At 38.8% G+C, this 144,179-nt stretch overlaps 5 protein-coding genes across 11 annotated transcripts; 4 read left to right on the top strand and 1 right to left on the bottom strand.

Annotated features, from left to right (window-relative positions):
• Positions 1–18,048: 18,048 nt before the first annotated feature.
• amacr (alpha-methylacyl-CoA racemase) lies at positions 18,049–35,298 on the top strand. Its single transcript, XM_082141968.1, has 6 exons — positions 18,049–18,128; positions 18,473–18,727; positions 19,334–19,477; positions 22,134–22,294; positions 25,767–25,953; positions 33,634–35,298. The coding sequence occupies exons 2-6, from the start codon at positions 18,481–18,483 to the stop codon at positions 34,041–34,043; spliced, it is 1,149 nt and encodes a 382-aa protein (XP_081998094.1). The 5' UTR covers positions 18,049–18,128; positions 18,473–18,480; the 3' UTR covers positions 34,044–35,298.
• Positions 35,299–35,452: 154 nt separating this feature from the next.
• On the top strand, positions 35,453–55,779 carry slc45a2 (solute carrier family 45 member 2). Of its 3 annotated transcripts, none has more exons than XM_082141951.1 (8): positions 35,453–35,976; positions 36,295–36,973; positions 37,754–37,927; positions 41,592–41,938; positions 43,823–43,966; positions 52,570–52,693; positions 53,095–53,300; positions 55,532–55,779. In XM_082141951.1, exons 2-8 carry the CDS (start codon positions 36,523–36,525, stop codon positions 55,745–55,747), a joined length of 1,662 nt encoding a protein of 553 aa, XP_081998077.1. In that variant the 5' UTR covers positions 35,453–35,976; positions 36,295–36,522; the 3' UTR covers positions 55,748–55,779. The 3 variants fall into 3 exon arrangements, with proteins under 3 accessions (XP_081998077.1, XP_081998076.1, XP_081998075.1); XM_082141950.1 differs by having other exon boundaries at positions 36,292–36,973; XM_082141949.1 differs by having other exon boundaries at positions 35,453–36,973.
• A 151-nt stretch (positions 55,780–55,930) lies between these two features.
• rxfp3 (relaxin family peptide receptor 3) lies at positions 55,931–58,684 on the bottom strand. Its single transcript, XM_082141960.1, has 2 exons — positions 57,068–58,684; positions 55,931–56,716 (listed from the first exon to the last, which is right to left on the bottom strand). The coding sequence occupies exon 1, from the start codon at positions 58,401–58,403 to the stop codon at positions 57,168–57,170; it is 1,236 nt and encodes a 411-aa protein (XP_081998086.1). The 5' UTR covers positions 58,404–58,684; the 3' UTR covers positions 55,931–56,716; positions 57,068–57,167.
• A 10,761-nt stretch (positions 58,685–69,445) lies between these two features.
• LOC309478356 (granzyme K-like) lies at positions 69,446–82,091 on the top strand. Its single transcript, XM_082141987.1, has 5 exons — positions 69,446–69,602; positions 69,709–69,853; positions 80,995–81,133; positions 81,227–81,481; positions 81,583–82,091. Exons 1-5 carry the CDS (start codon positions 69,539–69,541, stop codon positions 81,751–81,753), a joined length of 774 nt encoding a protein of 257 aa, XP_081998113.1. The 5' UTR covers positions 69,446–69,538; the 3' UTR covers positions 81,754–82,091.
• Positions 82,092–95,063: 12,972 nt separating this feature from the next.
• Positions 95,064–140,803, top strand: rai14 (retinoic acid induced 14). Of its 5 annotated transcripts, none has more exons than XM_082141908.1 (18): positions 95,064–95,302; positions 95,937–96,008; positions 114,646–114,776; positions 123,392–123,480; positions 123,589–123,653; positions 125,920–125,977; positions 126,817–126,887; positions 132,075–132,181; positions 132,725–132,912; positions 134,035–134,060; positions 134,449–134,529; positions 134,717–134,806; positions 135,245–135,364; positions 135,857–135,958; positions 136,268–137,809; positions 137,894–138,046; positions 138,720–138,785; positions 139,026–140,803. In XM_082141908.1, the coding sequence occupies exons 2-18, from the start codon at positions 95,973–95,975 to the stop codon at positions 139,101–139,103; spliced, it is 3,003 nt and encodes a 1,000-aa protein (XP_081998034.1). In that variant the 5' UTR covers positions 95,064–95,302; positions 95,937–95,972; the 3' UTR covers positions 139,104–140,803. The 5 variants fall into 5 exon arrangements, with proteins under 5 accessions (XP_081998034.1, XP_081998035.1, XP_081998033.1 ...); XM_082141909.1 differs by having other exon boundaries at positions 95,064–95,306; positions 135,248–135,364; XM_082141907.1 differs by having other exon boundaries at positions 95,064–95,306.
• The last annotated feature ends 3,376 nt before the right edge of the window (positions 140,804–144,179 follow it).

The raw sequence follows: 144,179 nt of genomic DNA, 5'->3' as shown, positions 1-144,179 counted from the left end.
TGGTGATCCGAAAGTCATCTTTGGTGGTTTCCGGTGGGCGGGGGTCATCTGTCCGGCGTTACTGACACTGCGCTCTGTCTGGTGTTGGGACCGTCGGAGAGTCTGACCGCGCCCGCTGGTTTCCACCTGGATGACCTCTATTCACCCCAGGTAAACTAAAATTTGATAGAACCCATCCACTTATTATGAACCACAGAATACTAGCTATTCCTTCGGGTGTATTTTAAGTGCTTGGACCCACCTTTCTCTCTCTAAGACACACTTTCTTTCGAGGTCCTGTCTCGATAATCCACGCATCTCCTGGCCCTATCAGGAACTCTAGCAGTGTTAATAGGCTTAGGCCTCTTTCTTTTCTTTAATTTTTTTTATTTTTTTTTATATAACACTCCCCGTGTTATTGTTTGTGACATTTCATTGCAGACCAATTCCCTTCCTTGTGTTGTGTTTCCCTCTGATCTTCCCTACCTTCAACCTTGTCTCTTTCTCCATTCTGTTGTGAGTTGTTTCTTTCATTTCACTTAGACACAGAACCTAAGAGAGACCCCAGGAAAGCTGAATAATAGAGTGACGATCAAAGCGGGCGTCGCTAGACGACCCCCCCCCAGGCTACCGCCTGTCCAAAATCTCTATTGTGGGTTTTACCCATACCCACGAAATTGGCTCCGCTAACTGTTGATATCAGTTAGCCCCGAAATTCTCATAAACGGCATAGCCCGTATGAGTATAGCTCATTAACCCTAAAACAAACTTGCATTGTGTCTCTTTTTGTGTGTGCTGTGCTTCTCTCACCACAGTAAGCAGAGATGTCGAGCTCACCCAGTCCCACAGTACCTGGACCAGTTTGAGACCTACGATCCAACCCAGAAGTACGACCACGAGCAGCTAGCCAAAATCTTCGGAAAACTCGCACTCAACCTCGTCACCAAGGCCCGGGCCAGCGAAAGGACCAACCTCGACCTGGAGCAGAAGGCAGCCGCACTACGGCTTCAAGCCACGGAAGCCCGGAAGGACCGAGCCCACACACGGAGTCGTCTAGACCAGCTACTCTTCCTGATCGAGGAGGAGGACGAGACGGACACAACGCTACAACAGGAAGTTGAAAGACTTCAAAATGCCCTGGACGATCCTCGTCGGCACACAGACCTTACCACAGAGAATCAACACCGTTCCAGGCCAGCAGATGGCAGCACGACGGTGACGGTGCTCATCCAAAGCATCGGACCGAGCGCTCTAAAAGATTCTGGAACCAGCACCACCTGCCGTCCAGAACTCCAAGCCCAGACCGTCGAACCTGGAACCACTCTCCCCAGAACACTGGTGAGCCGAGTCTTCTTACACAACAGATGAAGACAGTGCAGCCACGTCTGACACAGACACAGAAAACGAACACTAACACCGACTGCTTCAAGGTCATGACTGAACCGCAGCTGAGTAACCAGACCAATGTCTGCGCCACATACAGACAACCCACCCTCCCACCCTAACGATTGCAGTGATTAAACAGCACAAACGAACTTTAACAACTACACTGCACGCCTCAGAGCCGCTTACGCTACCTCCGCTGTGTACAAAGAAAGTCATGCGGGCCTCTGATGAACAGACTTTTCCTATGCCACCACTTACCCCTCCACCACCCTCGCAGGCCATCTGAGCTCACTGACAACCAGTGCCTCAGACAGCTGTCTGCCACCACGCACATGTTGCGTTCACAGGACTTCAATACGCATTGTGCACCTGTTGCCATCACAGCGCCACAGCTTGTAAGGCCACAAAGCACAAAGGGGGGTCAGGCGTAACAATGACGCCACATGTGCCAAAAAGCCATGCATGGGACATCAGAGCATGTGGCATACCAACCTCAGCGAAGCAAAAAGACTGTCCTAAGCCAACCAAGGACGACCCTCGCTGAAATTTTTCCTCCCTTTCTCTCTCTCTCTCCCTTTTGCCTCTAACAGGATGCTGTGGTGGTTCGCGAGAAAGCAGCCACGATCGGACATCACCTCACCAGGTCCGGCATCCGGCATCACATGGAGAGAGCAGCCCCGACTCCTGACTACCAAGGCAGGACCCACACTCAGAAAGTGTACGTTCGACTCAAACCCAGCAACGTCGAAAGAGCACACTACCTCAACACAGCAAACATAGTCACAGTAAGACGGCCTATGGCCGAAATTCAGACCGAACCTCCACAGCCACTGTAACTCATGACCAACATGACACTGCCACACGTGTCAACATGCTCAATCCGAGTATGTCGATTCAAGTACCAACAGGTGCCATCCCACACCTTGGAGACCTGTCATGGTACCATCTTACGAAAACAACCTGAACCAGACAGCACTGGAACTCCCATCCTCCAAGAACTACAACTTCACCTTAGATCCAGAACTGGACCTCTGGTTTGAGGAAAAGGGGGGGGGGGTCCCAACTCATGAACATGGCTCCTGTCAACACAGCCCTCCAAGCATGGGCAACCGCCCAGCCTGAATACCTCACCTGTGTCCAAATCTGGACCGCAGCTGACACTGTGCTGTGTCTCTCCACGGTCACAGACCACGCCCCGACACTCGTCTTGGCTTTCATCCTGTACAGGATTCAACGAGATGTGAACATCTACAGCCAAGCTCACGAAAGCCGTGTCCAAGGTCTCAGAGGGAATCCCCGGAAAGGGGGTGCCAAGTCAGAGACCAAGCCGGACCTCATCGAGCTGAATCCTCAGCTTCTAAGGACCACCTGCTATCCTACCATCACGATCCACCTGCTACACGACCATCAGGATTCACCTGTCATCCACTGTGCTAATTTGTTGTTCGATGAAGTCCATCCCCGGTCTTCATCTAACAAAAAGGGGGAATATGTAACGACAATGACTATGACATGCGGTCACATGCTGTTCAGAGACAACGAGTTTGTTCATGGCGCCTCCAAGTCTGCTTGAACGGTCAAAATTGCATCTTTGTGGCTCCCCCGAGGGACATTTGAGTCACATAAGGAAACCCTGTTTTGGAGAATCCCCTCTAAAACCCCCATTTCAGCATGGACTCCCTGTGACTTTTATAGACTCGTGACATTCCAGAACACACACACACATACACACACACACACACACACACACACACACACACACCAACATCCTTTTGTGTTTAACTTTTAAGTATGTAACTCAGGCTTGTATCTGAACTTCCTGTATGCATGTGTGATTAATGTTGTTTTGATCATATAGTTATGATCTTCGAGTGTTTGGCTCTGAAAGGTATTTTTAAAGAAGGTTCCTCAATAGTGGTTTTGTAACCCTACCTCAGACCATAAAACTTTACGACCCAGGAAAGCAGACATTCCCAGCAGTCACGTCCCAAACACACCACACACAGACCCACAGATTTTCCCTTTGACTTACCATAGGACATTACCAAAATGTTGATATATTTCTGAGGTGCCTTTTGTTATGACCATGTCATATTGGGGTGTCTACGATTTTGTCATGTGGTAATCAAGACTTTAAATGTGTGTAATTCTGCATATCTCCTGTATCTTTGCATTGCTACAACCTTCATGTGATGCGTTTGATGTCTTTGTAATTCTCTTAATCGAACGGAGTTGAATTCCGATAGCAGAATTCAGTGATGCGCATTGTTTTATAAGTTCATATGTCTGGAGAAAATCCTCTCAAGTTAAAGTCAATCATGACTCATTCGAGTGGGCGTGTCTAACCGGACAAAGGAATCTTCCCGCTCGAAAATTCTCGACAGCTGATTCGTCCTACACGAAGGAGGGGACGGCACATGGGACACTGATAAAAGTCCAAACCTTCAGTTTCCTCGCTCTCTCTTCTCTCTTCCAGCTCTCATCCAACTTCTCTTGACCCTCTTCCTCGGCGCAGCGCTTCTCCAAAGGAACATCTGGAGGAGGCCCTGGCCTTCTCCATCGAGCACGGGAGACGAATCTGAACTTTCTCGGTAACGTTAAATTCCAGTGAGCCTTTACATCGTCTTGCTAAACGACCCAGAAGACGAAGCTAGACGCAAACCAGCCGGACACGCGCACGCGCGCCCCCTCTTCAGCACCACACTGAAAGAGCACAGAATCTTGCACGTAACGTAACTCTCTCTAAACGCTGATTTCAGGTGTCCAGGTCTTAGGTCTGTGAACTAAGTTACCCTCTATCTTCCCTCTATATCTTTCTTTCTTTCATTTCATTTTCACTCTGATCACGCTATGTTTATGTTTTTGTTCGGTTAAATGTTTGTTTGTTTGTTTGCATTTTTACGTACGTTTATGTTTGTAGTTTATATAATCTCTAGTGTGTGCCATTTTATTAATAAACCCATTTATACTTTTAATTGTCTCTGTGTTTGAAAAACCACCTTATAAAGTCAATGAAACTAAAAAGATCTAAGCTACAAGCTCGATATTGACTACCTTGAGTAGTTTTAATTCATAAACTCAGAAAGTTTGATATTCGTGGCCAGAAGATAAAACTTTCTTGGAGTTTGAAAAGGGATACCCCCTTCTTAACTGTAATGATCAGACAGTTACAGAACAAGGGAATCTCGATAATTGATAAAATAAATGTACATGCGACTTATGAATTATGACCATGAGTCATAATTATTAATATTCCCAAGATTCCCCATATTCTTGAGCTAATTCACATTTACCCAGAGTCGTTATTGTTACATGTAAGTCCAGGAAGTTTTCTTCATTCAAGTCAGAAATCTCGAGACCACCAAGCAAGAATATGTCTACAGACCTCTCTTGGCCAAGAGTACGAAGAAGAATACTAGTTCGGACTCCTGAAAGATTCAGTTGTTTTCTCATGAGATGTTGGGTACAGAAAGAAGCTGAACTCCCAGGGTCTAGAAAGGCATAGGTGTTCACAATCGTGCTCCTGGACTTGGCCTTCACCTGTACAGGCACAATAGAGAGAACACATTCATCACTTCCGGCCCCAGTATGGCCACATGTCTCCAATGACACGACTACATTATTGACTGACACTTCCTGTATTTTAGATTCAATGTGTAGGACAGTTGGATGTTTGTGTTTACATATATCACGTCAAAGGCTTGTCACATTCCCTGCTCATATGACCTCTCCTCAGACAGCTGAAACACACTCTGCCTATTTTCAAAGCTTCCAATTTCTCCCTGTGTGTCATCTCAACAAGCTGTGGATACTTTTCCACTGAATGCTGGCTCTTACACACACAGCATGACTCTTCGTCATTCTTCTGTAAAACTGGCCCACTGCGCTCTTGGTGCCAAGCTGCTGGTGTAGTCGGTCCTGAGGCAGTATTAATGGCAACAACAGTAGCTTGGCCTCTTCCGGTATATCTACTCTCTACTCCGGTATATCAGACAGAATCTTTACCTGACGCTCAATGAAGGTCACAAAGTCTGGAAACATAGCTCTGTAACCACAGCGCTCCTGTAGCTCCCACGTGACAGACCTCCATTTTTCCATTATCAGGCGAAGATTGGATGGCACGTTCATCTCCTCAATATGCTGTAAATCTTCAATGACATTGCAACAGTCCCTTAGAAAGATTGAAAAAGACTGCAGAGCATTAATGTCATCAACCCTCATCGTAGACCACGTCATAGCCTTCTCCATATAAGCTACAGCAATTTTCGTTTAATTTCCAAAATGTTATTTTAATAGATTCTTTGCTCTCTCATAGCCCTGCCCAAGAGCCATATTATAGCAACTCTGAACCAGTTCTCTTGGCTGCCCTCTGGTATCAAACTCTGGGATAGCTTGTGGCAGAAGAGAGGCTAAGGCTTGATTCTGAACCAGCTGAGCAGTGATGTTAGTTGCTGTTGCACAAGGTCATACAGAGTAGGGTGTTGAACATTATCAAGGGAGGAATGATGATGCGACTGTGATTGCATACGTATACTCCCTTGTGTGGTCAGTGGCGAAAATCCTGCTGTGAAAGCATTGGTAAATGGATGGATCCATTTCCCTGTGGGTAGGCCAACTCTCATGTGAGATCGACGGCTGAGATCCTGCTGGAGCAACATTAATAGGTATGGTTCCAAGGACATTCCCCCGCACTTCAGACCTGAAGATGGTGCATAGGACACGAAGAAAAAGGATTATCAGACCTTAATAAAGACTGAGAACTGTGTTCAAATAACTTGATGTTTGTGATTTCAAATGAGCATGAAGATAGGCATTCATGGCATCCTTTCCATTATCCTCTTCATACTCGTCCACATCTTCACCACCACACACACGTTTTCAAACACGGACAATCTGGCTGTAGCAACAGCCAACTTGGCCTCAACCTTTAGCTGTTCCCTTTTCCTTTTTAGCTTTGCTTTTTCTATTTGAAGGGCTTCTATGGAAGTAAAATAATGTCAAATGTTTTTGAAATAAAAAGCCTGTTGAATTGCACTACTTGAAAAAAAATAGGCATTGCATTAACCATGCTTGCATTTTAATGCATTGTATTTTTAGTGCTTACATTTTTATGGGCTGAAATTCAACATGGTTGAATATTTAAGCTGTGAATATTTCAATTAATAACATTTCAAACACCTATTCATTATTAAAAATGCAATAATCCATATTCACCTTTCATATTTCACTTCCAAAATATTCAAACTGTTTAAAAATACAACCAATAATATTCAACAGGCAATTTTCGGTCCATTTTATTTCGCTTTGCAAATTCGCTTCCACAAATTCAGTGGTTCAAATTCGACAGTAAATTCAACATTGACGTCCAGGAACTGCAGGAAAAGCAGTAGATTGCCGAGCATACTCTCCATCTGCTGTTAGTCGACCTCACTATCAGATTTTGACCAACATTTGACATTATTCTACTTCCATAGGCTTCTTCTTCTGCGTCAATATCATGGATTTTTCTCAAAGCAGCTGCAGACTGTAAAAGTGCAGCCCTTTCAGCCTTTGCCTCTAAACATGCAGAAATAATACTGGAAGCCTTTGAATGGACAGAAGAGTGATCTGTATGTTTTAACCCTTTACTTGAAACATTGGATATACTATCTTCAGGCCTTATGTCAGAATTTATTCTAGACAGCACATCGAGATTCTCATCATCCTTTTTTGCAACAGCATTGGCCAACTATTTCTTCACATCATTCTCAAATTTATTAATTTCCTCTATTTTCTGTGCGAGCCAATGTTGTTGCTTGTCCTGTACAGAGTCTGGCATAGGCATTTCCAGCAAAGTAGTTTGAGTTTCTAAAGTTTCATTACACAGCGTGGTATATTTGCTTAGACATTCCTTCACATCAAACACAGTTTGAGATGTCCTTTTCCCAGCAAGAACCTCATTAATCCTTTGCTTAATTTGATCAGCTTGCATAAATTGGGATTTCCGATTTTTTTTGTTGCAGATTTTCAAACAGGATTGTAAATCCCTTAACTGTTCATTTTCTTGTGTGTTTTCCCGAGTCATCAACAGCAGCAGTAGACTTATCAGAAATATCATTTTCTTCTGTAGCCACAGAAGCAATTTTGGCTTTATCGAGCAAGGTTTCTTCCTCTGCACTCATCTTTATGCATTAAGCGTGTCAAGTTCAAAGCGCTCAATGAAAACAGCACAATTAACTTTACTTATGCAGAGGCAACCAACAGCATGCACAACACAGCACTTCCAATTTTACAAAGCAACAACACTGAAACAGTCTTTCATTTCAATTTCGAGAGTCCACCTTTTTCCAATTCCATCGGCAGAAATATAAGAAAGTGTACCCACAAGCTTTCCGTGATTGCGGTCTGCGTGAGGGCTTACAGGCGTTTCAATTATGACTTCCAGGCTCCGCAACAGATAAGCAATCCAATGAGGTGGGCAATCCTTTCAATATCCAAACGATCAGGACACTCCCGTCCAGTTCAGAAGCGTATCCAAAACGAAAAGGAAGAGGTTCTTACTTTGTAGAGGCTATCCTATAAGCCTTGGCATAGATGGCATAGTGTTCTCAACGCGTAGCAGAAAAATCCTGAGTCCAAACATTAGCTCTCTTTGGGTGGTGTTCCCGTTTATTATGAAGGTAAAATGGATAATTTACATAAAATGGTACTTCACCCAGTGCTAAGTAATAAAGTGCTGTAAAGTGGGTGCTCACGGTTACGGTAAGAACCGTGTGTGAACCGTGGCTCCTACAGTGTAGCGTGTTTAAGTCTTTATAAACTCCAATCTTCATCCCCCATTTGTTAATTTACATTATATTTTGCTAACTTTGTGACGCATTAGTATTATAAGAATCTTGAAGATTCTTTTCTTAAACACCCAATCAAATTACATGTTCAAAAGCCTGCAGGAACAAAGGGTCGTAAAGAAATTCCCTCCAAAGGGAACAACTTCTTATTGGCTCACACACCTCCAGGGGGTGTAACATCTTCACGCTTTAAAAATCACTGATCACAAGATCATGCCTCTTAGTCCCTTTCTGAGAAATCCTGACGTGAAGATGATGCTGAACTAGAAGTTTTCTAAGGACCCCCAAGCTTGTGCCAGGCTGCGGCCTTCTTTCCATTCACCAAAGATCCTCTGACTCCTACTGGTTCTCTCTCATCAAGACAACATCAGTAAAGATCAACTGGAGCCTCAACAAATTGCATCAGGACAGTACTGGGCGAGTTCATGCAAATGGTCGAGACATGCAAGTATCACACTTCGTCTCATTATTATTATGAATTTCAAACAATGCTATAACTTCTTGCTTTCCTGTATTCTGCTTCAGCTCTCTTTCCCTTGGTAAACTGTATGCATGTATGTATGTGTATGTTAGAGTAGTTTAAGTGTTTAGTCTAACAAAGTCTTGTTCATATTACACGTAAAGTTGTCCGTGTTTCATGCTCATATACTGGAGTCCCTAATCATGCAGATTTTGACTACTTGCTCTTAGTAGTACTGTACAGTAAGAAAGACATTTCCCATACCCCGGAAATGTACATTTCTTAGAATTAATAAACAATTGATTACAAACGAGTGTTCACAGGACAAACAGGTTAATTGATTGTAATATTAATTTAACTACATTAATGTATTCTATTAACTGATTCAAATATTCATAATTAATTATAACAAGTTGATTAATTATTAATATTTATTTTAAGCTAATTTGCTACATTCTCTACATTGAAGAATGAATGCCTTGTTGTATTGAATATAAAGCTTTATATCTTTGTGGTAATCTAACTGTTTCTAAGCTCAACTGCTCAAAGTGTCATGGTTCATAGATCCAATGTCTCTCTCTAGTCTCGTGCTTTGTTGTTTACATGTGTGTGAGTGGGTGTGTCCGGATCGTTACGGTTGATCAGTATCCAGCTGCAATCACTCATCATCACCAGCTGCCACTCATCTCATCTCCTATAAATGCTCACCACTTTCTCATCTCCTTTGTCAGATCGATGCATGAAGTCTCTGTGTTGTCTGATCCTGTTCCCGTGCCTCGTGTCCCGTCTTGAGTTCCTGTGTTCCGGTTTCGCGTCTTGTTGGATTACGTTTCATGTCTGGATCACGTCATCACTCATCAGAGCACGCTGCACTTCATCCATCACTCTGTGTCTGACCATCAAAGTCCCTGCACCACTGCCTGCATCACCCGGATTATTCATCATCATCATCAACATTATTGACTATTAATAAAGAGCTTTTTACTTGCATATTGTGTCCTCGTTTCTGACGTAACAGAACGATCTGACCAAGGATGGATACAGCAAGTACATCAGCGCCGACCACGGAGGACTGGTCGCGCTGTTCAGGCGTTAGTGGCGCAGGTGTCCGAGCTCACCCGGCAGATCCAACTGCTACGAGCTCCCACTGCGCCGCCCACACCGGTCGTTCCCCCCACACCATCGGAGAGCCCATCCCAGTCGGAGCCACGCCTACCAGCCCCAGAGCCCTATTCAGGTGATCCAAAATTTTGCAGAGCTTTTCTAGCCGGTGTTCCATGCATTTTTCTCTCCAACCCAAGACTTTCTAGACCGAGCGATCCAAGGTCGCCTTCGTACTCACCCTCCTGACTGGGAAAGCGGCGTTATGGGGAACGGCGGTGTGGGAGAATGAAGATCCGTGCTGCGCCTCGTTCCAGGAGCTCTCCGCTGAGATGAAAAGAGTTTTCGACCGGGCGGTCGGCGGAGGAGAAGCTGCTAGAATGCTGGCTGATTTACGTCAAGGAGAGAGATCAGTGTCAGACTTTTCGATCGAGTTCCCGACCCTAGCAGCGGAGAGCAAATGGAACGAGGAGGCGCAGTGGGACATGTTCCTGCATGGGCTGGCTGACCGCGTCCAGAGAGAGATCTATGCTTTGGACCTGCCTCAATCTCTTAATGAACTCATCACTTTAGCCCTCAGAGTTGATGCTCGACTATCCCGAGATGGAGGTCACGCCACGAGTAGACGTCCTCTGGCGGGTGCCGAAGGTCCATGATTTGGAGGCGGGGACGCGGTCAGCCCCGTCGACGATCACGAGCCCATGCAGGTGGGTCGAGCTCGGCTTTCCCGGGAGGAGAGGGAAAGGCGGAGGTCCCAGGGCCTTTGCCTATACTGTGGAGGAGCCGGACACTATGTTTACAACTGTCCAGATAAAAGGCCAAGCCCGATAGTAAGTAGGAGGCTACTATCGGGTGGGATCTCCGCCGAGAAGACCTCATCAACATCTACCCTCCTTCCGGTAAGACTGAGATGGTCAACACTCACTCACGACTGTCAAGCACTCTTGGACTCCGGGGCAGAAGGGAATTTCATGGATCACTCATTCGCACGTCAATTCAAGATTCCCCTCAAACCCCTCACACATCAGATTGCTGTACACGCACTTAATGGACAAGAACTTCCCACCATCACTTTTGCCACAGAAGACATCACCCTCATCACATCAGGCAACCACACCGAGATCATCTCTTTCTATATCCTGGACACTCCCCTTGCACCCATTGTCCTTGGTCACCCTTGGCTCACCCGTCACAACCCTAAAGTGGACTGGCAGCTCAAGTCTGTGTCATAAGTCTTGTCTATTGTCTGCCTGTCTGTCTGTTTCTGTCCCTGTGTTGCAGGAGGAGGCAGTGGATCTGTCTAACGTGCCCGCGGAGTACCTGGACCTGAAGGAGGTGTTCAGTAAGTCTCGGGCTGCTTCTCTCCCTCCGCATCGTCCCTATGACTGTGCCATAGACTTATTACCAGGTACGGCTCCGCCCAAGGGCAAGTTATATTCACTCTCGACACGAGAGAGGGAGGCTATGGAGAAATATATTTCTGATTCTCTAGCAACGGGGTTCATCCGCCCTTCCTCTTCTCCAGCGGGGGCAGGGTTCTTTTTTGTGGGGAAGAAGGATGGATCTCTGCGACCTTGTATTGACTACCAGGGGTTGAACAACATCACGGTAAAGAATACTTATCCTTTGCCGTTGATGTCTTCAGCCTTCGAGAGGTTGCAGGGAGCGTCCATCTTCACAAAATTGGATTTACGTAATGCTTATCATTTGGTCCGCATCAGGAAGGGGGATGAGTGGAAGACCACGTTTAACACCCCCAGGGGACACTTTGAATACTTGGTTATGCCTTTCGCGCTTTCCAACCGTCCAGCGGTCTTCCAGGCACTCGTCAATGACGTGCTGCGAGATATGATAGATCAGTTCATTTATGTCTACCTGGACAACATACTGATTTTTTCTTCTTCTCTCCAGGAACACGTGCAGCACGTTCGACGAGTGCTTCAGAGGTTGCTAGAGAATGGGCTTTTTGTCAAGGCGGAGAAATGCGATTTTCATGCACAGTCTGTTCCATTCCTAGGGTACATCGTGTCGGTTGAGGGAATGCGCATGGATCCTGAGAAGATCAAGGCTGTGGTAGAGTGGCCAAGTCCAGAGTCTCGTAAGGCCCTACTGAGATTTCTGGGGTTCGCCAATTTCTACCTGCGTTTTATTCGCAACTTCAGCCAACTAGCCGCACCTCTGACCGCCTTGACCTCCCAGAACGACGTTCAAGTGGTCAGACGCAGCCGAGGCTGCGTTTGCCAAACTGAAGGGTTGCTTCGTTTCAGCCCCCATTCTGACAACCCCTGATCCATCACGTCAGTTCGTGGTGGAGGTCGGTGCGTCAGAGGTGGGGGTAGGAGCAGTGTTATCCCAGCGCTCTCTCTCAGACGACAAGATGCATCCTTGCGCGTTTTTGTCTCATCGTCTATCTCCTGCCGAACGTAATTATGACATTGGGAACAGAGAGTTGTTGGCAGTCAAGTTAGCATTGGAAGAGTGGCGGCACTGGTTAGAAGGGTTGGGGGTACCTTTTATCGTTTGGACCGATCACAAGAACTTAGAATACATTCGGACTGCTAAAAGATTGAACTCCAGGCAGGCTCGGTGGGCACTTTTTTTCGGTCGTTTTGATTTTACTCTCTCGTACCGCCCGGGTTCTAAAAACATCAAACCCGATTCTTTATCGCGCATTTTTGATCGTTCCGAACGCCCGTCTACTCCCGAGTGCATTTTTTTAATTTATTTTTTTATTTACACATTTTAAATTACACAGTGTAAATATAGACAGAAAAAATACAAATAAAGACACATAAACTCAAATATAAATGAAATAAGTGGAATACACATTCCCTCCCTCAGAAAGAAACAAAATAGTATAGATAATATCAAAGTAAAATCAACTACAGAAAAAAAAAAAAAAAAAAAAAAAATTCTGCTCAGAAGTAATACAAAGCACTGTTAGTAAAGGGAGCAATCAGCACCAGTAAGAGCATGCTCGTTATCTCAACAAAGTGAAATACATGTACGTGGCAAGAAGCACCGATAATGCATACACATCTAAATACCCACAGGGTTATAGTCTCGACAAGTACAACATAAAAGGCTGCCACATTTTATCAAAGGTCGCAGAGGTCAAACAAACGCTATGCCGAACCTTCTCTAGATGCATTAGATGAGTGATTTCTAACAACCAGGTCTTAAAAGATGGCACATTTTCATTTTTCCATAAAGTTTAAATATTTCTTTTTGCAATGACCATACTATATTGTACCGTTTTTTGTTGAAGATGGGTTAGAGTAGTAAGGTGTCGGGCCCCGCCCAATATAGCAGTGTAAGGGTCTGGGGTGATATCACAACCATGAATCGTGGAGAGGCAATTGAAAATATCAGTCCAGAATTCGTTTAATTTGGGGCAGGACCAGAAGAGATGACCAAGAGTGCCCTGTTCTGCTTTACATTTTGGACAGATTGGGGAAACAGAGGGATAAAAAGAGTGTAGTTTAGTGCAGGAATAATGGAGTCTATGGATTACTTTGAATTGGATGAGTTGATGTCGAGAGTTTATCGAGCAGCAGTGGATGGCGGAAAGGCAAGTATCCCAGTTATCGACATTGATTGTAATACCAAGATCTTTCTCCCAGGCTTCCTTTAGGTGTCGAGTAGGAGCAGGCTCTCCCGAGTGCATTTTACCGGAGACTCTATTCATCTCCACACTCGTATGGGAGGTCGAATCGAAGGTCAAGAAGGCCTTAGAAGGGGTAACGCCCCCCGGTCGGTTGCCCACCGAATCGTTTATTTGTGCCTGAGGGTCTGAGGTCCAGTGTCATTCAGTGGGGGCCTTCTTCCAATGTGGCTTGTCATCCAGGAGTCAGTCGCACTAGATTTTTAGTCAAGCAACGATTCTGGTGGCCTCTCATGGCTCGTGACATTCACAATTTTGTTTTGGCTTGGTCAGTTTGTGCCACTGGTAAGACTTCCAATCGACCTCCAGATGGGTTACTCCAACCGCTGCCGGTCCCTTCGAGACCCTGTTCCCATATCGCTCTAGATTTTGTTACCGCCCTCCCACCCTCTCAGGGTCACACGGTAGTTTTGACCGTGGTGGACCGGTTCTCGAAGGCGGCCCATTTCATTCCCTTGCCCAAATTGCCCTCAGCCAAGGAGACAGCGGTGATTGTCGTTGACCACGTCTTTCGGTTACATGGCCTCTCGATAGACGTGGTTTCTGACAGGGGACCCCAGTTTGTGTCCAAATTTTGCAGAGAATTTTGTAAGCTTCTGGGGGCGACTGTCAGTCTGTCCTCAGGGTTCCACCCCCAGAGCAATGGCCAAACTGAGAGAGCCAACCAGGATTTGGAAAGACCGTTACGATGTTTGGTTTCCAAGAATCCTTCCTCGTGGAGTCAACAACTTTCTATGGTGGAGTACGCCCACAACACGTTGCCAGTGTCATCTACGGGCCTATCTCCGTTTGAGTGTAGCGTAGGGTACCAGCCACCAATTTTTCCTAGTCTGGAATCCGAAGTCGCGGTCCCCTCCGCTCACGCCTTCGTTCAGAGGTGTCACCGCACGTGGACTAGAGCCCGTGAGACTCTACTCCAGGTGGGGTTGCGCACCAAGGCCAAAGCCGATCGCCACCGGTCTAGGCCTCCCGTATACGTCTCTGGTCAAAAAGTGTGGCTTTCTACCAAGAACTTTCCTCTCCGTTCCGTGTCTAATAAACTTGCTCCCAAATTCATTGGCCCGTTTACTGTCACCAAGATCATTAGTCCGGTGGCAGTCCGCCTTAACCTTCCTCCAGCGTACAGGAGGATTCACCCCGTCTTTCATGTATCCAAAATTAAACCCGTATTTCATTCTCGTATTAATCCGCCGCGACTCGTAGATGGGGAACCCACTTATTCGGTCAATCGTGTGCTGGACTCAAGGCGGAGGGGACGTGGATTCCAGTACTTGGTGGACTGGGAAGGTTACGGTCCAGAGGAGAGAAGTTGGGTACCTGCTAGAGACATTCTGGATCACTCCCTTATCGATGATTACAATCAGCAGGTAAGGGGCCCTGAGAACGTACTGTCACGTTTCATAGATCCAATGTCTCCCTCTAGTCTCGTGCTTTGTTGTTTACATGTGTGTGAGTGGGTGTGTCCGGATCGTTATGGTTGATCAGTATCCAGCTGCAAACACTCATCACCAGCTGCCACTCATCTCCTATAAATGCTCACCACTTTCTCATCTCCTTTGTCAGATCGTTGCATGAAGTCTCTGTGTTGTCTGATCCTGTTCCCGTGCCTCGTGTCCCGTCTTGAGTTCCTGTGTTCCGGTTTCGCGTCTTGTTGGATTACGTTTCATGTCTGGATCACGTCATCACTCATCAGAGCACGCTGCACTTCATCCATCACTCCGTGTCTGACCATCAAAATCCCTGCGCCACCGGCTGCATCACCCGGATTATTCATCATCATCATCATCATCATCAACATTATTGACCATTACTAAAGAGCTTTTTACTTGCATATTGTGTTCTCGTTTCTGACGTAACACAAAGAATATGAATAATTATGAGAAATAAGATAAAACGCCAAGTGACATTCAGCGAATGAATGAGATACTTTGTAAAGCAACCCAGCAAGCAATAGCTGTCATTTCACCGTCTCGGTTACCTATAGACCCGATATAGTCTGGCTATGAGTAACCCTCTTCTAGCCAAAATAACCTTGAATTTGGTTACATGTCGTTTTTGCCAAAATAACTTGCGAGATGTATTATATTCCATCATATAAGCAGAGTCAACAGTGATTACAGGGTGTTTGGTTTCATTTCTTTGACATATTATCTAAGTGATGACTAGTCTATTTTTTGGGCTATGGTTTAGATGACTATTACATTTTCACTGACAGCCCACATTTTTCCTTGTTTTAGCCTAGACGTCAGGGCTGTATTTGGATGGCTAGACATCTTTTAAACACAAAATTGCTTGACGGGAATTCATTCTATCCTTGAAACATCAGAAATGTCAAACATACACAGATGCGTTTTGCGTCAAGCCGAAGCCATTGAATTTACCAACTCAAATAAGACTTACATCCGTAAAATGACTGCTGGAGTCTCTTCTGTCCTCAAAGTGAGGGCACTTCTCGCTTTCATCAGTTGATTAGGCAGCGTCAAGTCATGTCAGCTCCCTTTCATCTAAAGAGCAATCAAATTTCTTTCATGAACCGGCAAGAAATTATAAGCAAAACTATAAACTTCTCAGTGAGAAGAAGATTTTAATTGCCTTGACACTGTTGGGAGTCTGACAATGAATTCAAAATGACTCTGCAAAGTTACTATCATGTTGCTTTGGCTGTGTTGATTTGAAACTTTATGCATGAAGACGAGAGGTGTTAATTGAGACAATGCTTTCTGAATCATGATGATATCATTAAGTGCAGAAACACTTCAGACAGGATGATCCAAATAACATCTCTAATTTGAAATATGAATTGCAAACACACTAAATGCCAATATGCCAGATCACTATATGAAAGTGTCATGACTACATTTGGACTGTTTAGCTGAGAGACAAAGCCAAGTGTTTTCATGTTTGTAGGTTTTGTAAGGGGCTTTTAATCACAGAATAAGCCCTGTAAATCTATTTCATAGCAAACATTTTTCAATTGTTTTCCAACTACCATTACAGAGTTGTCTAAACGTGGCATTTCACTGTATGCTGCTGATTGACTCTCTAATTGATAACTATAAGGAAAATAAAATGAAAGCAGTCCTAAACTAAGTCAAAGGGATTTATGTATCTCAAGGTCTTCTAAATGAACATTGAGGAAAGTGCCACTGAGCGTATCAATTGAGACTGACCTTGCTGCTGAGTGCATGCTTACCCACACAATACAGCAGTCACATCTTTACAATTGTAATCCTTGTAACTTAAGCTTATTATTCAATAATATTGGAAATATAGGAAATTTACTAAATATCTCCATGGAACTATAATAAAAAAATCTATAATTTTGACCCATATAATGTATTGTTGGCTATTGCCATAAATATACCTGTGCAACTTGTGACTGGTTTTGTGATCCAGGGTCACATTTGTGCTGCATGTGTTCCTGATTTCCTACATACTTGAATTGATATTGAATGCATAAATGTAGCAGTGTTGAGACACAAATTTGCAGTGATATCTCCAAACATTTTTCTGTCTTACAAGTATCGTTTATTTATAGAATATTAAATGTGTCTTAAATCTGATCCCATTTGTTACTTATTTAGACAATTTGAATTATTCATCCTTGACTGCACTAGAATATTTGGGAAGGCACAAGCGTGACATATTTTTGAGGGATCAATCTTTCATTTTCAGAGTCAAATTAAAGCATTCTGTACCCCTATGTATACTGCCCAATTGTGGCGTCGCTACAGAAAGAGCAGCATGTAGAAACTCAATGTAGCATATAATGATGGCATGAGGCTGCATGCTTAAGTTGCCACGATGGAGCAGTGCAAGCCAAATGTTTGTAAGTGTTGACGTGCCCACCTGCTCTGCTGTGCTGTGCAATAGCATGTGTGTACGTATGCATGGATGTATGTGTGGGTTATCTGACTCTGTAAATGGTATAATTTTAACACTGACGAACCCGACACTAAGTTCAGTCAGGTTGTTAGTATGTGGAACTATTGGCGTTTTAGCCTATATGTAAATATGTGATATTGTGGATTCTGTCTGTTTTTTGTTTCTTTTTGTATTTGTATTTGTATTGGTAGTTTGTGTTTTTTGGACCATGTGTGTCCTGAATAAAGCTTTGATGATGATGATGAAATACTTAGATAAAAAATAAAATAAATAAATGAAGGAATAAAAAGGCATATCAGCCATTACACCATATATGGAATATCAAAAATCATCTACTATAGACTTCCTTGCCTCTAACTGCATTAATGTGACAGAATATCATGGCGAGAAATAGAGGGTTCATAGAAGGCAATATTGTGCCTTCATAATATTCCTTTAGTAGTATAGCCTAACCCAATTTCACAATGGATTTTTTTTTTTATTGTATTAAATTATTTATTTTGAACTATATATTTATCAGTATATAATGCCATCCCTTATGCTACTTTGTCAGTTATATAGGCCGGTTTATATTTGAGAGAGAGAGAGAGAGAGAGAGAGAGAGAGAGAGAGAGAGAGAGAGAGAGAGAGAGAGAGAGAGAGAGAGAGAGAGAGAGAGAGAGAGAGAGAGAGAGAGAGACATTGTGATACACAGTCATGCTAATAAAGCTCCTTTGAAAAATTGAAATAGAAAGACTTCAACAACTACAACGTCCATAATCCTATGCGCACGCAGACGTCATAAAGACGCGCCGGGCAGTTTGGTTCGAAGTGCAAATTTTAAACGGTATGTTGTATGCAGTTTATTTCAATGTCATAATTACTAGTGTTTTGTCTGATGTTTTTTACAAAAAGGTGGTTTGGACTGAAAACACACATAACGAAATGTTGTTATTTAGCGCTATTGCCAGTTTAGCAGTTTGATAATAAGTTGGAGTGAACTGTGACCCAATAACAACTGTCATTTGCACGTTATTTTTTTATATGATTTTTTTTCCCGTACATATTGTGCATTACATTGTACATATATATTTTAGAGTGTTTTAACCACTCCCAGACTGCATAAGTATGTGAATATATTTATTTCACGTGTAACATTATTATTATTATTATTATTATTTATATAAACAGGATCCATTATGGCTCTGACAGGACTGCGTGTAATTGAGCTGGCAGGACTAGCCCCTGCACCATTTTGCGGGATGATACTTGCGGACTTCGGCGCAAGGGTGATCCGGGTAGATCGGACAAAGGTGTCAATGACTGTAGATACTCAAGCACGAGGCAAACAATCAGTGGCCTTGAATCTGAAGAGTCCCAAAGCTGTCGCTGTTTTGAAAAGACTGTGTGTTCAGTCAGATGTGGTTCTGGAGCCTTACCGCAAAGGTCAGTGCCTTATAAAAGAAGCAAACATGGTTCCACATTTCTTGAGACTTTTACAGATTTATTTATTTATTTTTGTGCCAATTAATCCTTTTCTAGCGAGATGGCAGTGTGTATTTTATTTCTTGAATGTAGTATCTTCCTGATCCTGACACAACAAGATTTATATAGCATAGAGAGCATGTATAGCGTATAGAGCATTTCTTTACCTATATTCCTATAATGTAATATAACAAATTAAAAACTATTAAAAAAATATAGGCCCATTTGTTTTTTAGTTTTCTTTTTAAAAATAATTTAGCAGCTTTTTATTTTTTGTACATTTTGTAATCTTAATTATTATGACAGCTCTGATAAACTGTAATTACAAAAATAAACTTGATGATAATGGTTAAACACATTAAAAAAAAAAAACTGTCTAATTAATTTCAGCTGTTTTAAAGAAAGCATTGTTGAAAAAAATATGTTATTGATTTAAATGCGTGATTGCCATTTCTTCCCTGATTTTAAATCCAAACTAGAATAGGTTGCTCTCTAAATCCACATTTATTTACCTTCAAGGTTTTTTCCTTCTGTGCCTCATTATAAAATCTCTCTGGTATAATTAAGGAGTTATGGAGAAGATGGGATTAGGTCCTGAAGACTTGCTAAAAGAGAATCCGCGCCTTATCTACGCTCGACTCACCGGCTATGGTCAGAGCGGATCCTACGCCAAGGCTGCTGGGCATGATATCAACTACCTGGCCTTGTCAGGTAAAGATCACTGTTTAACAGGTGCAAAGGAGTCTGGCTAATAAGCATTCCCAGAATGCCCTAGGCACAGTGGTTTTGAAGTTGAGGAGATTAGAGAGATGGAGCTTTGTGTAGTCCAAAATGTCTTAGTTGGAAACTTGTACAAGAAGAGTTTAACTTTTGTTTCCTCCACATTGAGGAATGGCTGCAAACCAGCACTTGTCTGGTTGCAGACTGAAGCCATGGAACAGTTTGGGTAGAGCTGCCATATTATGGAAAAAATCATAATCACAATTGTTTTTGATCACTATTGTAATCGATATTATTTAACACAATTAGGAGTGGGTGATATGATCAAAATCTTATGTAATTTTTTTTATGACCAATTTCAATACCATAACAAAAACTCTTGGCTACTAGACTAATAAAAGTTCTCAAACAATTATTGAAGACAAGTAAACAGTCAGTAATACAATAAAAACAAAGAAGAAAAGTATAAACAATAGGAAAAATGTAGCCACAAGCGGCAATTATCCGGGTCTAAGCACCAATGGCCCATTAGCAATCCAATTTGAAACTATTTTATGATTGGGGTTTTAGTCCATCTTGAATAGGGTTTGATGAAATGGGTTACACACAGGTGTCAAATGGGGCAACTGCCTTTCAAAAGAAATTACTCCCTCTTATTGTTACATTGAAGTGACCCAATTATGCTATTTTAAAAGGTTCCTAATTTTGTTTTGGAGGTTTCCTACAGTGCATTTACATGAATCAAAAAACGCTTTAATCTTTTCTAATAATATACACGTCACATCCCATATACACGTCCCTTTCGCGAGCCTTCTCTGCTCTGATTGCTCAGATGACCCAGTCTTTTGTGATTTACAGTGTTTGAGAGCGTGTCAAAAAGTAGACTATGATCGCGGCAGCCATTGAAGACCGTAGGGTTCGGGTCATTGTCAAAAGAATGACAATGGAAATTATGCTGTGTTCTTTTTTTTATATGAATTCTCCCTCTCAAAATGTTACTGTCACGAACCGCTTTGAGACACGAGGGTAGAGGATCCAAATGCAGCTTTATTAAGGGGCAATCCAGACACGTAATCCAATAAACAGAGTAATCCAAGGAACAGGCAAGAAATCCGAAAACCAGGAAAACGCTCAGAGTTGCAGTGTGACACTAAACAAAACTTCGCAATGATTGAATGAATAAGGAATAAATAGGCTGAAACTAACAAGGTGATGAGATACAGGTGAATGAGATACAGGTGAATACAATCAGTGATGATGAGTCCAGGCAGTGAGTTATGGGAAATCTAGTCTGAGTGAACAAGATAGTCTGGTGTGGAGTGCCCTCTGGCAGCTCTCATGGGCACTCCAGCTTGTGACCGTTACAGTTACGATTTACTTATAGCTCATTATTTTATAAAGTAATATTTTATATAAAATGTTTATATTTTATATCATTTTATTTATGATTTCTACCTATTCACATATTTTATTCTTTTAACATTTAAATAAGACATTAGAATTTAAAGTCGGCATGAAACGGAAGTAGCGATATTCTTTTCTTCCCTTTGGAAGAAACGGCTTCTCGAACAAGATAAATGTAGGGCTTGATTCTGTCTATCTGGAATTGATTGGATGGTTAGATTGTTGTTGTTTGCTATTGCTGTGCTCTCATGTGAGTGACAGGTTGTAACAGCTTTAAGGAAACTGTTATTTCTTGTGAATTCTTCATGCTATCTTTCTTTAAATATAGGACTCTTGAATTGGTATATTATTATTGTAGGCTAGAGCATGGCGCTAGCAACACCAAAGGCATGAATTTGTTTCCCAGGGAATGCATTAACTGATAAAATTTAATTGAATTCAATTCAAGTCACTTTGTTTCAAAGTGTCTGCCAAATGCTTAAAATGTTACATTAAAGCATTAATGTAATATCATCCTGGCAGCTGCATTTCAATGTTGCGTTCACGCTATCATGCAAAACAACAGTGCCAGATTTAGATGGTGTCTTGAACCATTGATTTATCAAACAACAATTTTACATCAATGAGCATTGACACACACATGTAATTATAAACGTATTATGCATTTATATTGTGCTTTTTTTATCAACACCAAACAATGTATATTGCCATGGCACTGCTGTGTTCTTTTCATTCAGGTGCTGTTAATGGTTTGTGAAAGTCGAGAATGGTGCAACTGACGGATGTAGCACAAAGACCAATTTACTGCATAATGCACAAGTCTGATTACATTTTTACTGTCCTTGGCTGTCTATGTGCTGTGACCTTATATATGCTAACAGACAGTACAATACACATTTGTAAGCTATCTGTAATTACAATGCTGTTCTTGGAAACTGGTCTTCGGTAAGTGTATGTGTGTTAAATACATGCTATCACTTAATGCCTGAAGAACATTAAGGCCTAATGTTCTTTTGTTTTTGTTCATTATCTACAATTTTCTTAACAACACTATACAGGCTTAAATAACAAAGCTAGTTTGAAAGCACAGAGGGCTGAAACAAATGCTTGCTTGTGATGCAAGAGGCTTAATTGGTGACATTTTTAGCTGACCTTCAACTGTGATTTAAAAATAACTTTTACAGTAATTATTTAGCCATTCTTCTACTCTCAGCATGTCTCTGTCCTTCTCTCTGTGTAATAGGGTTACTGTCCATGCTGGGCCGTAGCTCAGAGAAACCATACGCTCCATTGAATTTAGTGGCAGACTTTGCTGGAGGAGGTCTCATGTGTGCATTTGGGATTGTGTTGGCTCTCCTAGAGAGGAGCCGGTCGGGACAAGGCCAGATCATTGATGCCAGCATGGTGAGATACTGCACCTCATCTTAAAATTGGTTTCTATTGATTAAAAAAAAAATTTACTTCTCTTTTTAAAAAAACAGTAGAACAATTTCCTGTTTCCTACAGTCTCTTTTGAATGTGCTGGTTTCCAGGGCCGGCTAGCTAAGATGTGTGCTACTCATTTTAAAGCTAACTGGAAAAAGAAGCACTTGTGCTGGCTTGCTATCATTTCAGTCGTGTATTGTTTTTTCCTCTACCTGTTTTGACCAATCACTACATGGAATGAGGCAATTTCAAAACCTTGCTTATCTTAGCACCATCAACCCATTTTCTGACCAGCCTGTCAATAGTTTTCTGCAAACTGGAATTTCCAATAATTGCTTGGTTTTCTTTTCAAGTTGCTTATACTGGCACTATCTGTTTTCATTACCACAGCTGTGTGTGAATATTGTTAAGAGTGGTTATTTTCCAAGTAAGGATATTGCCCATTCTCCATTGGGTGCTTGAGCCTAAATGTTCCTCCAAAAACTGTGTACTGTAAATAAATATAATTTTCTAGCTACTTATTCACAGATATTATGCATTTGAATTTAGACCTGTGGTTGAAACGATTAACTATTTGGCTGCAGAAACCCTTGCAAACTGCAACCATGAGAAATGACATAGACAAGCTGTGGAAATGACATGGACAAGCTGTTTCCTTGTGCATATTTTTACAAAAATAATATAATTGACAGTACAGAGGAAATGTAAAGCTTTGAGGGTTTAATAATCAACCACAATAATGGTTTGTCATATATATAGTTACCATAAAACTTTAATAATGATTGATTTAGCCTGTATTGTGTTCTTAAGCCGGGGACACACTTATGAATGTAATTTGATACTTGCGTTACGACTGATCAGAGTCTGATCTGACAATTCCGTACATTAGCAGACATTTTTATCCAAAGTGACTTATTGCATTCAAGGAATACAATTGTATACATTTTATCGAACCCATGCACTTGGTGTTGCTACCGCCATGCTCTACTCTTTGATCAGAAGGGCTGTAATATTACAATATTTTATTAATATTTATTAATAGTTACTCTATTATAATAATAATAATATATGAATAATAATAATAATAAAAATGTGTTCTCATATTATCACCAGTCTTGTTTTTTGTTGTTGAATAGACTAGTACAAATAATGTCTAATTCTCACTGCCCAAGTCTAATTCACACTTGTTTTGTTGTGCTGAATCTGTGCGTTAATCAAGTTGGTGTTTGTTGGAGCAGTTGTACCAAAAATATTTTAAGGTTTGCTGGCACATTGTTCATTAAAGTGCCCCGTTTTGTTCACGCTGTACTAGGTTTTCTCTGCTGGAAGATAATGACAATTAGCAACTGCTACTCTGCTTGTTAATTAAATATGACATTTCACTTAGCCCTGAGTACATTTTTATGCATTAGAAGACCTCAACTAGACAATGGGGCTCTGATTCGACTGAGGTTATGTAATTTGCTCTGACAGTCTGATCTCTGCCACTTTACGCCCTTAAGGAAATAAACAGTGTAAATATAAAGCTTAATATTTGACAATCCAGTATTAAAGAACATTTCGCATTAGACATTCAGACCTGGAGCAAAGCTGCAGTGCTAGTGAAGAGGTTCTCATGGTAGCCGTGTGTGCGGCGTGTATGTCAATGTGGGAGCTGTGGTAATGATGATTAGATGTTTGCCTGTTAGGCAGTAAAGATATCTCATGTTCCCGTGAGAGTCACCTTGCCACTCTTTGATAAGACCTGCCGTTTGATACTGACAGCCGCTTTTGGCCACTTTAGTGTTATTAACCTGTAAGGCAAGCAAATAGTGTTTCTTAGAGACTTACTCGCCATTTTGGATGTATTATACCCTGCAAACTTTCAATGTTTTTTTATTTATTTAAATACTTATTGGAAATTTAAGAGGCAGCCTGTGTCATTAGCATTTCAGAATTGTATTAAGCAACATTTGGTTTGGGGCTACGTACTGTGCGCTGCTGGTTAAAATTTCAAATATTGTTTGTCCACTATAATCTTTTCATTGACATCCAGTAAACGAGCAAGTCGAAGAATGAGAACACATTAACTCATTGTTTTACAAAACCAGAGCTAAATGTTCCACATTAATATTTCTCTGAACTATATGAAAGGAAGAGGTGTGAAGAAATCGCTTTTTGAGTCGTAACATAACACATTCAGTACTAGGCCATGCAGCGGCAGTGATCTTCTGAAGTGTGACTTCTTGGTGGTCAAGCCAATCATATGCTCAAATAGAAACCCAGATTGTCAACATCTTTTTGAAGGCTGGGTTCACTGGGAAATGTATGAAGTGTATCATATTGAAGTCTATCTTGCAAGGTCACAGTCTTTGAAATGCATGTATGTATATTTTATGCATCAATTGGGAGGATTTGACCTATAAAAACGTTCCTTTTCATCTGTGAAAAATGTTTTTTTATAGAAGACTTGCTACACACCCTTTAACTTCAGCCTGGATGCCAACTTTGTCGATCAAAAGTAATTTATTTTAAGATCTGAGTGCTATAATTCTTTAAAAGGGTCATATCATACATATTTAACTTATTATTATTTGTGTCAGACAGCCATATTCTAGTTTTTCATGGCCATTTTTACCCTTTCTCTTGAAGTAAGCAGCCTGTTTTTGTTAGTTTTTTTTTACTGCTGCCCCTTTGAGAAAGGTCCCCATTGCATGTGAAATTATTAACAGTATGATTTGCTTTCTCTGCCATTGTTCGCGCAGCCTTTTTTTGTTTATTCTTGTCAGATATATGTTTACCTGCCCCATCCTTTTAATAACAGCCTTTTTGAAGACTGTACCACATTGTGACTGCTTCACAAAATCAGTGCTGAAATGATTTTACAAACTCTATAATCAGACTGTAAAGCTCAGGAATTAGTTTTTTTTTTTTTATCTTAAAAATCGTTGAAAGTCGTGTTCGATTAATTCTGTATAATGCACAAAATGCTACTTTTTGATTGAGAAGGAAATATTTGAAAGTTGCATTGTTTTTATTGGACATCAAGCTTTATTATGCATAAAAGATCAAATACCATTTTATTACTAATGATATGGCCCCTTTAGATTCCTGGTGTGCCATAATGTGGAACTCAAACTACTGAAAACCTCTGTAGAATTGTAGGCTGTTTCACTGTGCGTGCTTGTATTACCAAGCTGTTTAAATCTTCCCCTGTCCTATTATATTTCCATCTTGCTTAATGCATTCATGCATGTAAATATGATTACCTGCATAGGTTTTTGCATATGAATTTATTGTAAACTTAATTACGCAACCTTATGAATATGAATAACTCCTGCATCTCAGCATTCTTTAGCCCTTTGTAATGTTTCCTCCTCAAGGACCTCTTTGCTTTATGCCAAACATTCTGTTCAGCATGAAAGAATTATGGCTCATAATGATGAAAATACCTCTCTGTGATTATGTGCAGGTGGAAGGTGCAGCATATGTCGGCTCCTTCATGTGGAAGTCCCGTACCCTCGGCCTGTGGAATCGTCCTCGTGGGGAAAACATGCTGGATAGTGGCGCTCCGTTCTATGATACGTACCGTACCTCTGACGGAAAGTACGTGGCAGTGGGGGCGATTGAGCCTCAGTTCTATGAACAGCTTATTCTGGGTTAGTGTCTTATATTTCCTCTCAATATGGTCCTATACTGTAATTTTCTGGATATGATTGATGTTGTCGCTCTGAAATGCGATGTAAATGCATGCTGTCTAATTCAGAATAGATGATGTAATTTTAGTAGTTTTATTCATAAAAAAAATATATAGATATAGGCTATATATATATATATATATATATATATATATAGGCTATATATATATATATATATATATATATATATATATATATATATATATATATATATATATATATATATATGTATATATATATATATATATATTATATTAACCCATGTAAGCCTGCTGGCAGCTAAACTTACTTAAGAATCTAGCACTTTTTTTTCTGCACGATTAATCGTTAAAAGATCGCGATCGCGATTCAACCACACACGCGATCTTAATCCTGCATTTCTACGATTCTGCCAATGATATTCAACGAGATAACGTGCTATAGGGGTGGAACGGATCGCACTAGATTCGGTTCGGCACGCATGTGATTCGCGGATTAACTGCTAAATTTAACCATCATAGAGTGAAAGTTTACAATTTGGACGTGTATTGTCTTGTCAATTTACACATTCAAACAATTTTAATCGCGGAAGAAGAGCCGAAAACCGGGACTCGCGCGTTATCTGTGCGCACAGCCCTCAGCCGCACAATCGAAGCAGAGAGAGAGAGAGAGAGAGAGCGGTGCGCGTCAGACAGCTCTCGAATGCAGAATTGAGTCCTCTTTCACGTTTCATTGCCCTTGAACAGACACATAAACACACAATTGTCTAAATGACCTTCTCGACAAGTATTCTCTCGTTTATGTCATATGTGAACAGCTGAGAAAGAAACGGATGTTTGTCAGGTTTTTTTCGGTCCGTGCAGTCGGTCTTAAAGTGAGAGCACACACTTAATATTATAGGCTGTTTTCTGTGTCATTGATATAAATAAAACAATTAAATACAGCTTTAACAAATATTAAACTATATTTAATTTATACATTTTTATTTTACATTTAGGCTTAATTATTAATTTCTGTACCTGAATATAATGTTAGACTTTTTTAAACGTTTTATTAAGTATTAATAAAACTCACCGTGATCCACCAACTAAACTACCCTGACGCACAACACGCTAGTAATTCGCTAGCCTGTTAACGCGCCACCTGTGCGCTCAGCTATTTTTATTTATTTATTTTCTCTCGCGCCTTTGAGTTCATAAAAGCTCAGGTGAATAAGAAACACTCAACAAACACGGTGAGTAATGTCTTGTCCTTTCATTATCATGCGTTGCGTCTGAATGCGTTGTTGTTTTTGGAGCTCTATCGATTTGATTTATAATTCTTGATTTTTCTCTTTAAACTCGCTTACAACGAACATTTTCTACTTTTCCTCACTGAGAAGCACTACTGCTCAAACCTCATTGTTACAACGCGGACTGTTGAGCAGACGCGTCTCAAGCCTATTAGTGATCCAACGCTGCATACTCTTAAAGGTTACGTCCGTGGATCACGGCTGAACGCGTCTTCTCCACACTCACTTATAAACAAACACTTTTTTTTCGCCTATCGTGCGTCTACTCTACACCCCTACCACTAAAAAACCTCATAGTTACAACGCGGACTGTTGAGCAGACGCGTCTCAAGCCTATTAGTGATCCAACGCTGCATACTCTTAAAGGTTACGTCCATGGATCACGGCTGAACGCGTCTTCTCCACACTCACTTACAAACAAACTTATAATATAAATTAGTATTAATATTGATAGCATCACTGGTAGCTTCGTTGCTAACTCACTGTCCATCTGTTAAAATGGCGAATATATCAGATGTAAGTAGTCTACCGCTTGGTGCAGGTGAGGACACATTTGAGCTTCACGCACTGCAGTCTGAGCTGGAAGCTGTTGAGAAACAGATCCACAACCTTTTATTGAGACAGGCCGAGCTGAGAGACCGGTGTTTGGCTCTTGAAACATCACGCGCCGATGCACACAAATCAGTGTTTAACGTTACTAACCCGCTGACTCCGACCGCGTCTACTCCGTGCGTTCCTCAGCATCGGTCGCAATCAGCCATGGTCTCGTTCACTCCGGCTCCAACACGCCACCACGAAGCCTGGGTGGTTCCGCAGCGGAAGACGCGAGTCAGGTTTAGACCAAGACTTTCTCCGACCCTCCCGGTTTTCGAGTTATCCACACAAAACCGCTTCTCCCCTCTACGCGAAACAGAACGCGATGCTGTGATCATCGGCGATTCCATCGTTCGGCACGTACACGCTACGTTAGGTAAAAGTAAGGTGCAAAGTCACTGCTTCCCTGGTGCTCCTGTTTCTGAAATCGCTGCTCGCGTTCCCGAGATCCTGAACGGTGACGAGCGCGTTGGAACTGTGGTCCTGCACGCGGGAGTGAACGACATCAGGCTGCGCCAGACGGAGATTCTGAAGAAAGACTTCAGGAATCTAATCGATACGGTACGCAGCACATCGCATGAAACAACGATCATTGTGTCAGGACCACTTCCCACGTACCGACTAGGGCATGAAAAGTTCAGCAGATTATTTGCGCTAAATGAATGGTTAATTTCATGGTGCAATGAGCAGAAACTGCTCTTTGTAAATAATTGGAATCTGTTTTGGGAGCGTCCTAGGCTTTTCCGTGCTGATGGCTTACACCCAAGCAGATTCGGAGCGGATCTTCTGTCAGATAACATCTCCAAAATGTTAAATACCCTTTGACTAGTAACCAAAAGTCCAAATCATAGTCTCTGCTGCACCAATTCAACTGATATAAATACTAGTGTAGAACATTGCATAGAAACCGTGTCTATTCCTCGTTTAGTGAGATCAAATAATAAATCTAATGCAGGATCTAGGAAAAATCTAATTGTTATTAAAACAGAAAATGTTGCTATTAGTAAACAAAAACTATCTCTAAAGCTAGGTCTTCTAAACATTAGATCACTCACACCTAAGGCAGTTATTGTAAATTAAATAGTCACAGATAATAGCTTCGATGTACTTTGCCTTACTGAAACCTGGCTTAAACCAAATGATTATTTCGCTATTAATGAGTCTACTCCTCCTGGATACTGTTATAAGCATGAGCCCCGTCTGATTGGCCGTGGTGGAGGTGTTGCAACCATTTATAAAGATATTCTAAGTGTTACACAGAAAACGGGTTATAAGTTTATTTCATTTGAAGTACTTGTACTAAATGTTACGCTCTTAGATGTTAGAAAAACATCCCTATTATCTCTAGCCTTGGCTACCGTATATAAACCGCCAGGGCCTTACGCTGATTTCCTAAAAGAGTTTGCAGATTTTCTATCAGACCTATTAGTCAATGTCGATAAAGCATTAATTGTTGGAGATTTTAACATACACGTAGATAATCCAAATGATGCGTTAGGAGCTGCGTTTACAGATTTATTAAATTCATTTGGGGTCAAGCAAAACGTCACCGGACCAACTCATCGTCTTAATCATACACTCGATTTAATTATATCACATGGAACCGATCCAACCGATATAGATATCATTCCACAAAGTGATGAAGTCACTGATCACTACATGGTAACTTGCATATTACGTACTGCTGTAATATGTCATGCGGCGTCGCGTTATCAACCAGGCAGAACAATCCTCCCATCCACCATAGATAATTTCTCAAATTGCTTATCTAATCTGTCTCAGCTGCTGCCTGAACCCAAACAAACAGATGAACTAGAAGAACTAACTAGCACTATGAGCACCATTCTCTCTAGAACATTGGATGTGGTTGCACCTATTAAATTAAAAAAGGTCAGAGAGAAAAATAAAGCACCATGGTATAACAATACTACGCATGTTTTAAAGAGAGAAACCCGTATTTTAGAGCGTAAATGGAAACAAACTAATTTAGAGGTCTTTAGAATCGCGTGGAAAGACAGTATGTCACGTTATAAAAAGGCCCTAAAAGTTGCCAGGGCTGAGCACCTCCGCAAACTAATAGAAAACAACCAAAACAATCCAAGGTTTCTATTTAACACCGTGGCTAGACTAACAAATAAACAGACGTCACCCGAACAAAATATCCCGTTACAGTTCAGTAGTAATGATTTCATGAACTTCTTCACTGAGAAAATAGAAAGCATCAGAACCACAATTATAAACGTTCAATCTTCAATCGCGCCTTATAATTCAGCTTCAATTATCACCCCGAAAGAACAATTACAGTGCTTTACAACTATAGAACAAAAAGAGTTAAATAAACTTATCACTTCATCTAAAACAACAACATGTTTATGAGATCCTATACCAACTAAACTACTGAAAGAAGTGTTACCTGTAGTGGAAGAGCCTCTCCTCAATATTATTAACTCGTCTTTATCTTTAGGTCATGTTCCAAGAACATTTAAACTGGCAGTTATAAAACCTCTCATTAAGAAACCACAATTAGATCATAATAATCTAGCAAATTATAGACCCATTTCAAATCTTCCATTTATGTCTAAAATATTAGAAAAAGTGGTGTCCGCTCAACTGGGATCTTTCTTGCAACAAAATGATATCTATGAAAAGTTTCAGTCTGGATTCAGACCGCATCATAGCACTGAAACTGCGCTCGTTAAAATCACAAATGATTTACTTTTAGCTTCTGACCAAGGCTGTATCTCAATACTAGTTTTACTTGATCTTAGTGCTGCGTTCGATACTATAGATCACACAATACTCTTAGATCGACTACAAAATTATACTGGTGTTCAAGGACAAGCACTAAGCTGGTTCAAATCATACCTATCTGACCGCTACCATTTTGTCTATTTAAATGGAGAAAAATCGATTATAACTCCAGTAAACTATGGAGTGCCACAGGGATCTGTATTAGGCCCTCTGTTATTTTCAATATATATGATGCCACTTGGAAATATTATAAGGAAACATGGAATTAGTTTCCATTTTTATGCTGATGACACTCAAATATATATTTCATCACGGCCGGATGAAAACGCTACATTTTCCAAATTGACAGAGTGTGTTAAAGATATAAAAGATTGGATGACGCGTAATTTTCTTTTATTAAATCCAGACAAGACAGAGGTAATACTTATCTGTTCAAAAAACCGCCCACAAAACCTCGCACAATACAACTTTAACATCATAGGATGTCCTGTTACTTTATCCTCTACAGTAAAAGACCTGGGTGTTATACTCGATTGCAACCTGTCTTTTGAAAATCATATTTCATATGTTACAAAAACAGCCTTTTTCCACCTTAGAAACATTGCTAAGCTACGTAATATGCTATCAGTTTCTGATGCAGAAAAGTTAGTTCATGCATTCATGACCTCGAGACTGGATTACTGTAATGCTTTATTAGCTGGTTGTCCTGGATCCTCAATAAACAAGCTACAGTTAGTCCAAAATGCCACCGCTAGAGTTCTTACGAGATCAAGAAAATATGATCATATAACACCGATTTTATCATCACTGCATTGGTTACCTATAAAGTTCCGTATTAATTACAAGGTATTGCTACTGAGTTATAAAGCCCTAAACGGCTTAGCTCCAGTCTATTTAACGGATCTTCTATCGCCCTATAATCCATCGCGCTCTTTAAGATCACTAAATTCAAGGCTTTTGGTCATACCTAGGATATCCAGAACCACCAAAGGAGGGAGAGCATTTTCACATTTGGCTCCAAAACTCTGGAATAGTCTTCCTGATACTGTTCGTTGCTCAGACTCGCTCTCCCAGTTTAAAACTAGATTAAAGTCGCATCTCTTCAGCCAGGCATTCATATAATCCTACAGTTCAAACTACAATCCGGCCTCTAGCTCATAAATGCCAGAGGAGAACTGGCCCCCGACTGAGCCTGGGTTCTCCCAAGGTTTTTTTTCTCCATTAAGGCACCTGATGGAGTTTTAGGACACCATTAGGTCACTTGATGGAGTTTTTCGGTTCCTTGCCACTGTTGCCTTTGGCTTGCTCAGTTGGGGAGATTTTGGGGATATTTAATTTAATTTTATCAATCAATAAATTCCTCTTGAAACAAACTTTGTTGTATTATTTTAATTTAATACTGTGAAGCTGCTTTGATGCAATCTGTATTGTGAAAAGCGCTATACAAATAAACTTGACTTGACTTGACTATTCATCTCGGCTTGTAATTTGTGTATTTGTTCTTATTTTATTACTGACTGTTCACTTGTTTTAAATGTGTACTTTATCAGTTAGGCTAATGTAGTAGCTATCGAAAAACTTCAAGTGAGCTTTAAGTAATAAATGAAAAGCAAAGTTATTATAAAATGTATCTCAATTAAAAACTTATCTTAAATGGTTAAAAACAAAACTGCTCAATCACAAAGTACCAGCGGCCAGATGAAACAAACATCTATAAAAGCAACGCTATTCAACGCAACACCATACCCCAAAATGTTGATAGAATAGTGTGTATTGCTAATAATCTTTAATAGGTCTAGCCTGGCATAATACCTTTGAATGTTGTCAATGTTAACTGTCATTTTTTGTTTACTGCAATTATTTAAATTTGACTGAAGCAAGAGTATTATGTCTTATTTTGTGTCTATCTTGTTTGGTAACATAATGTTCAGGATTTGTAGATCTTTAAAATAATAAAGCTTTTCAGAATCGTGATCTTTATTCCCATTTTAGCCAGAATCGTGCAGCTCTACTTTTGGGTCACCATATCCATAGATGTCTTAATAGCGACTGGCATATTTGTAGACAACCTTAGAGCTTTTGACATCTTACTGGATATTGTGCCATGTGGTGTTTAATTCATGCTGCCTGACATGCACCTTGCAACTTCAGTGGATGGAGCGCAAAACACAAATTAGCAAACGAACTGCACATTATGTTCATAGTAACAATTATGTGCAAATAGATCTAATTAAGATATTTTCCCCAGGCATTAGTCATTTTATGTATTTTTATCACAACTTATTCTACTTATTTTTATAAATTATTTTTAATTTTATAAATTATTATTATTTTAGATTTTATTTCATATTCTTTTCAATTTTATTTATTTTATTTTCATTTAATACTTATATGATTTTTATCTTGTTTTTGCATTTTATTTTATTTTCAATTTGAAATATTCTGTTATTTTTGCATTTTATGGTCTTATTTCTATTATCTCTCTACATCTTTATTGCATTTTATGCATTTTTTAAATTTGTATATTTTTTTATTTCTGATCTTATTTTTATCATTTTCTTTTTTCTAATTTTTTAGCATATAGTATACATCTAGCTGCTTTCAATTCACCTGAAATAAATCTGTAACCTGAAGGATGTCTGAGTACAATTGACATGTTTAACCACAAGTTTCCCAGGGTCACATTGATCTGGCTACATGGTTGTCAATTTTGCCCAAAGATCAGGGAGAAGCCACAGGATGCTTTATTAGTATGTGCACAGGGATTCACCCCACGTCCCGATGACCCAAGTGCAAATGCAGCGTACTCAATCTTGCTTTGAAACCACAATGACTTGCTATTCATGTTGACCCTCAAAAGAAGAACATTTCTTTATAAGTCACCTATTGTGGCTCGTGTTGTTTTTAATGGATTCTGGATTCATAGTCCTTCATGATGTCTTTGGTCCTTGTCCTCTAAACTCCTTTATTGATTTCTTTCCTCTTTTTTTAATCTCCTTTTTATCTCCTTAATTCTTTCACTACAGGTTTGGGCTTGGACGATGCTGACCTGCCCTCACAAATGAGTGTATCTGATTGGCCGCAGCTCAGGCAGACGTTCACCCAGGTGTTTGCCACCAAAACGCAGGCTGAGTGGGGTCGGATCTTCGATGGGACAGATGCCTGTGTCACCCCTGTGCTGTCACTGGATGAGGTACTCTCTCACCCCCACAACCAGGCAAGGGGATCGTTCTTCAAGGACTCTCAGGGGGAAATTAGCCCCCGACCTGCACCCGTTCTGTCCCGCTCCCCTGCGGAGGCCTGCCGCACCCGTGACCCCTTTATCGGAGAGCACACTCGCACTGTGCTGAAGGAGTACGGGTTTGAGCAAGCGCAAATAGAACAGCTCCTGTCTGACGGAATCATAGAGTGTAACGAAGCTAAAGCACGCCTATAAACCAAAGAGTCTGACTGGAGAATCATTTAACTTTGTGGCCAGTGATGCAGTGCGGGAATCTGAGCGCTTGAACTCCATTTCTGTCTTATTGAGTGAGTGTGGGGGGCTTTTCAGAAAAAAATTACCCTCTCCCTTGTGAATCACCGGGTGCTTCAGTCGAGGTTGACTAAAAGTTGATATGTCCAATGCATTCAACTCTCATTTGTAATTGCTGCAGGGAAAGTCAAGTGGGATTTAAAGTCTATTGCATTAAAGACTTATTTAAAACTGTTTTGAATTATTAACTCAAGTATTGGTGAGGGCATTTTAGTTGTAGTTAATTAAAATGTACCACTTTTGGTTGTGAATTGAAATCACAAGAAATTACTTGACTGATAAGTGCCTTTAGCAAGAATAGCTGAGTGTGTCATAGACTACTTAACTGACTGAAATATTTGCCTTTGAATCTTCCTTTATCAAAATGTTAGGCATTGCTGGTGACCTAAGATAATGGTATTGAGATAAAACCAATTAATGACTTGGTTTAAGATGAAAATGATCTGTTGTCATTATTACATTACTACTATTACGTTACTTGTATAAAAATTTGGGATAGATAAGATATTTAAAATGTTTTTGAAATAAATATTTTTGTTCACAAGGCTGCAAGACTTTCGCAATATTGCGAAATATTATTACAATTTAAAATAACTGTATTCTATTGTAGTACGTTTTACAATGGAATTTATTTCTGTGATGGTAAAGCTGAATTTTCAGCAACATTACTCCAGTCTTCAGTGTCACATGATTCTTCAGAAATGATTCTAATATGATGATTTTGGTGCTCCAGAAACATTTCTGATTGTTATCAATGCTGAACACAATTGTGCTGCTTAATGTTTTTGTGGAAACCATGATGCATTTTTTTCAGGATTCTTTGATGAATAGAAAGTTCAAAACAACAGCATTTATTTGATATAGCAGTCTTTTGTACAAAATATAAAAGTATTTACTCTCACTTTCAATCCATTTAATGCATCCTTGCTGAATAAAAGTATTGATTTCTTTAATAAATAAAAAAAATCTTCCTGACCCCAAACTTTTGAATGGTTGTGTATTTTCAAAACCAGAACAGAAATGTTCAGGATTAAGGAATGTTTTCTTATGCTTGAAGATTGTAATGAAATCATAATCAATGTGTAAAACAATTATTAAGGCAAGACACCCCCGGTGAATAGGGTAAAAAACAACAACTAATAAATATCACCATACTTCACCAGTTGATTGGTTACATTAATAATAGCAAAAATTTGTTGTATTACAAGTTTTCTGAAATGTTATGTTTAAATATGCTAAAGAGGCGTTGTGTAATTAAATATACACTAATTTGCATACATTTCTAGAACAAAAATCTGAACAATGGATGAAGTCAGGTTAAAAAATATTGTTTCATTTATTTGATATATTAGAGCCAAAGGTTTTTACAGAGGGGATTTTGGATATCTCTGTTTATCACAAATCAGAAAATACTGTCAACAGCCAAAATAATTAAATTTTCGCCCTTTTTTTAGGAATACATTTTATTTTTATTGTTTGTAAAAACCTTCAAAATATAGATAAGAATAAAACTGTAAAGTTTGGTGCAAAGCATATTCTCTTGATAACATTCTGCATCATCTTTTCTCGAGGCAAATCCTATTAGTAAACCAGAGGAATGAGTTACATAAAAATCTTTCCTAACTCTAGCCTAAAATCGATTCTCATTCACATAGAGATATGTGTGGAATGTGGCATTTTAATGCATGTGGCACCATCTGACCGGTTGCTTGTGATCCACAGCTCGACCTCTATAGATTAAGTCCAAGAGAGAATGGAGGATATTCCGTGAGAAGCTCACATGATTATTGAACAGACTCTGTGAATGTCTCATGACAGATTTGAGTCAGCAACAGAGGTTAGTCGTGTGAATGGAGAGGGAACATTGCGTAGGGTGGTAAGCTTTGACTCGTTGACTATAAATACGCTGCCTTCTTTTTCCAACCCCATTGAAGCCGTCAGCAGAGCAATCACATGGTATGTCATTGGATTCACCTATGGGCAATCCCAGCATGCAAGAACACAAAAATTCTTGTTAAAACTACATTTTTCATAACCTTTATATTTCCACAAATACTCTAATGTTCCCTTTATCTGATAGCCATTTGCTATTACATTAACTATGTTTTGTTGGTTCTGTCTTGCACTTAACTTCCAACCTCTTGTAACCCAGCAGGAAGAGAAGAACATATACAGCTCATAATCTTTGTCACGTGCTTACAACCGACTCCACCAGTGGCCTTTGGCAACAAAGACTGGGAAAAAAAAGCAAATGCCTTACTTCCTTCATCCCAACAAACCACCACCTTCTTTTCTTCTCAGCTCAGCTCACGTTGTGAATACTAGTCTTGAGCTTTATCGCTCAGCTATGCAGTAGGAATTAAGATTTGCAACACAGAGAACCATGACTCTCCTAACCGAGGACCAGCCCTGCAGGTTCTCTGCACCGGACAGCCCGTCCACATCAATGGAGCACTACCCGGTGGACTCGGGACAAAAAGAGGACTATTTGGACAGTATGGAAACGGCTGTGTTTGGAGCGGTGGAGCCTCCGAAGCGCTCAAGAGGAAGGCTTATCATGCATGGCATGGTCATGTTCGGAAGGGAATTCTGTTACGCTGTTGAGGCGGCGTTTGTCACGCCAGTGTTGCTGAGCGTTGGACTTCCCAAACGCCTGTACAGCCTTGTGTGGTTCATCAGCCCTATTTTGGGTTTTATCCTACAGCCTGTCATTGGCTCGGCAAGCGACTACTGTAGGTCCCCATGGGGCCGAAGGCGACCGTACATACTCTTACTGGGGATTATGATGTTAGTGGGCCTGACTTTATTTCTAAATGGAGATGCTGTTACATCAGGTAGGTGTTGCTGAAGTAAACGTGATGGATCTGTCTAGATTATCAAATCGGGAGCTACTTGTGTCTTGGCTGGTAGTTAAAATTTGCTGTAATATTATTATACAAAGTGGCAATGTAATTTTAAAAACAGTAAGCAAAGTTTATCTGTTTTTGCTTGACCGTTGAATATGTTGTTAGGTTGCGATTTAAAAAGACAGACGAGAAGCAGATATAGGAACTGCAAATGATTACAAAATGCTTTATTTTTTATTTTATTTTTTTAATGTGACTCAAAATTAGTCCATCCAGAAATTAGATGCAAGAAAATAACACAACTGGACATTGCATGGAAATTTTGTACAGCGTTCGAGGAGTCTGTTTTCACCTATTAAATAATACAAATCTAGAGTTCTAATCATTTGCAGTAAAGTGCACTTGTTTATTTTACCAAGCACACACATTTAAAATGATGAAGAAAACACCCGTTTTCATTACCGCAATAAGGTGTCCTTTAGCTATATGGAAAAAATGTAAAACAGATTCACACTTTTTATTTATGCATTAATTCATGCACTGCAAAAGACTAAAATAATAGGAACATAACTGGAAAAAATCTGTTCCTTTTTTATAGATTTTTTAAGTGTCATCATTTTTTAATAATACGTTAACTCGTTTTTACCTTCTGATCTATGTCCTGACCTAAAGTATCAAAATGTATAAGAAGTAATATTCAATTCATTACAATTGAATGTATAATGAGCTTTTGATAAAACTAAGCTTGATGTTGTTTCTCTCCTCCAGCTGTACTGGATAGAAATGTTAAAAGGACATGGGCCATCGTGGTGGTTATGTTTGGAGTGGTGATGTTTGACTTTGCCGCTGACTTCATTGACGGACCCATTAAAGCCTATTTGTTTGATGTGTGTTCTCATCGGGATAAGGAGCGAGGTCTTCATTATCATGCTTTACTCACAGGTAAAGAGTTACAATAAATGGTTTGCTTGGCCTTGCTTTGTATGATAAAAATATATCTTAAACTTAATTGATAGGTGCAATGAATTAGCATGAGTTTTTTTTTTTTTTTTTTGCACAAGAAAAATACATTTGTCTCATTAAAAGCTGGTTGTCAAGTTACCATGACAATTCAATAAATAAACATTGCAATATACCTTACTCTTCTGTTGAGATGTTCTGAAGCATTATGAATCATGACATTATGCCAGGTTTAAGTACTTAGCACTTTTTTTAATTAAGCGAGTGCTGTTGTGAAGGACTACTGCGTTTATTTGTAGGTTGACTTTCATTTGTGACTTCCCTTGGTGCCATGGTTATTTTCATTATAGATTGCAGTAATGTGGTGTCATCCACTGCAATGGCATTCATACATTTTTAAATGTGCTCATACATACATTTCCAAGTACTTTTTATGGCCATTGTGCATCTGAAACATATTTTTGCTTTATACCATTTTGATCCTGTCAGTTCAAGAAAAACGTTATTTTCTTGGTGAGAAATTAAGATGTGCGTGCTTTTCTGCAAATAACACTGCAGAAACTGATCATTTATGGATCGTTCTATTACATGAAGCTGACTGACAGCATTCTTGAAAGCAGGTAATTGTGTGAAATTGGCTAGCACTATATGGCAACAGCCTGTTTCCTCTTTCATCATCTTCAACATGGTCGATTGGGTGCTTTGGTGCCGCGTTACTGATGTAACTAGACAACTTGTTTACTGTATGGCAGCAGTAAAGCCTTATCAACACATAAGAAAACGCTGCATGTGTCTTCTAAACTCTCAGTAAAATCTGTTGTTTACTGGTCGAAATCTTAATATCTTTGGAGGAATTTGTTTCTGCGTGTTTCTTTGCTGTCACGCATGAACTTGCACGATCTGAAAAGGAAAAAGCCTTCTTAGATACTACAAATCTCTTCAAAAAAAAAAAAAAAAAGGAAAACAACATATTAGTCAGGCTACTAGAGACACGTGTGCTTTCAGTCTTGTGTGGAGTACAAGACAAAATATATTTTCACTCACTGATTTTTTAGGAAGTGTGGAATGTAGTGCACACTAAATAATTAATAAAACAAATTTATTTAATTACCCAGGTTCTTTTGTCTATATAATCGATTTTATGTGTTCTTATACACTATACCATCACAGAAAAATTGCACCGCAAAAATAAATCAAATGCTCAAACGTCATGAGGTCTGTTATCCAGTTATAGTAAAGCCTGGTTGTTTCTGTCAGGCTCCGAGGGGTCTGTGCGCACTCAGGGTATCCTAATCCAAACAGGCTCAGTCATGTGCTGAGATCATGGGTTGGAGCTGAGAGCTTCAGAGCCACATGACTGGGTCATTTCTTGGGCTTGGGTGTTTGTGTGTAATTGCGCACAACCCTGGGTGTTTTTTTCTTTCTTTCTTTGTGGTCTGCTTTTACTGATTTTGGAGAAAAAATTGCACAAAATATGACCTGCAATGTAACATGACTTTGATTACAAAATGGAACTTTGCTATTTGTTTTAAATCACTAGAATGCTCTTTTAAATGCAATACTTAATTTGTTTTTCTCTGTATTTTACCAAAATTGTGTCATTTCATTATCACTCATTACCACTAAAACCACCTGCCTTCAGTCTATAACTCAATACTTCACGTTAATTTGAAATATCTATTATAATATCTATTTATATTTTTGTTATAGTAGGCCTAGTGTAAAAATCTATTATACTGTTATGTAAAAATCAAAATACTGTAAATGCTGTCCTTTTGAACTTTCTATTCATCAGAAATTTGTCAAGTTTAATTATTTATTATAATATCTATTTATATTTTTGTTATTGTAAGGCTCCAGCTTGTAATGACTCTCCCTGCCTCTAGTTGGCGCTGAGCTGCAATGACTCTCCCAGCCACTAGGTGGCCCCAACTTCTGTAAAATTCATTGTTGCCACTCATTAGTATTTGATTTCTCCCACCTGTGGGGTTCATTAGCTTGTTTGTGTTGGCCTGTTTAAGCATAGACATAATAAATACATAGACACCCTATTGGCCGCTGGATTGTACGTCAACGGCGCCACCATATTGCGGAGGGCAACTTACCCATAACTTTCATAACGGGAATTGAGAAAAATGCCTGCTTCGTGTTCTGCTTTGGGAGAACATTTCATTCACATTTCATTTTATGTGAAAATTAAATTATATCTCAGTATGGGGGTCTTCACAATTCTTATCCAAGAATAAAAAGCCAAATACATGACAAGCATGAGCTTTGACAATTCCTTATTAAAAAAAAATATTTTATAAGTCTAACTATCGAGATTTTAAATAACTAGAGATGGAACTTTTTGTGCACCACGTACAAACCACTGAAATCGGTTGATAAATGTAAAAGTTTTTTTGCTTTTATCCAGAAAAACCACAGCTCATTTGTTTACAGCGCAGTCTTGCCCTCAGCAATATGGCGGACGCGTTGACGTATCATAGCAACGTTCCAAAGCACACAGTTGGGTGTCTATGTATTTATTATGTCTATGTGTTTAAGCACGCCTCTTTCTTTCAGTTGTGTTCAGTCTTGAGCCTACTATGCTTGTATTTTCCTTGCCAAGAAAGCGAAGTCTGTTGTATTTTTGATTCGCCTTTTGCTCACCTTTTGATTTTTTTCTCTGGAAGCTCGGCTTCCTTTTTGTTGTACTTTTAACCTTGGACTCTTCAGTAAAAAACCCTTTTGTTCAACTAAGTCTGAAAGTTATTATTCGGCCCTTGGGTCCTTCTGCTGTTTGTCATCCACAATAGCTCAGTGGTAAAGAAGTAGTTCAGTTGACTTGAAGACCAGAGTTCAATCCCAGCCTCAGACACCCATGACAGTTATATAGTACATAAAATTCCAAATACTGTAAAAAGTGTCCTTTTGAACTTTCTATTCATCAGAGATTCCTGAAAAAAATGTCATGCTTTCCTCAAAAACATCAAGCAGCACAATCATTTTTACATTTACATTTACATTTATTCATTTAGCTGACGCTTTTATACAAAGCGACTTACAATTGCTATATATGTCAGAGGTCGCACGCCTCTGGAGCAACTAGGGGTTAAGTGTCTTGCTCAGGGACACATTGGTGTCTCACAGTGGATTCGAACCCGGGTCTCTCACACCAAAGGCATGTGTCTTATCCATTGCGCTACCACCACCATTTTTAACACTGATAATATAAATGTTTCTTGAGCAGTAAATTAGAATGATCTCTGAAGGAACATGTGACTGAAGATTGGAGTAACGATGCTAAAAATGAAGCTTTGCATGCATTAAATTGTAAAATTATTGCACAATATTACTGTTTTTACTGTATTTTTGATCAAATAAATGCAGCCATGGTGAGCATAAAAGACCCCAAAATTTGAGTAGCCAGTGTAACTTTTGGTAGTGTATCTTTTAAAAGAAAATGACTGCTACGTCCTGGCACAAGGAAGAGGTTCATTTTGAAAAATAAACATACTTTACGATTTACAGCTGTGTATTTTTTTGTTAGTATCGTCAGATATTTCTAAAATATTTCTAAAATAAGGGCATTTCATAGTCAGTCTTTATTGTGATGGTTTTCCTTGCATGTTTTTTTAATCCAATATGCTGTGTTTCCTTGCAGGTCTAGGTGGAGCCTTTGGATACCTGATTGGAGCCATGGACTGGGGTCACTCTGCTCTTGGATTTGCACTGGGTTCAGAGTACCAAGTTATCTATTTTTTCTCATCTCTAACCTGGGGCATTTTTCTCACCATGCACCTTTTCAGCATCCCAGAGAAACCATTGGTTAAAGATCACGGTTCGGACTCTTGTCCAACCACCTCACTAGTCCTGGAAGGGCCGCGTCATAATGGCTATGGCGCGGTCTCCAAAGAACTGCCACCTCTGCCTGAAATGAGGCAGCGCTCGTTCTCTGCCCTGAGTGAAGCCAATGCAGTCACGCCCAGTGCCAAGCAGCCTAACAGCGAGGTTGGTGATTTGCTTACTTTGAATCCTTTTCATGTGGCTTTTTATTCTTGACTTCAGTCTGCACCCAATTTCTCCTCACATTTTAATGACCTGTTTCAGACCTCGGAGCAACTGCCTATGTGAGCTGTAATTAGGTTGGGTATTGTTCATGCGCCTCACAGAAACAGTTCCTTGTTTAGTTGATAATGAAAATCAGCACATGCTTTTTTTGTTTATTAAAAATACAACTAATAATGGCTTATTCAGAGGTCTTTGTGGTGATGTTTTGTATTCATTATGGCCATATGTGTGACTTGATTGTGAAGGTCAAAGATTTCCCAGTGGAAAAAATGTACACACTTTTCAAAGTTCTCACTATATTTTATTATTTCATTAAGTGTTAAACCAGTCTCAGGTTTACCATTTAAAATAGTTACATAATATAGCAGGGATTTTAAACATCTGAGTCTCATTATACGGTGAGGTCCAAAATCATGAGACCAATATAATGCTAATTTGTATTAGTAAAAAAAAACAGCATAACAGTTTCAGCAAAATGTTGAACATTGATTAATCATCTAAAATAGTGCAGAATCTTAAATATTTCTTGTTTATTTTATCTAATGACACTTGTCTCTTTACATTTATTTTTATCCGTAAACTTTAGTTATGGATGGTAAACCACATATTTTTTGTTTGGTCTCAGGCTTTTGGACCACAGATTTCGGATGATCATTAGAGTGTCTTAAATCCTGTTTCAGATCATCATTAGAATGCTCATTCTGAATCATAAAAATTGGGCATGCTCTTTGTACAACCTCCGCATGTGAAACTTAACCTAGACTGAAATTTGTCATGCCAGTGAGTCACACTAACACCAAGTGATGCTTTAATGCAGCTTATGTTTACATCTCTAAAATGCTTCCCCAGATTTCTACTATGCACTTTACCACCCAAATGTATGCTTTACTAATGGTATATGTCTGTATAATCAGAATAGGGTAAAAAATATTTACACTGTGTTGTAGTTTTATTCCCATAACAGCAAAGCTCTTTACTTTACTTTTAAAACACCTCAGACCCTAGAGGGTTAATGTTCATATCAAATTATTAATGACACTAAGGTAAAAGAAACTGTATATCTCATTAATCCTGTTAGTCTAGACTCCAACTCAGAGTCTTGCAATCATTAACCTGCTACAAACCTCACATAATGTCCATGCCTAAAAATGTCCTGTAAATTAAATGTTAAAATATACATGTGTGTGTGTGTGTGTGTGTGTGTGTGTGTGTGTGTGTGTGTGTGTGTGTGTGTGTGTGTGTGTGTGTGTGTGTGTGTGTGTGTGTGTGTGTGTGTGTGTGTGTGTGTGTGTGTGTGTGTGTGTGTGTGTGTGTGTGTGTGTGTGTGTGTGTGTTTGTTCATAATAACAATGTATTCCATGCATGTGAATAGTGATGAGTTGCAACAACTCTATTCATGAGGAATCATTTAGTTGTTTCACCCCATTGCCCAACCAATATATTTTTCCATCAGCAATTGAGTTTTGGCATCAAAAGGAATATGTCATGACTAGAGATATCACATTAATGGCAACCCTTTGTGGTTATGGAAATCTTTACTAAATTCTTAATAACATTGTCTTGAGCAAGTCACACTGATATAAGGGTTTCTTCAGCCCATGTCGTCAAATAATTGGTTAGATTATCTTTCGAAGTGTGTCAATTTAATTATTTTAGTATTAAAGAACATTCTCATCCCAGTATAATGTGCAGAGATGAATATAAGATCTTCGTACTGCATAAACTGCATATGTTTCTTAAATGTTGTCTGGTAAGTGTTCATGGCTTTGAGCTTTTGAACCTTTCAGAAGACATTATTGACCTGTGTGCATAACTGTGTTTCAGGGACAGAAGAGGTTGAGCCTGAAATCTCTGCTGTCAGCTATGATCAGCATGCCCAGCCATTACCGCTGTTTATGTGTGACTCATCTGTTGGGATGGACAGCCTTCCTGTGCAACATGCTTTTCTTCACTGACTTTATGGGGCAGGTGAGGGAATAAGGCTTTTTATTTATTTATTTGACTTTAATTTTGCACATCCCTATCTTTAAAGAGAGGAATCAGAACAGCCATAAAATACATATGCTGACACTCCTAATGTTAGTGGATTACAGTCAAGCCTTCGAATGAAATCCCTGACCTACTAAATGTAGTCAAGCATAAAACTGCTAGACACATAGACGGAGTTTCACTTTTGTGCTTGGTGGGGCACCTACCGGCAGACGGGGGGGTTATTACTTAATAAATAATAATAATAAAGGAATGAAATAATTAAAGGATTAAAAGGGATTTAAGGGTATAAATAAATAAGAATGGTAAAATAAGTTCTTTGTCTAATTGTGGTTATGAAATAATACATTTAATCTATTTGCAAATAATATTTTATTTTAAAATGTGCACACATTCACTTTTATGCGTAGGCTATGTTATGTGGTGATCAGAAGTGGGAAAGTGACCAGCAAGTTCCAGTTGCGAGTACAGGGGGAGACGATACCATCAATTGAGGAAAACCCAATTAAGTGCCTAGGGAAATGGTACGACGCATCCCTGACCGACAGATGCAACGTTTCCAGGACAGAGAAACAGGCAGATGCATGGCTAAGTAAGATCGAGGGGTCAGGGCTGCCAGGAAAGTTCAAGGCCTGGCTCTTCCAGCACGGCCTGCTACCACGACTCATGTGGCTACTGACAATTTATGAAGTATCTATGACAGCAGTGGAAGGAGTCGAGAGGCGAGTAAACAAACACCTTCGCAAGTGGCTCGGAATCCCACCAAGCTTCACGTCAGTAGGGCTATATACCAGGTCTGGCCAGGTACAACTACCCCTATCGTCAGTGGTGGAAGAGTTCAAGGTGGCAAAGTGCCGGGTTGTGATGATGTACCAAGACTCCACTGATGAAAAAGTCAGAAGAGCAGGCGTCACTACGAGATCAGGACGCAAATGGGCGGCTGACACATCAGTGGCGCAAGCTGAAAGCGCATTGAAGTTGAAGGACATCATCGGGAACCCATGCGTAGGGAGGCAAGGACTCGGATCCACCCACTTCCAGCAGTGGGGAAAAGCAGACCCAAGGCAGAGGAGGGACATGATTCAAGCCGAGGTCCGACACCTGGAGGAAGAAAGGCGCAGGTCTAGGGCCGTCGAACTTGGAGTACAAGGTGCCTGGACAAAGTGGGATCTGCCAAAGCGGAAGATCACGTGGCCTGAGATCTGGAGACTGGAGCCCTTTCGCATCTCTTTCCTGCTCCGTTCAGTGTACGACACCCTTCCATCACCAACAAACCTCCACAGATGGGGAATGAGGGAGGACCCGTTGTGTAGGCTATGCGGAGGGAGGGGAACAATGGCGCACATACTGGCAGGATGCAAAACAGCTCTTAGCCAAGGAAGATACAGGTGGCGCCATGACAAGGTTCTCAGTGCACTGGCTGACATCTTGGAGCGGGAGAGGCAGAAAAAGCGCCAGACCAGTAGAAGGCCGGCGATATCCATCCAGTTCATCAGAGAAGGGGAGAAACCACCAGCCCCCAAGAAGACGAAAAAGAGCCTCTTGCAAGCAGCACAATCCTGGGAGATGAGGGTGGACCTGGGAAGGAAACTAGTCTTCCCCCAGGTTGTGCAAACACCGCTGAGGCCGGACATGGTCTTGTGGTCTGAGGAGTCAAGGAAGATAATCTTGATTGAACTGACGGTCCCGTGGGAGGACGGGTGCGAGGAGGCCTATGAGCGGAAAGCCACCAAGTATCAGGACCTTGTTGAGCAGTGCAGGGCCAAAGGGTGGCAGGCCTGGCTATTCCCGGTTGAGGTCGGGTGTAGGGGTTTCCCGGCGCAGTCTGTGTGGAAGACACTCACAGCTCTGGGTATGGTAGGAAGGGAGAGGAAGGCAGCTGTCCGTAGGTTGGGTGAGGCAGCAGAAAGAGCGTCTTGTTGGCTCTGGAGTAGGAGGGAGGAGTTGAGCTGGGGGCCAGGAGGAGGTGGGCAGTGACTGGCCACCACTGCCGACCCGCCAACTGGAGGGTGTTGTGGTTCAGGGTCGAAACACCCTGTGAAAGTTGGACCCACCTGACGACATCTTCTCCTGGCTGAAAGCTACAGTCATGCACTACAGTCAGTGACTGAGTTAGTTAGCATCAGTAGATGTATCCAATAGTATTTCCTCTGGGACACCAGTGACTTCCAGGAAAGGCTGGATGGCAACCAAGGAAGATTGGTGACGCTGGAAAGACAGATGACCTCCAGGAAAGACTGGCGTGGGTGGGCGAGGCTAGCAACCTTGATCACAGCACTCGCAAGAGGGCACCAACCAAAGCTACAAAACGGAACAATGAGCAATACCCCCAGGGTCTCCCGAGAGGGGGGGAGGATGAGAGACTCAACAGGACGGACACAACGGTTATGGCTATGGAAAGCACACGGATAATGAGACGGCTCACCCAAACCACACTTACAGGGGAAGTGTTGGAAGTAAAGTGCCACTGCGGGAAGCTTTGCAAGAGCGCACGGGGACTTAAAATACATCGATCCAAGACCCAATGTGGAGAAGGGAAGAAGCAGATGCAGCGCATAGTGGAGACACTAAGTGAGACGCAGGAGGACTCCAGTCAGGAAGCACCCCACAGCACAGGAGACCTCTCAGCACCTGTTCCATCCCAAAGCCACAAGAGGGACTCTCCTAACACTACCTCAGGCACCCAACCTACGACAGAGAAAGTGAGATGGCCCCAAGCAAACAACTACATTGCATGGAACCAATTAGATGGGGACCTAGACAGAGTTCTTGAGGCCACATTAGCAGGAACAGCCGAGAAGAAAATCGACAGTATGACAACAATCATCATTACCATGGCCAGAGAGCGCTTTGGCACAGAAGAGAGAAAGGGTAGCAGCGGAACTCAGGTAAATCAGCCCAACAGGAGGGCAAGAGAGATCTTGCAATTGAGGAGGGAGATCAAGACCCTCAACAAGCAGTTCAGAACAGCAAGTGCTGAAGAAAGGAAGGGCATAAAAGATCTAACCAGTGGACTTCGAGGGCAACTCTCCAGACTGAGAAGGGCAGAAAGGTCTCTGAAACTGAGGAAGGAGAAGGAGGCCAAGCGAGCTCAGTTCATTAAGGACCCATACAGGTTCACCAAAACCTTGCTGGGGGAAGCTAGATCTGGAAGATTGACCAGCCCTAAGGAAGTTGTAGAGGAGTTCCTTAAGGAAAGCCACAGTGACGCCCTCAGGAACCAAGCATGTGGTGCACATCCAAAGATCAGCAGAACTGCTGAAACTCCTGAGGAAGAGCTTGACACCAGTGAACCAACATGGAGAGAAGTCCAGGACATTGTACAAAAAGCCCGTTCAGCGTCTGCCCCAGGACCAAGCGGTATACCTTATAAAGTATACAAGAGATGCCCGATGCTCCTCCGCAGGTTATGGAAACTGTTGCGAAGGATATGGACAAAAGGTATCATTCCAGCATCCTGGAAAAGAGCAGAGGGGTGTTTTGTACCTAAAGAAATGGACTCCTCCAACATCAGTCAGTTCCGAACCATTTCTCTCCTAATTGTCGAATGCAAGGTATTCTTTTCTGTCCTGGCAAAAAGGATGACCACCTATATGGTGAAGAACAAATATGTCGATACATCAGTCCAGAAGGGCGGAATTCCAGGTTTTTCCGGGTGCTTGGAACATACGGGCATCCTCAACCAGCTGATCCGGGAGGCCAAGGAAAGCAAAGGAAACCTAACAGTTGTCTGGCTCGACTTGGCTAACGCATACGGTTCAATCCCGCATGGCCTCATCAACATGGCTATGGAACACTACCATGTCCCCCATCACACCAGGGGTATAATTACCAGCTACTTCGGAGGATTCCAACTACGGTTCAAAACTGCCCACTTCACAACCCAGTGGCAGGACCTTGAAAAGGGAATTGTGACAGGCTGTACCATCTCCCCCATCCTGTTTGTCATGGGAATGAACCTGCTCATAACAGCTGCAGGAAAGGAATCCAGAGGGCCATCAATGGAGTCTGGCATCCGCCAACCTCCTATAAGAGGCTTTATGGATGACCTTACCATAACAACTTCAACCCATGTGCAGGCAAGATGGATCCTGAAGGCTCTTGATGACGTGGCAACATGGGCTCGGATGAAGTTCAAATCAAGGAAATCAAGAAGTATGGTGATCAGAAGTGGGAAAGTGACCAGCAAGTTCCAGTTGCGAGTACAGGGGGAGACGATACCATCAATTGAGGAAAACCCAATTAAGTGCCTAGGGAAATGGTACGACGCATCCCTGACCGACAGATGCAACGTTTCCAGGACAGAGAAACAGGCAGATGCATGGCTAAGTAAGATCGAGGGGTCAGGGCTGCCAGGAAAGTTCAAGGCCTGGCTCTTCCAGCACGGCCTGCTACCACGACTCATGTGGCTACTGACAATTTATGAAGTATCTATGACAGCAGTGGAAGGAGTCGAGAGGCGAGTAAACAAACACCTTCGCAAGTGGCTCGGAATCCCACCAAGCTTCACGTCAGTAGGGCTATATACCAGGTCTGGCCAGGTACAACTACCCCTATCGTCAGTGGTGGAAGAGTTCAAGGTGGCAAAGTGCCGGGTTGTGATGATGTACCAAGACTCCACTGATGAAAAAGTCAGAAGAGCAGGCGTCACTACGAGATCAGGACGCAAATGGGCGGCTGACACATCAGTGGCGCAAGCTGAAAGCGCATTGAAGTTGAAGGACATCATCGGGAACCCATGCGTAGGGAGGCAAGGACTCGGATCCACCCACTTCCAGCAGTGGGGAAAAGCAGACCCAAGGCAGAGGAGGGACATGATTCAAGCCGAGGTCCGACACCTGGAGGAAGAAAGGCGCAGGTCTAGGGCCGTCGAACTTGGAGTACAAGGTGCCTGGACAAAGTGGGATCTGCCAAAGCGGAAGATCACGTGGCCTGAGATCTGGAGACTGGAGCCCTTTCGCATCTCTTTCCTGCTCCGTTCAGTGTACGACACCCTTCCATCACCAACAAACCTCCACAGATGGGGAATGAGGGAGGACCCGTTGTGTAGGCTATGCGGAGGGAGGGGAACAATGGCGCACATACTGGCAGGATGCAAAACAGCTCTTAGCCAAGGAAGATACAGGTGGCGCCATGACAAGGTTCTCAGTGCACTGGCTGACATCTTGGAGCGGGAGAGGCAGAAAAAGCGCCAGACCAGTAGAAGGCCGGCGATATCCATCCAGTTCATCAGAGAAGGGGAGAAACCACCAGCCCCCAAGAAGACGAAAAAGAGCCTCTTGCAAGCAGCACAATCCTGGGAGATGAGGGTGGACCTGGGAAGGAAACTAGTCTTCCCCCAGGTTGTGCAAACACCGCTGAGGCCGGACATGGTCTTGTGGTCTGAGGAGTCAAGGAAGATAATCTTGATTGAACTGACGGTCCCGTGGGAGGACGGGTGCGAGGAGGCCTATGAGCGGAAAGCCACCAAGTATCAGGACCTTGTTGAGCAGTGCAGGGCCAAAGGGTGGCAGGCCTGGCTATTCCCGGTTGAGGTCGGGTGTAGGGGTTTCCCGGCGCAGTCTGTGTGGAAGACACTCACAGCTCTGGGTATGGTAGGAAGGGAGAGGAAGGCAGCTGTCCGTAGGTTGGGTGAGGCAGCAGAAAGAGCGTCTTGTTGGCTCTGGAGTAGGAGGGAGGAGTTGAGCTGGGGGCCAGGAGGAGGTGGGCAGTGACTGGCCACCACTGCCGATCCGCCAACTGGAGGATGTTGTGGTTCAGGGTCGAAACACCCCGTGAAAGTTGGACCCACCTGACGACATCTTCTCCTGGCTGAAAGCTACAGTCATGCACTACAGTCAGTGACTGAGTTAGTTAGCATCAGTAGATGTATCCAATAGTGTCTAATATGTCGAAAACGCAAACGTTTCTTGTCTCGTCACATTTATTTTTCAATTAAAAAACAGCAACATTTCATATAAAGTTGAGTAGTTTGCATCACTATTACTGTAGGCCGCTTGATATTTCTATCATAAAACAGTTGTTTAATACTTGCATCCACTTACATCTTTCCACGAACACTCGTTGCGTTGTGACAGTAAGGCCCGCCTTCTTTGATTTGATTGGCCATCTCGATCTCGATTTTGACATTTACAGCGCTGTTAGACTACTGAGGTAGAGCAGCTTAAAATGTACTCAGCCTAAAAATGGTAAAAATTTAATTTGAAAAATTCCTAAAAACAAACAGCTTTACTCATTCTACGCTAAAATGATAAGATAATACAAATAAAATGAGAACATATTGTATTATTTAAAACAATTATTCATAGCTCAGACAAAATCATTGGCTCTGGTAAAACTACCACCGCTTGATACATTCTTGAATGTAGGCTGTAAGAGGTATATGACTCTAAAGTTATTTAGGCTTTGTTTTAAAATCACTGATATTCTTGAATTTTTTGTTTGATTTTTGTTTGTTTTCACAATTTAGAGAGTAGCTACTATAGTTCAAAAGTTTGGGGTTGGTAAGATTTTGTAATGTTTTCTTATGTATCTTAAAGTATCTTATGCTCAGCAAGGCTGCATTTATTTGACCAAAAATATAGTAAAAACAGTAATATTGTGAAATATTATTACAACTTAATAACTCTAGTTATGTAATGTATTCATGACTTGTTAGACAAAGCTGAATTTTCAGCATCATTTCTCCAGTCTTCAGTGTCACATGATTATTCAGAAATCATTTTAATACACTGATCTGCCACTCAAGACATATTTCTAATCATTATTAATGTTGAAAACTGCGTTTCAAATGTTTGTGGAAACCATGATACATTTTCCTTCAGGATTCTTTGTGAAATAGATAAAAGAATGGCATTAATTTGAAATAGAAATTTTTTGTAATGTTTTACAGCTGAGTGTGCTGCGGAATAACCAAAAGTCTGTTGGAATGTGTGTGCGAATGAATTAATTCACTAAAATGATTCAGTTTATGAAAATAAATGCTGGAAATAACCGGACAGTTATTTCATTAATAGATATATTGGTTCTTTTAAATTGTTTTGGCGTATAGGACTATATTAAATGCTACTAAAATTAAGTAGCTAAGTAGGTTGTCAAAAGTATAGCTTATAAAATAAATAAATAAAACAAACTCATATTTCCTGAGCGTTATCATCAAATCTCTAACCAAGTGCATAGCCATCATTTCAGGCGTGAGGGGGACAGAAATGTCAAGTATATACCAGTTTGACCTTCGTCTAATTGACAGGTTTTATTTTTTCTTATCTCTTACTTTTAACTGGATAAGAAATCAAATACACGGCTGAACAATAACCAATATCTTTTATTCTATAATATATATATCTTTTTTCCTATATTGTCCTAATGACAATTTTATGATTGGTTTGTGTACTACAAACACTTATGCATTAAGTCATCATGGATTTTATGTAAAATAATTTATTTTTATCATGGAATAAGGCAGAAAATATATTTGATAGTTTCTGTACCGTAATAAACATTGTGTTTATTGTCTTCACGTTTCATCAGTCAAAACGTGTCTGGGTTTTATTCAGCTACAGCGATAGCTGGATGCCTTTGTCCATAAGTGATTTCCTGGAACGGCATAAATACCGCTATGAGTCCGTCTTGGACTTTCTGTGCGAGGGCTATCTCCGGCTTTAAGTTTGAATCAAAAATATTACATGAGAGTGTTTAACGCTCCATAATGTTCACATCACATTTGGGTAAGAATAAAACTTCAGGTCATGCATAGACTATCTTGTCTCTTTGAATTTAAACCACCTAGATTTATTCACATTGGCCCATGTGAACATACTTTCCCGAAAAAAGTATTCTACGGCCATGTCTCTAACATTCATCTTTATTTATTTACCAAGCCATTAGATTTCAATTTAGCACTCCTGGAAGAGTAGCGCCCCACACTAAAAAATAGATCAATGATGCTTTGAATTGTGGTTGAAAGGTAGCAGTTTATTTTTCTTATTTTCCCTCACACAGTTAGCTTAATCAGTGTTGAATTGAGATAAATGAGTAAATCTCCTTGTAGGCGGCTGAAGTGTACAGAAAGCTTTTGACCTCAACAAAGTGGATAACGTTCAGGGCAATTACCTCTGATGCAGTGAATAGACATATTCTTAACATGATGTATACTAATATGATTAGATGTGATAGCGTTAACAAAAAGCTTGATAAAATGAATTAATTGCCTCTATCTTTGCGAGGTGATGGTCATTTAAGGAACTAGATGAAATCTATCACATGAAAATTGTATTGTTTAAGTGTTTAAGGTGAGCATTAGAACTCTGTCAGTAGCATTAACTAACCCACACAGATCACAGCAGAGCAGAGGATGATGTTTTTTTATTGAGTCCCTTTTATTTGCCATGTCATGTCTAAATGGAAAAAGCCTTGTTCACTTAGGTATCATTATGAAAAAAGAGACACCTGTGGAAAGGTTCTCTAGCTCTGGATTTAAGTGTTTTTGCATTTGACCAATGGCTGATGGATCGCTTAAGATGTGATGGTGTCACATGCTTTATCTTATGTAACATCCCTGGGATCTGTGTATCCATCTTTAGATTGTATATAAGGGGAACCCATATGCCGAACACAATTCCACCTCTTATGCGACGTATGAGAGAGGGGTTGAAGTGGGCTGCTGGGGCCTGTGCATCAACGCTGTCTCCTCTGCACTCTATTCATGTGAGTAATATTAAACCATATCTCAACTGTTCATTCTTCTTGACTTTATTAGACCTGCAGTCTCTTAATGCATCCAGACAAAAGAAGACTGTTCAATTACATTCAAATAATACATGGCCCTACCAAGTCAGACTGGGATTGAAATTGTACAATACACTTTTTCAGAGTGTATGAGAGAATATTTGATGAGAGAATCACAGTCTCTTTCAACATCCGGTCAATCTAATTAGTGCTGGAAGTCATGCTATTGAAAAGGCCATTTCAGAGGCCTGATTTATCAGTGATATGAAAGAGTCTGGTCAGTTAATCTGTCTTTGCTATTCATCCGATTCACCATTTGTTCTATATTAAAGGCCATTGTTGCAGCCTTTTTTAAATGATTTCCATATGTGTCCATCCAGATGTGCAGAGGCTGCTCCTGCCATATATTGGCCTGAAGGGACTGTACTTCCTAGGCTACTTTGTGTTTGGTTTGGGAACCGGTTTGATCGGCCTATTTCCGAACATTATAGCCACGCTGACGCTGTGTAGTGTGTTTGGAGTCATGTCCAGCACTCTCTACACCATCCCATTCAACCTCATCACAGAGTACCACAAGGCGGAAGAGGTCAGTTTCAGAGTGTTACATCAGGTCAAAAACTAACAAACTGGGGGAAAACAAAATGGGCCCAAGCCAAAAATCCCAAAATATTGTATGGTCTTTTAATGGTCTTAACCAATCATGGGTCAAGAAGTCAGCAAGAATTGCACAAATGCTGTAGATAAAGTAACTTTGCACAGAATAGTCCAACTTGCAAACAGCTTTTTACATGAAGAAGAGTCAGTGTTGTTCCACTCAATGTTAATGACTTCAAACAATTCATGAGTAGTTGAAAAATGTCTCCCAGTTCGTTTGTGTTTAATGTGAGACCAAATATTCACTTTAGGGTTCAAATCTGGACTCTGACTAGATCAAAACATGAGCCTGATGGACTTGTTCTCAAGCTGTCTAAAAAGACTTCACTGTGGTAGAGATGTATTTATTATATTTCTCACCAGAAATCCCACTCATGCAACTTGTGTTTTATTGTGATTCATCACTCCACACACAACTTATTCTTCCAACTTCATTCTGTATTTGACGTTTTTCTGAGACCGCAATGGCTTTTTAAGTATTGCATTTGCTTAAATTTTTGCTAGTTTTCTGATCAATAATTTGTGGTTAAGACAATTAATGTTTCCCTTGTAGTCAAAGATTTTATCCTTTTAAACACATCTTTGATCACTAAAATAAGATATATATTTAAAAAAAATCCTGTGAAAATAATTTTTCATGCTTTATTTAGTATATGCGCATCCATGAATATGCATATTAGTTCATATTAGAGTGAATTATACAGGCTTGTCTACAAGTCGACGTATCGGAATGTTAATGAGTTTTATGTTTTGCTCTCTGTCTGACAGTAATTGATATTATTAGCCTTTTGCTTGACTATGTAATCAAAAAGCAAACGTGTTGCTAAAGTTACACAAACCATGTTCCCGTTCGCCACCTCAGAGTCGTACAAAATCAGCCTTATGATGAAAAAAGCCTTATAAAAATCAGTATCTTTAGAAACGCTTTGAACAACTTAGAACAAGAAAGTCATATTCTCCGTCATAACATTGTAATATACATTATATACATAATTCACCTGCTATATTGCTAAATGTACCCAATTTTTCATATCAGCAGAATAATATTTCTAAAGGATCAAATGTGACACTGAAGAATGGAGTAATGGCTGCTGAAAAGCTATTACAGGAATAAAATACTGTACAGTTTAAAATATATTTAAATAGACAATAGTTATTTTACATTGTAATACATTTGTGGTTGTGTCTTTTAAATAAAAAAGTAAATTCTGGGTTTTTTTTGTAATTCCATCTAATGCAAAGACTTGTAAAGGCCTGTCAGTAAGGGCTAGTGTAAACTCAGACAGTCGTTATCACAAAATAAACCTGATTGTAAAGAGGGTGGGTAATTTATTATCCTCGAGTGGTTTATTTTGTGATTAAAAACCATCTTACTGGACATTATTCTCCTTATTACATGGCTACAAACAAGTAAATACATAAAACTGTAATGACTTAATTGATATTGATAAATATTGACTCAAATTGAAATTATTTTATTAGATTAAACATAAGATGAGCAGTCAGTTACTATACACAGCCTTGCCCTAGACAACAAATGCTGCGATTTGACCAATAAGAATCAATACATTGTTCAGTAATGTTAACGTAAGGCAGACTTTATCTGTCACTAGCGCACACCAAACTGTGTTTTGTATCTAAAAATTGAGCTGTTTACCAAGAACATTTCTAAATTCAAGATCGAGTTCTTAGTTTAAAACATTGATTTTCACTTTCTAAATCATATATGGATTTGTTTAGCCTCTATTTAAAATCCCTGAGATGTCTGAAGCATTAATGAAGTAGCAAGGAAGATCAAATCCCTTCCTGGAACTCAGACTGAATTATAATCAAGATAATGATTAAATCCTGCTAAAATGCAACTTTGATTTTGTTTCTTGGATGTTTCTTCCACTTGCATTGTTCTGTGTTTGTTCACAGAGCTCAGAATTGTGCATATAAACATGCTTTCTTAGAACCGTCAAAAAGCAAACACAATGCTCTCTGCAAGGCTTCATGATCTGTAGATCCACAGTGTTCTGCTCATTATAAATTACTTCAGATCTTTATGATCTTCATCCTTTTTGGAATGCTGTATAGACATTTTCTGATCTTTAATGTCCGTGTGTAATATTTAGTTAACAATAGCCCTTTCTCTCATGCAAAGCCTCTCTCTTATCATAGGAGCGAAGAAAATTGATCAGTGATGAACCAGCTCTTGAGAGCCGTGGGACTGGCATGGACTGCGCAGCTCTTACCTGCATGGTGCAGCTGGCTCAGGTCATAGTGGGAGCTGGACTGGGAGCCCTGGTCAATCTAGCAGGCAGTGTGATTGTGGTGGTGATCTCTGCCTCAACGGTATCCCTAATTGGCTGCCTCTTTATTGCGCTCTTTATGTGATGTATAAGCCTCAAATAAATAACCTTTCTCTATGTCATGGTCCGTCTCCTCTAATCACTGAGAACGAGCAGGATACTGGGTACTGAGCCAGACTCAAGTCAAGTCTTTCTCTTTGCACTCCAATTTGCATGCCACACTCTCAAATAACAGCCTTCATCAGTGAAGTTGAAAGAAAGATTAGATGTACTCGAGTAAGAGTTGACAAAATTGCAAGATTTTGATGTTTTATGCAATTTAATTATTAATTTATGTTGAAATGTTTTCACCTTAAAAAACCAATGAGCATTATCATGTTCATTGTCAAACCCCAATAAATATTCACGTTTTATGCAAAACAATAACTGGTTTAAGAAATGCTAACATTTTATATTATCAATTGACTTTATTTCTGTGATAATCAATTTACTGTTGGCAGAGAGTTGTACCTCAGATGTAAACTGTTTCAGCTTGTAATTATTTTATGTATGCCTTTTTATATAGATTTAATTAGGACAAACATCTTTATGCATGTGGTGTCATTTTTTTAATCTGAAGACAAAGTTGGACAAATCAATAAAATCAAATGCAAATAACTGACCAGATTTACACAGTCACAGTTATAATGATAACACAGCAGTCACTGGATCTTTACTCTGCTAAAAAACATCAACCAGCCTAAGATAGTTAGCTGGTCTCAGCAGTCTTAACCTGGTCAGGCTAGTATATTGGCTGGTTATGGATGTTTGTTCAGAGGATTTTTTTTCTTACCAGCAAACTCAACGCATTACTGGTGGATGTAAGATGATTATCAGCAGGGTAATGGTTTGCTTGCTTTCCAAAAGTACATATTGTGCCATACTGTTAGGTAAATATAAATCGGAAATTGTTGACACATTCATGGTGAAAAACAATGCAAATTTATATTTCTTTGTAAACCAACTGATACATTATTAAAGTATATGGATCCACATATTGTGCTCTGTAGATAAACTAAAGTATTACAATTCTTTATACAACACTTTTGCTCTCTAATTTGATTGTTTTCACAGTTCCAGAATAAATCTGTAAGCAGTGCTGAGAGGAAGTTGAACAGCCCTAGGAAAGGGTTTCTCTTCTCTTAATAGTGAGAGGGGAGTGTGAAATTAAACTCGGATTAAGGACCATTCAGGTCCTTAATTACAGGTCCTATAATTAAGGTCCATTCAAAATGGTCCTTAATTACAGGCTCTAAATCCAATCCGAGTTTTAATCCAATCCGAGTTCCCCCCCACCCCCACCACACACACTTCTAAAAAGTGTTCCAGAACTGCTTTTAGTCTGCGCGTTGGTTTCTTTGAGAACTATTTTAGTTAGTAGGCAGAGAAAAACACCGTACAAGCTAATTAATTTACTTATTTGCCATTTTGTTTGAGTCTGAAAACTTACTCAACATAACTTCTCCTTATGTGCTGTTAGGCAGAAGGTCGTTTCTGCCGTTATAGATGGCCGTTCCCGGGGGATAGAAAATAAGCGCGGGCTCCGCAGGACTGCGAGGAACCAGCGCGGGACCGTGTTCATCCTGCTCGGGCTTTGTGGTGGCGGTAAACGGTCTCATGTTCGTCACAGAAGGCGATGTAATTTGCCAAAACAGCTTTTTCAACGCCTTTCTGAATTCCCTTCTCATCAAACAGTACAGAATAGGATTGAGACAGCTGTTTGAATGTGCCAAACAGACTGTGACTGGAAATATATACACCTGTGTGGTGTAATACTCGTAACTGAAGTGCACTACATTGAGTTTTATTAAGATACCCCACGCGGTTAACGCCTGATTCGGCAGCCAGCACAGGAAAAAAGACAAAACGACAATAGTCACAGATTTGGTCACTTTGGATCGCCTCTTAGCGCTGGAGGTGTTCACATTTTTGTTAGTTATGAAGCGCAAGAGGAGCAGGTAACAGATAGTGATTATTCCGAGCGGAATGAGGAACCCCAGAAGTACTTTTTGCGCGTGGTATAAACCTAGCCAAAATTGCGCGTCTCCGCTCCTGTCGGGAAATTTCACCAGACACAGTTCCTCGTTGGATACCGTGGCGGTCGTTGAAAATATCGCGTTTGGCAGAGCGGCACCGACCGCTGCTATCCAGATGATGATAGTCATCCATTGCGCGGAGAAACGCAACCGGCGCCTCCTACTTTTTAACGCCGAAGCCACGGAACAGTATCTCGCGACGCTCATAGCCGTGAGGAAAAACACGCTGGCGTACATGTTCGTAGCCGTGACATAAGACACTATCTTACACATAGCCTTCCCAAACAGCCAAGTGAAATCCATGGCGTTCTCCACAGCCCAAAAGGGAAGCGTCAAAACAAACTGAAAGTCAGTGACCGCCAAACTGGTCACAAAGAGGTTGATGCAGGACTTCTTCCATGCTTGTTTTGATTTCATGAGATAGAGGACAAGGATGTTTCCGATTAAACCCAGTGCGCACACAACCGAGTAAATGACAGAGATCATTATTCTAAGGATCGCAGATCCATCTCCCATATAGTCGGGTTTATCCAAATCGGCGAGATCCTGAAAGTCACTCCACGAAATATTAGTCCTGTTGACCATGAAGCTCGCGTTGTATTCACTTAACGGGAGACTTCCAGACGCGTACTCAGTGCGCTCGTCTTGCATCTCGGGATTCTGCATTGCTGTTGTTCAGTGTACTTTTCCCATCCTGTTCCGAGTTACTGATCCTTGAATCTTACCATTCCAACTTCTCCTCTCTCCACTGTCTTATGGTTTTCCTTAGACAACGTCTTTGCGCACACATTGCAGCGGTGATTTATAAGACCATGGGGATCTAAAATCGATGTAAATAAATCGATCTTAGAGGGGGCATTTAACCGCATTTTAGAGATGTTTATCGGACAATTATGTTGTATGGTCGTAGCTTCACGCGCACTGACAGCTCGCTGCGTTTTTATAGAGCCTAGTGTCAATGGATTGGATGGCGTGCGCTTTTACGCAGCACAGACAGTGGTAATCCCTGTGATGCGGTGCTCTGAATGGTTCAACAGTGTGGAAATGTATATATTCCGCAATATAAGTTTGCAGTATCTTAAACTTCATTTACAATTATAATTAGTTAAGAATTGATCCACTGTATGTTTTTTAAGCAGTATTATTTAAGCATACAGAGGAGACGGGGCTAGTTGTCACACGGCGAAATTGTCTTTTGAGTGAACAAATCAGTTACACAAATGCTTGTTTCTCTAGCAGTGGTTTTGTGTGCGTGTTCAAATTGGTATTATTTGCCAGTTGCATAAACGTAGCCATTTTTTGAGACTGTGTTTTAGTCTGATCAACTGGCAGTTAGTCAAGGGGTAATCAGTCTTAGTTTTCTACTTTGTTTATGTAAGTGACATAAAAAGTTATAACCAGTATGCTTTTTATATTATATATTATTTGTGAATTGTGTTGTTTTACAAATTTCTATTTCTATTTCATTTTTAAAATTTCTTTAATAATAGAATATGCCAGTTTCCCACTGTGACAACATGCCCCACTATGACAAAAACTTGCATTCCCCTGGTGAATACTGTGAAATTATGAAATTAAAAATTAAATGTATACATAAATTGACTTTCAAAAAAATAATTTACCCAGAGATACGTATATTTACTAAAATGTTACAGTTTATCACTAGCCCCTGTTTTTGTTTTTGAAATGATACCTTTTTTAGTGTGATATAGAGGTCATATATAGAGACAGACTGAATGTTCTCACTCATTTTCACACCGTTTTTTTTTTTTTTTTTTTTTTGTGTGTAATTTATTTGATTAAACACAATTTTTATATTTTTCATTAACACAGTATTGGTCATATTTGCATTGACAGATGAGAGCTCAGGCTAGCCAAATCATACCACGTTGACATGTTTTCTGTGACAGTTCTAGTTTATTAGCATCAGGCTCCTTTAAACGTTTTATCATGTTGCCTTCTGCTATCAAATGCTCGAGGGATGTTTCAGGTCAGCTGCTGTATCAGGTCAAATCTAATGAAGTGACCTCTGCCCCTCTCCAAATCCTCATTATCAGCTTGTGATGGTGCACGAAAACAGTTTAATGAAGCTCTGAGGTGCCTGCGGGATTTATGATTTGATCTTGGAATAAATGCAGTAAATGTGTTTGGTTTTGAAAAAGATTATTACTTTAAAACAAAATTTTACCTAACATTTTTTCTTTAAAAAAAACAGTCCTCAAGTAAAATAATCTGTTTGAAGCTGCATATATTCCAAGGTCTAGATTTTAAAATGCTGACCTGAGATGTTCCACTGCAGGGTTTTTCGTAATCTCTCATTGCTTACCAGAGTCACTGTCTTTAGGCATTTTGTGCTCAAGTAATGGGACTCCAACAGCTTTCTAACGGCAGCTTACCTAGCAAAACAGTTTCTTGGCAACCATGTTACGTCAACTATTGTCACAACTTCAAAGGTCAGTTTGAATCAGTCTCTTCCTAACATAGAACAGGCTCAATTTCTCGCTTTGGTTGCCAGTGGCAGAGCTTGCCTTTTCAGGATGTAGTTGCAAGTGAGAAGTGTTTCTCCAGAAATTGAATAAAAGAAATTAAATTGGAACATGGCCCAATATTCTTCATTATATATTTATTTATTATAATAATATAATTAATAATATAATATAATATAATATAATTTGTTATAAATATTTTTCATTAGTATTTGGGCATGGGACACTTATGGCACCAATTAAAGCTCCACTGTAGTAGGCATTCACATTTTTTTCAGGCAGGTGCTGTAGTTTAGCAGCAAGGATAATCGGTATTTCAGTTATGCTTTTGAAATAGTCTTGTACTAGAGGTTCAGTTGTTGTCCTGCTTCTATCCTCAAACAAGGTCAGCTAAAACATTTCTTTTACCCTGAATCTGGAAACTATATATCTGGAATAAGCGAAAGGTGGAAATAATATCTGACATATCTAATTCTTCTGACGTTCTAAAATCAATTCAAAATTGAGTCAAATGCTTATTATTAGGGGGGTTATTGACTCGAGCAGTACACAAACAGTGCACTTGACCGGAATTCTATTAATCTGAGTGCATATCTAGAATGTAGATGGCCAGCGATCAATAAATTAAGTCTCCACAGCAGCCGGTTTTTTTTTTTTTTTTTTTTTTGCTCATGTAAATAATTAATCAGACCTCCAGACAAGGGAACATGGACATCTGAGGGTGGAGCACAACATTCTTGCTCCCTCGGAGCATTCCCTCTGTCCTTTTTGAACATTACTGTACACACACGTGGTCCCAGTTCATGTTTTCAAAGTGGAACACAAGCCTATTTCTGTTGTGCTGTGGGTTCAAACCTAGGTCAGACATTTCAGGTGAGTCTTGGGAAGATTTCCTGATGTGACAATTCAAGAAAGACCAAAACAAACATCTATTGATGAATATTTCATTAAACATGACAAGCTCAAATGGAGTGAGAAGGAAACAAAATTTCATGCTGCATGAATGACAGAGTGTTATGCTTAAAAATACTTCAAATGCAATATCATGTTCACTTTTCTTTTTTTTCTTTTTTTAATTAGCAGACTGTATATGGAGGAAAAGATGCATTAAATTAATTTTATGCATACAATTTCAGCTACCATATGTCAAACCGGCTGGTTCCAAGGAAAGTGTTGAAACTCATAAATACTGTTTCCCAGGTAGTCATGCACCTATTTTTTTTTTTTTTTTTTTCTCTCTCTTCTGGGGGGCAACAGTGATGCTCCTCTTAGTGCCCTAGGCAAGATAAGACATGACCAAACAAAAGAGATCTCAAAAGTTTCAAGTGATTTGACGATTTTAGACACTTTTTATGTTTAAATGTACATTTTTAAAAATTCACATGTTATGTTTTTGTCACATACAATTGTTCTGAATATTCCCTGTTCCACCTACAACAAAAAAAGCCTTGTCATTTTCAGTTCGACTTAACTTTGATTTCATGCATTGTCTTAAGGCGTAGTTGGCTTTGTTTTTTGCTTCAGGCTGAGTGATGGATAAGTCACAAACTTGTAGCTGCTCAAGTCTGTGCCACATCTATTTTTCATTTAGTCGATTGATTCACCATTCTGTCATTTTATTTCCCAAAGGAAACCTATTTCCAGTTGAAGCAAACAATGTTTCTACTGGATCTACATTGGTGGGTACATATTAGCACTTGATCTCAGATTCTTTCCTTATCCAGATTTTGAAAGTCTGCACAGCAAAAAAATTATCATGAAATCGTATTTTTTTCAAATTTGATTCAAACCCCTTTTGGAGGTGGTTAGAAATTTAATTCCATTCAGTCTGGACACTCTGCCTACTCAAATCGGATTTCAAATTGCCTTTTGCGTCACTCTTAATGCCACACACAATGATAACATCCAAACCTGTTACAGGAAATGCCGGAAGTATTCATACATACAGTATATATACCAGTGTTTTATTGTACCAGTTACCATACCAGTTTTTCTTGTGCAACTCGACAGGGCGCTTATTTGGAGAGCAATATACACTTCCATTTTCCCTGCATCCATTTTGAAAGCCTTGTCACATGGGTGCACCTATTGTTTCCAAAGCAACCCATCTAGGTTGGTAAGCCTATATCTGGAGGACACACAAATCTTATTTGATCACTTGTGATTTATAGTGTGGACAGTCTTTAGAATAAAATCAGATTTGCCAGCAGTCTGAACGTATAGCCTAACTATTTGTTCAACAGGTGAGTAAATCAGATGTACTGAAACTCAGAATTTCTATGAAAATGTTTGCAGGTTAGACTGAAAGATATAAAAGAAGAAGTAATACGTGGATAAAGAACTGTGAAAAATAAAAATTAATAGAGGTGTTGTGGAAGTTGTTGCTGTGTCATTGGGTCGTTGTGACATTAGCATTTCTTTCTTTCATTGCTAGAACAAAAAACAACTAATTTACTCTTCTTTCCCGTACTGTTTTATTTCTGAGTAAACATTTCACCACATAGACAGAAAAACTTTAAAAAATGTTTCAGTGTTTTTTGTCCAGATATTCGAATCACCATTCGGTGCCTTTGACTTTCTTTGTACGGATAAAAAACTGATGAAACATTCATTATAGTATTTTATTTTGTGTTCCACAGAAGGAAGAAAGTCATGGAGGTTTGGAACGACATGAGGGTGAGAGAATTTTCATTTTTGTCTCAGGAGCCATGAAATGAAAACCTTTTTTTTTCTCTACTAAGGTCAGATCACTGTCACTATAGGCCATTTTCTCAAGCGTCCTTTTAAAAAATCACTTTAGGTTCAGTAAATAATTACAAACAAAAACAAATAAATACACAAGTTATTTTTGAGAGATCTCATGGAATAGCCTTTTAAGTAAAGGCTGTCATGCCAAAGACATGAATTAGATAAAGCCTCTCGGATTTTCACACCCATGAATAAATACGCTGAAGGTGCTTGGACTCTGTAATTATGCCTTCAAGCACAAGAATTCCTTGATGAAAATGACACATCAAGGGCATTTATTTGAAGCTGCCTGTGTGCAGACGTGTGCTAATGGAGTGTGTCCATTCATTAAGATCTGAATAAGGAATCATGCTAACAACAGATCTTCCATTCTCAAGGATCTCTTTATGACTTCACGAGAGTTTATGAATGGAGAACTCACACCGACACATTTAAAAATAAGCTATATCTACTCAATAAAATTGTGGCAACAGATTACAAGCAATATTATTAATTAAATTCAACAACACGTGAGAATTTAGTAATTTATCCAATGAGCTCCTTACAGATCAACCATTCAAAATGAATGAACCATTCAAAATGCAGATAGCACACATAGACTACAGCGTTTGACAGCTTTGAAGCATCAAGCTCCAAGAGGGTTTTTAATACCTCAAACGTATACTTTGGAGGCCCGGATAATGGAGATTCAGTGTCAAACCAAAGAGGAGACAAAACCTTTTGGGCCTGTAAGTACTTTCATCCCCTCTACAACTCGATTCCAGTGTCCAATGGGCTGTCACTTGTAAAGCTCCTTTCTTTGTTGTTGAAGCTCCTGTGCTGCTCACAATTACTGCCATCACAAGCCATTCAATTCCTGTCTGTTCTTCATTGTCCTGCAACATTAAACAGCAGAGAGATTCAAAACCTAAGAAATATTGATCAAAAGAGAAAATATGAAACTCAGTTTGTTTGAGCAGTGTTACAGAGACATAAAGTCAACGAAATTATGGCCTCTTGGGGAAGTAACCAACAATAATTTTGATTTAAATTCACACATCTGGTATATTGAAATTAAGATTGCATACGTTGAATTCTTTGATGAGGTCTCCTGCTCCACAAGGAATTATATTTGTCATATGAACAGAACACTGCTCGTACTAAAATAAATAAAACATGAATTAATTATATCTCCTCCTCGTAGAGGTTTCTTTAATTTAGTGGGGTAATATACTGATACCTTGATATGTGTGCAGGAGAGCAGTCCAAATGAAGACACCACTGAGGTTCCAGTGTTGTAATCTGTAATGTTGTAAGAGGTCACCCCTCATTGCGTTATACTTGCATACTTTAAAGCTCCACTTCATTGGAACTATTACTGTAAATAAGACACATGAGTACATATCACATTTGAACTGATATCAGAAAATATACAGCTACATTATTTACACATTTTAGAGTGGCCTTTTATTGTGGCCAGCCTAAGGCACGCCTGTGCAATAATCATGCTGTCTAATCAGCATCTTGATATGCCATACAGTGAGGTGGATGGATTATCTCGGCAAAGGAGAAGTGCTCACTAACACAGATTTAGACAGATTTGTGAACAGTATTTGAGAGAAATAGGCCTTTTGTGTACATAGAAAAAGTTTTAGATCTTTGAGTTCAGCTCATGAAAAATGGGGGCAAAAACAAAAGTGTTGCATTTATAATTTTGTTCGGTGTATATATATATATATATATATATATATATAATAAAAAAAAAAAAGTAAATCGTTTTACAATGCTTAAATTTACTTCTAGTTTAAAGTATTGAATAGTTTTTTAATATCCACTTCAGCCATTAATCGGTGTAAAACACGATTTCCCATACTTTATGAACAACACCCAAGTTCAAATGAACAGAGCCAATACAACATGGGGATATACAGTAGGACACAAATTTAGAATCCATTCAAGAATAAGCCATTCATGCATCAGTCCCACATCTTAAGACACACTCCAAAAAATCGTTTTGTGGCACTGTTCTTTTTACCCAAATATTTTTTGTTAAAGTAACACACACATATTTCTTTCACCACCAAAACACTATTGTATTGCATTTAATTAACTTAACCTGTATAATTTTCCACTATACTTAATTGTCAATCGTTAAACGAATGTAAAGGGTTTGATTTTGCGAAAAAAAAAAGAAAAAAAACGTATGTGACGATTTCCAACATATTGGATGAAGACGGCATGCGAAGATGGTGGCAAGGTGCATAGCGTCAGAGAAAATATAAAGTTAATCTGAACGTCAAGTCTTTCATTTCTGTTAGTATTTCAGAAAGTCTGTTCTGGAATGCTTTTAATATATCATCTGGGCAACACACTTTAGAAATCTGAAAGGCATTAATTGATTGTTAGCTTTCTCAACTCGTAACCACGTGGGAATTCTAGGAAAATCAAGTTCAAGAAAAACAATTAACAGTCAAAGGTCTATAGCGGGTGTTAATCAAGATCAATTCTGTTTCCATGAGATCAGAGTCCTATCATTTGGCTCTAATACCCTTTCATCAGTGATGAAAGTTTTTGCAGCTTTTGGAATCCATCCCATCCGATGATGCCTTTGTAATAACTGTTGCCAGCAGAAACTTTATGACAGATGGGTAATGTGGCCTGAATAATGTTGAAACCCCTGAGGATCTCCTGTTAGTTTGGAGTTTTAATCATATCCACTATTGCTAGGAGCTTGTTAAATTGAACAGTCTTGTTCCTGTGTTGATATAGGATTGGGGCAGGTGTTGCCTAATGGTTTGAGAGTCAGACTGGTAACCTGAATGTTGTGAGTTTTATTCTCAATACTGGCAAGCAAAGACTGAGGTGCCCTTGAGCAAGGCACCAATCACAAATGGCTGCCCACTCCTCCGTGTGTGTGTCCACAGTTTGCAGTGCGTGTGTGTTCTCTACTCACTGCTCCTATTGTGTGTGCACTATCGATGGGTTAATGCAGAGGCCAAATTCCAAGTATGGGTTACTATACTTGGCCTTCACAAACACTTTCACTTTTCACTTGATGTACAACATCCCCAAAAATAATGATAAACTCTAATTAAAATGAATTGTTTACATGTCAGTGTAATGTCACACATGTAAGAACTGATTTTCCTACTAAGACAAAAACTCACCCTGCAATAAAACCATAAAATGCACCCTGGACAGAAGATAGCAAAGACAGAGCACAGGACGTTGTCTGTCCAAACTTTTCTTCTTCCTTATCTCTGCATCCCCCTCTCTCTCCCCCTCTCCCTCCTCTTCTCCCTCCTCAAGTGTTGCCTCAAGTCACTGAAAGTTCATTAAGAATGTCTATATAACACATATAATGTATCTGGTGATTATATTGTTTTTTCCTTTTCATGTTTGGTATCATTTTAAGTGTCTCAGTGCGATTGGTCTTGGTCTTAATTTCATTGCAGTCATTGGTTTAATGAGAAAGATTGAGAACTTAGGAGAATCCTGTTTCTCCTCTCTGGGTGATATATCTTTAAGATATCTCAAGAAAGCAGGTGCTACCCCCTGGGGTAAATGGATTGGCCCAAACAACTCTAAACAATATTTGTATAACCCTTTTGTTCTCGTCTGGGTATTTAAGGCTAGGTGTCAGAGCAGTCTTTGGGACCCTTTACCAGGCATCCCCCATACAGTGATGTCTCAGTGTTTTCCTGTTGGAGAGCCCTGACACACCACTGTGTGTCTCTGTCAGGAAAGCATTATTTACTTTTAGAGTCATCTTTGAGTAAATTATGTCATGTATTTTTCTGAATTGGCTTTTAATCATTTACTTCTGTAATTGGCATGATACATTTTTACCTGACAAATAAATGTTACATCTTGATTTATTCTGAAGTTTTCTGAAATCATTATTTTAGTAGACTATGAGGAGGCTGGTGCTACCGCAGCTCTGTGTCCAGGATAGGTCAAACTAAAGGCGCATATGAACGGAGCAGTAGGCACGTCATCTGAAGACCTTTTGATTTCTGTCTATCACTGACTTGGCAAGTTGTATACGGAAGTGGCTAAATAAACGACACTTTTTTGTATGCGTGAGCAGTAGGCAACCGACTTAAGAGGTATTAGCAAACCCTGCACCCTCTGACCAAGATCAGACTGGCGAGGCTGTGTTCGGGAGATCCACGTAAACCCCGGGGCGTGTGACTCTGTGCGGCATCGGGTCCCTTAGTGAATTAATAATAATAATAATAATTTGTTACATTTATATAGCGCTTTTTCTGAGACCTCAAAGCGCTTTACATAGAAGTGGGGAATCTCCTCAACCACCACCAATGTGCAGCATCCACTTGGATGATGCGACGGCAGCCATATTGCGCCAGAACGCCCACCACACACCAGCTTACTGGTGGAGAGGAGACAGAGCGATGAAGCCAATCAGTATATGAGGATGATTAGGAGGCCATGGGGCAAATTTGGCCAGGATGCCGGGGTTACACCCCTACTCTTTTTCGAAGGACATCCTGGGATTTTTAATGACCACAGAGAGTCAAGACCTCGGTTTAACGTCTCATCCGAAGGACGGTGCTCTTTTGGCAGTATAGTGTCCCTGTCACTATACTGGGGCATTAGGACCCACACAGACCACAGGGTGAGCACCCCCTGCTGGCCTCACTAACACCTCTTCCAGCAGCAACCTGGTTTTCCCAGGAGGTCTCCCATCCAGGTACTAACCAGGCTCAGCCCTGCTTAGCTTCAGTGGGCAACCAGTCTTGGGCTACAGGGTGATAAGGCTGCTGGCCTTAGTGAATTAATAATTGAAAGTATGGGATACTCAGAATAATCAAAGATCTAAATGAATTCATAATCAATATTTATGATTATTTTCTAATCGGAAACACAATCTAAATTTGGTTATCATTTGAAATTAGAGTCAGATTAAGCGTGGAGCTAAAGTAATATTGAAACTAAATTCCAATAAATTAAGTGAACTTCACTGGAGGGCTGAAAAGACATACATGCATTATTCCTTCACCAGGCCGTTGGATTCCGTCATTGGGCCAATGGGTGGTCCTTACACACATCAACTGAATTAACTGAAATGTACTCTTTTTTTGTACAATAAAAATTTGTTTTTTTCTAAATTAATTTATTTCAGTCTAACAATCTGTAGTTTTATTCCAAACCTTTTTAGTGCAACCCAAACACAGCTTACATGAAAAAAGAAAATGGGAAAACGTAAACCTCAAATTCTTTTCCCTGGTCTTTTTGTTTGTCATGGTGGTATTTTGATGCATATTTTGCTCTTTATTGTGATCCTCAGCAGATGTTCAAAAGGTGTTCATAAATGGTTGCACATCTGGGCAGCATCGTCTAGAAGAATGTACCAGTGTGTGTTTGTTCCCAAGACCACAACATTTTAAAAAGATGAAAATATGTGTTTCGTTTCCTGTGCTAAAAAAAAGCTTAAATTTCCCAAAGTTCCACTCCAGGAGTTATGTATTGTTTTTTCTTCCTCCATATTCTGTATTATAATCTAAATTATTGCATTATGATATTATAATGATAATGTGAACATCAATGATAGTTAACCACAGCACAGTTTGTTTCTGTTTCAGTCGTCTTGAAATTCTTCACAACATTAGTTTTTCCAAAAGCTCTGTATTTGTAAATGTCAAGTTAAAATATTCTTTGCAAGTAGTAGCCTAACTCATTTTATAAAACAGTTTCATTTTCTCTCCCAAGATGTTATTTTCTCTCCTTGACATGAGGTTAAATAAAAACCTCTGGGTCTTCATTTGAATCTCCAGCTGTGATTCACACTTCTATAAGGTTGGCGCATCAGGAGACTGCAGCCGTGCATTTTACTTTGAAGCTTCTGCTTTGCTTCTAGAGGTGTAAAAAAAACGTTAGTCATTTTAGCTTCACATAAATCTTTCAGTGAGGACTACATGTACCCTGATGAGACTTTTACTTTCAAGACTCATGTCTGAACTCATGTCACAAAGGTCTTATTTTAATAGGGGAAGGAGTACAAAAGGATGTAAAAATACTGTATCGGTTTACTCGAAATGGTGCCATAGTTGGACTCTTACGTTTGATCTACAGCATTGATTAATGCAGAAAATACGAGCTAGTGTTATAGTCCCATAGAGTTTTGTAAAGGCCTTTCTGACAATGTAAATATATGGTATGGGTTACAGTTGGTTGAGCTTGACTTTCTTTAAATAGCTTTTACAACTCGCTCTTAGCTTTAAAGCACTTTTATTTTTTTAAGTTCTGTTTTCTCATGTAACAGCATTCACAGAAAGTGTTATGACAGTAGATTATAAGGTATTGTTCAATAAGTGCATTTTTCTGTTGGTTTTGGATTCTTCAAACAGAGATGAACTAAATGTCAACTTGTTAAAATTTGCAAAAACAGATGCATCACATTGCATGCAAACACTCCCACATATACACACCTTTTGATTCTGCTCTGACCACAAAGCAACCAAACCGTGCATTGAAAAACAGTTATTTCCTCATTGCTCTCACACTTGACATTGTTGGATGTCTGAGGCAACACATTGACTTTTGGCTGAGAGAACGGTCGGCAAGATGGATGTTTGCAGATATTTGATTGTGTATCACTTCCTGGCGTTCACCTTTTTCAAAGTGGCAGGTAATGGTTATTTATCTCTCACAGAGTTTGATTAGAAAGTTTACAAAACAAAATCATCTGTTGGTTTTTGTTAAATCTGTAAATGCATTTAAAATCTCCATTCTAGCTTGCTCTGAGGTGTCCATTATTGGAGGCAAAGATGTCAAAAAACTTCAGCCGTGGATGGTGTCCATTCAGAAGGACCAGATCCATGTGTGTGGGGGAATCCTCATTGAAAAACAATGGGTTTTAACTGCAGCATATTGCGAAGAGTAAGGCAACCACTTTGAGCATACAAATTAACTTGCAAAACCTATGTGAAGCTTAATATAATCTTTCTGTTTTCCCTCATTTTTATAATAAAGTAATTGTCCAAATTAAAGATACAATTATTATTTAAAGAATGTTTATTAATTTATATATATATCTTTTTTTTTTCAATTTATTGATCTATTTGGTCACACTTTAAGTACACTTAAAATGTTAGTACGTGTACAAGTACTTTACTACCCACATAGTAAATAGATACCATAATAAATTCAGCTTTAACAGGAGGGAACAGTTTTATTTTATTTTGATGCATGGTCTCTTTAACAAATTCTGTTGACTCTAAAATGTTGTGCCTACTAACTCTCATTGGAGTGTTAGTAGAGTGTTAGTAGACTGGTAGGGTTAGAATAGGTTGACATGTAGCCTAGTTGCAAAGTTAGTAGAATGTCTGGGACAATCATAATAAAGAGTTAGATATTAAGCAGACTGTTTCATTCTAATGAGAGTTAGTTGACATGTAGTTGCAAAGTTACTTATAGCAACAGAACGTTCAAAATTGACCATCACAATTATCTGTGCATACAAACTCTTAAAGGGATAGAAAGTTACCCCATGATATCCTAGGTGTATATGACTTTCTTCTTGCAGACTAACACAATCGGAATGCTGGATAAATACAATTCTATTAAAACATGTATTTGCACTTTAAAAAGTAGTATTAGGGACATTTAACCAGTCACATTTTTTTTAAAAAACCTAAGTAAATGTAAAAGCAGGAATAAGCACAATAAGTGTATCAAACGTATCAAGTGCGTTTTATTTCTTGGGCAATAGTGAGGATTGAAGGAATATTGGTGCTCTTGTGCTTCTGTTGTGAGAGTGCTGGAGAAAGTGGAGTGAAGACTGCAAACTTCAGCCAGACAGCAGGGAGTTAGCTTGACCAGCAGAGAGTTCTATCAAGGCTTCCAGATTGCTTCTCATTAATCACTCTCAATAAGAGAAAAGGATAAACAGACATTAAAGAATGTGGGGGGAGATCAAAAACTAAACTGGTCTTTCTTCACTGGTGTTTATATGGCCCCAGTGATGAGTTGGTCGATGGCCGTCAGGTGTGTGCGTTGAGTCAGCTGCTCTGTATGTGTTGCCAGGGGCGACTGATGTCGGGATGAAGGGAGATAGCTGTCAGGTGTGTGCGTTGATTGCTGGTCATTTGCTCTGTGTGTGTTGCCAGGGGCGACTGATGTCGGAATGATGGTAGTCCCGACAATATATTTATATATACAGTATATATATATATATATATATATATATATATATATATATATATATTTTTTTTTTTTTTTTTTTTTTTTTTTTTTTTTTTTTTTTTTTGCTAATTCACTTGACCAGGACACATACCCCAGTTTTGTATGCTAATCCAGCCAGCATCCCTCAATTTCTTAGGGCGTTTTTCCACTGGGTTCGTTTGCTGCGGTCCGAACCCGAGTGCGCTAGTTCCCGGCGCCCCCCGCAGCGTTGGTCTGGTTTCACACTCAATTAGTTGTATCGAACCCAGGTGCGTTTGCAGTGATCTTACGTCATCGCAAACGCAATCAAACAATGATATCGACAGTGATACGCATGCGCGGGATACTATACTTCCTGAACAAGTGCGTATGAGGAGTGGATAGTGCCACGGATAACTTACCGAAGTCGACAGTCGTGTACTTTTACGTGACAGAAGGGGTACGCCGCACCACAGACGCGTGTCACCAACGCGTGACTCCAACGTCGCACCACAGCACGCCGCACCACAAACGCGTGACACCAACGTGTGACTCCAACGTCGCATCACAATAAAATAATATCTATTTTTCCCCCTAGCTTTTCTTATCTTTCCTTTGTTATCTTTCTAATCAATCATTCTTTTCTTGTATTCTGATGACATTGAAAATATCACTGATACAAATTTTGTATTGTATACAAAGTTGTGTATGTCATTAATGTCATCTCTGAATGGTTTACAAACATAGTATTTAAAAAAAAAAAAATTCACTCACTTTCTACTGGATATGAGGACTATGCAAATTATACCGCATCAAAGTCACAACTTTTTGCACAATTATTAACAACAACTTTAAAGTTGAACAGATAAATTCATTAATTGTAATCTATAAACATAATATTCTGGAATGTGTCATTCTGAGTTTTTACTTTTGAAGGTGGTAATAATTTTAATTTACACAGTTGACCATAATGGGCGAATACACAATATGAAACTATTCACGATATTGTTTACAGGAGAAGGTGACAAGAAAGTATTTTAATAGCCTATTATTTTCAAGAAATCAACAATGAAAAAATATAAGACAGGGAAATAGTCTTTTAGTCACAAAATGCAAAACAATGTAGGTTCATGTTCAAATGTTCAAAACTAGGGCTGTCAGTGTCGACTATTTTATTTATATATTTTTTGGTCATAAAGATAGATCTGAAGTGAACAATAGCCTTTATGACTTAAATACATATTACAAATGAGGCAATATAATTGGTTCAAATAAAGTAGGGTATTAAAAGTAATTAATTATTTTATTTTATTTAACAACACTATTAAAATACATGAAGAAATATATAAACAATGAACATATGTATATTATGTACAAATGCCAACAGAGGGCGCAAGAGGGCTGACGATAATTGTTACACTTTACATCAAGAGCAGTACTACGGTGACGCATAGCTGCTGCCACATACATATAATTTTTTCCCCTCAATTATGTTGTAATAACGAGATCTTGTGTCGTTTTAACGTCATCTTTTGTCGTAATAACGTGATCTTATGTCATTAAAACGACATATTTTTCTCGTAATAACGAGATGTCGTTAAAAACGACATCTTTTTTTTGCCTTTATAAGGACATGTGTAGTCATGTACAAAATATGCCTTTATCCACATAAAATTGACAGCCTATCGCGCCTTTATCACACTTCTACGTTCAAAAAGCTTAAGCAAATAGTAACAGCCCCCAATCAGGCAAAATTAATCAATGAGGCCCTTTTTTTAAATATATTTTATATAGGCCTATAAGTTTTTTTTTTATATTATATATTATAATATAGCCTAAGATTTATTTTTGTTAATAGGCTATATCTTCATTACCTAGAGATATAATTAAACAAAAAGTAGTCAAAACACATCTAACAGAACGTAGCCTAAGTTGTTTATTTTTTACAACATTGTGTTCTTATTTTGTTTAATTAACGAAATGTCAATCTTCATCTTTATAACAGAAGATACAATACAAAAATCTTCAAGATACAGCCATATAGGCTACAATCTTCACATGTATAACGGATTATCACCTTATAAACAGTCCTTTGTGTGGTGGAATAATCAATGCTATATAGAAATATATGGTTACCGGTAGTATAATTTAAACTTTATTTTATTATTTTATTTGTTCATTAACTAATTATGCTAACTCAACTAATTTAATGTAAAGAGCTGGATACTAATTACTAATTAAATAATGTCAAATATTAAATGTAGGCTATTGATTAGAGTTGCCATAGACTGAAGGATTTTTCTAAACTAGTAGTAATTTATTTAAGCAATTAGGACTAATCTCACGTTTAAATTCAATCCTGGGTGTATGGCTATTCCGCGCTCAAGCGCATAAAACTTGCCGCAAAGCACCGGCAAAAGTAGGCTAATGATATAATAAATGTGTCTGAAAAAAATAATGAAGCATTTTAATTGTTTATTAATGAACTAGTCTTTTCTAAATCAGTGTAGGCTGCCTGCAAACATATCTACATCTCCGCTGTAATTTAGCCTCTAGAGATGCGCCTTTCATACGGACAGGATCACATAATCAGATGGTATACCGTAGGCTATTTGCTTTCGATTGGATGTTTTTTCGTTGGTGGATAACATTTTTTTTTTTTTTATAAACTTTATATAGATAGTTATATTTCTCATGTCTGTGAGGCTTGTCTATACACTGTTTTTCGGTTCATTTTTGAGACGCGCTCGAAGAGATCATGAAAGCGCGCCCTGTTCGTTTTATTTTATTTTACAAAAGCACAACGTTTTCTTGTTGTAGAGAGTTTACACAAATAAAAGTAGTTGCGACTGATGTATTATTCTTTTCTGTATGACCAGAAATGATGGAGTATTTAAGTTGTTTCCACTGTTGATAGGAAAATGCGAGTGATGGCACCGGCGCGTCCATGTCATGCAGTGCGCGCTCCACACTCCGCGCTCCACACTCCGCACAAACACGATATGCGCTTAATAATAGCGAACATTTATCTAGGTTAACGTTAGAGCGAGCGGCCATGCCAGACTGATAAGTCTTCTTCATGTTTAACAAATCAAATTCTGTTTTATTTTATTGCGCCAGTTTGAAAAGGATCGACGACTGAAACACTTAGCAGCCTATACAGATAAACGCCCAACGCTGGTGTTTTTCTTTAAACAAATTCGTTTAGTCTTTAAAATAAATATTGTTTGTGGGCTAATTAATGCCACAATAACTTGTTTATTTTATTGGCTACTTTTATTTTTCATTTTTGTTTTGCATTGAATACCATTTAAAGGATTTGCTGTGCACCGCAATGCCATCCTCCCATAGAAAGCCACGTTAAGAGCCACCTTTATTTTCTTTATAATAAAGGGTTTCTATCGGAAAACGCTTAACGCATAATTAAATGCATTGCGTTCATATTCTGGGCTCATCTGCTTTTCTGTAGGATAGTATGGTTTATTAATAAGGTGTGTAGGCTATAGCATTTGATCTTTATCACTGAAGTAGCCTATTAAGCCACATTAAGCTTTTTCTTTATTATAAGGGTTTTCTATGGGAGGAAAATGCTTAGCCTAATATGCAATTAAACACAATGTTCGTATTCTGGTAACATTAATGTCCGTTGGGGGCTGTTATTTCTTCAGCTTTTTGAACGTATGATAAAGACATGATTGGCTATCAATTTTATGTGGATAAAGGCATATTTTGTAGCCTACATGACTACACACTTGAGTGGAAAAAATTATATGTATGTGGCAGCAATGCGTCACCGTAGTTTTTCATAAACTTCGATTTATGAATAAAGAATTTTCCAAGCAAAATTATTAAGTTGACTATATATTGTACAGAGAAATTTGAGTCAGAAAATTAAAAGAAGATATCAAAATTAGATAAATGTAGGCTATGTTTGAGCCATGTTGTCCATTAATGAAACATTGGCTATATCATTCCACAGAGAAGAGCTATGTGAGCAATTATAGAATGGTCTAACGTTTCCGTTTCCATAAAGCAAAAGCTGCATTTTTCGTCTACGGTATAAATTTTTAGATAATCTTGTTACAGGGGTAATAATGGTAAATAATTTTAAATGATATTTCTTTTACTTTGTTTGTAATTAAAAATGTATGTGGGTTACTCCATGCTCTACTCCAATTAATATTTTCATACAAGGGCCATTTGTATCTGGAGGCAGGGATAGATTTAGCAAATAAAATATTTTTTATTACTTTGTTGTTAACTTTTCTGTCTAGAAAAGATAGACCATTTATTTAAAAACACTGCTGTAGAAAGACCAACAAGTTAGAGCCTGTTTATGGAATATTCGCTTCTTTTTTGATGACAAATTTAAAATTAAGATAGGCTTTAATATTAAACAAAAATTCACTTTAAAGAAAAGCTTCCTACAAAACAAAACAAAAATCATGTCTCCCGATAGGCTATAGCCTATTGCAAATCCAATCTTACTCATGCTATTCACTTTTCGTTATCAACATGGGAAAAATAACATTATATTGGGACGACGTGTGTATCAGGCGTCTTATTAGGCGACGTACTGAGGGACGACGTGTGTATCAGGCGTCTTATTAGGCGACGTGCCTGGTTCAGACGTTATGATTTTTTATACATTTCTCACGTATGCCGTCGCCACGTCGCCGTAAGGTATACGTTACTACTGTGACGCCGCCGTGACGTCGCCGCCGGTCTGTCGTCTGACGTCTCTATCAATCACATTCAAAAATAGACACGGACTGACGGCGACGGAAGGGTAGACTGCTCCTTCGCCTTCTTCAGGGTAGACTTAGAAAAGGCATGATCTACCCGCCATCCCGAGTCCGTGTTGCTTGCACATTAACGCGAACCGCACCACAGTTCGGGAGCAACCGATCTCAGACCACCTCCTCCAGGTAGTCTCGGGTTCGGTACTCTAGTGCGCACCCGGGTCCGATGACAGCGTTCACATTAGCGATTTTTCATGCGAACCGTGTATGGCGAGTGGATAATGCCTTTTCTAAGACTACCCTGAAGAAGGCGAAGGAGCAGTCTACCCTTCCGTCGCCGTCAGTCCGTGTCTATTTTTGAATGGGATTGATAGAGACGTCAGACGACAGACCGGCGGCGACGTCATGGCGGCGTCACGGTAGTAACGTATACCTTACGGCGACGTGGCGACGGCGTACGTGAGAAATGTATAAAAAATCATAACGTCTGAACCAGGCACGTCGCCTAATAAGACGCCTGATACACACGTCGTCCCTCAGTACGTCGCCTAATAAGACGCCTGATACACACGTCGTCCCAATATTATAATGTTATTTTTCCCATGTTGATAACGAAAAGTGAATATAGCATGAGTATTGGATTTGCAATAGGCTATATCGGGAGACATGATTTTTGTTTTGTTTTGCAGGAAGCCTTTCTTTAAAGTGAATTTTGTTTAATTATATTTTAATTTTAAGCAATTTGTCATCAACCAATTGCATGGATTTATTAAAAAAGAAGCGAATATTCCATAAACAGGCTCTAACTTGTTGGTCTTTCTACAGCAGTGTTTCAATAAATGGTCTATCTTTTCTAGACAGAAAAGTTACAAACAAAGTAATAAAAAATATTTTATGTGCAAAATCTATCCCTGCCTCCAATGGTCCCCCTTGTATGAAAATATTAATTGGAATAGAGCATGGAGTAACCCACATACATTTTTAATTACAAACAAAGTAAAAGAAATATCATTTAAAATTCTTTACCATTATAACCCCTGTAACAAGATTATCTCTAAATTTATACCGTAGACGAAAAATTCAGCTTTTGCTTTATGAAAACGGAAACGTTAGACCATTTAATTGCTCACATAGCTCTTCTCTGTGGAATGATATAGCCTACAATGTTTCATTAATGGACAACTTGGCTCAAACATAGTCATTTATCTAATTTTGATATCTTCTTTTACTTTTCTGACTCAAACTTCTCTGTACAATATATAGTCAACTTAATAATTTTGCTTGGAAAATTCTTTATTCATAAATCGAAGTTTATGAAAAACTACGGTGCGCATTGCTGCCACATAGGCTACATATTATTTTTTCCACTCAATTATGTCGAGATCTTTTGTCGTTTTAACGACATCTTTTTCTCGTAATAACAAGATCTTATGTCATTAAAACGTCATATTTTCTTGGACTTATAAGGACATGTGTAGTCATGTACAAAATATGTCTTTATCCACATAAAATTGATCATACGTTCAAAAAGCTGAAGAAATAGCAGCCCCCATCGGACATTCATGTTAAAAGATCACATTATGTACACACCTTATTAATAGCAGATGAACCCAGAATACGAACATTGTGTTTAATTGCATATTAGGCTAAACGTTTTCCTCCCATAGAAAACCATTATTATAAAGAAAAAGCTTAATGTCGCTTAATAGGCTACTTCAGTGATAAAGATCAAATGCTGTACACACCTTATTAATAAACCATAGGCCTACTATCCTACAGAAAAGCAGATGAGCCCAGAATATGAACGCAATGCATTTAATTATACGTTAAGCGTTTTCTGATAGAAACCCTTTATTATAAAGAAAATAAAGGTGGCTCTTAACGTGTCTTTCTATATGGGAGGATGGCATTGCGGTGCACAGCAAATCCTTTAAATGGTATTCAATGCAAAACAAAAATGAAAAATAAAAGTAGCCAATAAAATAAACAAATTATTGTGGCATTAATTAGCCCACAAACAATATTTATTTTAAAGACTAAACGAATTTGTTTAAAGAAAAACACCAGCGTTGGGCGTTTATCTGTATAGGCTAAGTGTTTCAGCCGCTCTTTTCAAACTGGCGCAATAAAATGCAACAGAATTTGATTTGTTAAACATGAAGAGGACTTATCAGTCTGGCATGGCCATTCGCTCTAACGGTAACCTAGATAGGCTAAATGTTCGCTATTATTAAGCGCATATCCGAGTGTTTGTGCGGAGTGTGGAGCGTTGGACACACATGGACGCGCCGGTGCCATCACTCGCATTTTCCTATCAACAGTGGAAACAACTTAAAATACTCCATCATTTCTGGTCATACAGAAAAGAATAATACATCAGTCACAACTACTTTTATTTGTGTAAACTCTCAACAACAAGAAAACGTTGTGCTTTTGTAAAATAAAAGAAAACGAACAGGGCGCGCTTTCATGATCTCTGTCAATTGGAGCGCGTCTCAAAAATGAACTGAAAAACAGTGTATAGACAAGCCTCACAGACATGAGAAATATAACTATCTATATAAAGTTTATAAATAAAAAAATGTCCACCAACGAAAAAAAATCCAATCGAAAGCAAATACGGTATAGGCTACCATCTGATTATGTGATCCTGTCCGTATGAAAGGCGCATCTCTAGAGGCTAAATTACAGCGAAGATGTAGATATGTTTGCAGGCAGCCTACACTGATTTAGAAAAGACTAATTCATTAATAAACAATTAAAATGCTTCATTATTTTTTTCATACACATTTATTATATCATTAGCCTACTTTTGCCGGTGCTTTGCGGCAAGTTTTATGCATGCGGAATAAAGGCTATAGCCATATATAGGCCTACACCCAGGGTTGAATATAAACGTGCGATTAGTCCTAATTGCTTAAATAAATGACTACTAGTCTAGAAAAAACCTTTAGTCTATGGCAACTATAGCCTACATTTAATATTTGACATTATTTAATTAGTAATTAGTATCCAGCTCTTTACATTAAATTAGTTGAGTTAGCATAAATAGTTAATGAACAAATAAAATAATAAAATAAAGTTTAAATTAAGATACTACCGGTTACCATATATTTCTATATAGCATTGCTTATTCCACCACACAAAGGACTGTTTATAAGGTGACAATCCGTTATACATGTGAAGATTGTATATGGCTGTATCTCGAAGATTTTTGTATTGTATCTTCTGTTATAAAGATGAAGATTGACATTTCGTTAATTAAACAAAATAACACAATGTTGTAAAAAATAAACAACTTAGGCTATGTTCTGTTAGATGTGTTTTTTTGTTTAATTATATTTCTAGGTAATGAAGATATAGCCTATTAACAAAAATAAATCTTAGGATATAATATATTATATAAAAAAAACCTTATAGGCCTATACGCCGGTTATATATATAAAATATATTTAAAAAAAGGGCCTCATTGATTCATTTTGCCTGATTGGGGGCTGCTACTATTGCTTAAGCTTTTTGAACGTATGTGTGATAAAGGCGCGATAGGCTGTCAATTTAATGTGGATAAAGGCATATTTTGTACATGACTACACATGTCCTTATAAAGGCAAAAAAAAAAAAAAAGATGTCGTTTTAACGACATCTCGTTATTACGAGAAAAATATGTCGTTTTAATATGCGTCATCGTAGTACTGCTCTTGATGTAAAGTGTAACAATTATCGTCAGCCCTCTTGCGCCCTCTGTTGGCATTTGTACATAATATACATATGTTCATTGTTTATATATGTCTTCATGTATTTTAATAGTGTTGTTAAATAAAATAAAATAATTAATTACTTTTAATAGCCTACTTTATTTGAACCAATTATATTCCCTCGTTTGTAATATGTATTTAAGTCATACTAAAGGCTATTGTTCACTTCATATCTATCTTTATGACCAAAAATAAAATAGTCGACACTGACAGCCTTTTGAACATTTGAACATGAACCTACATTGTTTTGCATTTTGTGACTAAAAGACTATTTCCCTGTCTTATATTTTTTCATTGTTGATTTATTGAAAATAATATTAAAATACTTTCTTGTCACCTTCTCCTGTAAAACAATATCGTGAATAGTTTCATATTGTGTATTTGCCCATTATGGTCAACTGTGTAAATTAAAATGATTACCACCTTCAAAAGTAAAAACTCAGAATGACACAATTACAATTAATGAATTTATCTGTTCAACTTTAAAGTTGTTGTTAATAATTGTGCAAAAAGTTGTGACTTTGATGGTGTATAATTTGCATAGTCCTCATATCCAGTAGAAAGTGAGTAAAAAAATATATATATATACTGTTCATAAACCATTCAGAGATGACATTAATGACATGCACAACTTTGTATACAATACAAAATTTGTATCAATGATATTTTCAATGTCATCAGAATACAAGAAAAGAATGATTGATTAGAAAGATAACAAAGGAAAGATAAGAAAAGCTAGGGAGAAAAATAGATATTATTTTATTGTGATGCGACGTCACAGGTTGGTGTCACGCGTCTGTGGTGCAACGTGCTGTGGTGCGACGTTGGAGTCACGCGTTGGTGTCAAGCGTCTGTGGTGCGGCGTACCCCTTCTGTCACGTAAAAGTACACGACTGTCGACTTCGGTAAGTTATCCGTGGCACTATCCACTCGCCATAAACCGTGCCCCGGTCCGCACTAAACTGCCAGTGTGAAAGCGCCCTAAGTTTATACGCATGCGTATCACTGTCGATATCATTGTTTCCTCACACACGACAACCATGAGTGGCAGGGGAACGTTGTGGGACACTGAAGAGGTGATGTCTCTCACTATGTTGTGCATAATAGCACCAAAAAAACAGACAAATTACAGCTATGCTCAGTCGAGTTGTATTATCCATGCATTTTCCGTGTGCGTTTGCGATGACGTAAGATCACTGCAAACGCACCTGGGTTCGATACAACTAATTGAGTGTGAAACCAGACCAACGCTGCGGGGGGCGCCAGGAACGAGCGCACTCGGGTTCGGACCGCAGCAAACGAACCCAGTGGAAAAACGCCCTTAGGTTCTCGCTGTAAAGTATCTGCACCTATGCACATCTAAGTCAGTTTTCTTTTTCAGAAAACCCATTAAATCTATGACAGTTCTCATAGGATCTCTGTCTCTGAGTAAAGGCTCTCAGCGTGTTGGCATCCTCAGTTATGAAAAACCTAAAACATTCAATGAAAGGACTAGACAAGATGACATCATGCTGATTAAGGTAAGGATGAATTGAAAGTGGTTGTTGTTTAGACACGATGACCGTATGATGTTTTTCACAGTATGCATTTGAGCATTGATTTTTCTTTTGCAGCTAAACAAAAAAGTGAAAGCAAAGCCCAAAAAAATCCCTAAAAAGGAAAAAGATGTTCCATCTGGAACAAAATGTGTTGTGACAGGTTGGGGAACTACTAATTTGAATGTCCAGGAACCTTCTGATAAACTGCAAATGTTAGAGGTGACGGTTGTGGACAGAGATCAGTGTAACCGCTTCTACGAGAGCGATCTTGTGATCACCAAAGACATGATGTGTGCAGGAAACAAGCAGGAAAAGAGAGGCACCTGTTGGGTATGTCATATTGTTGGCTTTGATTTATGGCTGTTGCAGGCTTTTTGAAATCATCCCTTTACTTGTCTGAAGGGAAAATAACCTCTTTTTTTCTTTTTCAGGGAGATTCCGGTGGACCTCTGGAATGTAAGAAAAACATGGTTGGATTGGTATCAGGGTCGAGAGGATGCGGTAATCCCAAGAAACCAACTGTGTACACATTTCTCTCCAAAAGACATATCTCCTGGATCAATAGCATACTGAAAAAGCAACTCAACAGCACGACTTTTTAAGAACCTAAAGATTTCCAGCATACTTTTGTTCAGATTACTGTAACTTTAAAATGTTATGCTTTTGGAATTGGGTTATATATTCACAAATCAATATCAAACTTTTTTCACAATTTTAATTTTTTAAACAAGTAAAACAGAGCTAAGTTAAGATCGTGTAAATGTATCTGATATTGCATTAATACATGAAGAATTCCCACTGTACTTTATTGATTGACACAAACATGGTTAAACAAACATTGGAAGATGATCTATTGTCTGGTGAAATATGAAATGCATCATATTCCTTTTTGTGATTTGTTTGCAAAACGAAGCTAAAATAAATTTTATCCTCAATTTAATGATTACATTTTCTAAACTCCACTAGTTAATGACTGTGGATTTGTTTAATTATAATGGATTCTGTCTTGTTTTTTTCCGTTACATTGAACACATTTCACATTAACACCAAAGTGCATCAAGTAAACTCCCATTGCTTTATGATATTTGTATTCAAAACACATTCAGACACTTCCTCTAAATAATTTAAAGTCTCAAAACGAATTGAGACCAACTGGTGAGGAGACACAACAAATCTCATTCAAAGTTCAGGACAGAAGTGTACACTGGGACTGCATCCGAAATAATATACTCTATTGAGTAGGTATATTATTTTGAATAAGTACGTCAGGGTTCTCAAGTTTTATCAAAAGCTTGGAGTGAGATCACATGCGGTTAGGGGAGGAGCCCTAATGGAGGCCCGCCCCCGCCTGTCCCCGCCCCCCAATTTTACCCATTGTTCATAATTAACCAGCACATATTGAAATTATATCAATTGGTAAATCTGATAAATGACAGAGCAATTCATCACATCAAATATACTATTTAATGTTATATTTCAAATGACAAATATACAAAAATATAACAAATTGCCCCCCGTGAGAAAATTTTGTGCATTTTAATGTTAAATCCATCAATCTGGTGCACTTTGAGAGTTCAAAATTAAAAGCTCCAAACTATATTCAGTGTGCAAATTAAACAAAGAAAAATTTAAACCTCTTTTAGTTACAGTGTCTATTTACATTACACCTACTACATAATAATAGTTATAATATTAATCCTATGACCGTAATAGCCATATTTTGTAAAAACAAATGCACTAAAAAATAAAGGACACTTTCATAATTAGATTTGTACCTATTTCTATACTTGAAAGAGATAAGCACATGATTTTTTAATTTTGACGCAAACTGCATCAAGCTTTTATTTTGGCGGAAAACATGGTTTACAAACGCCTCTCATTAAATTTCTAGTGAATTGCGGTAATCGTCAAATATGCAGATATGGAAATAATCTGTAACTGGGTTATGGGTTCCTACACTCATGACATGGCCTAAGTGTTTTGAAAGTAGTTATGCTTACCGCGGATTACTCATCTCTCTCCTGATCCTCCTCACTATCATCATCATCACAGGAGCTGATGAAGGGCAGAAAACATACTGTATATTTTGACACAGTTTACAGTGTCTGCTTTAAGGGCCAGTTTCTATTGTTTCACGCTATTTCTCTGCACATTCCTTGCGTTTCTTCTCCATCTCGCAGACTATTTTGACAGATACACACTGACACTGCTGCACGCTCGCTCACTCGTTTAAAGTTGTGATTGGGCCAGCCCAGTGTCAATCAAGAAAATAACCAATGGGCCGCTGATCTACATGTTTCATGGGCTGGTCTGTCAGAAAAAAAAAAACTACTTTTTTTGACCAATGCATTACACCAGCACAAACCCAGCGCGTTCGCGCGATGTTGTTGGTTACCTAGTAACGAACGTACGGTGCGTGTGCGTGCACACTTTGTGTGCGTGCGCCTCGTACACAACGTTACAGCTTGCAGGACAACTTGGTTGGCATTGCCTTTTCAGCGTGAGAAATACATGGTGTGGCGTGTGAGCGTGTGAACTGGTTGAATTGCGTGTGTCTCACGGCCAATGCGTGAGACTTGAGAACCCTGAGTACGTACTTTGCGAGCGCTAAAAAAAAGTACATTCTATGCATGAATGTGTGTAGTATGAATGAAATTCAGATGTACTACATAAGAGGTGAAATGTATTCTGATGGATAGATAATTTGCTTGTCATCAGAGAGAGAGATGACACTGTAGAAAGCCACAACACCTATACATATTAACATTTAAAACAATCATAGACATATTCAAATAAATAATAAAAAAGATCATACAACAAATGCGAGAGCATGGATGACAAATCAAAGGCTCATTTCTATACAAAACTTATATAACTAGTAGGCACTTTCTGCCTACTATGAGTACTGTGAATTATAACATACTTCTTTTGTCAAATACTGTTTTTCGCCTACTATAGGCCTAGTAGGGAAATATGCGATTTTGGATGCAGCCAAGGTTTGAAAGTGCATCTGAAAATTTGTGAAACAGATATTAGATAGCCTATTTAAATTTAGATATAATTTTTTTTTAAATGCAATGTTGTGTTTGCTTGTAGCTAAAACCCATGGAAATCAGTAAAAATATAGATTCACTGGCTAATATGAAATTCTTATGTCATACCATTAAACATAATGTAAAAAGACACAGTCTTTGTGTAATTATGCAGCAGCCTATATTTCTTGGGTTGCTCAAATTGTTTTGCTGTGGATGCTGTATTGTAAGGACTTTAATCAGTATAAGTGGAGACACAAGTCACCCGTGAATATATTCAGAATATTTTGTATGCTTATGTACCTGTGCTCACTGCCAGGTTTGAGCTTAAAGTGGATAGCATTCAAAGGTCTTTCGTTGAAAGCGTATGATGAAAGACCCTCTTCAAATCTGCTCTTTAGCAGAATGATGAGCGGGGAGAGGATGCCAGAAGGTTTGAGTGAAATTGAGTGGTAGTTATAACAGAACAGTACTACCCCCTCCTGGACAGAGAACTTCAATTATCAAGCATGTACTTGAACTCGTTTTAGAGAAGATTCACTCTGAGAGATGAGTTTATTTAAATGCAGTGATCCTTGCCTGACATATGATTTCTTTACACTTTTAATTCAGTACAGGAACCATCCACCAAACGTAATCCAAGCCGAGTGTAGTTACTGATGACCTTATTTGTCTTTCAATGTTGTCTTGTCTTAACATCTTTCATTACAGTTATACGTCATTTTTAATTCTAAACTGTAATCAATGTAGGAGTGGATGTACTTGAGTTTTTGGCATGCATATAAAAATACTGATTTGCATATGTGTGCAATATATTATTCATGATGCGGGAAAGCAACGAGATTCATCATTACTGACATATTTACTACAACTGCGTAACCAGTGGACACGTTGTCAGCACCAATGGAAATCATAAGCCCATTGAAAGTAGTGGGACCCTTCATGAGATATTTTGAGCCGGAGAAATTTTATGATGAAAAGCTGAGCTTTATCCTATTTGGTTTGTGACATATAGCTGTTCCCGTACATTGCCAGCTCAGTGGAATCTTCAGTTATTGAAGTGAGGTTACGGGTGTCACCTCTAAGCCTACCTCCAATCCAAACCTTTATATAGCCACTAAATGAGGAGATAAACCAGTATATTGGCCACAAGGATGAGTGTGGGGGAAACATAATAAACAGCCCTCTGCAGATTCTTGTTTCAATGAATATGCAGAAACACATGGCTTTGCTAAATGTTCCAATTATTCTGTACTGTGTTCCAATTATTCTGTACATTTGGTATCATTCTGTGTAAGGCTGAACAAATGTTCTTGTCCTTGGTTGTAGGTGACAATTCGGTTGTTAAGTCGTGACGTAACCACTCTCCGATTATACTCTTTCCGGGTCCAAAGTCCAGGTCCTCTCTACCTACCTACCGCTTTCGCTAGTGTTTTGGTTATTATTGAGTGTTTTTACAATGCCGCAGTGCTGTGTCTCATGTCCCGAGCTAACTCACTTCAACCTCGTAAATCTTCTTTTTCATTGATGCCTGGACTCTACCCTTAATTATGCCACCTGAGTGATGAGCTACACTAACCACTCTGTTGGTGTTAAAGGAATTTAAACCCTTTTTGACCGCCAAGGGTGCCTCACTAAGAAGGACGTGATCGTAAATAAATGTACAGGTTCCACCATTGTTATTTCTAGACGAGAGGAGCGCTTGGACCCGGAAAAGGCTAAACGTGACGTGTGACGTCAGCCTTAACAATCGGATAAAGATAAATAAGCAGGAAATGCTGCACCTTTTAATAAGTATGTACTTAAAACCCTCTTTATTATAATTCCATTTGCACTACTGTATACTGTACTGCACTGCTAACCACAAACTGTGTATTACTTCTGTGAATTGTTTACTAATTCTCCGAAGAGGTGAATGCACTGTGGTTATTGCACTTTCTTTTTACCTAGAAGTCCTCATACTCTGTGTATAGTATGTTGTATATTGTTTACTGCCTGTTTGTGTCCCATGTATTCTGTGTATACTGCAATATGTGTGTCTCTACCTGTGTCTTATCCTATACTTGTTATCCATACTGTCATGTTGTGGAGATTGCACCAAAGAATTGTGAATAAAGTGATTTTATTTTATTTTATTGTAGGGCAAGTTGTCATGTCTTAAATGACATGTTATAAAATTAAAATATAAAAATGTAGTTACATTGTTTGTTGGATGAAAAAATGGTTTGATCTTTTTGTATGTTATAAAATACTATATTTTTTCATCAATTTCTGTGTTTCAGTGTGTTTTATATATATGTTTAGGTGTTAAATATGTACCTTTCAAACAGGTTGGTAAGATGTTTTGTTTTTTGAAAGAAGTCTCTAATGAAGTGGGGAAAAAAACGTACTCGGTTACTAACGTAACCTCGGTTCTCTCTAGAAGAGGGAACGAGTACTTGCGTAAGTATCTTACGCTAGGGGAAAACCTCTTTTCCTCGAGATATTGAAGCCAAAAATTATCCTTAATTTTGCAATAATGTAAAACGCATTGCAGCAGCATGCAGACATGGGCGAGACAGCTTGCGCGCCCATTGGCTGCTCTGCGGCAACTGCACCAGCCTATCGATAGAGGCCCCTCATGACGTCAGAACCAATGAGGGTGCTTCGCGCCCATTACGTCATGTCCCGCAGAAAGCGGGTGGGGCTAGGGCTATAAATACGGCCCAGAGAGGCTGGTTTGGTCCGTTTTTTCATCGCTGAAGCGAATCAGAACGTGACGCATGCACGGCAAGATACGCAAGTACTCGTTCCCTCTTCTAGAGAGAACCGAGGTTACGTTAGTAACCGAGTACGTTCTCTTACGAGAGGTTCTCTCGTACTTGCGTAAGTATCTTACGCTAGGGGAACACAGTGTAAAACGCCGTGCGTGCTTGAGACATAACACTAAAGTCCCAAGGGCAGGTGCCCGGGGCTCATACAGTGCCTAATCACAAGAGGCTAGAATAGCATCATTCCTGTAATATAGAGCTCTGATAAGAGCATATTATATCAAGTGTTCCACACAGCCAGGGCGAACTCGGCCTGGACTAATAAATATGGGGGACTTACGCACTGCCCACAGAAGTATACAGACGATCAGTGATCGACGCTCTAGCAGTTTCAGCATCCTGAGCCGATAGCATCGGGCGGGCAATACTGAAAAATTAAACCGAGAGCAACCTAGCTTGTAAAGCGGGAACCTCGAGGTTATAAAACCTTATAAATGTAGACGGGGAGGCCCAGCCTGCCGCCATACAGATATCTTGCAAGGCAATCCCACTGGACCAAGCCCACGACGAGGCCATGCCTCTTGTGGAGTGCGCTTTGACACCTATCGGGCATTGCAGGCCCTTGGATGTGTAAGCTAGCACTATAGCATCAACTATCCATCTGGATAGACTCTGTTTTGATGCAGCTAGTCCCTTAGAACATCCGCCCTAAACAGTGTATTGAGGGATTTAGGAACATATCCGTGCTTTGGTTTGAGTATGACTCTCGAGTCATTAGGCCCAAACTCCATACACGTCGCGCTCACTGAGAGCGCTTGCAAATCGCTTATGCGCTTCACTGAAGCGAGAGCCAGAAGAAACACTGTTTTGAAAGACAAGAGTTTCAGGTCTATTGACTGTATTGGCTCGAATGGGGCACCTTTCATGGCTTCCAGAACCGTGGAAAGGTCCCAAACGGGAACTGAGGGAGGTCTGGGAGGGTTCAGCATCTTAGCTCCTCTAAGGAAGCGAATGACCAGATCGTTCCTTCCTAATGACTGGCCAAGCGGTGGTTCAGCGAACGCTGCTATGGCCGCCACATAAAGAGCTCTTGTAAAAAGGAGAGAACCTCCGGCACCCCACAGCGTGAGGGTGAAGTGCCACTCGCTGTACACCAGCTAGTGAACACAGACCATTTTGAGGAATAGAGCCGCCTCGTAGATGGAGCTCTAGCCTGTGTGATCGTGTTTAACACTCCCGCTGGGAGATTAACGGGTACCCGTTGATGGCCCACACATGTAGGGACCAAAGCTCCGGGTAAGGATGCCAGATCGAGCTGTTTGCCTGCGAGAGGAGATCCCTCCTCACCGGTATCGGCCACGGGGCGGTACTCGTCAGCTGCATCAGGACTGGAAACCAGACTTGGTTTGTCCAAAAATGGGGCGACGAGTAGCACCGTGCATCCACTCTCCCTGATTCGCTCTAACACCTGGGGTAGGAGCGTGACAGGGGGAAACGCATAGAGCGGGCAGCGGGGCCACGTGAGCCAGCGCATCCCTGCTCTTGGAGAAAAATTCCTGACAATGAGCGTTCTCTTGAGACGCAAATATGTCTATTTTCGCTCTGCCAAATGTCCTCCATAGCAGTTTGACTGTCTGTGGGTGTAAAGACCATTCTCCTGCCGGAAGATAGTTTCTGGACAGTCTGTCTGGTCCCACATTCAGATGGCCGGGCACATGCGCTGCCCTGAGCGAGCGCAGATTGTGCTGAGCCCAGACCAGGAGGTGTTCCGTCAGCCTGTGAAGGATTCTGGATCTGATACCTCCTTGGTGATTTATATAAGCCACCACTGACATGTTGTCCGAACGGACCAAGACGTGGTGTCTTTTATCTGGGGACAAAAAGCGCCTCAGCGCGTTGTCGACTGCCATCATTTCCAGGCAGTTTATATGCAGAAGCTTCTCCCGTTCCGACCACTGGCCGAATAACGGTCTGCCCTCGAGCAGCGCTCCCCATCCCGAGGGTGAGGCGTCCGTAGACACCACCTTCACACTCGAGGAAGTCCCCAGGCTTACTCCTGACCGGTACCAGTCGGTCACTGTCCAAGGTTTCAGAGCTGCGACGCATTTCTGATCGACCTTGAGGCGCGCGAGACCGGAGGTCCAAGCTCTGCGCGGCGCGCACTTTCAACCAATACTGCAGCGGGCGCATGCGAAGCAGACCCAGCTGAAGCACTGAGGATGCTGAAGCCATGAGACCCAGCATCCTTTGAAACTTTTTGAGCGGGACTAAAGCGCCGTGGCGAAAAATCTCTGTCATGCGCTGAATACTTAGTCTGTGCTGCGGCGACAGCTGTGCTGTCATAGACAGCGAGTCCAGATCTGTGCCCAGAAAAGATATTTTCTGACTGGGAGACAGCGAACTCTTCGCCCAATTGACTGTGAGACCTAAATTCTCGAGGTGATCGAGTAATATGGTCCTGTGTTCTATGAGCTCCGACTGTGATCGAGCTAGAACCAGCCAATCGTCCAAATAATTCAGCACTCGTATTCCTCGGAGCCTGAGGGGTGCGAAAGTGCATCCATGCACATCGTGAATGCGCGAGGTGCCAGGGATAGGCCAAATGGCAGGACTGTGTACTGATATTAGGACCAGCGGGCAGCATACTAGAGGCACGCAGCTCGCAAGTGGTTTTCTCTAGAATACCTTGTTCTCCTGATTTTTCAGTGCTGTATTTTAGTCAAGGTAAGGCCATCTTCGATTTTCTTGTTCTTTTGTAATTTTAATTTGACATAATCCTGTATTTCAGTTAGACGCATTGGCACTTTAGAGAAATAGCCGCGAACGAAACACATGTAACTGTTTATAGCAACCTAATTTGCACGTAACTTAAGCCGTTGCTCCTAGCACTTTAGATTTGACACATTTTGCCGTTATTGACTTAATTGCCCGAACGAAACAGCATCTGTGAAAATTGATAGATATAAATAGAAGGGCTTTCAGATCACTTCAATAGGACCAGCGGGCAGCATACTAGAGGCACGCAGCTCGCAAGTGGTTTTCTCTAGAATACCTTGTTCTCCTGATTTTTCAGTGCTGTATTTTAGTCAAGGTAAGGCCATCTTCGATTTTCTTGTTCTTTTGTAATTTTAATTTGACATAATCCTGTATTTCAGTTAGACGCATTGGCACTTTAGAGAAATAGCCGCGAACGAAACACATGTAACTGTTTATAGCAACCTAATTTGCACGTAACTTAAGCCGTTGCTCCTAGCACTTTAGATTTGACACATTTTGCCGTTATTGACTTAATTGCCCGAACGAAACAGCATCTGTGAAAATTGATAGATATAAATAGAAGGGCTTTCAGATCACTTCAATAGGACCAGCGGGCAGCATACTAGAGGCACGCAGCTCGCAAGTGGTTTTCTCTAGAATACCTTGTTCTCCTGATTTTTCAGTGCTGTATTTTAGTCAAGGTAAGGCCATCTTCGATTTTCTTGTTCTTTTGTAATTTTAATTTGACATAATCCTGTATTTCAGTTAGACGCATTGGCACTTTAGAGAAATAGCCGCGAACGAAACACATGTAACTGTTTATAGCAACCTAATTTGCACGTAACTTAAGCCGTTGCTCCTAGCACTTTAGATTTGACACATTTTGCCGTTATTGACTTAATTGCCCGAACGAAACAGCATCTGTGAAAATTGATAGATATAAATAGAAGGGCTTTCAGATCACTTCAATAGGACCAGCGGGCAGCATACTAGAGGCACGCAGCTCGCAAGTGGTTTTCTCTAGAATACCTTGTTCTCCTGATTTTTCAGTGCTGTTAATCTATAATCTACTCCAAGATTTCTGACCGATCTTGATGGGGTGATTAATGATGACTCTAGCTGGATGGTGAAGTCGTGCTGTAGAGACGGATTGGCAGGGAGGACGAGAAGCTCAGTCTTTGCCAGGTTGAGCTGCAGGTGGTGTTCCTTCATCCATGTGGAGATGTCCGCCAGACAGCTTGAGACCCGTGCAGCTACTGTGGGATCATCTGGTTGAAAGGAGAGGAAGAGCTGTGTGTCATCAGCATAGCAGTGGTAGGAAAAACCGTGTGCCTGTATGATGTGTCCCAGTGATGTGGTGTAGATGGAGAAGAGGAGGGGACCAAGAACTGAACCCTGGGGAACCCCTGTGGTCAGCTGATGTGCTCTGGATACCTCGCCTCTCCATGCGACCTTGAAGGACCTACCTGTGAGATAGGACTCAAACCAGTGGAGTGAAGTTCTTGTGATGCCCAGTGATGAGAGGGTGGACAGAAGGATCTGATGATTCACCGTGTCGAAGGCAGCAGACAGATCCAGGAGAATGAGGACTGAAGATTTGGAAGCAGCTTTTGCGATCCGTAGGGCTTCTGTGACTGACAGTAATGCAGTCTCAGTTGAATGTCCTTTCTTGAATGCGAAGCGCGCTCTGGTCGCTCAGCGACAGAGGGGCTTCAGTGTGCTGTAACATAAGCGTCGCGCTTATGACATTTGAGGTAGGGGGCGCGCTGATAACAGCGGGCAGATTGCCCGCGCTCGATTCCTCTGCGGTGGTCAACCGAGAGGGGGAGGGCTGGGCGAGTCCCGTAAGACCTGTCATGTCTATGTGTGAATGTGGGCGTGGGATAGCGGGCACATTTACAACACTGAGAGCATTGTCCGCCTGAGCAGAGCGAATGCATGTTGGTTTCGTTTTACAGAAACCTTGAGACATGCAGAACGTAGTGTTTGTGGGCACTGGGCAGTGGGCACATTTACCACATTTAATGCGCAATCGATCTGGGTCGATTTCATGTGCGCGAGCTCTGTGTGACGGGCTGTGTTTCTGTGTAGGAATGAGCACTGGGCACTGGGCAGTGGGCATTTTGTCTACACTCATAACACCATCGGCCGTGGCCGGAACACCAGAAAATACACTCTTATGGGATTTATCTGGGTAGCCGTAAAAGCGGCGTTTGTGTGCAGGCAAGCGGGCTGTGTCGCCGACTTGTTTACTGCAGAATACACTGGAACAGTCGCATTTACTGGAACTGAACGAGCGAGAAGTTGCCATAGAAACAGAGAGCGTCAACATGCTGGCGTTTGTTTGCAGGTGTGCGTGTATTACAATAGGCTCGTCCACTGCAATATTGACATTTTCAGAGAAATGTGTGAGAATGGAGGTAGGTCCAGCCGCAGCTGGACTAGGAACACTCTCTTTTCTCCTTTCGCCAGTGACGCATGGAAACCATAGAAACGGTGCTTGGGTGCAGGCGAGCGGGTTGTACAATGCGCTCGTTGGCTGCAAAAATACACATCTGCAGTCGCCTTTTCAGGGAACTGACAGAGCGAGCATTGACGGCATAATTTTATCTGCCGGTAGACCCGGGATCGAACACGGGTCTCTCACGCGAAAGCCTGAGAATGGGGCGCAGGGGCAGGGTAGCTTTCTTGTACGTAAAACTAACCCCGACCGTCCGCTTCCAGCCTCCCCTGTGAACGGCGCAGTTTGCGCGGCTCGAACAGGGGGAGAGAGAAAGCTAGCCCCGTGACCGTCTGCTCCTGACATCCCCTGTGAACGGCGCGGTTTGCGCGGCTCGAACAGAGGGAGAGCAGGTATCATCCTCCAAGCAGGCAAGGCAAGCGGGCGCACCGGCAAGCTTTGCGGGTTGGGGGGGCGGGGGGCGGAGGCGCAGTCTCGGAGAAGGATGCCAGTTGAGTCCGCAGAGTCACCATAGGCAGTAACTAGCTCGCAGTGAGGGCAGTCGCCGTCAGCGAGCGCGAGAGCTGCGCGTCCTCAGGAAAGGGGCGACTTGAAAAAGACGCCCGGCTCTTTTAGTGCAATGAGAGTGTGTGTCGCGGCGGCGAACACACACATACACAAAACACAGTAGCAGAGAAAAGGATATGTACGCCGGAAAGCGTGAGCAGGAACGGCGACTGAAGGCGGCGAGTTGTTGACCGGCAGCTTCAGATGCAGAACAAATCCCGCTGAGTGCTTGAATCAGACGGCGCGGCTTCCTCTCAGGATCCAGCGATGCGTAGGCTCGCTGAAGAGATGAAAAACTGACCAAACCAGCCTCTCTGGGCCGTATTTATAGCCCCACCCGCTTTCGGCGGGACATGACGTAATGGGCGCGAAGCACCCTCATTGGTTCTGACGTCATGAGGGGCCTCTATCGATAGGCTGGATGCGTTTTACATTATTGCAAAATTAAGGATAATTTTTGGCTTCAATATCTCGAGGAAAAGAGGTTTTCCCCTAGCGTAAGATACTTACGCAAGTACGAGAGAACCTCTCGTAAGAGAACTGTAATATTATGACATATAAAATCTTACAATTTGGTGCACAAGAAATATTTCTTAATATCAATGTTAAAAACTGTTGTGTTGCTTAATATTTTTGTAGAACCCATGATATATATTTTTTTGTATTATTTGACATTTTTATAGAAAGTAAAAAAAAACTGAATTTATTTGAAACAGAAACCTTTTGCAACATTTTTACTGTCAATTTTGAGCAATTTAATGGATCCTTGCTGAAAAAAAAAATATATTAGCCTACTTAAAAAAAAAAATCATTCTGATCCTAAATATTTGAACAATAGTGTATATATATACACACGAAAGGAAAATAAGCTAAACTTGTGTTGCAACTTTGTCTGTATCCTGGGGCTGTGTTGCTTTTAATATGATCTTTTCATATTCCCATAATGAATGTTTTTTTCATGATATAATAGGTAATAACCTGTTGTTTAAATGTATTGTTGTGTTTATTACTCTGTCGCTTGTAGCAGTGGACCACCAAGGCACAGACCCACCACTAACCAAAGAGACAAGCGTGGGATTGGTGTTATTTCTTCTTTCTGGTGCTGCATCACCACAGATATATTGCAGCAGCTCTGAGGAAATTAAAGGGCGGGCTTCTTGTCAACTCCATTAGTCCTACTTTCAACTTATATTCTACAGTGAAAGACAAAACTACACAATGAAGCATGAATGTGCTTGATGTTACAGCATTGATTATAATACAAGCCCTTTATTTGTCCCTAGAGGTTTATTTGGAAAGAAACAGCAAAATCTCAGTCTGTCAGCAGCAAATTCTCTTCCCCAATATGAGTCGACGGACCACACAGTTCGGTTTGATGCCATGTTCTACTATAAACTATTATCAAGCCATGATTTTGCATGGACTTGGTCTGATTTAGTATACGGTACAATGGCAGCATAGGTAGGTATAGGCCTACTAAAATCGTTGGACGTGTCCACCTCGTGGCGCCCTTCCCCAGCTCTGCTGCACCGGATAGGTCACTATATCGAATCAGCACGTTTGGCTTAAGAGTTCAGACCCCGAGGACACTTTCATGGTCTCAGTGGAAAGTAGGCTATTGCATATCGCTCACAACTTCTAGCTTATTTATAGCCTATATACATCATCATAAAGATATCTGCTCTCGAGCGATTACTGACGCTGGTTAAATTCTTTCCCCGCATAGAATAAAATGGTCTCGTGAACCTTGGTAATTGCTAGTTTGTTACAACGGTAAAAATAAATAAAAATTAAATTAAATTCGTATACAAATGAACGTAGTTTATAGCTTTAAAAATTAGGAATAGCTATTTAGCCTATGCCCTTAATCGATTATTTGAATTCATTCATACGCGTTTAATGTGTAATGGTGGCTATAATGACCTTTGATGACATTTGTTTTTCAGTAGTTTAGGCTACTGAAGGATTTCCTAACGCAACAAATTTGTTTTGAATTAAAATGTTCAAATGCTGGCTGGTTTGATTATGACAATAAAGATAGGCTACTCAGAACACGATGTAAAAAATTAAATAATAATTTAACTTTAATTAGTTAAATTAATTATAAAAACAATATTTAATTAATTTAATTAACCTTTTTTTTTGTGAAACAAAAATTACATTTATTATAGAGAGAAATTAAAAAAGTCTGGGGACATCCTAGGGGACATTATTAAACTTATTAAACAGTCACACGGATATTTTGGTGATCAATATTTCTAGCATGGTAAACATTTTGTGAGGGGAATAAAACATGTCTCATGTAGTTACTGTAAGTATACAGTCAAGCTCGGTAGTCACGAGGACACATCGGTGGTGACGTCACTCTATCTGCCCGGGGAACAATCAGAGGCAGCGCGAGCGCCACTTGAATGGATTGTTGTCGGTGAATAACTTTGCTCCTGGTTTCTCCCCTTTAGCCCACCGCTCGTATTTTCCACATTTTCCCCCTAATATTTACGAGTTCAAATTGCACTAAATGGTATATGAAGCACTTAACACCACTCGGAAAAGTGTGTTAGCAACAAACCCCTGAGGTCTGTGTGTGCGGCTTAACTTTTGCAAAGTGGGTAAGTGCAGAAATCTAAACACTCTTTTCCCGTGTATTTTTTCCTTCCAATGTTATGCTATTCCAAATGGAACTCTGCTGAAATTTAGAACGAAACATTTCAGACTTCACGCTGCCGAATAAAATAGTTGTAATTTCGCTTCAATGTTACATGTACATGCCAGTGTTTACAATCATCATTCCTGTCAGCTATAGTTGCACACAATGTTGCCATTGTTCTTCAGTGAAGCGCGCGGTCATTCCTGTTTGCTTTTCTTATCTTGTTGGAGTCTTTCTGAACACTCCATCTAAACTTTTCACTTTCCCGTGGAGACTCCTCAGGAAGATCCAAGAATATCAGTGACCCCAGTTTATGTGTATTTATGGAGTTTATAGAGTGTCTGGACGGAAGTGTCTGGAAGGAACTACAAAATACTCTGACATTTTAAAATGTGCACAGTGAACATGCATTAGATTGAGTACTACTGCCACTGGAGCCACTGTAACTTGATCCACCCTGTTTTGCCTCCAAAAGCTTGGTCTTGCCATTAATAACAGTGCTGCTGACCTGATCCTTAGTTTCCGCCGTATTAAGCAACACATTGCTTTTGGAGTATGTGTGTATGACTAACTAAAGTCTGATTTTATTCAGGTGTCTTGGGATCTGTTAAAATCTGAATGGACTAATATGAAGAGCCTGAAGGCAAAGTTTAGGAAGAGTGATGTAAGTATGACCTAGTGTACTTTCAGCTGGTTTGGAACTGAATGGTGTTGTGCTGGTCTTGAACGCTTGTATTGAGAATCATATAAACAGTCCCTCCATGATAAAGAAAAGAAAATGTAACACCATATTCTTACGCACGACATTCACAGTTGTCTATATTTTCATTCATTTGGATTCTGAGGTAAAGTTTCATAGTCAGCCTCTGTGAATGTTCTAGACTGCATGATGAGTGAATGACTCAGAATCAGACATGTCTGCAGCTTTATTATGATGACTGAGTCATAACTGGGAGTATAATTTTAAGGCAGAGAACTTCTGCACTCCCGAAGAAAGAATGAAAAAACACTCCTCAGAGGAGCTTCCTGCCACCAGATGTGATTCAGCAATCATTTCTAAGCCTATAATAGAACAAAATCAGTCTCAGGCTGAAGTATTGGAATGTGCACGAATGAAACGCTATTGCTTATAATTTCATGTTTTGGCTTGCCAAACCATTGCCACTTGGGCTGAGTCAGCGGATAGAGATTACTGTGAAATTCTATGTGATCATCAAACCACAGAACTAAGCTGAGTTTTAATATACTTTCTGCCAGCACATGGTCACAGTGGCATTTTGGACATTTGCACGGAATGTTGTTAAGAGCAAGCTCGCCATAGCCACATTCACAGTTCATTATATTGATTTTCTCCTTGTATGGAGGCTAAGTCACGCATTACTGTTTTTATGTTTTGTAATTGGTGGGTGTTTGCTTGCACAACAATGTGGTTGCCTAGAAACAATGCATAATTTTATAGAGAAATCTACTCACTCAATTCATAGGTAGAACTTTGCATGTCTGTCTTTGTGCAAGATGCGGCATTGGAAATCATAGTATGGCATTATATAGTCCAGCCAGTTGGTTGTTACTCAATTTTTTATATAGAAAAATATTTGTAGTAATAAAAAAGAAAAAGGAAACTTCCTCTTTAAGTTTTTGGTTTTGATTCCTTTTAGTTGTATTTTGTCATCACTTCTGCTTGTATCAGTTGTAACCTGTACATTCACCAATCAAACGTCTTGTTTCAGTACTTTGCCATACAGGGTGTTTTCTGGAAAAAGAGGTAATCGAGAGAGAACAAGAGAAACAAAATATCCTCCTGGTTCTATTTGGGGTTTTGTGTGTCAGTCCAGAACTGTACAGGAATGTTCATGTAAGGCCAGGCTTTCATTCTTGTGCAAAACAGGAGACCAGAACTGCCAGGATAAATACTTTTACAAGAGTGTCTGATTGCCAAGTTCTTGTAATATGTGATGTTACTTTACCAGCACTTCATGTGTTTGTAGTCCCATTTGAACCATTCTAGTGTACCCATAACTTATTGCATAACAAAGAGCGAGAGATAATGCTATTATTACATTTGTTGGTATTTGTGGCATGTTTGAGAGACTCATAAAATGTTTTTTCTTGCTTCTTGCTCAGAGTTGCATGAAATTCCAGTCCTTATGTGCAAGGCACATGGCATTAAAAACAGCTTGTTGTAGACCAGGTTTATTGCATCTCAGTAGGATAGCGGCACTATTGACTTTTGTCATTCACTTGCAAAAATAGACCTTTTGTGCACACAAATCAATAGCGGCACATATCTAAATTTGCTATGTTTACATGATGAGAGTTGTCTTTTATCTGCTCATGGATTGACTCACTTTGGGTCTGCTTAAGTCATTGAGAATTTGGAAAACCTCCACTCCTGCTTGGGGTTCTTTTCCCATGTAAGCATCTAGATGTAAGTTGATGTTTTGCAGGCTGCTGATATTACTGTATAAGCTCTTTATTTATTAGCTTGTCTCTAACAAGCATTTTATCAATTAACATTATTATGCAATGTAGTTCATATGGTTCCTGGTTTTCTTATTTAATCTCATTTAGTTGTTAACTTTATTTCAGTGATGCAATGGAAAAATTGTATCACAAATTGTTGGATAACATTTAAGCGCACATTGTGGGCTGAATGCCCTTTTAATTGCTTAACAGACAGTTTTGCAGATTGAAAATTGCAATCTGTTGATGTTATATGGGCTTTTATCTAGATTTAGGCCTATCTAGTTATCCAGAGTATTTTAGGTTAAGTTGACGCATGAATAAACAGGAAATGGAAATGAAAATTGCCTAGATGCTCCTTATTTAGCACGATTGTGTCATTTTCGCTTTAGATCAGATGAACTTTCAAGTGTGGTTTTTCCACCCGGTCTCATGAAAAGTCATGAGGAGACTGCAAAAGCATAAGAAATCAGAAAGAAACTGTCCATAAAGAAACTGCCCAAACCTAAACCCAACTCCACAACCCAGCCTTAAATATGTTCTGTGAATCTTTAAATTAAATATTTGGAGAGAGCCAATATTAGTCACCAAAACTGGTTTCCAACAATCTTCAAAACATCATATTTTGTGAAGAAAAAACTGTGCGACAAGTAAAAGGAGTTTCGGTTCATTTTTGTGACACGCTCTACAAAAAGTTCATGGAAAAGAAACTGAGACGGCAGAAGCGGCATCTTGTTTGTTTTCTTTATTTATAGTAAAACCCCTTAACTGTTAAAAGGACTAGATATCACTGCGGACATTCAAACTGATTTTTTTATTATGAATATAGGACTGACCTGAAGGAAAATGCTATATCTACTGTAAATGCAGGTACACTTGCTTACTCAATCTCTCACAATACTCTACTCTATAAGCTTCAATGAACAATATCAATGAGAACGTGTTTAAGTTGCTAAGAGTGGTTGCTAGGGGTGTTGTGTAGTGATACATAGAACCTTTGGGTGAAGAGGTCATAGATGAATAAATCGTGAATCAGAATCAAGGACTGGAACTAACCGTTTTATAAAAAAAGTTATTTAAATAATATGTAGTACAATCTGTTGTAGTTTCCCCCTCTTTTCCACCTCGCTTTTAAATTGCTTATGAAAGCCCTGTGGCTGTGTGCATTTTATATCGAATTGACAGCAATTCAGGGGTGGCAATTGCTTGAATGCTGGGTTCATTCTTCTTCTTATTGAAAACAACAACAAAACAGTACAATGACAAACTCGTTTGTATTAAACAGAACTTTTATTTATATAACAATATAACATAAACGAATATTGTTTATATAACAAAACGAAGAAGACTGCTTTATTAACAAAGCATGGCATACACCATGCTATGCAGGGAACTATTAGCATTGGGTTTAAATCCAAAATATTGGCAAATAGGCACTTTTACATTTTGCTTTGAAACCAAATCTTACGCCAGCATCTTGTCAGTGAGCTCTCCTCACTTTTGTCACGTGATAAATGAAATCTGACTCCTGCTGCTGATCTGTGTTGCCACTCTCGTTCGGCTCACGGCACGCTGAATTAAGCTGACGCGTTTTTAATTGTAATGTATGCTCTCCAACTGAACTAAATAATTGTATTACTATAAAATCAAAACGACAGTGGGCAGGGGTGGGCAAGTGATTTAATCGGTGTGTGGCTAAACACTGTGTAACACCGGTAACACAGACTATTGCAGCATGTCTAGTCACAAGACTGTATTGGGTTTTCTCTATGCTTAACGTTATGCTGGTTTATTCGAGTCGATCTTTTTACTAAACATTATGTGTGGCTCACATTAACGATCAGGTCAAAATGTTAATGTAAAGCTAAACGTGTTTAGAAACATAATAGTTGTGTTAATTTATTTTTCTCTACCAAGCCTTTTCCCTTAAGAATGTCAGTTCACGACAAGACTCCTAGCAGACTGGATTTATCTCATCTGGAACAAAGTCATGTCCACGGCTCTTAATTAGTGTCCTTACCCTTTTCCCCATTAACTACAACCTTCAACATGATGAAACCCTCAGTAAAATCTATCCTGAACTGTCTGAGGAGATAAGAACTCATTTTACTCTTCCCATAAAGTCAACAGAAAAAATGTGGATTAATGGCATCATAATGTTGTTAATGGTATTTTGGTTTCACCTTAGGTCAAAGCGTCCATTCTGGGAAGAATCCGATGTGTCCAGTGCCGAGGTTAAAGTGGTTGAGGAGGGAGGCAGGATTGTGATAAGGCTAGCTGTGCTTTTGTGGAATTACCTCATCAGTAAGATATGGCTGCCAGGGGATTTAGAAACAGGGTCTCTGCCATGTGAGGGTAAAACACACAACCCTTCATTACATTGTATAACCTCAAATGGCAAAGACAAACGTCTCCTGTGCAATATTTATTTTGTGGGTTGAATGGGAGTCTACACTATTTCACATGCCCTGTAAAAGTATTCGCAGTGAACACGCATGTAGCATCCCTTCCCCCTCTCTTCTCTGTGTTTAACTGTATTCGCTTGGCCGTAGCAGACTGCCCAGACGCTAATTCCTTTCTATCCTTTGTCATAGACCGACACCTTTCATACACGCAGTCGTTGCTGCTTAATTCCAACCTTAAAGGGAGTGGATCATGGTCTAGGCTGACCGAGTAACCATCCTGTAGCCTTTCCAAAAGTAGTTTGCCTTATAAATAGCACCTTCTATTGACAGTGCCAGGTGTGTATTAATTTAATATGTTTAGTCGTGCCAGCCAAACATTAAAATGACTGCTAAAAACAACATCAGTAAAGGTGAGGTCTAGTCAAACAACTGACCCCCATACCATCTCTGTTTTCAGTTCAGATTTCAGTGACCAATCAAATGTTTACAGATCTCATCCATTTGGTCCAGGACCAATCAGATAACCTCAGAAAAAGCCCCAGATGACCAATCAGAGTGAATCTGGCAGCAGTGCTGTAAAGCGGATGAGAATGGGCACAGCAGGTATCTGCAGTAAGAAGAGGGTTTCTGTATTAGCCCAGACCCAGCTGCCCAGCTCTCAGAGATTAACAAATCTAGCCCCAATACCCCCCTTCCCTTTAACCTCAGCCCCTTTAGTTCACATCCCTTCTGGTATACATATTACATCCTCCGGCCTAATACATTTATCCCAGACTCCAATTTTCATTTGCCTTGTTTTCCCTGCATGTAATTGTGGTTTGATTAAGTGCAGTCCTGATAGTATAAGATGGCTCATCTGCATCTCCTCAGTGAGTTAAGACATGCTGTAAGCTTCTGTAGGCATGAGTTATCTCAGTAACAGTTGTTGTGGTGAAGTAATGACAGGCTTTACAGGTTGAGAAATTAGCTGTCAGGATGAATCAAACATGCCTGGCTCCCTAAGGTGATTCTTATGGGGGGGATTTTTTTCATTTTGAGGAGGAGGCGCATTTTTTTTAGACAAAAAAAAAATCCTAAATGTTTGCTCACTTATTTATTGTTTTCACAAAAAAAAAAAAAAAAAAAAAAAAGAGTTTACACAACAAAAGGAAGCTTAATTTAAATTTAATAAAACACAAATAAATACATGAAATAAAGAAGACGCGGCAACGCTGAATCACTCATGCGGTTTGTGAAATTGCGTCTCACATAAAGTTTTAAAATGACTGATTTGATTTTATAATCTGTGTGGATTAATTTACTCATACAACCTACATGTTAGAGTGAATGAATCTTTGCGGAAATTTCACACATTATAAACGCAAGACCTGTGGGAATGATTAAAATGATGCGCAATACCCGCAATCCCACGACCAAATTTCGAGCCCTGCCCTGCTACTAACTGTTAGTATTACTGCTTCAGGACTCATCCCAGATAATGGTTTGTTTGTGTTGATTGCTTACAGCCATGCCATTTATTTCAGATATGTTTTTTTTAATCTTTTTTTATATTATCTTAATAAGAATAGAATGTGGGTGTCACCTGGTGGAGAAAAAAAGTAGTGCTGATATTGTAATGTCATTAATTATTTAAAAACATCAATGCAATAAAACATTTGTGCAATTAATCATGTCCACTGAACCATAAATTCGTAATGAAGAGTTATCCTACAATGGTTTAACCTTCATGTTTTTCATCAGGACAGATTCCAGTGGCATTACTCTAGGATGCCACACTTGGTAGGGAACTAAAGTCAAGAAGATAAAATGAAATTCAAATACAATTATGCTAGAAACATTTACCATTTTAAAATGTACAAAACGCTACCTTCACCATGCAAAATTAATCACTCAAAATTTTTATCCAATTCACTCAAATACATACATAACTTTGTTTATTATGGTTGGAGCTAAACTCTACTGGAAAGTGGATCTCTAGGGCTAGAGTTGCCCTCCCCTAGTCTAGAAGTTAACGAGTGCTGGGTTTGAATTCTGTATAATATGAAGTAACTTGTATAATATAAATACTTTTATATATAATATAAATACTGCAGCTGTATGTCAATCCAGACTTTCTGAACTTTCCAGAGTCCTCATGCCCTCTAAACTTTCACTTTCTGCAACATCTTCCAACCCATTGTTTAATCTCTTTTCATAGGCAAATTATCTAGAGTTCCTCCAAGAGATTTGGCACAGGACCCAATTCAAGTTCAAGGGATTAAAGCACATTCTTTTTGAGCGGATGAGTTTGGTGGAATGTGAAAATGAGTGTTCAAAGTTAGGTACAGAAGGTCTATTTTAAGTCTGGTTCGCAGAGTCTCAAACAAGTCATGTGGTTTCTGTCTTTTTAATCCTCATATCTATTCAGACTAATATAAACTACCCCACATTCTGCAATTGATTAAGCAGTTGCAGATGTAGTTTAGTAGAAAAGGTGCATTGTTTTTCGGAAAAGGTTCATATGGTTGGCGTTAGAAAGTACTGGAAGTCATAACATCGCAATTATTTCACAGAGCTATAGATACTTGCCCCCCATATTACGAAGGTCTGCTTTAGATTGCACCTAGACAACATATCTGGTATTTATTTAGAGGTTAGTCCACAGATGGACCCCTTCTATAACAGTTTCTGGCAAAATAAATGCAGTTATTACTGAAATCTCTGGACTTCCATAGTACGTTCGCTTCTGAACTTTGTTAAACAAAAGGAGGCATTTGTACACAGTGTAAAAGTTTCCCACAAAAAGACTCTTTGCTCTTTATGGAAGAGGCACTTGGTTACTTGAGTAGACTATATGCATGCTTTTAGTGAGTGGGGGGTTGGGGAACGGTTCAAAAAACAGATTTTAAAGCCATATCTCAATATGTGTGAAAACAAGCTTTTAGGGAATAACATTAACAGCTGTTGTTTATCTGCACAGACCATTTGCATGAATCTAAACCAAGGGGTTTCTCTCAGAGATCTCAGCAGTTCTATCTGGATGTCTTTTGTACAGATTTGCACTCAGACCATACTAATGGTTAAGCCCTGAATGGATATCCAGAACCTTCCGTTTCAACCCCTCAAGCTCTTCCTTATTCACTGGGGTTTTATCAATATGCCACATGGCTGAAAATCTAATAATGAGATTAAGAGGGAGATTATGTCTTTAGTGTACTTTCACCCTCCTGAACTGGTATCGCTGGTGCAGGCTGGCTGACTGGACAAATATTAAAAGCGTCATGTTTCATTCACATCATCTTTCAGATTTTAGATCTAGCAGCTTTAATGGTCTTTTTGGACTGTTTAGGTAGTTTTGAGAGGAAACTTTTTCCCCCACCATATGACCTCTGCAGAAAAGGTGCTTTTTGTTAAAATGAAGTCGATTAATATCTCAATATTCTAATGTTTTTTTGTTTGTTTTTTTGCAGCAATTGCAGAGCTTACAATATTAGAACTCTAGCCAGATGAGTCAATATTATAATTTTGTATTGTCTCTGTACTTTTAAATGCAATCAATTTTATAATACCTTACAAAATTTGATTGTACAGTTTCAGTATGTAAAATAGATTTTCATTTCAAGAGTCAACAGATTTCATTAAATTATAAGTGCTTATAATGATTAACTTTTGTTAACATACACTTACATGTATATTAGTAATTTACACTACCGTTTAAAAATTTGAGGTAAGTAAAAATCTCATAAGAAATAAATAGCCTACTTTTTATTCAGCAAGGATGTATTCAATTGATCAAAAGTGATATGACATTTATAATTTGATTTCCATTTCAAATAAATGCTGTTCTTTTGAACTTTCTATTCATCAATGAATCCTGAAAAAATTTATCATGGTTTCCACAAAAATATTAAGCAGCACAAATGTTTTCAACACTGATAATAAGAAATGTTTGAGCAGCAATTCTGCAAATTAGAATGATTTCTGAAGGACCATGTGACACTAAAGAGGAATGTCTGCTGAAAAATAAATTAAAACATTCAAATAGAAAGCAGTTATTTTGAATTGTAATAATATTTCACAATATTACTGTTTGAACTTTACTGTATTTTTGATCAAATAAATGCCTTGGTGAGTATATGAGACTTCTTATCTTAAAACTTGGTACTGACCCAAAATGTTCGAACGGTAGTGTGTTGTGAGTCCCTAGACCTTTTCGGTGTCTTGGTGTAAGCCTGGGATAAGTGCAAACCTGCAACAAAGTGCAACAAACCCCTGCAAATAGGAAAATTGCCATATTTTATGACATTTATTTAGCTAAAGCTAAATCTTTTAGCTTTTTATTAAGTATTTGTGGACATTTTTTGGATCATGTGATTATCCACAATGTAACAATAATAATAAGTAATTTAGTGATTCTGAGGTTTAAACATTCTCACGCAGGAATGTGCTTTTCCGAGCATTCACCAAACTGCTCTGAGCTTATCATCTCAGGAATCCTAGAAAGAGAAGATGTCCAAATTTTAGCAGTGTGAGTGTAATCGGTCAAACTGAGAACACGCCTAGTGCCAGGCTTGAACAGAGACGAGTTTGATAAGAGGTCATAGTCCAGCCTGTTCTCAAGGTGCTCTGCCGCTTTCGAATTTAAGAAACCATTAGTTTGAAAGTCTATGTCTGGTTCACATGGACGTGGTTTGTAGTGTTTGATCCATTTGACTTATGTACAGTCAGTATAGGCTGCAGTATAAGTTCAAGTATATAGCACATTTAAAAACAACCACAGTTGACCAAAGTGCTTAACAATGTCAGGATAGACAAACAAATAAACAAAACAAACACAGTAAAAAAAAAACATTTAACACAGGCCTGTTTTCTATTAATATTGTTGCGCTTCTTTTGCAAAATATTCTGCATGACATGTCAAGGACAATGGTCACAACTTGGCCACACGCCTACATTGTTCTGCCAATGGGAAAGAAAGTAAAATTATCTATATTGTTTATTTTACTTTCGGGAGGTATATCAGTGTATGAGATTATACAATGTGCTATAGAAATATGCTCTGTCCATTGATTCTCAACATCTAATTAATGAAATTGCCATGTTCTGTCCTACTTAGTTTATGAACAGATAACACAAATTCAACATGAAAACCGTTTGATCTGAACCACTTGTCTTGCCTCTGGTTCTAAATATTGCACGACTTAAGAGGACCTTTATCAGATAAAAGTTTAATGCTTACACTGAACGATGGGTGGAGGTAATGTTTGTGCTATGTGTCCCCGTTTTCCACTGGTTATTTAGTCCAACAGGCCCTTTTGAGATAATGTTAAGTGTTTCCTGTTTTTGCAAAGGCCCACCGTGACAAAAAGGAGATCTCCAGCCTGTTGCTGGATGTTTAAAGTTTATTTTGGAAGTTTGTGTAGATTTTCACATCTTTTTATAGCTGGAAAACCTTATGTTTGTTCTTTCATTCACAGTGTATTAAAAACCTATTTATCATATTGGTTCTGGCATCAGACTGGCAGTGATGTTTGTTTTGTGCGGTCCTTTGCAATATTGGTAAAATGCCAGTCATGTAACATCCCTTTTTTGTGTTTGCTATTTTATTCTATGTTGTATTCTGATACATGCTATGCATTCTGTTCAAGCATTGGATTATTATTTATTTTTAAATTGTGCACCATTCTATTCTTCTCTCTCTCCAGAAGCTATTTTGTTCTCAGATTAAGGATATTAATCCAAAACATACAAATCATGTAGTCTCTCTACAGAATATTTCAGTAAGATTCTTACAGAAATATCATAGCCATATATAGCACACTGGTTGATACCAGTAATATTTAACATTGTCGTGTGCTTCTTTTAGCTTATTTTTAACTTTATTTCAAAAAGCTTTACAACAAAAAGACACACACACACACACACACACACACACACACACACACACACACACACACACACACACACACACACACACACACACACACACACACACACAAATACACACACACACACACACACACACACACACATATATATATATATATATATATACACACACACAACAGTTCGTTCTGGTTCTTGAATCTGATTGGCTGAGCGCCTTTTCCAGCCATGCGATGTTCCACCACTATCACCACATTTCACCGTATCACTCTGCTTTCAGTATTTCTCACAGCGAGTATCATGGCAGATGAGCAAACCCACCATCATTTTAGTTGTTGTGTCACAGAATGTAGTTTTCAGAGTTTTTTAGGTTAGAATGTAGTTATTTAGACGACCTATATAAAAATAGTGCCTATTTGACAATTTGTTCAGACGTTTTCAGAGATGTGAGCTCCAGGCTGTCAGCGGCCGTTCAGCGATCATGTAGGCTACCCACCAAGAACAGCTTTATCTCGACCAGTCCTTTGGGAATTTGCCGCTGACTCTAATGTATGGTGTCATTCATATTCGGTATATCAAACGGGGCAATCTTTGGTCTTATTAATCTTTTACTTGTTCCAGAGCAAATCGATTTGGCTAAGGGCAAAGTTAAGTTTAATAACTTGTACAGACGACTTGTACTTTTATAATGGCTATTGCAAAATTTTATTGTTTATATAAAATATTATTTATTGAACAATAATATTTAAATAAATAACAATCGTGTAGAAATTGTTCATGCTCTTATGGTCGCAGCTTGCATTGTGTGAGAGGAATTACGAGCCGAGCAGAGTGCATTACGAGCACCTCCCGACCTCCCGATAATTTTCAAACATTTACAAAAATTCAGGGAGTCGGCTTGATTTTGACCAGTTTACAGGCTGTCCCCTATTGCAAAATCATACACAACCACGTCACATAGGCTAGATCTATGACTATGAATATTATTATAGCCCAGTGGCTGCAACCCTTCAGAGTCCTCATACACTGAGACACACACAAATACACTCTCTAGTTGTTTTTGTTGAAAGGAATGGCTGTGTTGTTCTCTGCTTTTCACCAAATCAGTTGCCCACTTGTCTTTTTATTTCTTTCTTTTTTCTATCTGAAGCTATAGCAGCAACATTGATAGCTCCAGTCTCCGTGTTCAGCATAAAAACTTGTGATTGCCGCAGACTCACCGTGCAGTACAGTTGTGCCGTGTACCAGGTGCTTTGACATGATTATCAGGTTAACTGACTTGTAACCTTTGCAATGCGCACGACCTCCCGAGTGTCCGAACTCAGTGATTGTGATTTCAAATTTAGTGAAAGTTATAAATTATTGAGCCATTAGATTGCAGCAAAGACTGTCTTTATGAGTGAGTCAGTAGCAAAGACTTTCATAGCCTCTTGAGGCCCAGCCATTCATTTTGGCAATATGCTCCACTGTCATATCATCAGCCTGTGAGATAGGCGATACAAGATATTATCGTGTGTGGGCCGGGTGGGGTGTGTGGGTCACGTCGCATATAAATATTTCACCCAAAAGGTGAGCCCGTGGATATCACACAGGCAATTTGCTAATTTTGCGCAAGAGTTACGCCATTGAAGAAGTCTCAAACCACAGTCAATGCACGTTTACATGCACACTAGTACGCTGAAAACGCACAAAAATGTTTAATAACCCATTGTCCCGATTTACATGCAAACCATTAACCCGGCAACGCAAGTAAATGGCGTTTACAAGACTTTGTTAATAAATCAGGTTATTTTCCGGTAGTGAGGTCAAAACATTATCATTTGTGCATCTGACTCCCAGTATTCCATTTATGATGGCTGTTGTAATGTTAAATAAAGCATTAAAAACCGATGAGTATTTCTGTCAGAGGGAAACTTACAGACATATAATATCCTCTCATGCCGTTACAGATGGAGCATTTTGACTGTACTCCTGCACAAGATGAGATTTTATCATTTGTTGGGTCAAGAAATGGCTCGCTCTGTCTGTATGCGCTTAAATGCACAGTAAGGACGCTTTACAGTCATATAGCATATGCGCACTCCAATAAGCCCAAAGAAAGCAGGTTAATGTGTTTACATTCCAGGAGGAATTGGGGTAAGGGGCAAAAATCTATCAGTTTATGCTTAAGCTGTTTATGACTTTACTTCATTTACATGTGAAAGTGAAAGCAAAAACTAGCTGAGCTTTTGGCATCTGATGCTGCATTAACAGTGCATTCTCTCAGAGACGAGAGATGAATCTACCTCAACATAAAATAACGGTAGCCTATATCATCCATCTTAATTTACTGGCTTAATATTTCTTTTCTGGACCATACATTAATGAGAATAATCAATATTTCTTGTTAAACAATTTCTTTTTTTAAGTTGGTGTTTGAAGCCGCTTTTGATTTTCACAGATGACTGATTTGTGCTGTGTTCGGACCTAAAGACTGTTATTAGGCCTATATGATTTTGTTATATTATTAATAATAATAATAATTTGTAATTGTATTGTTATTAGTGTCATTAAATGTTTGTTAATGTGCTATGGAAAAAAACAAAACAAATGCTGACGAACACCGATGCCATTTCCATTTTGGCTTAAACAACAACTGTATAAGAATGATGGGTCTCTTTTATAACAACCACTCTTGACAGTTTGTAAATAGATCACCTTGCAATTCAATTTTGATGTGGGATGTAGTTTTGTAGTCATTTTTAAACATTTTCATTGAGGAGTGCTCAATCATCATACGCGTGTGTTGGTTTTGCAAGTGTGGTGATGTCATTATGAAATTAGGGAAGGCAAATTAATTGTAGGTCCTAATATTGATTTAATAATAATACTAGCCTTATAATAATAATAATAATAATAATAATTTAATACATTAATGGGAAAATGAGCCAGTTATCATCTTGATATCTTCAAAGGCATCAGCCATCGGTGATATGCCTGACTATTGTCTACACACTACTCCATTTACATTCTTCATACTCAGAGGTCGACCATGATCGAGAGCCTCCTCTGTGCCATCATCCTTTCTGGGCCAAAACCAACATGTTGTAGGGTTTTTTAATCAGTGCAAAAATGATTAACTATAGAGAAGTGTTCCAGGAAATATCTTCTTTTTTTTTTTTTTTTACAAAATTAAACAATAAATAATTAAACACACATTCCCAGGATGAGCCAATGCAATTAGGTTCAGGCATTTTACAGCATAGCTTCAGCATTTTACAGCACTGACTGTGTGCTTTGTCTTTCTCCTAAGGTTCATGCCTGTATTGGAAGCGTGTGTGATTACACGAGATGAATCTGTATTGAGCCGTAGAGACTGGAGCCAGTACTCCAGTACTTCCAGCAGTACATTGATGACACGGTCATTCAGAATATATCAATGTAAAATTGTTCCCAATTCAGAACATTGAAGTCCAGTTGTCCGCTAGAGTGGACATGTTTTTTTTAAAATATATATATATATTTAAAGTTATTTTATTATTATTATTCTTTGCAATGTGTTTGTTACCACTCCAACACAGTTGTTTGGGGTCAGTACTTCTATTTTTTTAAAGAAATTGTATTCAGCAAGGAAGGATGCTTTAAATTGATCATATGTGACAAAGACTTTTACATTCTGACAAAAAAAAAAATCTATTTCAAATAAATGCTGTTCTTGTGAACTTTCTATTTGTCAAAGATTCCTGAAAGAGATTTGTTTCGCAAAAATTCTACGAAGGATCATGTGACACTGAAGGCTGGAGTAACAGTTCAAATTGCTCACTGTTCGGTTTGTATCATGGTTTTAGGGGCATAGGTTTTCGATACGGTTCGGTATGTGCTATGTTAAGGTAAAAAAATAACTACTGTTACAATACAGCAAAGATACAAAGAAAAACATTTTTTTCAGGTAGGTCTTACTGTAGTTTTCAGGTACAGAAATTGATCAAGGAATCAAATGTAAAATAACACTGCATTTAATCTTCACTATATAAATTAAAGGTATAGCGGAGGATCTTTCCAAATTTTAGATAAGACCCGCCCTCTCCACTTTTTGAAAAGTTTGATTGATTCACCAGAATGATTGACAATTAGGAGGACCAATAGTTTAGACTACCCACCAGGAAGTAAAACATCCTCCGCTATACCTTTAAATAAAGATTAATTCTTATTCAAGCTACAAACATTACTCAGTCAGGAGCGGTGAGGGATTTCTTTGTTTTTAATTAGGGATGCACTGATACCATTTTTCTCAGAACCGATCCGATACCAAAAATTCTGAGTATGACCGATATTGAACTGATAATCACTCTTTTGTGTGTTAAACACAATCTATTTAATACAGACAACTTCATTATAAAGAAAAACAACAAATCAAAAAAATATATGATCATAATCTGACTATTATAACTGACTATTAAAATTCTATTATAGATTAGATTAGTTGATAATTCAGCTGTAAAATTGAGTCTAGAAAAATCACGAGTGCACAATAATTGTATCAAATCTGAACATTTAGTGAAAAAAACATTATTTAGTGGGGAACAAATAAAAGACAATAAGTGTAGCACTAAATATGGTAAAAAGTTACACATTGCTCTTTGTATTGTTGAGAAATACATTCATGAAAAACAAGATGTATCGGACGTATCGCCTGCGTTAATTAATGCGATATGGCTCAGCTTGTCAGTGAACTACGGCTCTGTGTAGTAAATGCCGCTCCATCTGAAAGCAGGTGATGGCGATTTACTACTAATCAAGGAACCGGCTTTACTGACGAGATGCACATAACAATGTCATGCGATATATCGCCCAGCCCTAGTAGACAGGCAGGTTGACATACTTTTTGTGTAAATTTGTCTGTTTAAGCGCAAGAAGACTTGAAAGCAAACTCAATTTAGTGTTCTCTCGCTGTCTGAGAAGACTTTCCATGTGCGTGCTTCAGATGAGTGCGCACAGAAAACTTCCCACATAGCACGCACAAGTTCTCTTTCGGGTCTTCTTGTGCTTGAATATTTAAATTGGCAAGGCTTAACCACACGCAGATTATAAACTTTGCCTGTTTAAACGCAGAAGGCAGTGTGTGCTGTTCTGTGTGTTCGTTCTCACCTGTGCTCGCCGCTATCAACACCTGGATGATGACGGCGTAAATGACTGGTCATATCAGAACATGCGGCACTCGCATCGAACAAAGTTTACACATCGTTTTATCCAACACATGAGGAACAATGATGTCAGCAACAGAATTACAAAATAAGAGTTGATTGATTATAGCTACTCACGTGAAACTCATTCGAAACGCATTTCATCGATAGAAACATGCATTAGCGGAACTCTGTCTGTTTAACGCATTGTTTTTTCTTTTCTTCTACAAACCATATTATAGATGCAACATCAGATTTTAGATTAACCGCGGTGCAAGTGTGTGCCGAACTGTGGGAGGAGAACGGTACGGTTCGGTTAATGTTGTTTATTTTTTGTTTGTTTATAACCAAGAATTGTAACCTAGTGTATATACATTACTTTTTTTTTGTTAATTCAGTTTGCAAAATGTCATGTGGTTTGACTCCCCAAAAACTTTGACATTGATTTGTTTTATCTTGTAAAATTTAAACTTCTTGAAAATGGCATTTTTTTCAAAACCATTTGAGACCAATATGAATACAAATAGTACATTAATAAGAACCCCACACACATTTTTAACTAGATGTTCCTTTTTTTTTTTATTGTGAAAACACTCTTAAATGTCATTGAGTAACCCAGTAATCCAATATTCTGCAGTGTGGCAGTATAGATGCGATGTGTCATGTACACGGTTTATTTTTTTTTATTTTTTGTTCGTTTATTTCTTTATTTGAAAAAAACTGTTTGTTATTCAACTTTTTTCTGTTCACTTTCTTTTCAACTGCAGTTTCTGGTCTGGTTTTTCTGTAATTGTTCTTACTAAATAGAAAATAGAAAGAACATGTAGCCTACCTCAGAGTAAAATTATCCTGATTTTTCTCCAGCATCAGAGGGAATATTAAAGACCCATTTAAAAAAAATTTTTTTTATGTAATATCAGTCAATGTGTTCTGGAGTACCTCTTTGTTAATGATGTTTGAGCACCCTGGGAAGGCCAGGAGGCTAATTCTTTACAAATGTCTATTTCTTTTACAAAAGATGTTCATTTGTTTCATGGGTTAACTTTAAATAGCATCAGCTGATTGCAGATAGTAGGCCAAAGTCAAACAGCTCCCAAAATAGTGATGGGTTTACTGTGGCTCGTGTAATATTACACTGCATTTTAAAAATAGTGACAGACTTAAGTAGTGGCCTCTGTGTTTCCCCGGCTGACCTCTGCGGTCTGCTTTCAGCTCACTGCCTAGATTACATTTAGAGCAATTTCATTTTGGTTTGTTCAGAACTCAACTTTTTAGTATCTGTGGACTTCTAAGATTTATTTATTTTCTTGCATTGATAATTTCAAAGGGGTCTTCAAACAATTGCTCTGTTTTGCAATGTTCAGCAATTGGGCATTGTTTCACTGTTATGCACAGCTGCAAAGACCCATGTTAACTAGATTTGTCTGGATTTGAATCTCAGTTGTGAATAAGCCCTTGTTAGGAAATCAGTTCCTGTGGTGTCTTAGAGGTTTCGGAAGAACTGGAGGGAAATAATGTGATTCATGCCACAGGCGGTTCATTTTTCCTTGAGATGCCTCTAAATTGCAGGTGAAATTCAAGTGACTTCATCCATTGTTTCATATGATTGCTTTACTTTTGCCTTGACTGATTCTGATGGAAATTGTTCCTTTGTATAGATCTGCAATTGTCAGCATATATAATAGGGAGAGAAAAAAATAACAGTTAGCACAACAATTGCACAAATTATGCAATGATATACAGTAAATGTCTGGAGCAGCCCGTGCAAATGATTTCCAATGCATTTTTCTTGTTAGATTTTATGCATTGCCAGCCCTCATTTGAATCAGATCTTCATTCAGGCACAAATACTGATCCTGTAGCTTGTGGTATCATTGCATCATTAATTTTTTCATGTTCGAAGCAGGCGTTTCTTTTAGTCCTTTTAGTTATTTTAGTTTCTTTTTCTTTTACTCCCCTTTTAGTCATACTAAGAGCAGCTTCTGTGATTGATCCAAACCCTCTTTTGACTTTCTATACTCAACCTCTCTTTGAGTGTGTAAAAGCTCTCTCAACATGCACTCTCATTTTTCCTAAGGCTAGTAACTCATGTTCTTGAGTTTGAATTATAAGTATACATTTTTCAAAGGTCATGGGTGAAGACAAATGGGGAAAGCTGATTGATTACCATTATGGTATTCTAAGGAGAGAGAAACATATGTTGTTAGCTGATATTAATCCTGAACTTGGAATATTTGCTCTTATAAAAAATTCACAGTTACAAGACCAAATTTGCTTCATCTATTAAAGTGAAAAAAACAGTGGTGTTTTAACAGCTCCCATAAATCTTATTTGTGGTGTAAAGATATGGCTTTGTGAGAACGCTTACAAAGATGCACATTTTTATTATTTATTATTGTAAGTCCCTTGTTACCGTCATAGTTCAAGTCTTTATCATACAGGCTACATACAGTGGAGCCCAAAAGTCTGAGACCACCAGAAAAATGTTTGTCTTTAAAATGTCATCACATTTAATTTTGTTTTTTTCTCATTACAAATTATCAGGGCTGGGCTGACAATATCGATCTCTCAGTTTGAATGGATCTTTTAGAAGAACCAATACCATTTCTTAAGTCCCAAAAATGATCTTTTAGTCTGTTCTGTTTTGTGATCAACAATTTAGTAACTATAGAAATGAGAACTGAACTGAGTTGAAAGGAAACATAAGAACATGAACAAAAACGCAACGAAACATAACATAACCCTGTATCGTTTACATTTGAGAAAAATTTTTTCCTTAAGAAAAATGTACATGTACTGTAACTGATTGATATATATATATATATATATATATATATATATATATATATATATATCCAAATGAATTGATATTGGAATCGAATCGAATTGATATAGGAATCGAATCCAATTGAATCAAGAGCGAGTGAATCCGAATCAATGCCCAGCCCTACAAATTATTTTATTAATAATATCTCAATAATAATTTTTGTCTCCCTTTAATAGCAGACCTTGAGCTCAAGTTTTTTAAATTCATATGTGTAATTATAATATCTGTTTAGTTTCGTTTCCATGGACTTTTAGTTTGTTTTGCTTCAGTCACATGTTTGTGACTCATTTGTATTCTGTTCATCATTAACCTCTGTATTTAAGTTCCTTTTAAGTTCTCATTCATTGTTCGGTTTTGTTAGTGTATGCGTGTTACACACGCTGGTAAGTTGCTTTTGCTATCTTAGAGTTTCCTATTTGCTTTGTTTAACAAACTGATCTTTGATTAATATATACCTTCGTCATCCTTTGGACCTAATACATTACACACCTATTCTCAAAAGATTCAATAGCCTTTGTCAAGCTGATCTTGCAGTGCTTTAGTTGTGAGCTGTTTTTAAATGTTTTCAAATTTCTTTAGGCCCATGAATGGAACAAGAACGATGAGCGTCTCCTCAGTGCAGTGGAGCATGGAGAGGCAGATAAAGTCACCACCCTCCTGTCGAAGAAAGGAGCCTGTCCCACCAAGCTTGACAGTGAGGGCAAGTCTGCGTGAGTACTTGACACTGAGGTTGCTCTCATTCCAATTTGATTTAGACATTGACTGCTCTAATTGTGACTTCAGAAGTGTTTCTATAGAATTTCTAGACTGTTTTCTGCAATCCACTTGAGATGTGCATATAAAATAGTTTGCATGAGGGTGTTTATACTCCATCTGAGGGAGAGATTTGAGTTGTGGGGTTTTTTGCATCCATTCTTCAGGGTGTTTATTTAGCAGTAGAAATTATAATCTAACCCCCATTCAAACAAATTTAGTCCATCATTCATCCCATCAGCATTTTGTTTCATAGCATTTACATCAGTCTTCATTTTCACGTATTTAACATAGGCACACAGATCTTCAGATGTGAATGCTTGAAATGCTTGATTTGTTTATGCTAGTCATCCAGTTTTAAAATGATGTGTGAGGCACATTTGAACCAACAATGACTGTAAAACCTCCTGTATAAAACTGATGTCAGAGCTCAGCTTTTCTGACTTTTCCATTTAGCAAATTTGTGTTGTTATGCTTAAGAAGTTATATAAAGGACACTTAAATATATGTTATACTAGTTCAAAGAAGTTTGAATGCTTTGTTTCGTTTTCTTGGAAGAGATATTGTAAATATATATATTTTTTTAATTGGAGCCTGAACCTGAATAATTACATGCTTGTGTCTACATTTTCGGGGGAAAATATACATGTTTTGAAATGATGTGGACAGATTTTTTTGTGTTTGTAGGAATAACAGGAAGTTTAAATCCACCATAAAGTATTTAAAAATCGTAACAAAATATTTGAACTACAGTCGTGGCCAAACGTTTTGCCAGTGAAATAATTTTGGTGTTTCACAAAGTTTGTTGTTTCAGTTGTTGTGGTGTTTTAGTCACATTGTCTCTAGATTATTTGTATTTGGCCCTGGCACAAAATGACCAGCTAACCTTATTCACTAATTATATCATCAGCACATGGCAAGGTGTGAACAAGTACTAGTGATTAGTCATTATTCTATCATTCTTATTGAATTATAAGAGCAGACTGATTGCTATAAAAGGAGGGAAGAAGTGCTTCCAATTATTGTGTTCTTTCTTGTGTTAGCAATGGTTTACTCCAAAGGAAAGTAGGGATGTTAATGATTAATCGGCTATCGACTAATTGTCGATAATACATTTAATTGATCAAACTTATCGATCGTCGATTAAACAGGTTCATGCGTGTGCGTGCTGCTCAACTGCGGAACATGTTAAGCGAGCACGCCGGAGTTATGTTTGGGACCATTTTACACCTTCATCATGACTATAAGTTTGCGTGTGCATTTGCAGTCTTTTGTTTTGTGCAAATGTAAGTTGTAATATTGTGTTTATTTTGTGTAGGCCTATCTATTTCTGATTTATCTCATATAGGATGCATTTGGTTAAGAATTAACACGGTAGTAAAGCGTACGGTGATCATCTTCAGCTTCAGCGCACGCAGCTCAAACTGCAATGCACGACTAATAATGACTATGATTGGGACTTTCATATTACATAACATTATAAAGAGAACAATATTGTAATAAAACATTGTAAATTATTTGGGTTTAGTTGTCATATTTCATTGCATTGTTCCAGGAAGAGCATACACATTCTGACAAGCACGCATCTGAGGCGGCGTTGGTGACACGTTGTATTAACCATTATATTTGATTATTAAATAAGTTATTTAATTAAATAACTTATCACATCAAAACATTTTACAATCCTACTAGCCCTTTATTTAGATTAAAAACCATTCTCATTCATTTGGTGAGGAACATGGCGTTTTGAGCAGCATTTGCACTCAAGCTGTTGGCCATATGCATATGCACTGCAGCAGACGCATATTGCAGTATTAAGGCTAATGATTAATTGATTAATTGGTTGTTAATTTAAACGATGATCGATCATGGGAATTTGTGACAATTGACATCCCTAAAGGAAAGTAAATGTAAGAAAGAGGTGCAGATTCATCACTGCATCAAAATGACCTCAAATGCAAGGAAATTGCTGAAAAGATTATTGTGCCTGAAAGGACCATTTACAGAATCATCAAGAACTTCAAGAAGAGAGGTTCAACTGCAGTGAAGAAGGCTTCAGGACGTCCCAGATTGTCCAGCAAACGCCAGGACTGTCTCCTCCTGAGGAGTGCAGAGCTTGCTAAGTATTGGCAACAGGTGAGTGTGAGTGCATCTGCACGCACAGTTAGGCGAAGACTTTTGAACAACCAGCTGGTGTCAAGAAGGACAACCAAAGTGGCCACTTCTCCCCAAGAAAAACATCAAAGACAGACTGAAATTCTGCAGAAAGTACGTGGATTGGACAGCAGAAGACTGGTGCAAAGTTGTTAGACTGTTAGATTAGAATGTTTGGGATATCTGGAAAATTGATTGTCCAGAGAAAAAAAGGTGAATGCTACCATGAGTCCTGTGTCATTCCAACAGTAACTTAGCATCCTGAGACCATCCATGTGTGGGGTTGCTATTCATCCAAGGGAGTGAGCTCTCTCACAGTTCTTCCCCAAAACGTCCTGCAAGAGCAACTTCTCCCAATGATCCTGGAACAATTTGGTGATAAAGTTCCATGTCACAAGGCAAGAGTGATAATGAAGTGGCTTGGAGATCATCGAGGCCCTGATACTCACAGTGAGGTTCTTTTTCATTCTTCATTCATTCATAAGGACAGCATTTTGATCATAGCAACATGATTATGTTTGCACGAGCTCTGCAATTCAGCACTCTAGTAAAGTCATGTCACATTTATTTATAAAGCACTTTATTCAATAGATTGCTTAAAATCAAGCAGCTTTACCATATTAAACTTGAAAAACAGTGTCAGTGTCTCGTTTCATGAGAAGTACAACTTCATTTTCTACTATAAAGTAGCTCCTCCATTGTGTTCATGTTTTCACTCGTGGACGTCTGACCTCGACAGACTGAACAGGAGAAATGAACCGGAAAAGATTTCCACGTGAAAGAAGACGGAACCTCCGCACCTATTACGTAATCGCCACGGATCAATGGTAGTACAAAGGTGTTGACTAGCCGTAGCAAACTTTTCTGAAAAGTGCGCTTTGGCAAGCAGTTTCGAGTTTCGGTTTGCTAGGCGGTTGCTAGTGTTTTCTGGGTGATTTCTCGCTGGTCTTAGATTTCCTAGACTGTAATACTTTCTAACAGAATGTGTCATGAAAGGCATGATAAGAATACTCTTTCTCATGTTAGATGCAGGTAAATGTAATTATAACATATATGCAACCTTAAAAACATCAGCTATAAAGAAAGTATAGCAACATTCCTTTGAGCAGCACAGCAGAGACAGACAAGTGATGAATGATGAGATGGATGAATGAGCTCCAGTGAATGCAGAGAGATGAGCTTACTCTCTTCACTCTGCAATTAATGAACTCAGACACTGCCGACCTGAATGAGTCTCTAGTGTCCTGCGTTAGGGCGGCTTGAGCCGAAGTGCTCTCATAGGCTCACAATAAATCCTTATCTTATTTGAGAAGTTCATTGTGTTCGAGTGCTTGCGCTCCAGAGGGTTCACGGGCCAGAGAGGCACATGTAGAACACAAAGCCTCGCTGTATCTCCAAACCGTCACAGTTGCCATGGAGATATAATTTCCTTATAATGAAGGAGTCGGACATGAGTCCAGTGCGATTTGGTAATCATGCTCGGTAACACTTTACTTGAACGGGTGTGCATAAGACTGACATGACAGCTTCATAATCATGACATGACACGTCATTAATATGAAGGAGGTTTTATGCATGTTAAAGACAATTGTCATTAAAGGGATAGTTCACTTTGAAATTAATTTTTGGTATGTTTTAGCTTACCTCAAGGGCATCCAAGATGTAGGTGTCTTTTTTTCCGCAGTAATTTCAATTTTGATATTTTTAGGTCAAACCGTTCTTGTCTGTCAGTCATATAATGCAGGTCTATGGTCACCGCCTCAAAGAGCCCAAATTAAAACAATTCCCCGTCGTCCAAATTAAACAATTCCCCATCGTAAGTACACATTGATGGCCCAAGACACGAAACGAGCGGTTTGTGTGAGAAAACGAACAGTATTTATATCGTTGTTAACTCTTATACACAGCCATGTCGAAGTGATCTGATCTGACGTGTACGCAGACTGGTGCATAGATATATACACTAGATGTCGCCTTAAAGACATTCGTTCCAATGAACTGCCGTAGACAAGGCGACATCTAGTGTGTATATATCTATGCACCAGTCTGCGTACATGTCAGATCAGATCACTTCGACATGGCTGTGTATAAGAGTTAACAATGATATAAATACTGTTCGTTTTCTCACACAAACCGCTCGTTTCGTGTCTTAGGCCATCAATGTGTACTTACGATGGGGAATTGTTTTAATTTGGACTCTGTGCATGCTCTTTGAGACCGTGACCATAGACCTGCATTATATAACTGACAGACAAGAACGGTTTGACCTAAAAATATCAAAATTGAAACTACTGCGGAAAAAAAGACACCTACATCTTGGATGCCCTTGAGGTAAGCTAAAACATACCAAAAATTAATTTCAAAGTGAACTATCCCTTTAAGTGTCATTCGCTCAATTATGTCATTTTTAATGCAAAGATGACATTGTTTGATGTCTTTGTTATGACAACTTGCCAAACCAATACATCATAACCTGTCATAAATGTGTCATAAACATGACATAGCAGATTAATGATCAAACTTAAGAAACTACTTAGCTTTATGGGTTAACATTACATTAAACTGTCATGTGGTTGGTTTTGACATTGGCTGTCATGAGGCCATTATAACTGTGTCATGAATATATTTCTGACCACGTTTTTCCCCCCAGTATTCCAGTATTAGTTATAAAATAATTTACAGAATAATAATACAGAGTATGAACACTTAATTACATTTTAATGACAAATTCAATTTGTACCACTGGGGAAAAAAAGTGGTCAGAAATATAATGTAATGTTAACCCATAAATCTAAGTAGTTTCTTAAGTTTGATGATTAATCTGCTATGTCATGTTTATGACATATTTATGACAGGTTATGTTGTCTTGTTAATGTCAAGTTGTCATGACAAAGACACTGACAGGTTATGATGTATTAGTTTATGTCAAGTTGTCATAACAAAGACATCTCAAACAATGTCATCTTTGCATTAAAAATGACATAATTGAGCGAATGACACTTAATGACAATTGTCTTTAACATGCATAAAACCTCCTTCATATTCATGACATGTGTTATGTCATGATTATGAAGCTGTCATGTCAGTCTTATGCACACCGCTTCAAATAAAGTGTTACCCCGTCCCCATGCTCTGGTGACCATGTCATTTACCTTGAAAAGCACTTCGAGAGAGCACTTGATAATATTAATTACAAAACACGGGAGAAATAATGCAGCAAATGTTACTTCTTCTTTCAGGGTTAAAATAAACAGAATCTCCCCTGTCTTGTGGAGAATGCAGTGACTGAACATTAAATTGACTTTAATTAAGGACACCATGTGATTAGGCATCATAATTACCTATAATTTAAAACTTTCTTTAGCAAGTTTTTTTAAAGTTCACTCAAAAATGCAAATTCTGTCATCATTTACCCATCTTTTGTTTTTTCAAATCTGTAAGACTTTAATTATTATTATTTTTGTCAATACAATAGAAGTCAATGGTAACCAAATTTTTACCAACATTCTTCAAAATATCATCTTTTGTGTTCCGGAGAAGAAAGTCATATAGCCTAGGTGATGACTTACTTTCTTCTGTGCACAAAAAAGGGTGACAGAATTGTCATTTTAGTGTTAACCATCCCTTTAAATGTTGTGTTTCAGATCAATTAAAAAATTACTATGTGTGTTTTAATTCTACCGACAACAGTGTAGTTTTTTTTGTGAACTGACCTTTAATAGCATTAGAGTGATATTTATTGTGCTTAAATTGCCATATTTAAAGTTCTTGGTTTGTTCATTTAAAGGTCAGAACCATGTAGCTGTCACAAGTAACATAATCATCAAAGTTATTATCTGGGCATCTTGCATAGCTTTAGTTGTTAGCTTTATTATTGCCCAAAAGAGATCCTTATCCTCCAGAAGGGTTTAATCAATTTTATATAGATTAATTTGTGTTTTTGCTGAAGTTTGTCCTCTAAAGAGCCAACTAATAATGAGATGGTAGATATCAAACCAGTGGGTTTCAATGGAAGCTATTTATTAAGGGATAGAGAGCACTGAACTTTTTAATCACATGGAAAACCTTTTCTCCATTATTCTGTCCCCTAAGGTCAGAGATTTCATGACTAATAAAGGATTTAAAGGAATAGTTCACCAAAACATAAGCAGTCATTAGCTGGGATTCCATTTCCAACCATGTATTTTAATGTGAATTTTGGGATATTATAATAGAAATTATAAAAAATGTGGGTCAATATTGGATGGAAACACCAAGATGCAAATAACATCTCCAAAATATGCATAAAAACATACACTTCTGTTCAAAATTGTCTTTTTTTAAAGGGTCATCGGATGTCCATTTTCCACAAGTTGATATGATTCTTTAGGGTCTTCATGTAAAGTTTGTTACATACTTTGGTTAAAATTCCTCAATGGTTGTGTAAAACAACACCCTTTTTACTTCTTCAAAAACAGCTCTGTTCACAGCGACCTATGTCTCTTTAAATGATAATGAGCAACTGCTCACCCCACCCCTCTCTTCCGTGGGGGTGTCGACACAAGCCACATAAACTGTAGGGGTGTGAACCGACACTGGTCTCACGGTTCGGTTCGATTATGATTATTATGTCATCGATCCGGTTCAATTCGATATCACGATGCATCACGATGCACCGCATCCTCAATTTTAAATTTTACTTCAAAAGTGATGTTTGCGCGCATGTGCTCGCCTGTTCGGGAAGTTGCAGTGACAGAAACAGTGACATTCCAGTTTAAATTTCAAGGGATTAAAGCTTGTTTATGACACTAAGAAAAGGAAAATCTGTCAAATAAATTTTGTTTTAAAGAAATGTTCATTTAAAAGCAGCGCTCATTAATCAGTGTATTATGTTACCATTAAAGATGCGCGCATCAACCGTCGCCGAGTCCGCTGTTGAAAGTGACGATCATCCATTTATAATCACGCGTAACAACACAGAATAATTGTAATTTGACCATCGGTTGCGGATACTTAAATCAGAGAAAGTTATTGGGGCGGGTGGGTGATTTGTTTTTGGCTGCGGATTCGGGTGACGGAGCTCATCCACTTACTCTAAAGCAGTCAGACTCTGCCGGGCGATAACAGCTCGGGGTGAAAACGGCTAACGTGGTTTATCAATTTAGTGGTATTACCTCCTGCATATTCTATTTGTGCGTGACATGAGCGCACACAGCGCGTGTCTTCTGCAGGTCGTGCTTACCACGTTGTTCATAAAAGCCGAAATGTGCCCAGATGTTGGCTTTTAAAGTAACGTTAGTTGGAGCATTTTTAATTTTCTCTCACTCGCGTCTCACCTCCCTCTGCCATTGTATGCTACCGCAACACGTACGCGACAAATGACGTAAGAAAAGCGTCAGTACATTATAACCGGTTATGGTCTATTACTGAACCGATACCGAATCGTCCTCGTCTGCATCGCGATGCATCGTAGAAACGATTAATTTTGACACCCCTAATAAACTGCTGCCTTGGCAACCTGCCTTGGTGGACAGTATACAAATGGCTGAGGGCGGAAATATGCTAATACGGGACAGTCCGTCCGTGGTCGTGGGTGGAGCATGAGCAATATGACATCATATTGCTCAGAAAATCCAAATGGCTTGATTATTGAGTGTTTAGACTGTTTGAGGATTTAAAAAAAAGGAGTGAATGGATTTTTTTCATTTGGTGGTTGTGTCCACACACTGCAAAGACACATTTATATGCAAAACACCATATAAAAGTGAATTTTGCATCCGACGACCCCTTTAAAGAATGCTTTAAAGTGATCAAAAGTGACACTGAAGACATTTATAATGTTACAAAAGATTTCTATATCTATTAAAGATTATTTATTTTTTTATTCATCAAAGTTTTAAGATGTTTCCAGATCAGCATATTAGAATGATTTCTGAAGGATCATGTAACCGAAGACTGGATTAATGGCTGTTGAATATTCAGCTTTGCCATCGCAGGAATAAATTACTTTTTAAAATATATTACAATAAAAACAGCCATTTTTAATTGTAATATTTTTCAAATGTAATATTCACAATATTACGGTTCATGTATTTTTGATCAAATAAATGCAGTCTTGGTGAGCATTAGAGACATCTTTCTGAAACAGAAAAAAAAAGCGTGCTTGTGTGATTTGTGCTTGACTTGCTACACAGAATGAAAAGGATTGATCTAGTGTCACTCATTTGCACTAGAGTGCTTTACAATTGCCTTAGGACAAGCATGTATGCAGAGCATGCCATTGACCTACCTTTTAAATTAAAAAGCCCTCTATTTACTGCATATAGGTTACAGGCAAGTTATACATGACATAAAAACTGGCCAAGTGTGAGCGGCATTGGCTAATCTGCAACTAAAATAACGTGTTAATGACACTTTTTTTTCTTTTTTTCTTTCTCAGTCTGCATGTAGCAGCCACACAAGGTCAAGCTGAGTGCCTTGCTGTCATCCTGGCTCACGGGGCTGATGTTTCTCTGCAGGACGCTTCAGGTTGTTTACAACTAGATCAACATGTTTTCTTGCATTACTTTTACGTTATGGAAGTGTAAATATGTAAAAATGTAAATAACAAGCCTTGTTTCCTTCTCTTAACATCAGGGTTTACTGCTTTACACCTTGCTGCCAAAAACAACCATCCTGAGTGTGCCAAAAAGTTGCTTCAGGTAATATTTTCAAATGATTGTGTATTACAGACTTGAGAGTTTGATGTACACACAGAGATGGAGTGGATGCTAATGGGAACAACAGCCATGTCTGTTGCCATGCTGTGTGCCAGCTAAACAAAGGGAGCAGATTTTGTTCCTGCAGTTTCGTAAACTAGCAAATCCCACGGCCTCCCTCTGTGAGCTTGGAGAGGGTTGCATGTTTGGATTTGTGTGTGGGCAGGTCGGCATGTTCCAAGACTCCCCTCGGTCTGCTGAGGTACCTTCTCTAGCATCTCTTTTATCATCATGGGCGACTCATTCTCCACTCCATGTGATTCTACTAGAGCTGCACAGATCTGAAATATCCAGAGCCTTCCAGCTGTGTTCACTAATAGCTTCAGAATTGGCTTTGCCAGTATGGGTTAAGGGTGTACTAACACTAGGCAATCTGAACCATGCTGGATCACGCTTGCCCCAAAGTCTGGTTCATTTGACTAGTGTGATCGCTCTGTACCATGCCCAGGCGCGGTCTTGGCCCGCTTGAAGATTTGGGCATGGGCGCTACTACCTTTGTGTGCAGTGCACTACTCTCATCATTACGACAACAAACATCTTTGATTACTAGTAGGATGGTACACTTTTTTATTAATTCCAGTATATATTGGTTTATAAAAGGGTCTGGGTCTCACCTTATTGATGAACATGAATTGTAGTTTGCGAGTAAAGCTGCAAATTCCTCCATCAACTTCAGCTGCCTCCGTAATAATCTTGTTAAAATGGATAAAAAATTACCTTTTCAAAATGTTCTGATTTTGTTTCATTAAAGCTCATTATTATTCTATAAATGTTACTTTAACAGCTGCACAAAATACCCACTGTGGTTTGTGATTTATTTTCGAGAATAAAAAAAACGTTTCAAAAACATCCCCTCTCTGCTTTTTCACAAATCTCTCCCTATTTTTTAATCTAATGCAATGACATCTTAAACACCTTAAGAGATACATTTTTGGGGCCACCATACTTCTCCACTGTTTAAAATGCTTAAATATACGACCATGTAAAAATTTGTGTCAGTATTTTTTTACTTAATCATTTTATTTAGCAAATATGCATAAATAAATTAAATAAATCAAGAGTAAGCACATTTATAATATACAATAATTTACAAAATATTTCTATTTCTGATAAATGCTGTTCTTTTGAACTTCTTATTCATCATAAAATCCTAAAAAATATATATGTCATGGTTTCCACAAAAATATTAAGCAACATTGATAATAATTAGAAATGTTTCTTAAGCACAGAATTAGCATATTATAATTATTTCTGAATGACCATATGACACTGAAGACTGGAGTAATGATGTTGAAAATTCCGCTTGCAAAATTACATTTTACAAAATATTAAAATAGGATGTTCTTTTGAATTATAATATTTCACAATGTTTAATTTTTTTTTTTTTTATCAAATAAATGCAGCTTTGTGTGCATAAGACAGTGTGCATATTTCTTTCAAAAGCATTTTAAATATTGTACCAACCCAAACTGGCCGGTGTTGAATTAATTGGCCTTTTCCCCTGCAGATCCTGTGAAACAGAAAATGAACTGCTACACAAATGAAAGTGCCTGACAGTAGTAATTTAGTTTCATCCAGAAGTCCTAAACCAAAACTCCTTGCCTGGCTTCCTAAACACAACAAATGCTCTAATGTACCCAGTGCCTTGAGATTCTGATGAAATGTTCCCTGAAAATAAAAACTTTCTTAGCTAATTTTCTTGTTGATTGAATGTCTAGTCATTTCTAATGACAAAAAAAGTCATTGGCCTCTACTTTTTAAACTAAGCTTTGGAGGTGTATGTACACATACAAGACAAGTTATTGAAGGATTTAAAAGGGACATATGGAATCTCGTTTACATAATAGTAGCACAATGAACTTAGGGTTAATAGCTGGCAGTCAGTAATCACATTTAATGGGACATCCACATTAGGCACATTTTTAGGTCTGATTGGCTACTGCAGTTTAATATATTACACCTCTCCTCGGATGATGCCTGTCAAATAAATGCCTTGTGCCTGTTCGTCCATGAACACTGGCCTGACATGCTGCTAAATGTTTAATAGGAGCGCAAATCATTAACTTTTACATTAACTTAACTTAAAAAGCGTAGCTGTTTTGATTGAAAGGTTGTAATTGATGTCTAGCAGTGCCTTCTGGGAAGAACATGTCATGGTGGTTTTAAATAATGCGTTTGAAGTAATAATCAAATGCGTTTTATTCTACAGACTAAGTGTGTGGTGGATGCACCTGACAGCTCAGGGAAGATGGCTCTGCACCACGCAGGTAAGGTGAAAAATGTCCTTGTTTTAAAGATTAATCTGTTTACTTAAATACTTCTCAACTCAGGAGCCCTTCAAGGACAAGCAACAGACTTTATCTTCAGTATATCTTGTTTTCTTTTACTACTTATTGCTTCTTAATAGTTTGTTCTGAAAGGTTTTTTGGTGCAAAAGTTTTTCAACATGAACCCCACGGCACCGTTATTCCACTCCCAAGCACAGAATGACATGTTATTGTGTACCATTTGCTCCAAATTGCCAGGTAGTGAGGGCAAACCCAAAGAAAAGCATGTTTTTATTTGTGTAAAGACTTTGTTCACAAAATTGCTCCCTAGCAAATAATAAAAAAATGCTCCCTTGCCCATTTCAGTCTGTATAGAAGACAGTGAGGAAAAAAATGACAGCGTTGGCTGTTAATTGAGCCTTTTTGCCAGCTCTGAGGGATTGAACCGGGGTGGGATCGGCCTCGAAGAGCAAGGAGCTTGCAGCCACCTGTAGGTCAGAAGTCTGCTGGCAGGATGTTTTAAGCAAAACATGGTTTCATACAGACTACAAAGCAGAGAAACTGCATTTATGCCAGTCCACTTGTTTGTGAATAATGACCGTGATTGGTTAAGAAACAGGAGACAGTGTGATTTTTTTAAATGGGACGCTAAAATTTGTTGGGAAATAAATGGTGTCACACACTGTGAGCCGGGTTTTGGTCTCTGTGGGAAAGCTTGAAGTGTTCATTGTAATTACTCTTTAAAGAGTTTGTTGGCATGCTGTTAAACCCTTGTTTGTGTCTCTGTGGGGATAAAGAACTGCTTCTTATTATCCGTTCTCTCTTTCTCTCTCCTATAGCTGCCAGCGGAAACAATGTGATAGTTCAGCTTCTGTGCGAGCACAAGTGTCACGTCAATCTTGAGGACTCGGTATGTATGAGTCTTATAAGAAATATTTTAACTGCTGTGAAAATGTACTTTGTCTTTCTCTACATGTATCTCAGAGCTACCTGTGGTCTACCTCAAACATGTGCATTGTCAAGGACAACTTCCCAAAGACTCTGTTTTCTGTGGGTTTGAATCCGTGTTCAGCTGCATTGATTTAAATCCCCATGGCACACTTGAGGTCACTGTTACTGGGAGATTGCTTGTCCAAAGTTGTTTTTTTACTTGTGAGTTTTCTTTTGTTCCTTCAGTCTCTGTTCCAGAGTCTCACAATGCTTCTTTTAAATAGCTTCTGTCTGGTTGATAACAAGAGCACTGACTAGCAGTACAAAAATAATTTGTATTCTGTACTTACAGGTAGTAAGGGATTTTATTTTTTATTTTTTATGTAACTCTAACTACTACAAATATCTCTGGCATGTTTTGGTATAAGAAACATTTAGATTACCATAAAACATTTATATTGAGGCAGTTTCAATCTATTACAAAAGATCAAAGTGTTTAATAAAATGTTTACAATTATTTATAAATTATAAATATGAATCAATATTTAATATATTATAAATTCCTATTTGTAAACTAAATTACCTCTGGCTCGTATTAAATTCAAATTCAAAGTGTGTGAGTCTATGTACATCAATAATTGTGGTTGGCTAGTGTTAGCATCTGCCTAGCTTCATGTTAACGTTTAACCATCATCCTAGAGATAAATTAGATATAGTGTTAAATAATTAAAAAAAGGCTTCAAAACTTTAGACAACAGAAGAAACATATTGGCACATCCGAAACCATAATGTTTTGTTTAAAATGTTTTTGTAAATGATGACTCTACTAATACTCAAGGTTTTTATCCATTGCCCATCACACTGACCTTACTTACTCCTCTGTGTCGGAAATTCATTAATATGCATCTGCATTATCTGGGCATCTTTAAGAAGTAAACAAATTATTCTTATTCAGCATTCATTGGATGGATTTAGCTGTCCCTGCAGTGTTTGTTCTAATTAATCCACATTTATTCACAAAGATATAAATCCACAATTATTCACAGTTATCCTTTAATAGTAGTGTTATCTGTTAAGACCCACAGCGCTATTATCCCAGAGATTAGACTCTGACTGTGGTGAAGGATGAACGACCCTGATGCATCTCAAGAGAAACATTTCATTCTAATAATGCATCAAATATGTTCTGTCAGGGGAGACCGCTGGAAAAGAGGCAACGGCTAAACAACCTGTATTTGGTAGGGCTGTCAAGCGATTACATTTTTAATATCTAATTAATAACATGATGTGCAAATAAATTCATCTAATTAATCGCTAATTAATCGCACATCAAGTTTGGCTGTGAAATTACCCCCAAAAGATTATTTAAAGTCATTATTGTGTTAAATGAGGAAAGCATTAAATATACATTCCAAAAAGTAGATTTAGAAGTAAATGTTTGATTTGATTCAACATATCATTTATTACACATAAACTTTTAGGCTACAAGGGCCATGATTTTTTGTTTCAGAAGCTGCATCTGAACTGACATTTTGATATGTTTACAAACCATAACAGTTTGGTTACCAACATTCTTCAAAATGTCGTTTTAAACCTGTATCACTTTTTCATTTGTGAACCATTAAAGAATATACAAGTAAATAGTCATTGAATCATTAATTCATTCAAACAGCTGATTCTTTCAGGAATTAAGTAAATGTGACCCTGGACCACCAAACCAGTCACATGGGTAAAAAAAAAAAATTCAATTGAGATTTATATAACAAAGCTGAAGAGATATAACTATTTGAAAATCTGGATTCTGAGGGAGCCAAAAAATTTAAATATTGAGAAAATCACCTTTAAAGTTGGCCATTTATGTTCGCAATTGTGCTGCATTCACTCATAAAAATAAATATTTATTTATTTACGGTAGGAAATTTACAAAATATCTTCATGGAGCATGATCTTTACTTAATATCCTAATGATTTTTGGCAGAAAAGAAAAATCGATAATTTTGACCCATACAATGTATTGTTGCTATTGCCACGAATATACCCGTGCTACTTGTGACTGGTTTTGTGATCCAGGGTCACAAATGGTTCTCTTTATGAATAGGCCATTGAATCATTGGTTCACCTGATTTATTCACTCAATACATTAATTCAATCAGAAAAGAAACGCTGACTTGAAGTGGCGCTGCGCTGACCAATTGGTGTATGACATAAAAGTACGGAGCCGCCTGCTCTCTAATCGCTCTCGCGGTACTTACTGTGGTTCTCGGAGATGCACAACAGGTCTGCTGTGGCTAATGATTTATAATGAGCTTCTTTGTTATCAAGACAACAGATGCATAACTTGTTTTAAAGTAAAATGTTTTTATCCGTTTTTGCATGTAGCAGAACAGAATTAATATTTTTGCATTTTGCATAAAAAGATCCCAAACCTCTTTTACGTATATCGAAAGCATGTCTTTTTCATAAACTTTGACTTAACCACTGTGCCTGCATGTCTGCTGGATAAACAGCCTTTGTCTACCATGCGACATTATCATTATCATTATCATCACTATTCTCTAATTCACACTCTCAATTGTCATAATGTTAGCATGCAGCTCCAATGAAATGAACCGTTTTTCTCTTTTCAAGCTATATGTTACTGAGAGACAGATGGCCGGTGTGGGAGGCAACGAACCCTCAAGCTGTGGCTCTCTCATTTAAACAACCATGACTAAAGAGCTTCAGCAGTCAGAAAGGAGAACGAGAGAGAGAGTCAAAAGTAGATGTGAATCAGAGGCTGCTTCTGCTTACGGTCACTGATTATCCACCGTCGTCATCCTCTGAGGCAAGCTTGGCACATTCATGCCCACTCAGCCCATTGCTTTGAACATGCGGAAATACCTGCTCTCTCTGCTAAATTATTAAGCGTAGGCCAACTAATGTCGCAATAGCATTCTGGGCTCAAGCACAAATTATTGAGCTTTGATGCGCACTCAGAAAACACTGGGCCTCATTTTTTTAAAACTAGGTTGTTAGTAATGAACGAGTCCAATGATGTGTGCCTTTTTTCTTTTTTTCATTTAAACTCATCTTGGAGTTTGCCTTTGAGCTGATAAATTGATGGAAATCCTTCATCCACCAACAGCTTAGCAAAAGCCACTCTGTCTAATTTAGAAAACTCACACCTGGTTATTTACCTCTTATTTTCCCTTGCAGCATATGGGATGCTGATATCCTCAGGCGCATATGGAATGCAGTTTGTGCACTGATTTTTAATTTAAACTGCAAAAATATGTTTAACTTTTAACAGGATAGTTCAACCAAAAATGACAGTTTTGTTATCATTTACTCTTGCTCATGTCATGCGAACTCATATGACTTCATTTTGAGGGCTGTTTTTCATATGGTTTTAATGAACAGGAACTGACGCACAAAATCACCTCAAAACACATTGTGTGAAAAATTGCCTTTCTTGTTTTGTGTTGCACAGAGGAAAGGAAGTCTTAGGGTTTATCTTCAGTTTTTTTCTTTAAATGTCCATTTAAGTGACAAACTGTTGTACCTCTAAAGGTATAGTTTTTGCGTATTTCCTTTTGTGAATGCAACAGCTTAAGATCTCCTAGCTTGAAGAAATTAATATTGAGGACATTTACAGGCTTTCTTTGAGCAACACCTTATAAAATGGTTTGTTAGATACAATGTTTTCTCAAAACCTTTTATGTTAAGACTGATGAATTCCTCGTTATGTAAACAAACCAATCAATTCTGCTATAATCATTCTAATGTTTCTATTACAGTGACCCAGCCATTGCAAAATTGGCTCAGTTGTGAATGCCCATGAGGTGTATGTTGTAAACAGACTTTCTCCACAGCAGCCTTGTGCTGTGTTTATCAGTGCTGAATGCAGTTATAAACAAATTAATTGGGATTGTTGTGGTTTGCTATGTGAAGAGAAATAATGTTTCTCAACTTAAAGGCCATGTGAAATTATGTTTTGAACAATTATATTTTCACCATAATTTGTCTAGAAAATGTAATTTAACTTAAAGGTCACTCCCAGAATGTAAAAAAAAAAAAAAAATCGTCTTGATGGGATGTGTAATAGCTAAACAAAATATGCAATTATTTCATCACTCATATATCGGGCATAAAGATGTTCCTGTTAGTATAATCTATAGTTATAACATCCCCTGACCTTCCAGATGTCTTAAATGTTAGCTTGTTAAATTTAATCTTGTCTTGGCTCTTCAATGCATGCCAGGGAAGAAACCAGCCCGAGCATACAGTAGGATTGTATTTAATCATTTCATATTCTCTGCTTGATGCCATATGAGCTCAAATCACCCCCTGGACTGCTATGACTAAGCTCTTGCAAGTTAAAATGCAAATTGAAAAACATCTAAACCTTTTTTATACCACAAACATGCACAAGCTTTAAGATCTTATGCATAAAGGTTGTGTCTGTACCATAAATTAGCATCAACACAGTCTCAGATTCCTCACACTTCCCAGGGAAAAACCGCACCATGTTGTGAGCTTCCACAGAAAGTCTAGATCTGCACTTCTTGCTTCCTGAAGAAGAAGAAAAAACTTTTATGCTTTTCTCTATAAATAATTCAAATATATCATAACGTCAGCAGAATTGAAAACACTACTGTGTAGTTCACAATGTTTTGCATGCACGGGCTCTTTTTTGTTTTGTTTTTCTAGTAGTAGTTTTATCTGAGAAAGCCTAAATGCATTGAAGTGCTGTACAGAGTTGTGGTGTAATTTTCAGGTTGCAGCTCAAATTTAGCCTCGTCATCCTAAATGTGCTTTTGATGAGGTGTCAGGTTCTCTCGCTCTGGAATAATTGGCCGAACCCCCCGTGACCTCTGGGGTCGCTTGCAGGAGGTGTTGAGCTCTGTGAGAAGATTGTTTGCCCAAGGAGATTAGGAAAAGAAGGGGGAAAAGTTCACCTATGTACTTTAATATCATGTAGATTTTAATGCATCAGGTTTCACTTCTGTTGATATTAGATGTCTGAAGCTCTATTACATTTTGATGATAATTCAGTGTCTTCACTGTCTTGCTGTTTGGTGCCAGTTCTGTCTAATGTACTGTCTATTCCAATAACGTAGCCTCTTAACATGCAGAGGATGGTATTTGAAGGAAAATGATGTTGATATAAAGCTCTTTTTCCATTTAGGACGGCTTGACGCCCCTGCTTTTGTCAGCTAGACATGCACACGCAGAGGTCTGCCGGAGCTTATTGGACTGGGGTGCTGACATCAATGCTAGAGACAAAAATGGCAGGTATGTTTCTAGTTATCAGTCATAATATAGAGAGACTGCTAAAAGAAAAGTTTTTTAGTTTGTGGTTGTGAGCTCAAAAGTGAGCTGAGTACACTAAATTGGAATGCTAACAGTGCAACTAAACTGTGCATATCATAATCCATTTTTATACAGAACACACTACCGTTCACAAGTTTGGGATCAATATGATTTTTGTTTTGTTTTTGAAGTGTTTTATGGTCACCAAGACTTAATTTGTTTGATGAAAAATATTCCTATGATGGCAAAGCTGAATTCCAGTCTTTCAGAATCTGTCAGAATCTGTCGGAAATTATTCGAATAAGCTGCTTTGGCGCTCAAGAAACATTTCTTTAAAAAAAAAAATCTGGATTCTTTGATGAATGGAATGTCCAAAAGAACAGGATTTATTTCATTTTTATGTGAAATAGAAATCTTTTGTTCTAAATGTCTTTACTGTCGCTTTTGATCAATTTAATATGTACTTTAATGCACAGTTTAGCTAAATAAAAGTATTAATTTAAAAAATATCTATTATCCAATCAGAACCGCAGTGATGTTGGCCAGTGAGAGCAGCTGTCCGGCGGCTGTCGAGTTTCTGGTGCAGAGGGGAGCTGACCTGCACATGGTGGACTCGCTCGGCCACAACGTGCTACATTACGCCAAACTGTCTGGCAGCAGCGAGGTCCGAACCATTCTCAACAATGCCCTCCACAGACAGCAGTCGGAATCAGGTAATTTAAAAGTGAATATCAGTGTGATGTCAATTTAAACAATTTAGCTTTGAAGTTGTCATTTCAGATTATGATTAAAATACCAATGGTCATACTTTACAGGTACATTCCTCTCCATGATGCTTAAAGTCACCATGAAATAAAAATGGAAAAATTTTGGGGAATATTGCAGTATTCACTATAAATAATTGATCCGTGCACATTATTTTTGTTTTAAATCATGTGCCCTCATAATCTTTAATCAAAATACCTTCTCCCTCTTGCAACGACACCTCTTCTCTGCTGGTGACATGGTTTACTGGTGCGATCAACCCTATATTTTATTCTGGTTTAAACAGCCGTTTCACTCGAATATACATCACAATAGGGAATAAAAGACTAACGCAACTTCCATTTCATGACGACTTTAATTAGTGCTGAATAATACTAATGAAATACATGTATTTGACATCTATTCGTTTTGTGGAGCTGCGTATAATTCCGCATAGTACGATTACTAGCATGTAGTTATGTGTATCATGGGCAGTATAATGTAAAGTGTTCTTGTTCTGTAATAACCAGAAGACCTTCCACTCAAAACTGAAGAACATTAATGGATTTCTTCACAAACTGTTGCAAGAACCGTTGTTTGCTTAAGCAATTTTGCACAAGCTAGAGTGCTGCTGTACTGAATATCACATCAGTGCAGCTGTGATTTGGCTGTAAGCACAAGGCAGCTGTTGGTGAATGTAAAATATACACTGGGATACACTGAGGAAAGCTTGAGTGCCGAAATGTCAGTTTTTTTCCCCCAATGGCATTTAATAAAAGAAACCAGTTGATAATATTTGTGCATGTATCATCACCTTAAATGTTAGATTCTGTTTTCTTTTCTGTCCTCAATTTACACACAGCTTATTGGCTCAACATTGCCATCTAGTGACATTTTCTTTTCTTTTTTTAAACCATGCTTTCACACATCCAACTTTTTGCAAAATTTCTCAGATCTGCTTGTGAAATAATGAAAAAAGGAAAGATTAAGACTGAATAACAAATGTCAGCACCAGGCAATGACATGCCATTTTCATTTTCCCCTCATAACCACACTCCATGTTTTCCCCTCCTGTATCTTTGCATGAGCAGATAAGAATTCGACGAGAACCCCTCAGGTAAGCAAGTTAATTTTCATTTCATTCATTTTCATCCCCTCAGACTTTGATGGTTTTCCTCATTTTTTGATTGACAGAACCTGCAAGTTTCTCCATAGACAATTTAAATTCACATTTTAACTGAATGCTTAGTTCACTTGGAACAGTAGTGTCAGCCTCAAGCCAGGTGTTTTGATTGAATATTCCTTTATTTTTACATTTAACAAACATTCCCACAATGCACTTTTAGAGAAACCTGCACTGGCATTTGCCTCACCCTGTAGTGATAGTCTTCTTTTCCCAAACTAAGTGTGCAGTGTTTATTTCACTAACCACTTAAACACTTTACTTCGTCTTTCTCTTTCTCTCTCTCTTTTTGCCACTCTCTTTATCACGCACACAATCTCAGCATGGTCAAAAGTTAAATGAGGACAGAAGCTCCACTCCCAAAAAGAGAAAAGCACCTCCTCCTCCCATTAGCCCAATCCAGGTAAAGGCACACAGTGCTGAATCTGTAATCGCTAATGATCTCTGCACTTTCTAAAAGCTTTAGACGCAGTTCTTTATGTAATTACTTCTGAATATTCATCTGATAACAATTTTTCTGTATCCATATTGGCTCTTACTGTCTCTAAGCTTAGCCTCACTTTTACGCTATCCTTTGTCTTATTTTTCAGTCGGCTGGTATCATCTCACCACCTTATTTTACTCCAACTGATACTCCTTTGTCCAGCAAAAGTGATTCTTCCAAAAGATTCAATTACAAGGTAAAATATGGAAAGAGCATTAATGGGTATTAGTATTAATAAAATATATAATGTATGTATAAATCAAGAAAATATTTATTATAATATTGATTGTAATCATTTGTGCCTTATTATTTATTATAATATTGATAACAATAAAAAATATAAATAAAAATATCCTAAAAAATTATTTTGTAACTAGTAAAAAAAAAAAAAGAAAAAGCTTAGTCTCAAAGCTTAGTCACTGCCTACCAAATTTTACCAAATAGCATTTGAACATGCCTATAATGCCCAAAATACTGTCTAGGTAGACAGCTTATTAGGTTTTGAAATATTGTCTGTGGTGAAAAAAAACAACACCTGTGTTAGATAGTTAATCCATAGGCATGTTGCGGTTATATTTTGTTCATTATTTAATAACCTGATTAACTGGGAGTTCTTCACTTCCTGTTTGTTGAGGAGGAGGAGCTGAAAAGTACTGTACTGAAGGATGAGATCGAGAAATTGCATGAGGAAAAGAGCATGCTGCTAGAGACCATTGAAGATCTGAAGCAGATTGTGGAGCAGACTGAGCCCAAGGCGAGTACCGCACAACCCTTTAATATTCCTTCATGTGGCAGCTGCTTTGATCTTCAGCCACTTTTGCTCTCTGGAACCCATTTTAACAGCTGCATTTTTACTGGCCCTGGCCAGGTGAAGGACCTTGCTTTAGGGGACACAAAAGCAGACTTCTCATCCACACCACCAGTCTTGGCCTCGAACTTGTGGATGAGTTTTGTTTAAGTTTGTGCACTCTGTTTGAATTTCGACTAGTGACGCAAACCCGTGGGTCTTTTGTAAGCATTGAAAACCTAAAAATCCAGAGACACTGTGTTTTGTGTTCAGTAATGATGTTCTTCAAAACAGCCTCTTATGTTATGGAAATTTTGTGGTGGCCTGCATGACTTCTCTTAGTGTAGTATCAGATCGTAAGGAATCAGTTTGTCGTTCTCAAGTGAGATTTTGATGTCTAAAGCCCAATTAAAAGGATATTGTAAAATAATCTCTTGATGTCCTCCTGTTTTGAAACAGATGGAGCAGTCTGAGAATGCAAATTTGTCGTTGATTGCAGCACTGCAAGCAAAGATAGCCTCCCTCTCCCTGGAAAACCAGCAGCTTGCCCAAATAATAAAGGTAACTCACTGTAAAAAAAGTCACCTTAAAGCTGAAATGTGAATTATAATTTTTTTCGTAAAATAAAATAAAACGTTGTCGGTTACCTTCTTTTTGAGCAAGTATTGCCATGTCGTGCCAGTCATTGCCATGTTAAACTGTCAGTGGCCTGAGTTTGGGGCAGTACTGCCTGTATACATTTTTACAAATCTGTTTGGTGGTTGGAAATTGCACAAAGCACTTTTAAGTTATGAGTATTTGGAAATAAAGATGTGCATTGCAAGTCATTATCTTGATTTTCAAGAACATTTATCTTTTCTCACCGAGCAGAAACGTCCAGCTCCTCAAGGAGAGGAAGGCCATGGAAATTCCCGTCCAAACAGCATCGAATCCAATGCCTCGTACCACTCCACCCGTGCTGATTTTGAGCTCTCCAGTGATCTGCACATCCACACCGGTGATGAAGAGGATCTTTCGGAGATGTCTGCTCTGGACATTAGCAGTTCCTCAATCAAACATGAGATGGAGGAGGATGTGAGGTTGAGTACAGATAAAGAAATCGGACTGCTACGGGATGCGCTGGAGAATCTGCAGGCTAAACTTCTAGAGTCCAGATTGGAAAACCACTCCCTTCAGGCCAGACTCAACACTGACTTTGAGAAAATTGAAGTTGCGTCTAAAAGCATGGACGAAGATACCCAAAAATACCAAGAATCTTTGCAAGAGTTACAGCTGAGGGGAGATTCTGTGAGTCCACAAGAGGACAATGTGGTGCAGAAGTTTCAGTATTTGAAAAGCTGCCTGGAGCAGGAGGTCAAAGAACTGAAGGGAAAGTTGGCCAGATCACAGGAGGAGCAAAAGCAAGATGCTTGTTTGATAAGGGATCTTCAGGCTCAGCTCAAAAGTGTCAGCCTATCCGAAGTTGAGCGTCAAGAACTAAAGAACACCTACAACGCTTTGGTGGAGAACATCAACCAGGAGAAGACACTGTTGATTGAGAAGTACAAAGAGTCTCAAGAGGAGATCAAGATGCTCCAGGAGGCCCTTCGTGGCACTGTGCCAGTGGAGGCTGCTGCCAAAGACTTCGAGGAGATGAAGGCAGAGCTCGGCGAGATTATCGATGGGCTGCAGCGGCGGCTTTTGGAGCTCTCAAAGTCATACAGTGAGGCCAAAAGCGAGCTTAGCGCTGCCCGCAACCAGCTGCAGGCCAAAGAATCAGAGCCTAAGGACAAGGCAGACGTGGTCTGTGTCACCAAGGAGGAGCATGAGCAGAGAATTCAAGAGCTGACGTTCAAGATGAAGGACATGCAGAACGTTGTGAAGGACACTGAGGCTAAGCATCAAGCAGCGCTAAAAGAAATAGCCCAGGTTAAACAAGATGCCGAAAACCAGGCTCAATCGTCTGTAGCCATTGCAGACCACACACAGGTCGTGGCATCCTTGGGGAACGCTATCAAGAACCTAGAGTTGGAAGTTGAAGTTCTTAAAGAGCAGCTCGCCCAGAAGACCTTGCAGGTCGACGCTTTGCAGAACAGACTGACAGTTGAGAAGGATGTAACTCCAGATGATTCATTATCCCGGCTGGAATATGAGCAGATGAGGGAGACTCTGGAGGGTGAGATAAGTCACCTGAACCACCTACTGAAGGATGCTCTCAGGAAACAGGATGAGATGGCCCTGGAGGTGACCGCTGCTTGGCAGGAGGTGAGGGACGGCAGGAATGAGAGAGAAGCGGCGCAGGAGCTGGCGGTTTGCAGGGAGCAAGAGTGCAGTGCATTGAATACCAGGTACAAGGAGGCTCAGGATATCATTGTCCAGCTGAAGAAGCAGGTTGAGAACCATGTTATCTCAGAGAGAGAGAAGAATAAAAAGGTGCTGATTGTTCAGTTCTGTCTAAATTGATGCAGATGGTGTCATATTAAAACCTAATGTGTCATGTTTGTTTATTATCTACAGATTGATGATCTCTCAAAGGAAATCATGAAGTTGAAGGATGCTCTGAACAGCCTGTCACAGCTGTCGTACACCACTAGCACCCCTAAGAGACAACAGAGCCAGCAGGTGGACTCGCTCCAGCAGCAGATCAAACAACTGCAATATCAGCTTTCTGTATGTTACTAATCTTGTTCTGCCATAAATTAGCAAGGAATCTAATGCTCTGTTTCATTAAAGATAGCAACTCAAAGGTTCAAAAGTTTGGGGTCGGTAGTTTCTCATGCTCACCAAGGCTGCATTTATCTGACCAAAAATACAGTAAAACTGTAATATTATAAAATATCATTACAATTTAAAACAACTGTTCTCTTTTGTGAACATATATTTTAAAATGTGATTTATTCCTGTGATGGCAAAGATGATTTCTTTAGCATGTCACATGAGCCTTCAGAAATCATTCTAACATGTTGATTTGGTGCTCAAGAAACATTTCTTATTATTATTAGTGTTCACAGTTCTGCTGTTTAATATTTTTGTGGGAGCTATAATACATTTTTTCAGGATTCTGATAAATAGAAAGTTAAAAAGAACAGCATTTATGTGAAATTGAATATTTTGTAACATTATAAATGTCTTTGTCACTGTTGATCAATTTAGATATAAAAGTATCATTTTAATTTAATTAATTTCTGGCCCCAAACATTTGAACGATAGTGTTTAATATATAGCAGCATAGAAAATGTTGTTTGTTGTTTTTTATGAGCATGACAGATGCATCATACATTCAATTTAGGGCTCAAAATAGCTCTTCAAACAAATAACAGTATTTGCTTTTTTTGTCCTCTAGGAGTCCAAGAAACGCCATCATGAAATTGTCTCAGTCTACCGGATGCACCTTCTTTATGCTGTCCAGGTCCGTATTGATTTCTGATCAGTTTTTTATTACAGTGTGTACACATGATATATTGACATTTAAATGTTTCCTCTGTTAAAGATACTGCAATGTCATAGTACCACTGTTATAACAATATTTTATATATTTATTTAATAATATTGCACTTATTCCCATCCATATACTATAGTAGTAAATTATTTCAGTTTTTTTCTCACAGTTCAGAATATAACTTTTAAACACTGAAACCTTTCCTTTTAGGGGCAGATGGATGAAGATGTGCAAAAGGCTTTGAAACAGATACTTGTAATGTGCAAAATGCCAACCGAGGCCAAGTGAAGGAGCCAGTATTGCAGTTGTTCATGATTTGCCAAAAAACATTGATCAAAGGAAATTCATCTGAGAACTAAAGCCCAGGATCCATCAATCAGAATGACACATGTTGTCAAGCATTGCAATTGAAATCGTCATTGGCTTTCCCCAGATATTTTGGAAACTTACAGCGAACTTGAGTGATTTACGAAAACAGGAAGACCATTGATGTGCGCACAATGTCTTACCTCATGCAGTGCCAGACAAAAACACAATCTACAGTCAATGATTTTCTGAAATCTATTTTGAAAACAGTTTGTATTTTTGTATATTGTCAAAGAATTTGATCAGTATTTGATCCTGTTGCAAGGTAATCATTTTTTTGTCAGTTTGCATTGAGGTAGAATGCAAAAACAAAGCACAATGTTCTAGTATGTTTGCCTGCAGATCAGTTCATCACAGTGCACCTTTTACAATCATATTTTCTTTCTTTTTCAGTTGTAGGATGTGGACTTTCTCAAATTGCAGCTACCTGTAGTATCTACGTGCTGTGAAAGTGAAGTGGCTCAGTGTTGTTGGATATTGTGACCCTTTTCAGTAGTTTTTCAGAATTCTCCACTTTTTCAGAGTATGTGCTTTACAAAATGTCTATCCGCCAAATGCACTTTCTTCAGTCAGTAGTCAGTCTTTCTTTGATACCAGTATTTACCTGCCATTTTCATGACACCTGATGGGCTGTGTCCATGTGCCTCTGCTAATTTTTTCGCCCATGGTAATGTTTTGGAGACCATAACATTTGAAGCTGCACTATCTTTCTTTTGCATTCTGCTTGGTTCAAGCCTTCTGCACTAAAACATTTTAGTTTTACAGTTGAATTTGCCTGCACATCCTAAATATGTACTGTAGTCTGTAATGGTAATGAAGTCATCACACCTTAAACAATTACTGTAGTTAGTTATAAACTAAAGGCTTCAGTGACACAGTGAGGGGTGAGTTAACCCTAGCACTTCAGTGTAGTTGTGGTTTTTACAACAAATAAGGTTTGGAAAAGAAGAGATTGTAGTTTGTCAGTTTAAGGATAAACACACTTCCCCAATTTAGGAGTTACTTAAATGTGGGTCGTACGAAGGATTTTTTGACACCTAAAGAGTAAACACGCTTTATTAGTTACAAGAAATATACAGTAGCACTTGAAAACACGCTATTCACCTGTAGAGCATGGTTTAGATGTTATTTTGTCCATGCACTAAAGCCTTGCTCATTACCTGGTTTAGTATAATTTTGTAGCTTTTTGAATGTAATTTGAGGAAAGCATATAAACCTGTTTATAAGGAGTAATTGCTTTCATAGAAAATATAGCAGAGTTTTGTATGACGTGTATTAGGTGTCCATTACCTATAGAATTTGCCATCTTTGCTTTTTGTTTATCCGTTACCTTTCCTGAGAACCATTGCATTACTAAACGAGTTCATAATATACAAAACCACATTTGTCAGAGATCATATAGCCCCAGTTACATCAGAAAATATTTCACAAGTATCTGAAGTGAAGAGTTTGCATGAAAAAAAAAAACCTGCCTTGTTGAATACCTATGATATTGTCATTGAGCTCTTATCTATCATATTTCATGATCGGTTCATTGTCAGTTGAGTGTTTTTGTCTATTGTATTTGTTATTGACTCAGACAAAAAGTATTTTTGCTTAGTAATTAAACTTATGAATTGGTTCTTTTTTTGTTGTCAAAGTTTTTGTTATCAAAGTAAAAAAAAAAAAGCATAAAAGATTGTTTCAGGCTTATGTAAGACCTTTTTGTGCACCAAAATTCTTTTCAAGTATTGATTCTTAATTTGTATTCTACAAATGTGAATACAGCTTGAAATACAGATTGACAGCTGCAGGAAGAGCACAGACCTGGCTTCAATTGTATGGCAAATGGTGATTCTGCATTGAGTTTTTATTGTTATTGTTTGGTTTTATTGTATATCGGCTGGAACACATTGTACATTGATGCTCATGTGCTTCTTGTGCGTCATCAATTGCTGTGAATTCTAACTAGCTCTTAGACCTTAGGAGTAACAGTTTTGTTGTAACACTTTACAATAATGTATTATGTTAGCAGTTAATACATTAACCAACATTAAGTCACAATTACAGTACTTCTATAGCATTTATTAATCATATGAATCATTTGCATTAACAAAAATTAATAAACACTGTTAAAAATATATTGCTCAGTGTTAATGTTTGCTAATGTTTTTGCATATGTTGACAAAAGAGATGTTATTGTAAAGTGTTCACAATTCGGTAAAGCTGAAGTAATGGCATTGCTGTCATATTTAGAAAGTTGTATAACAATTTGAAAACATTTCCTTGAGCTGCCAAAATAATACTGTACAAATTGAGGATTTTCATATTTTACATGCCTCTATTTTGCAAAGGTCTCAAAGAGAAAACAAACACACGAACTACAACAGGCCAGCATGTGAGTTCCATTTCCTGTTGGTAATTTCATGAAATTGCTGCTTTGGTGAAGAAGGCCACTGTCAATGTTTTTTAGATGTCATTTTGGCAAGAAGAGAAGCTGTCAGCGCCTGAAGGCCGAACCAGGGACAATAGACCATCTCACTCTGAGCACACAGCATCAGAATGTTCTTAGATGTCATGCCAACTGAATTCTGGGTAATGTCACCATGGTACCCTGTGGTATGACTCCTTTAAAATGTTCCTTTATAGCTTTGTCCTTAGACAGTATCATCTTACTCAAACAAGTGGACACCACATTAGAGCACAAGCCAAGGCAAAAATAGCATTAGCTTTACTTGGACACAGATTAGTTTTAAGATTTTAAGCTATATTATTCTTCTCCTGTCCCAAGAATGTGCTATAGCTTAATGTAGTACAGTACACCAAAAGTAATTGTTGTTTCAGCTAGATGGTGCTGTTGATCAATATTACTTAGAAAAGCACTGCAGGCTACAATAATGATAAAGCATTAAAGTCAAATATGCAGCCATTCAAATAATATTCAGAGGATAACGGAGTTAAAAATAAATGTTATTGTTTTAATTTATTTTTTATGTTTCATTTTATCCTGGTATGTCCATGCTGTATTGTTTTAATATATTATTTTATGCATTTAAAAGCAAATATAACAGAAAAGCCCATGCAAAATGAATTTGAACATTTAAAATAGTTAAGTGTTTTTATAATCTTCGATCTATGTCGATAAATAGCCTATATGTAAGCAATAAGTTACCGAGAGGTTGACCGTGCTGTATCGTGAATAAGTCACGGCTTTAGGTGCCCTGCAACCCCTTCAGCCGTGACCTAAAGTACTAGCAATTGAGTAAGTTACCTTATTGCTTTTAGAAAACGGTTAAGTTACCACACAATACAAATACTAAAGCCAAAATATATTTATCAATGCAACTTTCATGAAGTAAAATCACTAAAAACCTTCCTTCGGCTGAAAAAAAAAAAAAAGAGTCACTAACCATGAACAGCAACAGAAGTTACATTATTTCGCTATTAGATGCAACAAAGACTGTCTTTATTAGTGAGTCTGTCAGTAGAGAATACTTTTATATTGAAAGGACTGAAACTTGTGAACATGGAGAAGAAAAACACAACTGACTAATGTGTCGGGGCACGGGAAACCTCTTAACTGTAGCCTAGCCCTAGCCTACATGATATTGCAGCGGACATTCAAACAGATTTTTTATTACAAATATATAGGACTGCCAATGCTATACATCTACTGTAAATGCAGGTAAACTCATTTACTCGATCTCTCGCAATACTAAGCTTCAATCATGGCTTCAATGAACAAAATCAATGAGAACAAACATTTGTTTACTTTGCTAAGAGTGGTTGCTAGGGGTGTTGTGTAGTGATACACAGAACCTTTGGGTGAAGCGGTCATCATAGGCTCCGTGTTTTATCGTGAATAACCTCGGCACAGATTTTAAGAGTCAAGACTGTTCTGAAGTTTGTAGCTATATATTTTCTTATAACTGTCTGTTACTGATCGGACTTTCTGGTTTTCGTATAAACATGCAACCATGAAAGATCTCATAGAGATTACATTGGCTGTAATACTAATGCTGTCCTACAGAGGGGGGGCACAGGATAAGAAATCTTTTATGGCTAGGCTACTCTTTTACTAGCCTGACTACGTCAGACTTCGTACTTCCGCTCAATTTCATTTCGCTTCTGTACTCAGTCTGAGACAGCTTCATAGCTTTCCGTTTTCCTCTGGCCTGAAAACAGCCGGCCAATCAACGAACAGAGGGCGGGCTGAGAGCCGTGACGTAGACGCTGTCAGGAGAGCAGAAACTTACTCTCAGCCCTGTCCTGTGAATTATCAATAAAATTGACAGTGCTTGAAGTGGAAAAAAATAAAGTGCCGGTACTTCCCCGCGGGGAAAAGTGGGGCAGGGGGTATGATTAAAAAACATTTAACATATTGATTGTATACTAGGGTGGGCAGGAACAATGCATACAATAGGTTCTACATCAAGTCAATCCCTAAATATTGATTTAATTTCAAATCATTTTAACTAACCAGATCATATTCATTAATATTCATTTAGAATATAGACAAACCTTGGGAGTGCTGTGTGCCACTGCACTGTAGATACCAGTACTATTTTGAGTTTCTGTTAAATAATCTAATCTCTTTCTTTGTGTCAACTCAAATACTTTGTTTAAATTAACTCAATTCTAAGGCTTTAAATTAAACCAACAGATCATGTCATGACGATCTAACGATAAACACACATTTTCGCTTGTTCTCTGCTTCTGACACTGGCTCTGCGCAGCTGTGGACTGAAGAACACACTAAATAACGTTGATTTATAGACGGAGAGGAGCCGAAGCCTGCCTCTGTTTTCATGAGGTTTAAATGGGACTGAGGTGATTACATATTCGTGACGCCCCTGGTACCAGCAACATGTGAGAAGCGAAAAAAGTGACCGGTTTGTCTGACCAGGTTCACAAGGATCATTAGGTTCATCACTAACTGTATCAATGCAAGTCCTCCTCTCGTCTATGACAGGGGTGCTGATATCCTGCGAACTGTGGTTTGCTTCCTGTCGCCGGATT

This window comes from Leuciscus leuciscus, assembly GCF_965113295.1.
Source record: "Leuciscus leuciscus genome assembly, chromosome: 16".
Taxonomy (NCBI): Eukaryota; Metazoa; Chordata; class Actinopteri; order Cypriniformes; family Leuciscidae; genus Leuciscus; species Leuciscus leuciscus.
Note: the sequence above shows the minus strand (reverse complement) of the source record. Positions and strands in the feature narration are given on the sequence as shown.

What these genes read in the sequence shown, in the direction of transcription:
- rxfp3 (XM_082141960.1), bottom strand. Translation starts at nt 58,403, where the DNA reads ATGCAGAATCCCGAGATGCAAGACGAGCGCACTGAGTACGCGTCTGGA.
- rai14 (XM_082141908.1), top strand. Translation starts at nt 95,973, where the DNA reads ATGAAGAGCCTGAAGGCAAAGTTTAGGAAGAGTGAT. An exon ending in TTCTCTGCAGGACGCTTCAG is followed by an intron (nt 123,481 to 123,588) that starts GTTGTTTACAAC and finishes TCTTAACATCAG; the next exon opens with GGTTTACTGCTTTACACCTT. An exon ending in CAGACAGCAGTCGGAATCAG is followed by an intron (nt 132,913 to 134,034) that starts GTAATTTAAAAG and finishes TTGCATGAGCAG; the next exon opens with ATAAGAATTCGACGAGAACC.
- amacr (XM_082141968.1), top strand. Translation starts at nt 18,481, where the DNA reads ATGGCTCTGACAGGACTGCGTGTAATTGAGCTGGCAGGACTAGCCCCT. An exon ending in CAACTACCTGGCCTTGTCAG is followed by an intron (nt 19,478 to 22,133) that starts GTAAAGATCACT and finishes TCTGTGTAATAG; the next exon opens with GGTTACTGTCCATGCTGGGC. An exon ending in AGATCATTGATGCCAGCATG is followed by an intron (nt 22,295 to 25,766) that starts GTGAGATACTGC and finishes GATTATGTGCAG; the next exon opens with GTGGAAGGTGCAGCATATGT.
- slc45a2 (XM_082141951.1), top strand. Translation starts at nt 36,523, where the DNA reads ATGACTCTCCTAACCGAGGACCAGCCCTGCAGGTTCTCTGCACCGGAC. An exon ending in TGGAGATGCTGTTACATCAG is followed by an intron (nt 36,974 to 37,753) that starts GTAGGTGTTGCT and finishes TCTCTCCTCCAG; the next exon opens with CTGTACTGGATAGAAATGTT. An exon ending in CTCCTCTGCACTCTATTCAT is followed by an intron (nt 52,694 to 53,094) that starts GTGAGTAATATT and finishes GTGTCCATCCAG; the next exon opens with ATGTGCAGAGGCTGCTCCTG.
- LOC309478356 (XM_082141987.1), top strand. Translation starts at nt 69,539, where the DNA reads ATGGATGTTTGCAGATATTTGATTGTGTATCACTTCCTGGCGTTCACC. An exon ending in ACTGCAGCATATTGCGAAGA is followed by an intron (nt 69,854 to 80,994) that starts GTAAGGCAACCA and finishes TTTCTTTTTCAG; the next exon opens with AAAACCCATTAAATCTATGA. An exon ending in ATGACATCATGCTGATTAAG is followed by an intron (nt 81,134 to 81,226) that starts GTAAGGATGAAT and finishes TTTCTTTTGCAG; the next exon opens with CTAAACAAAAAAGTGAAAGC.